Source organism: Malus sylvestris, chromosome 17 (assembly GCF_916048215.2).
Source record: "Malus sylvestris chromosome 17, drMalSylv7.2, whole genome shotgun sequence".
Taxonomy (NCBI): Eukaryota; Viridiplantae; Streptophyta; class Magnoliopsida; order Rosales; family Rosaceae; genus Malus; species Malus sylvestris.
The window spans coordinates 24450789-24577703 of record NC_062276.1 but is presented as its reverse complement, the minus strand read 5'-3'; the positions used below and the strand labels follow the sequence as shown (position 1 = coordinate 24577703).

The 126915-nt window shown below is 37.8% G+C and overlaps 3 protein-coding genes across 6 annotated transcripts; all 3 read right to left on the bottom strand.

Moving 5' to 3' along the window:
• Nucleotides 1–12190: 12190 nt before the first annotated feature.
• Nucleotides 12191–16066, bottom strand: LOC126612030 (cytochrome c oxidase subunit 5b-2, mitochondrial). The gene is made up of 6 exons (XM_050280325.1): nucleotides 15721–16066; nucleotides 15545–15627; nucleotides 15248–15298; nucleotides 13254–13320; nucleotides 13035–13114; nucleotides 12191–12519 (listed from the first exon to the last, which is right to left on the bottom strand). The coding sequence occupies exons 1-6, from the start codon at nucleotides 15869–15871 to the stop codon at nucleotides 12466–12468; spliced, it is 486 nt and encodes a 161-aa protein (XP_050136282.1). The 5' UTR covers nucleotides 15872–16066; the 3' UTR covers nucleotides 12191–12465.
• A 1524-nt stretch (nucleotides 16067–17590) lies between these two features.
• LOC126612415 ((6-4)DNA photolyase) lies at nucleotides 17591–22422 on the bottom strand. The gene is made up of 14 exons (XM_050280816.1): nucleotides 22038–22422; nucleotides 21871–21942; nucleotides 21570–21650; nucleotides 21256–21435; nucleotides 21117–21188; nucleotides 20683–20769; nucleotides 20466–20564; nucleotides 20296–20379; nucleotides 19825–19911; nucleotides 19629–19700; nucleotides 19424–19537; nucleotides 18894–18981; nucleotides 18710–18805; nucleotides 17591–18203 (listed from the first exon to the last, which is right to left on the bottom strand). Exons 1-14 carry the CDS (start codon nucleotides 22338–22340, stop codon nucleotides 18025–18027), a joined length of 1614 nt encoding a protein of 537 aa, XP_050136773.1. The 5' UTR covers nucleotides 22341–22422; the 3' UTR covers nucleotides 17591–18024.
• Nucleotides 22423–39193: 16771 nt separating this feature from the next.
• LOC126612438 (uncharacterized) lies at nucleotides 39194–111876 on the bottom strand. Of its 4 annotated transcripts, none has more exons than XM_050280839.1 (3): nucleotides 111646–111876; nucleotides 40201–40713; nucleotides 39194–39806 (listed from the first exon to the last, which is right to left on the bottom strand). In XM_050280839.1, exons 1-3 carry the CDS (start codon nucleotides 111863–111865, stop codon nucleotides 39274–39276), a joined length of 1266 nt encoding a protein of 421 aa, XP_050136796.1. In that variant the 5' UTR covers nucleotides 111866–111876; the 3' UTR covers nucleotides 39194–39273. The 4 variants fall into 4 exon arrangements, with proteins under 4 accessions (XP_050136796.1, XP_050136798.1, XP_050136797.1 ...); XM_050280841.1 differs by lacking the exon at nucleotides 111646–111876 and adding an exon at nucleotides 85826–85908; XM_050280840.1 differs by lacking the exon at nucleotides 111646–111876 and adding an exon at nucleotides 41929–42166.
• Nucleotides 111877–126915: the final 15039 nt, after the last annotated feature.

Here is a 126915-nt window from a genome sequence, read left to right as displayed (position 1 = left end):
TTTATTACCACCGATATTACTATTAAGCTAAGATTAAAAAAGGAGTGGGTGTCATTTAGTACTACAGTCTAGTGACACTATTTAATTGATAGGTCTTAGGTTCAAATCTCATAAATGATGAGTTCGATACCAATTTATTACACATTCCTTTGGTGAAAATATACTGTGTTATGTCAAAATGAGGAAGTGGGTCAGAAAGATGCAAGGGTTAAAGAGAAAAACTTTCTCCAACAAGGCAATCCACTATTTGCTTCACATGATGTTTTTAATGTGTTATAATATGATGATAGACAACATAATTATATGTCATAGACTTAAGGTAGTGTTAATTAGTTTAACACACATATTTATATGTGGATTTGTAATGCCAGATAATTGAAGTGGAAAGAATTCACTCGTCTTGAATAATATATAGGTCCAAAAACATATATAATTAAAAAAAAAATTACTTAGACCCTTACCGAAGTCCATCTTTCTTTGCATTTCCAAGGGACTAGCTAAACCACATTGCTTAGCTATTCTAACCTAAAATCACTAAAACCTTGCTCCAAGAGAGTAGTTATATTTCATCTTAAAATAGCTATGCGAATAGTTGCTAACTTGCATGATTTAGCTAAGAGGAGATATAGTTTAGCAAAATGTTAAACAGTTTTTTTGCTAATAGCAAAATATTAAACATTAAATAATGTTAAAACTCACCAGTTGCACTCTATCTCCTCTTTTTGGCCCATACTCTCCTACATTTGTATCACATCTCTAATATAAATAGGGCGCACTAATATCAGCAGTTTTCATCTCTATTAGAAAGATGATACAAATATGATAGGTCAAATGTGATACTTTTACAAATTATTTGTAATAGCTAGTATTGTAAGATGCTAATTTAAACTGACTAGCGAAAACAATTTGCAATCAAAGACTAACTAAATCAAGAAAAATATAGCTAGTGCTCCTGGAGATGCTCTGGTAACACTTATGAAAACAAAAATGACGAGGGACGTACATATAAAGAGCCAAAGAATAAGTCCAAAGTTGAATACATCATGATCAAAATCAATGGTCTCTGAACTTGTCCCCCTATTTCATGTTTACGCTTCAGCTAAGATCAAAATCACTTTTCAAAAGATTTCCCATATCATGAAATGTTTATTGACTTAACTCTAACATTGAAAATAATTTTTTAACCTCAGATAAAAAACCCAAAAACTGTTATCACATCGTCAGTTACTTCCTTTGGCAACAAGCAAGTTAAAACCAGAAGTTTAATTATGATTAACTCATATTCCAATACTTTAACCTCAAATGCTGTTATCCAAACAGAAGTTCTAACATCTTCTTTTTTTTCCTCCTGTTTTCCAAATTATTTTGTAGTTGGTCACTCAGAAAGTGGCCCAGGAATAAATCCTGCTTTCAATGTGATAAATTTGATAATAAGAAGAAGCACCAATTACTTACTACGAGGCTTCATAGAGAATTAGGTTAGGGTCCAAAGCACATTATGCACCACTAAGATGCAGCATCCATGCAACATGGTGATGTGCATGAAGGTTTCCTTTAACTTTCTCTCCTTTAATTTGTTTTTTCTTTCTTTAACTTTGTGAATATTTTCTGCAAATTTGATAACTAGAACATTTTAGGTTCTGCATAGATTAATGTACAATTTACATAGCAAGAGAAATCACAAATAGGAAAAACATAATACTTTAGTGTCAATTGTTTATGCATGCATGCAATTGTAGAGTTTTAGATAAACTTTGGATCCATTAAAGTTTTTGTATCGCCCAATTGTTCACAAAATTTAAACTCTGATACCAAATTATCATTAGCACATCCATCAAAATGTTGAGAGTTATGAACGTACAAGACAATTTGTAGGAATGATTTTCTTTATATTTTAAAACATTTGACCACACATCTCTGGAAATACTACTAATTAACATGGCAAACAGCCGTAGGAAAATGGCAGCATCTAAAAACTTTGCGAGGTCAACATGCATTAGGAAAAGTTTTCCCTACTTTATGGAAATAATTTTAGATTAGCAGCACAACTTTTTTCCTTGTCAACTCCTTCCTTTTCCCACACTCCCATAGAGGAAGAATCATTGTCGATTAGACAACTGGGTTTATACTAACTACAGATTTGTTTAAAACAGACAACAATATGCTGTTGGCACTAGTGATCTGTTATTGGAGTTTATTTAATTCAGTTCATTATAGATTTATTGAAGGCTGCAAATGGTTTAAATTGACACTTTTGAAATTTTGGACAAAGTATCCTACTAAAATATGAGTATAAAATTTGGAGAGGCAGCAACTTTCGAAGTTTTAGAAACCAATGCAGCTCACAAGTTACTATGTTTGTTTGTTTCATTTGCAAAGCTGGATTGCACAAACAAAAGTCTAATCTACGAGAGGGACATCCAGGGTTCTTGAGGAACATCAACCTAGCTATATGTTGATGGACAAAAAATTTAAGCATTAAGTATATCTAGGCAAGAAGCAGGTTCTCCTCTATTGACTAGACATTTATGAATTGAACCATACCATTTCCTTAAAGTATTACTTTGTTTTCGAAACTTAGTTAAATAATTATCCTTTTTTTGGCAACATATAGATGAGGTCCTAAGTTCTAATTTCGTGAATGAAAATTTGTTTTGTTGAATAAATAAATAAATATGTATAGTTTAGTGAAAAATTACTAAAACAAACTCCGACAACCTTAGAGGTATATAGAATTTGATGGAGTTTCGTAGAGTTATATGAAAACATGAATTTTGAGAAAGTTTATTTTACTTCCATATAATTCATGTGAATTTTAATTGAATCCTACATGAATTTTAATAGAGTTTATGAGACTTTTATCATAGATTTTAATAAAATTATGCGGATATATTATCATGAATATTTTAACGACCAATTTATTAAGAGGTGTGTTATCCACACACCATTTTTTACTTCTCACACATCCCTTGTTAATTTTTGTCCGTTGATCTTCTTTAATCCATCCGATCCGACGGCCGAAAACTAAAAAAGTGTGGGAGAAGTAAAAAGAGGTGCGTGAATATACACCCCTTTATTAATACGCTTTTCTATTTTCAAGTTTTTATTATTGAAAAGGTGATTATGACCGTGGCAAGGTGACTTTTATGTTAGGATTTGATCTCTTTAGGCCGGCTATTTTGTTCTTACTGATATAGAAAAGTTTCCAATGTAAAGGGTTATACTTGGTCTTTATTTGAGACGGATTATCAGTTTCATACATGCATGAATTCTCATAGACGAATCACATAGATTGTTTGTACTGTGCTCTCATCACATAAGATATTGGTTAAGCATTAAACTTTTGACGGAGAGAAGGATCGCTATCGACTAAGACTTCAAGTTCATCGATTACAGGTATGTTTTCTATCTTATTTGAATTACAAGGTTTAGATTTAGAGATGTAGTTGAGCTTTTAAGAAGAAATATGGTAAATATACTTCATTACTTTAGTCATCCTCTAGGGTTACAATATATAGGTACATATTCCTTATTCTACAACGAATGCAATTACAAGGGTACTGAAATTAAATATAAAGATTAAAAATTCTAATCCTTCCTAAAATATGACTCCTAGAATATTCACAATTAAGACTCAAATCAACATTCTCCCTCAAGTTGGTGCATAGATATTATACATGCCCAGCTGGATAATTGAGTCTTGGAAAACTTTACTACTTACTCCATGAGTAAGAACATCAGCCAGCTGCTCTTCTGAATTCACTAATGGTATAGACATAATCTTCCTTTTTAAGGTTTTCCTTGACAAAATGTTGATTAACCTTCATATGCTATCTCCCTTGCAGATTTATTGTCACAATATAACTTCATAACCTCCTTAATTTGGTTCAAAACCAAGACATCTCAAAAGTTTACGTAACCAAAGAAGTTTCACACATTTCGTGTGCCATTCCTCTATACTCAGCTTCAGCAGATGACCTTGACACCACTTTCTGCTTCTTACAATGCCACATAACCTTGGCTCATTTTTTGGGTTAAATTTGGCTCGAAATAGGTTTTAACCCAAAACCTTTTTTTAGCCCAATGATTGGAGAAGCTATGGGTAAGTTTAAAACTTAAATTTTGAATTTTAATCCAACCATTGGAGTTGGTCTTAGTGGAAACATATCGTTATGTCAAAAACAGGGAGTGGGTTAGAAAGATGCAATGGATTAAAGAGAGAAACTGTATCCAACAAGGCAATTCACCATTTGCTTCACATGATGTTTTTGACGTGTTACAAAATGAGTAAACAACAAATTATATGTCATAGACTTAAAGTAGTGTAATGTAATACCAGATTGAAGTGGAGACAACTCACTAACCTTGAAAAATAGGTCCAAAAGCATAATTTAGAAAAATTAATTACTTAGACCCTTAGTGAAGTCTAATCGACGAGGTACGTCCAGGGTTCTTGAGGAACTTCAGCCTAGCTATAAGTTAATGGATAAAAAAGTTTAAGCATCAAGTATATCTAGGCAAGAAGCAGGTTCTCCTCTATTGACTGGACATTTATGAATGGTGAACCATACCATTTCTTTAAAGTATTACTTTGTTTTCTAAACATAGTTAAATATGTCAATTATCGTTTGTTTTGGCGATATATAGAAGAGTTCCTAAGTTCTAATGAATGAGAATTTGTTGTTGAATAAATAAATAAATATATTTGTATATAATTTGGTTTAGTGAAAAATTACTAAAACAAACTTCAACAACACTAGGGGGTGTATCATATGTAGAATTTGATGGAGTTTTATAGAATTATATGAAGACAGGAATTTAAGAGAGTTTGCTTGACTACCATAGAATTTATGTGAATTTTAATTGAATCCTGCATGGATTTTAATGAAGTTTGTGAGACTTTTATCATGGATTTTAATAGAATTATGCTGATTTTTATGGTATTTTAATGACCAAATTATTAATGCATTCAAATTTTTATTATTTGAAAAGGTGATTAAGGCGACTTGTATGTTAGAATTTGATCATGAATCCAAGTCTTTAGGCCGGCTATTTTGTTCTTACTGATATAGAAAAGTTCCAACGTAGGGAGATATATTTAGTCCTTATTTTGAGAAGGATTATCAGTTTCATACATGCATGGATTCTAATAGAAGAATCACATGAATTGTTTGTACTGTGCTCTCACAAAAGATACCGGTATCGACTACGGCTTCAAAGTTCATCGATCTCTATAGGTATGTTTTCATTCTTATTCGAATTACAAGGTTTAGATTTAGTGCTGTCGTAGAGCTCTTATCGTGCTCTTATAGCGTTTTCATAGTGCGCTCTTTCTGTAGTGCTCTTATAGAGCCCATATAGTGTGTGTTAATGTTCTGATTTATTAACTTACCTTTGATCTTTGAGCGTTTAAACATATTCTTACATTTTATTGACTCTGTTTGTACCATACTTAGAGCTTCCGTATTTAGATCTCGTATAAATACTCAGGGGACTCAAATGTAATTATGTAATAAATGAAGGGACAAATATGTAATAAGTGAGGAGCCCTTATTCTATAAAAGGACTCCTCACTCTCCTCATTAGGGAAGGCCAATTCTGAGGCCCTGGGAAGAGAACCCTCACTTTCACATTACAGAGGCTCTTTCCCTCACAATCCTCTCATAGAAATACAATATCAGTGTGGACGTAGCCCAAACATTGGGGTGAACCACGATACATCTTGTGTTCTTTACTTTTTTGCAGATTCACGGTTGGATTTACGTTGTTCCAAGACCCATCCGGTTTTGTGCATCAACATCTAGCACCGTCTATGGGAAACAATACGAAAAGTTGTGTCGGTTCTCTTTCATTTTTTCACCTCCGCCTTGAATTTGTAGAAACCCAACACCCACACCCAGAGACACACCCATTCAATCTACAGAGAGAAAGATAAACTCAGGTGCATCTCTCTTGAATCCGCTGACCAATAGCCTCCAATTCCACAAGCAAATCACAGAGACAGACAACACAACCAATTGGGCATTGACCTCCAACTGATCTCAGCCATCCATCAGATCTATACTGTCAAGGTGATGGCTTCGGGGCCTACAGTAGGAGAAGGTGATAGAGCCAGAGAGAAACAGAGGTTCACGGAGAGCAAGGTCTATACTAAAAAAGCTTTCAAAGGCCTAAAAAAGAACAACATTGTCAACACCACCACCAATATTGTCCCTCTTCTCCTTACCCAATGCCTCCATGACGCCTTCCCATTCGTCACCTCACTCACAGTCTACTCCCGATCGCCCTCTATCGTCCAGATCGTCTCCCATTTGTGGCTGGGATTGTGCTGCATCTAGCTTGTCTGCTGGCATTAACGACCCCAATCACCCCTCGGCACCGACTTTAATCCTCTGTTCTCGACCTATTAGTCATTCTCAAAGCTCGACTTGTCAGAGTTCTACTACTGGACGGAGGACCTCCCGCCGGTTCTGGAATCCTATCCTAACATGGCTCGATCTCTCACCAAGCCTAGTCTCTTGACGACATCGTTTACCGAGAGGTTCAAGTGTTCCTGTTTAGCCCCATTAAGTGTTGATCCTATGGAAGCTACAAAGAAGGCGAAGGATCTCGTCGGAAACACATGGCAGCACTTAAAAACAAGCCCCAATTTTGCTGATGCTGCCATGGGAAGAATTGCACAAGGAGCAAAGGTTCTAGCAGAAGGTGGTGACGAGAAGATCTTGCCTTTCGTAGACGGCGAACGACTGGTAGAAGAGAAAGAATCTTCACCTTTACCTTCGTGTGTTAGCAATGACGCCGGAGCCGAGCATTGTAGTGGTGGTCAGAAACCCATATCTGATTCCTCTCGTCAACAAGGGCCAAGCTCACAAGGCTCAAGGCTATCATTACTCCTGGTGCCGTGTTGTCATTCTTGCCGGGTTCATGGGGAAGAGGGTTGTGTTTCTGAAGCAGCTTTCATCTGGCTTGTTTTTTATCGTTGCGCTCATGGATGACAACTTCTAGAAGGAGGTCGGTCAAGATTGCGCCGCTCTCGTCGAGTTCTACGCTCCCTGGTGTGGTCACTGTAAGAAGCTTGCACTGGAGTATTAAGGTCGCCCGAGATCGAGTCAGAACCGCCGCTGCTAAAAGCCCTCATCGACAGCGCAAGGCTCCCCTGAATCTAAAAGACAGAGAAAGAGAGAGTGGGCGTGTGCGTGAAGATGGACGAGACTCACGAGATTGTATCCTCCAGTCCTCCGCCGCTGCATCTCTGTGTCATTCCTAACAATTCTAACCCTAATTACCAGGGCCCCACAACTGGAACTGTTCCTCATTCTCCTCCACCTTCATTGCCACTAGCTGGATCATTTTTCGAGTCGGATCGAGATGATTCTTAAAGCCCAGAACGAGTCCAAGACCGTTGCCCGGTTTAAGGAGTACAGGGAGCCTGTGAAGGCGCAGTGCGTCGCGGACAGAAACGAGATCATGCAATTCCACTGCCTCGGTCCCACCAGCTCCGGCGTCGAGGTGTACGACGCTTACATGGGAATGTGGGGGTTTCACGAGAAAAAGAAAGAAAAGCAAAAGTAAGAAAAAGAAAAATGAGGAGGATATATCTTGACCAGGCTGCACATGTTCCCACTTTTTCTGAAAAAACCATTGGAAAGCAAGATATATCTTGACCAGGCTGCACATGCTCCCACTTTGAAATCTCAACTTGACCAACGAAAAGCTGTTGTTGATAATCTTGTGTCTAATACACGGCTTTTAGAAAGCAAGATACAGGAGGCAAGATACCCTCAAAGCACGTGCTCAGTCTGCGAAGACTGCAACTAAAGTGAGTGAGATGGTGGGAAACGTCAATACAAGTAATGCTCTTTCAGCTTTTAATAAGATGGAAGAGAAAGGAATTACCCTTATTTCGTCAAAAAGAAGAAAGAGTAGGGTCGAAGTGACAACAATAAAGGAAGACAATGAGAGCTGTGATGCTCATCAGAGACTACGAAGGTTGCCAAACTACTAATTCAAATAGTGGTGCCAAAAAATGGATTATTTTCTCGGCACCAAGTCCACCAACAATTTAGAACTATTAAAGAAAGCACAAATTGTAATGTGGGAGAATATTATGGAGCCTTGGGGGTGGACTCGTGGACCATGCAGCAGAAAAAGGGAAACAAAAGCAAAAGCAAAGCAGAGAGCAAAAGAAAATAAAAAGAAGCAGACATAATTGCGGTGGTGATGGCATGCAGAAAAAAGAATTATGGGCGTGACCCATTGAGCAGAGGGTCGGATTTATTTTTGAATGATGTAATTTATTTCTCTTATCTTTCGGAGACATCTATATAACCCCATCAGAGGGTAGTAAAAAAAACGGCAAAGCCCAAAATAATGGGGTGGAATGTTATGTGGAGGGCGAAAGCCCCCTATGCCCAAAAGAGCCAGACCCTATGGCTTCAAAATTATTCGGCACCCTGCCGTTATTATCACTAACCAGGTGATCAAAAGTACGCCCAATACTCCAAAATTATTCGGCAATCTGCCGCTCTTATCACCAACCAGGTGATCAAAAGTACGCCCAGTACTCCCGCCCAGTACTTCAAAATTATTCGGCAGCCTGCCGCTCTTATCACCAACCAGGTGATCAAAAGTACGCCCAGTACTCCAAAATTATTCGGCAGCCTGCCCCTATTATCACCCACTAGGTGATCAAAAGTACGTTTAGTACTCCAAAATTGTACATGAGCATCACTCATATCAATTATACATAAACATTTATGAGCATCACTTATGTCAATCATACATAAACATTCATAACCATCACTCATGCCAACATTCATGAGCATCACTCATGTCAACATTCATGAGCATCACTCATGTCAACATCCATGAGCATCACTCATGTCAATTAACATAAACATTCACGAGCATCACTTATGTCAATCAGCTTCGAAAGCTTCATTTAACAGAGTTCCAGCTTCGAAAGCTTCATTTAACAGAGTTCCAGCTTCAAAAGCTTCACTTGCAAAGCTTCACCTACAAAGCTTCAGTGCAGGGTATACAAATACCGCCTCCGAACAACCGCCACTTCGGCCCATACATGGATTCAATTTGAAGTCTCCAGCCAACATACTCTATTGACTGAAGACTTGGGGGACTACATTATGTACCATATATTGGGCCTCAACTGGGCCTCATAAAAAATACTTGGGGGACTTAGCCCATTATTTATTTATTGAGGAGCGAGCCCTTATTTTATAAAAAGGACTCCCTCACTTTTATTAGAGAGCACCCATTATTCATGTACTGAGGAACGATCCCTTGTTTTATAAAAGGGACTCCCTCACCATCATTAGAGAGCATCGCCACCTGTTGAGCAATCGCCTCGCCGCGAGCATCACTCCTAACCCATTATTCATGTACTGAGGAGTGAGCCCTTATTTTATAAAAGGGACTCCCTCACCTTCATTAGAGAGCATCACCGCCTGCTGAGCAACCGCATCGCCACGAGCATCACTCCTAACCCATCACTTATGTATTGAGGAGCAAGCCCTTGTTCTATAAAAGGGACTCCCTCACCTTCAACGTCACAAGCCGAGCCAACCAAGGCAACATAAGCCACAAGTAGAGCAGCCTCACAACATGTGCTACTTCTAGTTGAGCATTATTTCAGATTGGGCACCGCCTCGTATCGAGTATCAGTTCTAGACGACATCTAGTTACTTCGGCCCACACATGGACTAAATTTTAAGTCTCCAGCCAAAAGACTCTCTTGACTGAAGACTTGGGAGACTACTATTTGTACCATACTTAGGGCATCCGTATTTAGATCTCGTATAAGTACTCGGGGGACTCAAATGTAATTATGTAATAAATGAAGGGGCAAATATGTAATAAGTGATGAACTCTTATTCTATAAAAGGACTCCTCACTCTCCTCATTAAGGGGGGCCAATTCTGAGGCCCTGGGAAGAAAACCCTTACTCTCACATTACAGAGGCTCTCTCCCTCACAATCCTCTCAAAGAAAAACAATATCAATGTGGACGTAGCCCAAACATTAGAAGGAACCATGATACATCTTGTGTTCTTTACTTTTTTGCAGATTCACGGTCGGATTTACGTTGTTCCAAGACCCCTCCGGTTTTGTGCATCAACAGACTTTATAAAAGTTTATTTTGAATGCATCTGAATTTGAAAGTATATGAAAATTCATCAAACTTCATATACAATACACATCGTGTAATAAGACACTTGTAATTTATATAGCACTCATGATAACATGAATGTCGAATGTTACTGATAATACACTATTATTACTACATGTTATCCAGTGACAATAGTGATACTTGTTAGTGAGTCACAATACAAGAAAAAAAATTGGGCCACCGCACATTAAAAATTTGTGGCATAAGAAGGATTTTTATCTTTCGTTTATATTAATTGATTCATATGGACTGGTAAGTTTCAAAGTATATTTCGCCAAAAAGACTTCGTTTGACAAATTAAGACTTCCTCGTGCCAAATGACGAAGTATTTTGTCTGACCCCGTTGTTCTTGTAAACTAGGTTGCATGGACACTTCGAAATTTTAAAGTGTCAGAGTGTCCTGCTGTTCTTGTAACTAGGTTGCATGGACACTCTGAAATCTTGAAGTGTTGGAGTGTCAGACACTTCGCCGCGTCCACGACAAGGGTTGGACACGGTCAACAGGTTAGACATGGCCAAGACACTAGTCAAGATACGGTAGGAGCATTTTCGTAAATTTGAAAACTATTTTGAGTCAATTTTGGAAACAATGAAACATGTGGTCAATTTGGAAAACCGAAAACTAAAGCCTAAAAGCAACCCGACCTAACCTAACTTCAGTCTCTAATACTTGTGTTGTTTTAATTATTATGTTTGTGGTTATTTTAGTTATTATATATAATGAATGAATTTGATGAACATGATTATTTTGTTATATTATTTTGTTATATTATTATTTTTAATATATACAATATCTACCATACATTTAATATATTTTATTCGCCGTATCTAAGCCGTCTTCGTGTCTTATTTTTTAAGATTTGCCATGTTCCTATATCGCCATGTCACATGTCTTCGTATCCGTGTCCTTGTCTTTGCAATCTAAGTTGTAAGGTTTTGTGTTTTTCCCTGGTAAAGATCGTGTATTTATTTTGTAAAACTCGTGTTCCGAACAAAAAGAATGGAAGAACAATGAAAATTCATATCCCATTTTGGCTACAGTTGAGCAGGATTCCTGCTGAGAAACTGTATATACACTTTCGAGCTGCACCTGCCAAGGTCAATGGGAAAGCTCCGCTAGTAAGTGCTCCCATAAATAAACATATTGTATTGAGATGCTCTGCAGGTCCCCTCCCCCTTCACCTGAGTAAGCCTTGATCTCTTACGGCTGCGCCGTAAATGTGCCTCAAGGACTTCTCTAGTGAATGGAGATTCAACGGCTTGGTGATTGTAATTGAAAACGCCTGATCCCATAAAAAATGGCTGACAAATGATTTGTACAGCTGCGTGAAAGAACCAACAGACCTGGGTTTGAGCCTATTCCTGAATCACTTGAGAGCTGCACCAGTCAAGGTCAGGGGAAATGCAACACATAACTGCTTGCAACGCGCCTTGAAGCTTCATCTAAGAACGAAGAGCTTCAAGGCGGACACAATATTTTGTGCATCATACAACATACACAATATTTCAACAAATGAGACCAAGCTAGACTGAAAATTATAACGGCGCCTCATCGAAAAATATCTGACGACCATGACGGACCATCCTCAAAAGGAACCCGCAACTCAATCCCAAAACCTTTATTTTGTTGAAGGGGATGCTTCTTGCATTCTGTACTCCAACGGTCACTCCTAAGCTCGTGACAATGACCATACACCTTGACAATAACACGACAAGGTGGCAGTTGGTTCGGAGGGTTTGGCCATGGCTTCCCCAAGAGCTTGCAGGCACTCTCCAACGTTGGACTCTCTTATATGGAGAGTACACATCCTTCTTATAAGAATTCAAAAGATTTTTCAACATACTCGGAACACCAACATATACATCATACATCAGAACCAATCAGAAGGCTCTACTTTTTGACAATTTTTGTTTGATTAATTTTCTTTTGAACCAGTCAAATTTTATTACCTACTTTTTTCTTAAAGCGGTTCAGACCGGGGAAGTACCAAGTTGGGAACAAGAATGAACAAGCATTAATACCCATCAATTATTTTGGAAAATGCGTAGAAGGGCGTCCTTACAAGAGGATCTATATTGTTCCAAAAGTTGGTGTTTCCCTGTGTCTAAATTATCACAGAGATTCTATCTCAAATGTTGCAAAAGCAACAGCCACAAATTACAAAAGTAAGACATCAATCAACCAAACAAAAACAGAAGGCTTCCAATTTTGAAAGTCAAAGCTGCGGCGTACACTGGATATCGTCTCTCCAACTCCCCCTGAATTTGGGTCAATTCAAATCAGTGATGGTCATCGGAATGGTCTGGAGATCCACCGGGTCCAACAACTTCAAGCTGTTAAGCATCAGATATCAGATGAAATAAATTAGATCAATTCTGCATAACTTGAAGCAAATAAGCAGCTCTGCATGAACAACGAAAAATGATGTAAGAACATTATGATTCCCTATAGGATTTGACTGGAAGTATTTCACGCATAACCTGCGTTGCATGGAACTGATTGACTCTACCATCTTTAGCGTTTCGATAATGAAGGTTGTGGAACAAAACACTACCAGTTGTTCCAACCATGGTAGATATGAACCTATGAAGCTCAGCTTATAGATGCCCGTGAGCTCAAACACTCTTCTATTTCTAGAGCTACCATCTCCATGACATCACAACATGTGGAGTTGCAGTCCCCCGACCCATCTCACACGTGCACGTGTCTTCATGTAGACCCACATGCCGTTGGATCATAATCCATGTAACAACGTAAAAGTCCATATCTGGATTTAGATTTGTTTCCATCCGGTCCAGATCAGGGAGCAGAAAAAAAATTATCACATCAAGTTTAAGCCTCCACTTACCACAAAGTATTGTGAGCACACTGGACATTCATGCGGCTTGCCTTTCTCCAGCCAAAACCACACAACATCATGCTCATCCTCTGCAATTAAAATACCGACAAAAAAAAACATCAAACTGATAGCAACATAATCCAAAAGAATTTTTTTTTACAAGATTCAGCGAGCAAGAATACATATGCACACAGAGAGAAGAGAAACAATGAAGATAGAAGTACCCACCGCCTTCACCACCAGGGCATCCAACTATTCTCTTGTCGTAATAGGACTTGACAACCGCAGGTTCTTCCTAAAAGCCAAAAATACATAAGTTACAATTTCATCTCTCTTTCCCCCTTCCTTTATAATAAAATTAGAGACAAGTATACACATCAAAACATTTGTGGCAAAATCAAGATTAAATTAATCCTTCCCCCTCCCTTAAAGAAGGTTAAGAACATATAAATTGCAACCTAATGATAAGGATAGAAACTGATTTAGTTCAGTTTCCCACCACCAAAAATCAAATCCAGATTCGTTTCCATTTTTCTTCAGAGACAAACAATTCTCATAAAATCAAATATATGAAAACAATTAGTACTCTTCTCTCTTCCAGTCCATGCCCGATAGACTCAAATTGAGCATTTCTCTGTAAAGAGCCAAACTGGGACGAATTAGGGACATTTACAAAAATTAAGGAGTGGTACCAAACAGTGCTTACATTATGTAATTATACAAAGTATGTGTTCATTTAATTTATCTGAAAAGAAAATTGTGATGGTGATCAACTATATGTTTTACAAAAACAGTACGTGTGTATACTCCAAAACTAGTTCAACACCCCCTCCCCTTTTCTCTCCCTCCCTCCCTCTCTCTTAAAAAAAAAAACAAAACACAAATTAGCACAACAACAATCAATATCGCACTTAAAAGGGCTGCATAAACTTTAACCAAATAGCAACCTTAACCAAACAATCATTTTTTTAATTTTTATTTTGGTATTCTAAAGTTGTCAGGACTTGAACCTCCCACACAAATTTGAAATAACCTATTGCATAATCCTGGATCATTCATTTGCATGGCTTCCGGAAACCAGACTCAATCAGTCCAGTCCAGTCCAAACCCATTACCAAGAATACATCTTGGTCTTTAGCTACAAAACCAGAATTAAAGTAGAATGACTTCTATACTTACTTCAAAAATATGATTTTGATATGTGCCTCAGATTGTAGATGTTTGAACTTTGAACCGAAGCCCTATTGGTTGGTCCATTTAAGCCACTACCGCATTTGATGCTTTGAGGTTTCAGTTTTTAACTTTTTATATTATCTCCATAGATGCTTTGAGGTTTCAGTTTTTAACTTTTTATATTATCTCCTTAGTTCAACCCAGAACAATGTACATGTAAATAATTTATTATTTACAAAAGTAAAAATCTTAATATGCTGTCCAATTAGGAATTATGAAAATTAACACTAACAGGTATGCATATCTTTTTATTTAATAAAAGAATATGCTTAAATAGAAGAACTGAAACTATTTTATAAAATTCAAGGTTCTAAAAGGCGTTAGGCGCTAATCAAGCGGGAGGTAGGGGACTAGGCGGGCGCCAAGGAGGTTTTTTTTATATTTTAATTAAATTTATTATATAACTTACAAATAAGTTTTTACTTAAATTTAAAAAACTATACATAATTGTACTGAGAAACATAAATTGCAAAATAGAATGGTATATAAATTATAAAGTACAAGAACATAGTAAAAAGTAAAAATATGGGGAACAAGCACATAATGAGTGTTCATCCATGTATCCAACAATTTATTGAAAACATAAAATGCAAAATGGAAGTTATCTATTTTCTTTATAAGTGAGAGTCGCGACCAGAAGTCATTTTCTTAAATAAATAAAAAAAAGCAAAAAAAAAAGTCACAAAACCACCCAGACAGCCTAGGCATACCTAGGTCCGCCTAGCCGCTTATGTCAACCTAGGCAGGGTCCTGGGCGAGTCTAGGTGGCCTTTTTTATTTTTAAAACGCCTAGGGATTAATCGGGACGGTGACCAGCCGTTTCCAATTCTAGTTCCAAAATAATACTATTACAGGAATAATCCGTTTCCAGTTCCACATGATATATTTCTAGCTGACCGTCATATAGCATAGCAGAAGGCTCCACAAATCAAGTGACAGATAACTTTTGAAACTGTTACGCAATCTAAATTTCACGAGATAGCACTGACCTTTGTGCCAAAAGGACCAACAGGATAGTTGATTTCGAGAACATCCCTTCCCTGAGGAAAAAGATCAAGAAAATGCATCAAACTTCTAAAACCCAACGAAGTATTGGTTAATGAAAATGACACAGGAAAGTGTAAATCGTCAATCAGATTTCAACTAGTTAAGTTAATTCCAAAGAAATAGGTACAATTTGTCACTTGCTCACTAACTCATTTTTTCCTACATTTTCTCAGCAGTCAAACAGTCTCCTCAGGAAAAAAAATGATCAAAATCATAAATTAATTAAAAAAAAGTGTTACCTCAAGTTCAGCTTCAAGCTCCTCTCGCTCGTGGCCAGTGGCAATGGGCATAACGTCCTCAACCTTCTTCACACCCGTCGTCACTGCAACAAAACACTCAAATCAAAATCCCGCTCATCGGACAAAGATCTGAGAGGAAAAACAAGGGTCTGCGATGAGGAAGAAGAAGAGATTACCAGCTTCGGCAGTGATGCTGAAGTAGCTAGGAAGGACAGGAAGGGGCTTGAGGAGGAGAGACAGGGCGGGTCCACCAGCCGATCGGCATGGAGCGGCGGCGGCTAGGGTTAGGGTTTTGAGCTGAGAGGAAGAGAGCAGTCTCCGCCACATGGTTCTGATTGTTGTGGTGGTGAGTGTGTTTTAATGTCAGGCCACCCCTTTGGTGTTGGAGACGAAGAGATTGGATCTCTTGATCTCCTTTTGTGATAATTTTCTGTTTGTTTCTCGAGAAAATGGGGATTTGCTTAGGGGTGGGAAAATGGTGGGAGGCTGGGTGGGAGGAGTCCAACGGGTCTTCGGGCTTGTCCGGAAGAGAGGATGATGGAGCCGGGTCTTTGCGGGTAGGGATTCACCTCGCACGTGGGAAGTTGGGGTGCCCGTGCTGGAATTTGCCAATTTGGGATGGGATGTTTACGGGTCCTGTCATTTTTACCTTCGGTAAAATGGACTCTTGGTTAGGTTTCCAATGAAGATTGTTTAGCCATTTCTTCCCAATTGAAAGAAACTTGAGTCGAGCAGTTTGAGACGGAAAGGATGAGCATTTTTAAACAAAACGAGCATTATTATATTTGGATATCATTTGACCTTATGTAAGTACAGCTTTCAATGCATATGATCTTATTCTTTGTGAAAGTAACTTGACTAACTCATTTAGGATTGTAAACCGGCTCAAAACACTTCGAGCTTGCACCAGGTTTGGGCTGTGGTTGGCAGTGAGCAGCTCAAAATAAACTTGAACTCGGCTCGATCATTCAAGCTTGACATGTAATAATAAATTAAAAAAATACATGTCATCAACTCTTGATTAAATGTGTTACAAGAATAATACTTTTTCTATTTCTTGTCTAATACGTATTTAGAGACACAAATTCAACAAATTCAATTAACAAAACAAAAAGATAAACCTAGAAATGACAGTTTTGATAAAGTTTCTTCTTTTTTGTGGAATATGGTAAAAATGGATCAGGATCCTCGCCGGATCCATTCCCTAGGGATCCCACAATTCTGTCCGTTCATCTTCTATCGTGCGGTCAGAAATCATTTAAATTTTAAATTTTAAAATTCAAAAGTAAATAGTACCTAACGAAAACTGACCGCACGATATACAATGAACGGATAGAATTGCGGGATCCCTAGGGAATGGATCCGGCGAGGATCCTGGTGCGGTAAAAATAGTCAAATGAGACTTTTAAATCGTCGCTTAAATCACATACAGAATTTGAAAAACCAAGGCTCATTGCAGAACTGTTCATTTGTGTTAGTATCTACTTCAAAACTTTTTAGAGGTAAGATATTGCTATACGTTTATTTTATGCAAGATGTTTCCTTGTATGAAGATAAGGTGTTGAATTATTGCTTTTGAAACATTGTACCCTCCAGTTTTCTTTTACTTCTAAAGAAACCACGTCGGATGACCTAACCTGCTATCGGGCTCTATTTCAAGTGTTGTGTTTGAAAATTTTGTGTTGCGTTGTTTATGTTATATATACTAGTATATGTCCACACATAATGTGTATGTGAAATTTTTTATTTTTATTTTTAGAATTGAAGGAGAGCGGAAGAGAGTGAGAGAATGTTGGAGTGGAGAGAGAAGTTTAATTTTTTTTAAATTTGTTTTTTAAATTAGAGATGTTAAAATTACATGTAACCTGCAGATGATGTTTAAACAGAAAACAACCTTTTATTTTGTAAAATTACATTACTGCCCTTAACTCTTTTGTTGTAATAGTAGACTAATAGTCATTTCATCCTCTTCTGATTGATAAAGAGAGTTATATTAATATATAATTTAGATTCTTTGACTAACGTGGACTGCCAAAGGGTAAAATATTATGCAATCAATAGACTGGATAGTCTTTTCACCTTCTTTTGATTGATAAAGAGAGCTCTATTAACATCGAGTTTAGATTCTTTTACTAACATGCACTACCAAGGGGTAAAACATTTGTGCAATCAAACCAACCTAGTATTAAAATAGCTCGAAACAGCTCGAGCTCGGTATCGGGCTTGCAATTTTTAAGCTCACTCGAGCTGGGGAAAAATTACACAAGCCAAACTTGGGCACAATGACATTCAGTTCCGGCGTTGGCTCATTTACAACCTTGAACTTCTGAAAACCTACCAAATTTAAGTAGAATCTTTCTTTGTCAGCAGGCGTTCGTATCATCAAACTCAAAAGGGGTATGAGGAATGTGGGGTTGGGTGGGATCAAATACAAGGGATCCGTTTTTTCTATGAGGAGGGTCGGACAACCGACATAGACCTCAGCCAATTAGCTTTCTTTGCCGTTTATTTTTTACCTCTGGCTTTTCGTCCTTCTCCAGTTTTCTCCTCAAGTTTCTTAAATCTTCTTCGCTCACCAAGCCAGTCAACTTCTGGTTCAATGCATATGCTTCAGCCATTCTCCTCTTGCACTCCTTGCTTGCAGAATCGTGAGCAACCACTGAAATACAAATAGGTGCAGAGTAAGAAAACAAAGAACTACAACGACATAAGCAATGAAGTTAGATAGAGATACTGTGTTTCTAAATTATTCGAAGTTCAAAGCTCATCAGTCTTCCAAGTTTTTAGGCCTCTAAAAACCCTCTGTATCGCCCCATGACCAAAAGAATAAAATCTTGTAAAAAAATTGCAACGCGGCATTCAACCATGGGTTGATTCCCCACATGACCAAAATTTGACAACTTTCATCCTCCAAATACTCCACAATAGTACTCATTTTGCATTCATTCTCACAAAGGAAAAAGGACAGGATTATTCAAACTGCAACAGGTTATTCGATGCATAAGCTACTGTGCAGGCAAAAGTATGCACAAAAACACACATTACTATGCAGAACAGCATAAGTACAATCCATTCCATGAGTCTATAGTTCAGACATAACCTGACATATTAATCTCCAGTTTAAGCACTGATCATACTGCAAAACAGAAGGTTAACAGAACTGACCTGGCTTTGGATAATCTCTTCCGATTATACACTTTGCCTTTTTCTGAATGCCTTCAGGAGCCGTCCATGGCTCATAAATGTACTCCTTTGGCATTTCTGGTAGATGAAAATTGGTTATGCATTTCATGCAAGACAGTGTAGTCAGCATAATGAATATGCAGGAAATGAGAGGAATGTAACATACCTTTAAGTACGGGGAGAAAATGTCTAATGTAATCCCCATTTGGGTCGTACTTCTTTCCAAACGAGGTTGGAGAGTAGATGCGGTTATACTGGTCAGAATGGAAACAATTCAAATGAAAAAATCTTCATCAAAGGGTCACTAAACATCACTGCAAAACCATCAATATTCACAATAGAAAATCATGACTCCCAGCACCCAATCACACAAAGCTTACTTCGTTACACTATGTGAAAGATGGAATTGCATATAAACATTTATACATATATTCAAACCAAAACAACCTTTCACATTTAGTTTTAAGATGAATGCTCACCGTTAGAAAATCACAACTCATGTATCCAGAAAAGGTATCATCATTAGCACAGTGTTATAAGTCTATGTTGAAATCAACAGTCATTGCCAATCGTATATCAATCAAGTGCAAAATATAAAGAACCCATTTATATCTTAAAAGCTGAGATGTCACTCACTTCCCAGCTTATATGCAACTCTATAAGAACTAGCAAATAATGGTGATAGATGCTTCACACCTGGTAGAAAAATGATGAGCACGATAGCCATAGCCAGTTTCCATTATTAATTGCCCAGTCTGAATCAATCAGAAGCCTCTCGAAAACATCACGGCCTTTTTCCCAGTGAACAAACTACAGCAGAAACAAATAGTATCAGAAATGAAATATACTATTAGGAAACTGAATAAAGGTTACTGGATGAGAAGAGTAAGGGAATCCTTACCAGATCACCCCGAGTCAAAAAACATGCAACAGAGTGTCGTGCTAGATGGTGCATCCAACCCCACTTACGGAGCTACAACAGATTACATATATGGACCAAATAGAATGCTAAATAAGAAGAAAAGGACAATTTGAATACAAGGGGAATTAATATAACCATATCTAAGAAGATTGGTTCCACCATGCCACAGACCAACCTGGATCATGATAGCATCGATCCAAGGGAATCCTGTTCTAGCTTCCCTCCAAGCTTGCAGCAGTTCATCATCATCATTCCAAGGTATCTACAAGAATTATCAGTCACCAAAGATATATTACATATACAGAAGCAAACAGATACTTCATCTTCATCAGTTTCATAAAGATAAAAAATCATCTTGTTTTATCAAGATATGTGATTAACTTTACTGCTGAAAAGTACATTGCATTTGATAACTATAAAGAGATTTACAAGGTTTTATCACACAAACACACAATAAACCAGTGTTTCTAACAAAACCCCTATCGTTTAGATTTGTTGTTCTCTCTCAACATAATGTATCATTCACTCTCATGTATAAATGTCAGTTGTCTAAATAGTATCCTACTATATGAGGATAACAATTTCTGAACAATACAGAAAAGGAGTGAAGTAATAGAAGTAAATTGGATACCAACCATGAGTTTACCTGCTTGCATATTTTGTTTCCCCTCATCCGATCGAAATTAGGAGTGCCAAATGCAACCGTGTAGAAAAAATCTCGCCATAATAACTAAAAGGGTTGAGACATTGTTTCAAATTTCTAAAGTTAGAATGAGGAATTCCAAGATACAATATAACTGGTTGAGGAAGACTGACCTGTCCAGCAAGAGATACCGGTGGTGAAGTATGACTTTTTACATTTTTATATAAATCTTGAAGGCATATGTAGAAATATCTTGAAGAGAGACAACCAAACTTCCAAAGACAAAAAAAAAAGGTGAAAACAATGTAACAAGCAGTAAGAAATACTGCCAAGACAGTTTATATTTCAAACAATTTAAAGAAATATAAAACATGTAAATTTCCAACTCACTTTCAAGTAAGGAGATAAAACAGTAGTTGCCGGGGTTAAAAACGCTGATGGATCACCCTTAGGTTTTTCGAAATTTGCCACCCACTCCTACAACACCAATTAAAGAACAGAAAGACTCAGACACCAAAATTGACATGCTAACAAGTTGAATTCAGCTGCAGACCAATATTTACAATAAAATCACAAGAGTAGATAGGCATCCATGAACCAGGTAAAAATCATCAAAACCAGAGGGAAGAATGTTGGTTCATGATAGCCATCATGGAGAAGTATATGCACTACCAGAGTGTCAATAATTCATTCGCTGAACAGTGAGGAAATTGGTTCAGCCTAGCATACATGACTTGATGTATATAGTCGTTGCTAAGGACATATCACAGCAAGCCATGGATGTAAAGCCTAATAAATGTCCACAAGAAAGTTCTGCATTTCACCTTCTTTTCAATTGATTCTCGTAACTTCTTCAAGGCTTCTGATTCACCACCTTTAAAGGGAGAATGTTCGTCCTGCACAAAAGTATTTGCTTATGAAAAGGGGTGCTAATGACGTGCCGTTGAAAAAAGTACTCCAAACCTGTTGTGTCTCTTCATAGCCAAGTTCTTCAACTGTTGGAACTTCTGAAATCTCACATCTTCCAAAACTCCCAATTGGAGGAAGTGAAGAAAGTGTAATAGAAAGAGGGGACGATGCCCATGAGGGATCCCCAACAAGCTTCACAAATGATTGATAAGTCAAAGGTGGCCTGCCACCATTCTTCAAGACACCAAATATATTTAACCAATCATCAGTACTTAAATTAAGAAAATCCAGACCCCTCAAAGAAGCATTTAAAAACCCTCTCAAATTCTCAATAACAAAAAGAATAATAAAACAATTCAAAAACTCACCCTTCGTATAATATCCGCCGGATTGAAGAGCGTATGACTTACGGGACTAAAAACCTCAATGCCAGCCGCAGATGCATACCCCTGTCAATACCAACAAAACAAAACCTCTTCCAGTTACCAGAACATCACTAATTAACATCATCTTAAAGTGCCCCATTTGAGATTTTTAGCATACAATTGTGCAAAAATTAAGTAAGTTCACCATTTTAACAAAAGATTCAAGCTTTTCTACAATCAATCATATAATTTTACATGGGCATTATAATATAATTTCCAAATACAAAAATCTAAACCTGCATACCTTAACTTTAACATCTAGAGCTTGATAATATGGTTCTGTATCGTACTCAAAGCAAAGCCTTTTCACATCCCACTGCTCAAAAAATAACCAAAACCAAAAACCCAAAAATAAAAAATAAACTCAAAAAATTAGAAATTGTAGAGAGAGAGAGAGAGAGAGTTAATTACCTCCTTCAGGCAACGATTGAGGACCTCGCTGGGTTCACCTTTGAGCACCAACAATCTGGACCCGAGCTTTTTGAGGTTCGAATCCAAATCCGAAAGGCTCTCGAGCAGGAACCGGATCCGATTAAGGCCGGCTTTCGATGACCCGGGTGAGAAAGCGTCCGGGTCGGGCTTCATGTAGTGCGGGTCGATCACGAATACCGGGTATACAAAATCGGAGCCTTTGGAGGCGTACTCGAGGGCCGGGTTGTCGTGGATCCTGAGGCCCTTCCGGAACCACATTAGAGAACTTGACCCGGATGACATTGTCGGGTTTGGATAGAGGGAAGCTAGCGAAGGTCGGAGAGTTCAAACCGTGTGTGGTTGGCGCGCTTTAATGGTTGATTGGAAGGAAGGATTTACTTTTGGAGACATTACACCGGTCCACAAGATGCCACGTAGCTTTTGTTAGAAAGCAACACGCGGATTAGTTCTAGGAATGCTCCTCCACGTAAAGAGTATACTGCCGATTTGCCCCCTGAACTATCACCCAACTTTCGATTTCCCCCATGAACTTTTTAATTGGAAAATTAAGGACTTAAACTAATTTTTTTTGCCGATTTGCCCCCTGCTGTTAATTTTTCATTCATTCCATCCAAATTTTTGTTAAATGGAAGCATATGCACAACATGTGTGGGTAGTTCGGTCGCTTCATTCTTTAAAATAATTGAAAACCTTAGATTTCTAAAATATAAACCTATGCAAATATGTGTGATTCTATAGCTTTTGTATCTAAAGGTCTAGTGAAATGACACTTTTGTCCACAAATGAGAGTTACGTGGTTTGCACATGATAAGAGTTAACGTTAATTTGGATGAAATCTATGAAAAACTAACTGTAGGGGGGAAATTGGCCAAAAAAAATTAGTTTAAGTCCTTAATTTTCCAATTAAAAAGTTCAGAGGGAAAATTGAAAGTTTGGTGATAGTTCAGGGGGCAAATCGACAGTTTACTCCCACGTAAATGCCAAGTGATAAAAGATGATCTACAACAAAAACAAGGCAAGTGACATTATAATTGTCACAATGAAGCAAAACTGGAAAGTGCAAGTGAACACAAAGCTCACCAAGAAGAAAGCAAAGCCATGTTGTTCACAGGCGTGAGTAAGAGGTCGATATTCTGGTTCGGCATTAGAGCAGACAACGGTTGCTTGCTTCTTAGAACACCAGGATACAAGTTGATGGCGAGAAAGATTCGATAATCAGATATAGAATGGCGAGTATTCAGACAATCCGCCCAGTTGGCATCAGAATAATTAGACCATGAAGAAGAAAAGACTTGAGGAGTCATAGAGATATTGAAATCCATAGTATCTTTGATGTAGCAGAGAATCTCTTTGGCGGCATTCATGAGAAGTGTGAAGGAAACTCGTATATTGGGCAACAATGATGACAACAAAAGAGATGTTAGGATGGATAGATAATGTAAAGAGCCAACTAACTCGCAATACAGTAGACGAGGCAAGAAGAGAGCAATCATTCGTAGAAGCTGGTTTGCAGGATACCATATCAACTTTGGAAGATGATCATGAGTATACTTAAGCTGGTAGATGTTGAAACCAGTGGAGTCATCGGCAATTGTAAGCTCAAAAAGTAGTTAAGAGGGTCAAAATCTTTGATGTCAGATTACCAAAGAGTGCAGTAAGCGAGTGAGAAGGTCTGAAGAGCTACCAGTAATTACAATATCATCAATATAAGAGTAGTAAACAGATAGTGTGAGTGGGACTGTAAGACCCTATATATATTTTGATTATTATTACATTTAAAAAGGATTTTTATTGAGTTTTTTTTAAGTATTACATATATGTTATTATATATATTTTTTCATAGCTTCCTATCTAGTTTTAGGTTAAGGTGGCAGTGTATAATGGTCCTAGGTGCTTTATCAGCAGTCTATGGTTGATGACAAACTAAGGCAACATGCAATATGGCCTCATTTGGCATGTCGTATAAGGGATCGGATAGGACTAATAGTACGGACCCGGCCGTTTGGTGTCCTCTCGTATTAAATAGTCGCCGGATTAATTTAAGCAGTCGAATAGGATAGTCGGGTATAAACCTTCTTAATAAACCCTTCCAAACACTACTACAATATTAGCTTTAGGTGGCGGATGATGGTGGCGGATATTAAAAACATCATGTCGGATAAATTATATCCGACACATCATTAATTAGTGGCGGATGTTAGAAAAATCATGTCGGTTATATTCGACATAAATTCCTGTCGGATATTTACTGGCGGATATAAAAAAATATCATGTCAGTTATAACTGACAGTAATTTTTAATCTTTTTTTTTAAAATATTTTTGACAGTTTCTAACGGTTTTTAAGTTAATTGTGGCGGTTATAACCGACAGAAATTGACTATTTTATTATTTTACTTTATGGCAGTTATTATTTTAGTATTATGGCGGTTATAATCGACATAAATAAAAAATTTATTATTTTAAAATGTTACATTGATTAAAAATAATAAATAAACACATTTTTTAAATATATTTCTTTTCATGACTCTAAAGTCTAATGAACCCAATTCTCACGAGCCATAAATTTTCTGAGAGAATAATAACAACATACTACAATATGAAGCTCTTTCATTTTTGTAATAAGGATTATGCTCCCTCATAGGCAAGCAACAAGATACAAAGAAATTCAAAAAAAAAAATTTCAAAGCATCACAAAGCACATTTTCTAGCACATAAACATACATGAACATCTGGTGTACTCTATCATGTCTGATTTTATTATTTTAAAATGTTATGTTGATTAAAAATAAATAAACACATGTTTTAAATATTTTTTTTCACTCATGGCCCTATCGGATATAACCGACACGAACAAAGAAAAATTTTGGACGGTTCTCTGAATGTTTTTTTTTTTTTGCGATTTTTTACACATGTTATCTCAGAGTATATACAAACATATTTGACGGTTGGATCGTTGAAACTAGTTTCATATAATGCATATCCTGTCAAATTGATAGATTTAACAAACATTTAAGAGTTAATGTTATAAGTATAAAATAAGATTTATCTACTAGTGTAAATATTTTAAATTGAAGATCGAATTCATTCATTGCATTCTTATAGGATCGAGGAGTGTAGCTGTAAAAAATCATCAAAATCGGAGCTAAAATAACCGTTAAATTGTGATTTTTCGTTTATAACCATCGAAAACTTTTGTTCCGTTACCTAATATCTGAATGTTTGTTTTTTGCGATTTTTTACATATGTGATCTCGGAGTGTGTACAAACAAGTTTGACGGTTGGATCGTTGAAAAACGTTTCGTAGCATGCGTATCACATCAAAATGGTAGATTAAACAAACACTTAGAGTTAATGTTATACTTCCCCATCAAGTATAAAATAAGATTTTGTGGTATTCACTAGTTTAAATATTTTAAAATAAAGATCAAATTTATTCATTACATTCTTATAGGGTCGAGGAGTGTAGCTGTAAAAAATCATCAAAATCGGAGCTAAAATAGCTGTTAAATTATGATTTTTTATTTCTAACCGTCAAAAACTTATGTTCCATTACATAATCTCTAAATGCTTGGTTTTTACAATTTTTTACGTATGTAATCTTGGAGTGTGTACAAATAAGTTTGACGGTTGAATCGTTGAAAAAAGTTTTGTAGAATGCATATTGTGTCAAAACGGTAGATTAAACAAACACTTAGAGTTAATATTATACTTCTATTAAGTATAACTAGTGTAAATATTTTAAATTAAAGATCAAATTAAAAATGAAAAGAAAATTGGTACAAATTAAAAAATATTTGCAAATGAAAAATAGGTACAAACTAAAAATAAAATATATAATAAAAAATTTAGCCATAAATATAAATATACTAATTGTAACATTTTTAACACTAAAGGAATATATTTAAAAATAAAAATATTTTATTATTCAAATAATTAATGATGTTATTAATCCTCAAGGACCTTAATAAAAATTTGAAAATAGAATTTGAATCAATGGATTAACAAAAATAAGAATGTGAATCTAAAATTTCCCATTTATTTATTTATTAAACCAAACAATTATTATTTTATTTTTTAAAATCGTAACAAAATTTTGGGGGGGTTTAAAATTTTGGGAGGGAGGGGGGGGGAATTTAAAATTCGTAACAAAATTTTTGGGGGGGGGTTAAAATTTTGGGAGGGAATTTAAAATTTTGGAAGAGAATTTTGGGGGTATTTTGGCGTGCATATTTTTTTTCTGTCGGTTATAACCGACAGTAGGTAAAAATTTTCTGACGGTTTGTATTTTAAAAATGTTTCTGTCGGTTATAACCGATAGTAATGAACATTTTCCAAAATAAAACCTATGAAGTAGCAGAAAAAAGAAATGGAAGCTGAGCCATCCATTGCTTTGTGTTAAATCAAAATCAAATTAATGTCTTCCCAGAGTTTGTGAACATGGCATTTGATGTCGATGCAGTCGGAGATGAAATTTTTTGAAGGGTCCGACACTGAGGCACTCAAGCAGCATTTTGGAAAGAAAATTTTGGAATTAGAAGATGAGAAAAGAACTGTGCAGGTTAACTTAAAGCCTTTATACTTGATGGTCTTATTATTGAGGGAACCGATATTCAAGTTTGTTCTTGTTTTGTACTGCAGCAAGATAGGGACCGTTTGCTCGGTGAAGTTGAAAATCTTTCTGCTGGTGATGGACAACAACAAAAGTTTCAAGATGTTCATACCCAGAAGTTAAAGGCACTTGAGGGACATGTAACCATATTTCTTCTTACGACTGGATCGCTATTTCTCTTTGGATAAGCAGTGGACTTCTTTGTAATCCAATTGTGGTGTCTTTTTCGATGTTTTTATACCAAATTTTGGATCTTAAGAAGAAACAAGAGAGCCAGGTTCAACTTTTGAAGCAAAAACAAAAAAGTGATGAAGCAGCAAAGCGGCTGCAAGATGAAATCCAGTCATATTTTTTTCCTATTAAGGCTAATATTTTCTCTGCATCTACTGATATTTTCCTATAAAGGCACAGAAGGTTTAAACTCATCACTCTTTTTTTTTTCCTATTAAGGCTAATATTTTCTCTGCATCTACTGATATTATATATATATATATTTTTTTTAAATAATAGGTTCAACTGCAACAAAGGATAAAACAAGAAGCAGAACAATTTCGGTAGTGGAAAGCCTCTCGAGAGAAGGAAGTGTTGCAGGTATTTACTTCCTTTCTTTTTCTTTTTCCACTGAACTTTTAAAGTTTTGGAAACTCACAAGTGGATTTTCATTTAAAAGGAAACATGTATTCTATTCTTACCTTAAATTTATTGATATTAGTTGAAATGTGTTGCTCTATGTTTGCATTTGAGTGCGTATTTTGAATGATGTGTTTGCATTTGGGAACTTTAACGAAGTACTGTTCAATTTCATCAGATGGTCGGTTTATGGTAGTCGCGGAACCTGCATATTTTGTGCATATATATAACAGAGGCAGATTACAAAGTGTGGCAAGAGATTGATTTCTTTGGGGAGATATCTGGTGTATCAATGAGTTCCGATGACGAGTCTCTTTATATAGGAATCTGGGACTGAACCATCTGGACAGAAAAACCGACGACAAGTCAAGATGAGGAAGAAGGTTTTTGTTTTTAGGGTTGATTGTTGTTTCTGTTTTCCTTTGTTTTTGTCCATTGTATGAGAGGTTTATGTTTTCTCTGTTGTTTTTTCTGGGATGGATTGTTGTGTTTTGTGTTGGGAAGAAGGTTGGCTTTTCTCTTTTGTTTTTCTGCAGATTCTGATTTCGAGTAGAAGGGGAGAAGAATGGTCAACAAGAAGAAGGGTTCTGTTCTAATGTCCTATTTTTTTTATTATTAATATATTTGATGTCGGTTTTAACCGACAGAACAATGCTTTAGTAATTTTTTATTAATATTTACTGTCGATTATAACCGACACAAGTTCTGTCAGTTATATATATTTTCTGTCGGTTATATTCGACAGAAAAATGCGCTTATTTATTCTTTATTAATATACTTTTTGTCGGTTATATCCGACACAAGTTCTGTCGGTTTTAGAGTATTTTTTGTCGGAAAATTCATTTCCTGACGCTGACAATTATGTCGCTTATTATATCCGTCACTGCATCTATTTTTTGTCGGATTTTGCATAATATTCGACAGTAATATATGTTTCTTGTCGGTTTTTGGACCGCCAGAAATAGACAATTTTGTAGTAGTGAAAAGGAGTGGATTATTAGTTGGGTATAAACCTTTCCTCTCTCTAGCACTTTGTCCTCCACGAGACCTCCTCTCACTGTCATCGTTCTCGCCGTCATCCCTCTCGTCGTCGTCGTTCTCCCGATCGTCTCATATAGCCGTCGTCGTTTGTCCTGTCGCCTTCTCTCACCGTCGCTACTGTCCTCGTCGCTACTCTCGTCGTCACTGTTCTCCTCGTTGCTACTCTCCTGGTACTGTCGCTCTTTGTGAAATCTGTTAAGTACCAGAAAAGTACTGAGCTATTGATCAGGAAGTTGCCATTCCAGAGGCTTGTTCGTGAAATTACCCAGGATTTCAAGATTGATCTGCATTTCCAGAGCCACGCAGTGTTGGCACTGTAGGAGGCTGCTGAGGCCTACCTTGTGGCACTGCAAGAGGCTGCGATTCCAGAGGCTTGTTTGTTCATTTGGTTGTTTGCAGCCTAACTGTTGTTTGGGCATTTAAAAAATAAATAAATAAAGGGAACTTTAACGAAAAGCTCCCGGTACTGTTCACTTTAACGAAAAACCACATTTTTACACTAAAAAGTCAATCATGGTACTATTCACTCTACCCTTTATTTTGTCCTTATCATTAAAACTCAAAGTTTTCAAACCCTTTTCATTAGTTTTCCTATAAATAAATTAGATTTTGCTTAATTTGGGGCCTTTTAATTTGTTTTTTATTTTGAAGTTTAGGATTTGAAAAGTATTTGGGTTTTTAGATAATTACATTAAATTTATATTCGATACAGTATGAATAATACGGTCATTAGTTCGATACTGCACCAAACGCCCAACTAATTTAGTCAGTACTATTCGATGACTATTTAACCTATCCAATAGAAATAGTCAGTACAGTCTGAGCTGCCAAACGAGGCCTATAGTTATCCACTTAAGCAGGAGGTGGCCTAAACTTTACATGCAAATTATGGAGGTGACAATTGAGTTTGCATGCACAAGCTGGAGGTGGCATTGAATTTGCATGCCAATATATATGTGTGTGTGTATATGTGTGTATGACTCATGATTTTATAGTACGAGCCGTCGAAGTAATAGCTTAGGTTATCAAGGAGTTTAACTTATTAGTTGTGTTGTCCACATTGTCCAATTAGAGCGTAGGGTTATAGCAGAAGCTACATTTCATTCTTTACAAATGGAGTTAGCATGCAATTACGTAGAGATTTGAGTTGGAAATTATATATTATAGTATAAAATATTGTAATATATAATTTTAATAATTGAATTAAAAATAATGTTAACTATATTTCTTAGAAATGTTATGTTATTTAAGTGCATTCCCTTGTCAAATGATGTATACTTATAGATGAAAAGTTACATCTCTTTAACAAGAAGTATTTAGGTTCTATATAAACTCATGAAACCATTATAATTACTAATATATAGAAAATTAGAGTTAATTTTTTACTCTTGAGAAATAGGGTTTCCCCACTCTATTTCTCTCATTCTTCGTTTGTCAAATTCCGAGTCGTGTTTTGAGAGTATGGAATATATAAAGTTCGCCAAAGTCCGAAGATTGAAGTGTTTCGACTTCAAATTATAGATTGTTAAACCCTGGGATACGGACACCTACCGAACTACAAACACAAGAGTAGGGGCGAAATTCTGTCTTTAGGACATTGGATTTATGCAAGCCTCAATCTCCAAATTTGTCAATTTTTCTAACTTTCTCTCTAGTTGTTTATATTAATCTCATACATAATTGATGTTGTGAATTTCTTTATGATTATTATTATTGTAATTCTTGTGTTATTTTCATATTTTCTAATATTGCTCCAACAATTTGTATGTGTGTCTGTGTGTGAGAGTATAGAGGATTAGAAAAGAAAGAGGAGTGGAAGAAATACATGCCGTTAGTTGTGATTAAGTTCGTAGAGCTTGGAGCTTGGGTTGTTCCACAAAGTTAGGCTCTAGTTTTGGATTTGGGGTAGGGGTTTTTCATTATTGGGGTATTTGTATTGTTTAAGCTTTGAGAAGTATGTGTTATATAGTTGGTATGTGTATAACTAATATAATTGTTTACATTGGGACTTTGACATATTATTGTTATTTTCGATAATGTGGATATCGTTATAATGCTTATTACATGCATATGTCATTGTATATTGGATTGGATGGACTTTATTAGAATATTAGAGATTGGGATATGGAAATAGAACTATCTTTTGTGTGGTTGATTTTGGCTCTCGTAAGAACAACCAACGGTGACAAAAGTAAAATTATAGGAGTGGTACGAGTAGTGGGGACTCTGGAGAAAGAGAGAAGAACAAGATGACAACAAAAGGGGAAATTCGGAATGACAAAGTTATGGGTGTTAGTTTATATAATAAAGCTTATAGACCACTACTCTAATGGTACAATGCATGGTAAGGGACGTGCAGGTCCACGTGTTTTGTTGTATAAATTAATGGGTTGAGTAGTTAAAGTTAAGCTACATTCATGTTTATCATTTAAATGGTTTCTAGTCATAATGTTATAATTGAGTAAGTGTTGCCTGACACTCGGTTTAGTCTTGACAATTATCTTTGATAAGACGTATGTCCCCCAACAAGTTGTAGTTTCACTCACCTTATACATTTTAGACCTTGCAGGTTTGTTACAAGACTAACGAAGGGTGGACGAGCTAAGTTTGTGTTAGATGAGGGATTTAAGGGTTTTTATTTATTTTGTACACCTTGTAAGGGTTTTCAGATGATTGAATAAAAGAAGTTAATTTTTTTATTTTTACTTTTACTTATGCACCGGGGTAGGTCCATTTTTTTCCACCGACCTTGGGTTCGGGGCGTGACAGGAACGCCAAAAAATAACCAAGGAGAAATCAAGTAACTCTAGTGAAAGCCAAAATATAATAGCAGTAAAATAATCTGCTTGAACTAAGCACACGAAGCTTGTTTAAGACCATAAAGTGACTTGTGAAGTCGACATCCATATTCAAGACAATTGAGATCTATGAATCCAGGAGGTTGAGGCATATAAACATCCTCATAAAGAAACCTAGGTAAAAAAGGCAATTTTCACATCCAAACGAAAGACGACAACCATGCGAGACTACCATGCTCAGTACATTGTGAATAATACCTAGTTTGACGATAGCACTAAAGGCATCGACATAATTAATACCAAAACGTTGTTGAAAACCTTTGGTAATAAGATGAGCCTTGTAGCGTTTGATGAAACCATCAGGAATTCACTTAATGCGAAAACCCTACTTTCAACCATGTGTTTTGGCCGGTGCGAGCAGAAACAAGAGACTATGTCTGATTGCAAATATGGCCACATATATTCTCATTCATTGCATGATGCCATTTAGGATGTTTAGAAGCCTGAGACCAACATGTAGGTTTGCTAAGTCAATACAAGCTAAAAGAGCATGAGGAAAAGGGTGCCAAATTGTGTCATTTGTTTCGGTTTTAGGTTTGGAGATGCCATCACAAAGTCTAGTCACTATTAAGTGAGTGGAGTCACGTAGTAGTCTTAATGCACCAAACGAATAGAGAAGTCAGCGCAGAGCTGGACGAGGGATTAGGCGTTAGGCTGAGATTGATCTAAATTGGTCGTTGGAAATAGGTTGAGATGAAATAGGGCCCATAGCGGTGCTAGGGCACGCAGAAGTGGAATAAGGGCCTAACAATGGTTATGGGCTAGGTGTGAAGACAGATTATGATGATTGAACAGGAGCCTGACAACAATTGGGCACAAATTAGGGATTCATACACATGAGGAAGAGCAACATTGGGTGTAGGTTGAATTGGTGGCGTGTTGCACAGGGAGCGAGGTTGTCAAAATGGACTTGTACATCAGTTCGGGGTAGAGAGTTGTGTAATAGGAGATTAATGTACTCTGCAGGATGTTGTACCTACAACTCATTATAAGAAAAACATGATTCATTAAAATAACATGATGTGACACATAGACTAGACCTATGGAGAGATCAAACACTTATAACTTTTGTGGTGACGACTGTAGTAAACTATAAAAACACAAGGTTTGGACCAATTTTAAGATTTGTGGGAGACATAAGGTTTGAGGGGAGGAAAACGGAGACAACCGAAAACCTTAATGTGAGAGGAGGTGGGTGAATGATCAAAGAGAAGAGAACAAGGAGAATCTCAACTAAGAGACGATGTGGGAAAAACGATCAATAAGGTGAAACGCAGTGAGAGCAGCCTCAACTTATAAGTGATAAGGAAGGCCATCAGTGTGGAGTAATGCATGTATGAAGGTGGCAATATGGCAATGTTTTCGTTCAACAAGCCCATCTTGTTGAGGAGTATGAAAGTAAAAATGGCGTTGTTCAATGCCCAACTCATGAAAAAATGTGGAAAAAAATATTGATTCACATACTCCGTTGCATTGTCACTTTGGAGAACCATAATGGTGGAAAGAAAAACATAGCCACAAAAATTTTAAAATGGTAAAACTCTTCAGATTTGCATTTCATGGGATATATCCAGGAACAACGAGCCATCGATAAAAAGGACATAATGTTGAAACCTACTTGTAGAAGTAACTGAAGACATCCATACATCAAAATGAATAATATTAAATAATAAAGATAAAGATTATTATTATTATTAGAATAAATTGAAGTTTGTTAGACTTGTTAAGGGCACAACCCGTGCAAAAAAACCTTGCAATTTTAACATCAGAACTTAGGCTAGAACATGCACGAGACATGAAAGGAGATGAAAGATGGCCAAGTCATTGATGCTAGGTGAAAGAAGAGATAGTAGCAAAGGCGCGAGGAACAGTGAAGGTAATTGTTGGGGGACTTTTAGGTCGAGATAGACTTAGGCTTTGAGAACGTCCTTTTGTCTCTCTTGGTGTGGATTCGTACCAAGTCTTGGGATATCTCAAAAGAGTTAGTTTGTCTTAAGAAATACCTTGGTAACATCAACGACTTAAAGATAGCACGATTGGTCAAGATAATGACTTGCTCAAGTGAAGCGTGGTGTGGAAGCTAGAACATTATCAGTTTAATATGAGAGATAAGGGATTTGCATGGTTGCATGACATTCTTGACTGGATAATATGGGCATTCCTAAGGTGATTGTAAGGTTTCTAATGGCTGGAATGTTTAATGGAAGGTTGTGGAAATTACTAAGGTTATATGGATGATGATGCTTGAGGCTTGAAGTATGTTTCTGGGTTAGATGGAACTTTCTGGACTTATTTCTTGGATGGCTCTCTCCCTTACATTATCTCTATCTCTCTGTGTTGGCTCATGTCTGTCTCTCCCTTTAATGGCTTTTCTCCCTCATTTTTAAGATGAAGGGTTCTTCTTTAGGCTTCAAAGGAATCTCCCTTTGTCGCTTAGTCTTCCATTCCTTTCTCCCTATACATCCTATTATTCCCCTTTTGGTGTGAGATAGTTGCATTATTGAGACATGCAGTTTGCTTCTTCCTAAGGTGCGGCTTTCCCAGGCCGACTTTCTGCAAGCAACGCGCTTTATGACTTTCGCGCGTTGGCTGTCTGTGCAAGATGGGAAGGAAAAGTCAGCATTATGTGCTTGACTTGCTGGGTTTAGCATGCATTTGATGCAAGAATCTAGTTTAGTTCTAACTAAAGGGGTTGGCTTGCTAGGAAAATGGTAAACTAGGTTAGTTCTCTCTCAATGATACATGCGTGAAATGCAAAGGGTATGGGCTTGGATATTTGGGCCCCTAAGCAGCCCAAAGTATTCCATAACCCTGATTCTAAATAGGCCCGATAACCTTCTGTAACCATCCACACCACAATCCATTTGACAAGCCCCGAATATATGACTTGGGCTTATCATGAATAGTGACTATCATGAGGAAGCATGGCGTGATGAATAGGTTTTAGCATGACATGAATATCCGGCTTAATCTCTATGGCATGGCATGTTTGTAAATATGTTTCTCATCGATCTCGCGCCTTGACATGTGTTTGAGCTTGAATGTAGGTTTTGCATGATAATTGGGCCTTGAGACTTAGTTGGCTTGGTGAGTGACATTTTTGGGCCCCAACAATAGTAAATGATAGGGACAACAGATAAAGTCCATCCTTACATGGGACCTGAAAAGTAACAAAATAGTATGCAAGTCATACTTTTGATAGACATTAGGAGTGAAAATATGACAGACAATGTTTTTCTCAATAAAACAAGCAACAAACAAATGATTTTTCAGGAGTTCAGGATTGAGAAAAACATTATGAAGATGAAATCTATGGGAACCAAGATGAAATCTGTGTACACATTAGTGTTTAAAATATCGATATCGGTGAAAATATCTATATGCAAATTTATTAAAATATCGTGGATATATCGATATCAATATTGGTTGCTTTCGACGGAAATGATGGAAATTTGCTAGAAACGTGGAAATTTAAAATGACACTTTAGAAAATGTCATATTTGTTGTAGGCCTAATTTACTGACTTGTATTTAGGGTTAGGAGAGAGGGGGCCGGCAACACAGAGAAAGAAGATAGAGATATGTAGTATGGAAAGTTAAATCTTTACCCTAATAGGATTACAACTTTAAGGGTGTGTTTGTTGCACTGAACTATCTCGGATTGGACTAGGTTCAGAGACTAAGCTGGACTGGCTTGGCTTGGACTAACCAGGATAAAAATAGTGAAATGTTTGGTGCAGTGCCGAACTAGACCTCGAACTAACATATTTTAGATCCAATATTAGTATTTTTTTCCAATTACTTGTCCTCTTCCTCAACACCTACCATTTCTCTCCTCTTTACAGAAAAACACCAACCACACAGCCTCTGATTTTCAAAACCCAAATTCTCAAAATTTAAAAATTACAAATAAAAAACACAATTTTCCTCCAAAAGTACTCAATTTGTCCCCACAATTCCCTGCGGAATAATAAATAAATAAATAGCAAATTGATTGATCAACCACAAATCTCAAATCAGATATCGGATGCAAAATAAAATCTACATATCAAAATTGATACAAAGCTTAATTTACTTTCAATTCGAAAATGGGTTAATTACACTAACACCCCCTGAGATTTATCGTGTTTTCACAAAACTCTCTCACGTTTGAAACATAACACTAACACCCCTTGAGGTTCTAATTCACTTTCACATAACCCCTTCAGGGCTGACATCATCTTAAAATAATTTCTTAAAGACAAATTTGCCCCACTATTAATTACTTTAAAAAATAAAAAAAAAGCTTTTTAAAAATACATATAATAATAACCAATATAAAGAAAATAGATTTTTTTTGTTGGACTTCAAAAACATACATTAACCATAAAAAAAAACTGAAAATAGAAAGGCACCTATGCATCTTCGGATCTTTCTCTCAATTTTTTTTTTCTGTTCTTGTCCTCAAATCGCCATCTCCATCTCTTCGTCAACCTCCTTCACTCCTTGTTCACCCAAACTGAAACCAATTTCGACGAGAAAGCGATATGGAAGAAAGCCCTGATTTCAAACATGGAGAAGAGTACCTGATTTGGCTTCTTGGAAGAAATTACCCGACCACATTCCTACTCAGAAATGCCCAAATGATTTAACAGGAGAAAGATTTCTTCTGCTAGGGTTTTTCCAATTAAGAAAAGAGGATTGGGATATGAATTAACAGCGTAGAGGAAGAAGGTAACAAGGTTTCTTCAATTTTCTTTTATTTCCTTTTATTGTTTAATGTAAGATTTTTATTTGAATTTTTATTCTATTTATTTATAAAGGATTTTTCATAAAGTAATTAATAATTAGGGCAAAATTGTCTTTAAGAAATTATTTTAAGGTGATGTTAGCTCTAAAGGGATTATGTGAAAGTGAATTAGAACCTCAAGGGATATTAGTGTTATGTTTCAAACGTGAGAGAATTTTGTAAAAACACGATAAACCTCAAGAGGTCTTAGTGTAATTAACTCATTCGAAAAGATATGTAGATCCATGAGTTATAATACAAAAAAAACCCATAATTCATAAAAATTGAAAATAAAAATCACATTCCAGGAAAACTTTCTTTCCAAGTTCCTGATTTCGTATCTAAAGAGACGACAACCAAATTAATTGATTGATTATAAATCTCAAACATCAACCAAATCAATCAGAATTTACAGTTTTCCAACACTTTCCTAGCAAACAAACACGTAATTACCAAGAAATAAGAGAGAAAGACCACGCTTTTGAAAGGCTTAAGAGGCTTCGAGAGAGAATTGGATCAGATTGTTGAGAAGCACAAAATCAAACCACAGTCATCTTCCCAGGCCCCAGATCCGGCCTACCTAGACTCTTCTCGGAGCGGGAGTCCGGCGATATGAGACCCGTCGGGGGAGTTGGCGTGTTGGGTCGGCAATTCGAAGTAAAGCAAAGCAGACGAGCGAAGAAGAGGGAGTTCACGAAGCGATGCAGACGAGCGAAGCGGAGGAACAAAGCAGGTCTTAGCTAGTCCCATGGTTGTTGGGGACTCTCGCTAAAAATCTACAATGAAGGCTTTAGTCCATGCGAATCCCACTTAATCTCATTAACGTGAGTCTCGCGTGGTACCAAACATTGGATTGGACTAATCCCTAGACTAGACTAAGAGTTAGTCCACTCTAGTCTAATAAAACTTAGTGAAGCCAAACAAACGAATCATATAGAATAATATCTAACCCTAAGGATTATTCTAAGATACTCCTAGATACACTAACATTTACGCAATCGTATTCATAATCTAATAGAATTGCAACAATATCAACCCTAATACAGGCCTTTTGTTAAAAAAAAAAAAAAAAACCACAATACATGTCTTAATAACAATTTAATGATTAATTACCATATATCATGTCCATCTTTTGACAGATACGAGACTAATGGTGTCCCTATCCAATTAATCTTTTTTCTTTTGTTGAATCTTATTCCATTGATCTACAATTCAGATAATCTTCAAATAATACATAACTTAATTTAAACCAAAACAATCTCAATAGAAAATTCCAATTCAACACATTTAATTAGGTAATTATATAAAATAATATTAATTGTAATAAGGGATAACGATTAAGATATTAAACAAGGGATAGGATCAATGGACAAATATTTTTACACTATTTTTAAGCCTTTTGATTACATGATATCCAATGGTTCTTATTTATTCATTAAATGACATGGGGCTTATGTGGATTTTAACTAATATTAAAGATAAAAAAAAACTAAAAAAAAAAACATAAAATCTGAAAAATTAAAACTAAAATTAAAAAAAGGAATAACGTGTCCCCAAATTTTCATATGTACGAATTGGTTCAAAACATAATTCAGGATACTGTGCAGGCCAAGCAATCAGGAACAAACTTTCACCCTAAAACTATATGCATCCTCCATTTTTATAGGCACACCAAAGTGCGCTGAAACGAATACAGAGAAACGGAAAATGAATGAGTAGTATATACCCTGACATTTTCGTGGTCTGGTAAAATGATCAGCCCTGGTGACATGAGAAAAAAAAAAGAAAAAAATATTTCAGAGAAAGATACAATTACCAGACTTGCAAGCACATTTACTGAAGTATAAACAAGGATATTACTTATTAGCAATTAAAACATTCAAAAATATACAAACTGCCAACTTGGAATTTTCGGAAGAAAAAAAAATTGTAGCTTCAATGAACATAGAAATCAAATTACCGTTCAAGCGCTTACGAGTTTTAGACAATTATACAATACTTTTAAACAGAAAAATAGTTATGAAAATGTAAAGCTGACCTTGATGGTGGATGGTGGTGGTAAGATTTGATCTGACCGCCGCACTAGCAAATTAGCAATAGAAGCGAATGAGGGGGCGATGGAGTTGTTAGGGTTTATTTTTGATAAAATAAAAGAAGAGATTCCATCAAGCTTCCTTATCGGCAAATAAGAAGTTTCATGACTTTTTTTATTAGGGTTTAAAGTTTGAATCCAAGTCTTGATCGAAATGGGAATGGGAGAAGCAATTTCAGTTAAATTATCTTCCTTTTTTAATTTTAGTTTTATATTTCCTAGCAAAAAATAAGAACCATCTTAGCCGACTCTCCATCCTTCCCTGGTTGGAAGTAGAAAAAAAAAAATCAGTTAAATGATGTTTCATGAATCCAAAGTCTGAATCCAAGTCTGAAAAAAAACATCAGTTAATGATTTTTTTTATCAGGGTTCAAAGTCTTAATCCAAGTCTTCATCGAAATGGGAATGGGAGAACCAATTTTAGTTAAAGTCTCTTCCTTTTTTAATTTTAGTTTTAATTTTCCAAATTTTATGTTTTTTTAGTTTTATTTTATATTTAATATTAGTTAAAATCCACATAAGCATCCATGTCATTTAATGAATAAATAAGAACCATTGGATGTCATGTAATCCAAAAGCTTAAAAAGAGTGTAAAAGTATTTGTAAAAATATTTGTCCTTTGATCCTATCCCATTAAATAAATACATAAAGATATTAAAAGATTTGAAATTCTGAGTCGGTAATATAGATTATAGACACGTTCTAGAGATGGAGGGTAAGCGACGAAGGATACTAACGCACAGACCTGAAGATGGAGAGATCAAGTGCCAATTTGAAGATGGAAAGCTATAATTTGGGTTGGACATATTAACTCATTCAGATTTAGCCGAAATTAGAAAGAAAATAAATTTCAAAAATTCGAAATCTGCAATGAGTTCCGGCAAAATTTTCGTAGTGAAATTGACAAATATCGTTGATATTCATAAATTTCTGATATCTAGCTAGTAAAGGATGAAGTTTGCATTTCACATCCGCTTTGCATATTAATTTTTTATTTCCCGAATATTTCGACAAAAATATTGACAACTTCGTCCATATTTTAAATATTGGTCCACATCACATATATAGATAGCATTCGTGTAGTTAAGTATGTCTTATACCTCTACTACAACAAAAGTAAAATTTCAGAAACCCTCCTTCCTGTATAACATAACATATATAATTTAATCAGCTAAGCGACCAAACCAGCCGCATAACTTTTTTTCATAGGCATTTAATCAAACGCGTACTTTACGAACGCTAAGCAACTTCACGTCGTCAATGATGGGGCCGCACAGAGACCCAGAGTGGTCGGCGACCATGGTGTAAAACGTACTGTAGAACATGATCCTCGTGCGCGGCCCCACAGCGGTGAAAATGAGCCTCGCGCCCTTGAACCCACCTTTGCCTTTGGACTGGTACGGCACCTTGAGGGTGTCTTTGCCAGCAAACGCCTCGACGACGAGGGAGCCTTCGCAGCTGTTGTTGGAGTCGCCGACGGAGAATGTGAGGGCGTAGAGCTTGCCGGGCTTAGTGAAGACGACTTGGGTCAGTGCGCTTTCTTTGCCGGCGACGAGCTCGATGGCTCTCCGGCCTTCAGGGACGAAGAAGTGCTCGGAGTCGATGTACTTAACGGCCTTGAGAGACTCGATAATCCAGCCTGGGAGTGGGCTGTGGTCGTCTTCTATGTGGGGTGGGATTAGGGTTCCCCATGATGTGTTGGGGGACACATAGGGCCCTTCTTCAAAGTTTCCATTTTTCAACAAGTTGGCTGGAAAAATAATAATTGAACAAACATGACAAGTAACTTTTTCTGGTACAAAAAATGACAACATTAAACGTTTGTAGCATATGTATAGGTCATATTGTTATTATGTGTCATATCATATTCACAATTTACTTGGGTTACAAGTTAATTCAATCTCAAAATGAAGATAAATCGATAATGTGGTTAGTAATGTATTAATATGGCTCAATAAAAAAAAGTATTAATATAGCAGCAATAAAAAATTTCTTAAATTTGGGTATGATATTTATTAATTAATTTGAAATGGGTTTTGTTTGTTGGCTAAAAATGTACGGTTTTTTAATGCAAAATCTCATTAAACTCATCAATTACCAAGAGCCCAAAAAAAAAAAAAAAAAAAAAAACCCCAACTTTTTACCTCTAGTACGTTTAGGAGGTTCCAAGAGCTTCAAAGCAACAGAATCAATAAGTGGCCCACAAGCAGGATCTTCCACCACCCCAGGGTTATGGATCACAAGCTCAACGTCATCAAAATCTGCATTAAAACCCCATGCATACGAATCCCATCCATTGCAGCTGTATATTGTCTGGATTGGCATTATTCCCCAGTCATTTTCTTCAAGGTTGGGATTGACGGACACGTTCAGCTTCGCCTCCTGCCCGCAAGTCCGAGAAGCGGTGAACGTGGTGGAGTAGAAGCTGCCTTTCGTGAGCTTCAACTTCTGCTTGATCAAGGCCTCGTTGCCGAGCTTCACTGCAAAGCCGCCCTCGGGGACTACTAGCACCATGTCACCTTGTTTTTGACCTGATTTTATGTACTCAACGAAGCCTGAGATTTCCCAGTTGGGAATTGCATGAGGGTTCGTCACTACTGTGCCTTTGAGTTCTGATTGCTTTGGACCGTACTCGAAGTTGCCGTTGGGTAATAAGCCTGAGAAATGAATAGGGTTAGTGTCAATAACAGGTAAATTCATTCAACAGATCTTACGGTTGTGACTACTAATTGGCATGACAATATTTGATTTATTCGCATATTGTCACACACCACATCATTTAAAGGCAAAAAGTCTTAACAACATTAAATTTAATGACTTTGAAGTGATATTGTTTGTACGACATTTACTAATATCAAGTAATTATCAGAAAATGACATTTTATGAAATAATATGAAAAGAAAAGGAAGACCGAAAGTTAACTTGATAAGTTTTAGTAGCATGCAAGATTGTACGTATTTGCCTTTGTTCCTAATAATAAATCATATTATAGATGCCACGAGAGGATCACATGTTATGTGTCGACCAATCATGATATGATGAGAATTCAGTTAGACTTGGAGCCATATAGAAGGCCATTTTCATATTACTTTTTCTTTCAATTATACTTTGTGTTTTCAAATTAGAAGAAGAAATTACTAACTAATCTTACATTTTGGTGGTATTTCTCAGCATTCATAGTTACAGGTTCTTAAATTTGACCTCTGTAAATAATAATTTTATATGACTCATTTATGACTTAGTCTAGATGCTATCGCTCTATTAAAAACTTAGAAGAAATTTATTATTTGCAGGACTAGACAAGTAAGAAATCAATGAAAACAACCTCTTCATCGAGTTAAAAGAGGTTTGAACTCACTGTAAGAAGTTTTTGTATACTGAAAACATAAGATGGTATACCATGTATTATAATATAAATGGATGACATAACTTCAAAGGTTATATTTCACAATTTTCTCATAAACTGAAAAAATCTCGCATTTATTGCATAGAGACTTACTAGAAGCACATGGAGATCACTTAAAAAACAAGATTTCAATATTTATGACAACCTACCTAGGAGCTGTATGAAAATATAAAATTGAAAGGCTACATATTAATATTGTTAGGTATTTGAGCATAGTGATCACAAAAAATAAAACGAATCTATTTTCCAGCATGACTGAGTGACTTGAAATTGGTAAACCCAAGTACTAGGAATGGATTTCCCTGGGCAGAGTCATATATATACGTATAAGTTTCAAAGTACTCCTCATTAAAAATAACGAACCGCAAAAACACCTTCTTAAAACTATCTCATAATTCAGTTCAATTATCCGATCCCTCCATACATAAAGATATAAAAACAGCGTAAATAGCAGAGGAGAGCTTACCATCTGTGACAAATGATAAGGTGGCGTGGAAATTAGCTGCACATAGCAGAACCAGCAGCACTGAGAGTTTGTTTTTCATCGTGGCTCTCAGAGTCTTTATCCGTGAGAGAGAAAAGGGTTGGAAGGGATTGGGTTGAGATCGCAGGAAGTGAGCAGCGGTTTATATACTGCTGGCCGTCATGGAAAAGCCTTTGAGTTTTGAAGTATCTTTTGGCTACGCACCACGTTCCTCGAATTTTTCAAAGAGAAAGTAATCACCCACTGTGTGTGGGATAGAGAGGGGGAAGCTAACCAAATGTGGGATTCCATGGCTAGTTGTATCCGAAAAGTAGCAAAAGAGGTATTAGGAGAGTCCAAGGGCTTTGCCCCACACCAAAAGGAATCTTGGTGGTGGAATGAGGAGGTACAAGCAAAGGTGAAGGCTAAGAAGGAATGTTGTAAAGCCTTATACAAGGATAGGACCGATGAAAATGGTGAAAGGTATAGAAAAGCGAAGCAAGAGGCGAAGAAAGCTGTGAGAGAAGCTAAGTTAGCGGCTTATGACGATATGTATAAGCGACTAGATACCAAAGAAGGAGAGTTGGATATCTATAAACTAGCTAGAGCAAGGGAAAAGAAGACAAATGACCTAAACCAAGTGAGGTGCATCAAGGATGAGGATGGAAAGGTTCTTGCTACAGAGAACGCGGTTAAAGACAGATGGAAAGGTTATTTTCATAATCTTTTCAATGAAGGACATGAAATGAGTGCTTCTTTAGGGGAGTTGAGTAACTCAGAAGAGTGTAGAAACTACTCTTTTTATCGTAGAATCCGGAAGGAAGAAGTGGGTGTAGCTTTGAAGAAGATGAAGCATAGAAAAGCAGTAGGCCCAGACGATATACCAATCGAAGTGTGGAAAGTTTTGGGAGAGACAGGTATAACATGGCTCACTGACCTTTTCAATAGGATTTTGAAAACGAAGAAGATGCCGAATGAGTGGCGAATGAGCACTTTGGTGCCTATCTACAAGAATAAGGGCGATGTACAAAATTGCATGAACTATAGGGGAATTAAGCTAATGAGTCATACAATGAAGCTCTGGGAGAGAGTCATTGAGCATAGATTGAGGCAAGAGACACGGGTTTCGGACAACCAATTCGGGTTCATGCCAGGGTGCTCAACCATGGAGGCAATCTATCTCTTACGAAGATTGATGGAAAGATATAGAGATGGGAAAAAGGATTTACACATGGTCTTTATAGATTTGGAAAAAGCGTATGATAGGGTCTCAAGAGACATTCTTTGGAGGATTTTAAAGAAGAAATGAGTACGAGTAGCATATATCCAAGCTATACAGGATATGTATGAAGGAGCAAAGACTGCCGTAAGAACTCATGAAGGACAAACCGAAAGCTTTCCCATAACTGTAGGATTACATCAAGGCTCATCCTTAAGTCCTTACCTTTTTGCGTTGGTAATGGATGAGTTAACAGGACATATTCAAGGTGATATTCCTTGGTGTATGCTTTTCGCAGACGATATAGTGTTGATAGATGAAACTCAGGAAGGGGTAAATGCAAAGCTTAACCTTTGGAGAGAAGTGTTGGAATCTAAAGGTCTTCGCCTAAGCCGATCAAAGACAGAATATATGGAGTGCAAGTTCAGTGCAAATGGAGGCCAAAACGAGTTAGGGGTGAGGATCGGAGATCAAGAAATACCAAAGAGCGATCGTTTTCGTTACCTAGGATCTATCTTGCAAAAGAACGGAGAATTAGATAGAGATCTCAACCATAGAATACAAGCTGGATGGATGAAGTGGAAGAGTGCATCCGGCGTGTTGTGTGACCGCCGTATGCCACTGAAGCTCAAGGAAAAATTTTATAGGACGGCAATAAGGCCGGGGATGCTGTATGGCACAGAATGTTGGGCGGTGAAGCATCAACACGTACACAAAATGGGTGTAGCGGAGATGAGGATGCTTCGTTGGATGTGTGGGCACACGAGAAAGGATAAGATTAGGAATGAGGATATCCGGGGTAAAGTAGGAGTAGCCGAAATTGAAGGAAAGATGAGAGAAAATCGGTTACGGTGGTTTGGACATGTGCAAAGAAGGCCTACTGACGCTCCGATTAGAAGATGCGACTATGGGACAGAGGTTCAGGGCCGAAGGGGCAGAGGAAGACCTAGGAAAACTTTGGAAGAGACCCTAAGAAAAGACTTAGAGTACTTGGATCTAACGGAGGACATGACACAGGACAGAACACAATGACGTTCTAAGATTCATATAGCCGATCCCACTCAGTGACTTGGATTTTCCAAGTCTCCAACCGAGAAGTTTTCCTCACTCGGGAAATTAAGGGAACACTACCTCAACCTATATGCTCCACTCACAAAGCTTCAACATACAAGCTTCAACAAAACAAAATTCAAAGAACTTAGCGAAGAAGGCTTTGGTGTATTTAACACAATACGTTGAAATGAAGGAAAGCTTATTTATTGATATCCCCGATAAGTTACAAATATGTACATATACTTGAGTCAAAATAAACAAACAAGAGGGAGCCTTCACAAAGGTTGCTTAGGAGAAGTCTCAGCAGTCGGTAGAGCCCCAGAAAGAGAAGGCACCGGAGGGGGATCATTCGGAGCCTCAGTACTGGACAAAACCCTAGAAGGAGGAGGCATAAGAGATTGATCATTTGGAGCTTCATTACGCGGTACAGCCCCAGAAGACGAAGGCAATAAATGCCTTTGGAATAAACCCACAAATCTCTGATGATCAAGTAAAACCTGACCATCAGATTCCTTCATCTGGTCAAGCTTCCTCTTCATGTTTGTAGCATAGTCATGTGCGAGCCGGTGCAACTGTTTATTCTCATGCTTGAGCCCTCTAATCTCCTGTTTGAGACTCATCACTTCAGCCGCCAATGATTCAACTTGGCGGGTTCGAGCAAATAGGCGTTGGGCCATATTAGACACAGAACCTGCACACTGAACACTGAGAGCCAGAGAATCCTTAACAGACAACTCATCAGACCGTTTGGAAAGTAGTCTGTTATCTTTGGGAATGAGAAGGTTCCTGGCCACTACCGCAGCGGTCATATCATTCTTCATCACGGAATCCCCAACGGTAAGAGGACCAGTAGGGGAGACGAAGGATGGGCGCCATATGTTGTCTGGAGAAGGCGGGGCTGCCTCTTCAACAAGGTTCAAGTCAAAACGACGGTCGGAGGGACCAGACATTTTCAAAGGTGTTGAAGAGAGAAGAGGTCGGACAAATCAAGATCTTAGAAGTGCAAGAATGGAGCTTCTACTGGTGGATATTCAAGTGTGCTTTGGAACTTAATGTCAGCCCCTATAAAAATCTGCACTCGACGAAGCTTCAGAAATCGAAGAGGCGCCTGCTCAGAAATCGAAGAGGCGTTTGCTTTCTCAAAAGCTGGGCTGCTCAGAGACCACGAGGGTCGATCTCAGAAATCGAAGAGGTGTTTGCTTTCTCAAAAGCTGGGCTGCTCAAAGACCACAAAGGCCGATCTCAGAAATCGAAGAGGCTTGCTTTCTCAAAAGCTGGGCTGCTCAGAGACCACGAGGGCCAATTTCAGAAATCGAAGAGGCACCTACTTTTCCAGCCTTGTCAGCACCTGTCACACGCACACTCAGCTTTGCGGAAATTATGGGCATTCTGTCGAAGATTTCTGGCGAAGTAGAAAGCACATGAATCGTACTGTTCAATCACCCACTTCCCACACGCAACAGTAGCTCATGGGTACCACAGATAACTTTGCCAAAGTTCTCTGACAAAGTTGAGACACGTGAAGCTTGCAGCTCCCACTACATCGCTCTGACTAAGAAGGGTAAAAGAATTGCAAAGAAACAACACTAACAAAGTTTAGACACATAAATTTTGAAAGTCTAGCTACCATATTATTACCCACAAGGGTAAAGGAACAGTACCACTGCTGGATAATTGGAAAGTCCCGGTGTGTCAACCTCTGTGCTTCGTGGTAAGGTAGACTAGCAAACATGCCCAACCTTTACTCACATTCGAGAAAACACTCCTAACAAGATTGCTTGCTTCAAAATCAAAGAGGCACCGCCCTCCGAATCTCGAGAGCCAGACTCCCAACATGATTACTTTCTCAAAATCGAAGAGAGGGTAAAGGAACAGTACCACTACTGGATAATTGGAAAGTCCCTGTGTGTCAACCTCTGTGCTTCGTGGCAAGGTAGACTAGCAAACATGCCCAACCTTTACTCACATTCGAGAAAACACTCCCAACAAGATTGCTTGCTCCAAAATCGAAGAGGCACGGCCCTCCGAATCTCGAGAGCCAGACTCCCAACATGATTACTTTCTCAAAAATCGAAGAGACACCGCTCTTCGAATCTCGAGAGCCAGACCCCCAGCAGGATTGCTTTCTCAAAAATCGAAGAGGCATCGTTCTCCGAATCTCGAGAGCCAGACCCCCGACAGGTCTGTAATCTTCACACGCAACATCAGCTTTCCAGATACCACAAACCACTTTTTCAAAGTGCTCTGACAGAGTTAAAACATGTGAAGCTGGCAGCTCCCACTACCGTGCTATAACCAAGCAGGGTAAAGGAATAGCATTACTACTTGATGTTAGGGAGACTCCTATATATGTCGACTTCCATCCCTAACGGACAGGCAGACCTGCAAAAATGCTCAACCCTTTCTCTTATCTGAGAGGGCACTCCCAACAAAGCCTTTCGAAATATTCAGCTTTCTTTCCCCCCGATAATACTTCTGTAAACAAGCTATACTAGAGCAAGAATATCTCATATCATCAGGGTTAAAAACAAGAGTATCCCATATCATGCTTTTTCCCTGTCTTTTCCTTTGGCCTTGTTCTTACCTGCAAGACAAGGAGAAAGAGAGCAATCAGTCAGCACTTGGAATCAAGCTTCTAGCCAGGAACTGACTGCCTGGAACCCCTTACCTGATTACTTACCTGGCATTGCTCTCGAGTACTCATCTTCAACATCTTATGCTTCCAGGGAAGATACCGCATCTGCCTGAGGAACAGATAAGGCAAGTGAGAAGGATACAAGGAAGCATGTGGAGACAAGCGTAACAGCACACGTGCCGATACATCCACTACTCTATCAAAAGCAAAAGTATCCCATATCAGCAGGGTCGAACGTACTCTAGATTTGATGGACTTGTTTTGACCCTCAAATTCTTCAGTCGGCCTTATACTCTGGAGGAAACCAGAAAACCCTCCAACCCAGTTCAAGAATAAGCCTGTGGAAAGTTACTTCTTCAAAAGAAAAAGTATCCCATATCATCTCTCCTCATTTTTCTTCTCTTTATCCTTCATGCTGCCTACAAGATAGGGAGAATGTGAACAATCAGCCGGAGCTCTGATTGCTTACCTTGTCTGTCAACTCTTTCAGCAGATCCCCTAGCTCGGCGACTTGGGGGACTCCTACTACATGGTTTGTATCTCGCTTGACCAAGCATGAAACTACAAGTAAGCTTCAATTGAAATTGATACATTACCTTGTGCATCTCCACCAGTTACAGATACCACCCCTGGATGGGGGAAGAGTACTTCCAGAGAAGATGCCACATCTACCTATGAGACAGATAAGGCAAGTCAAGACGATACCACACTCCGGTACTTAGAAGTTTCGTGGCTACGAGATCATTCTCCCACAATATTTTCTAATGTCATTTGTACTAAATCATTCACTTGTACTCACTAAAGGAGAGCTTGAACCTATGTACTTGTGTAAACCCTTCACAATTAATGAGAACTCCTCTATTCCGTGGACGTAGCCAATCTGGGTGAACCACGTACATCTTGTGTTTGCTTTCCTATCTCTATCCATTTATATACTTATCCACACTAATGACCGGAGCAATCTAGCGAAGATCACAAAAAGTGACCGTTTTCGCTACCTAGGATCTATCTTGCAAGAGAACGGAGAATTAGATGGAGATCTCAACCATAGAATACAAGCTGGATGGATGAAGTGTAAGAGTGCATCCGACGTGTTGTGTGACCGTCGTAGGCCACTGAAACTCAAGGGAAAATTTTATAGGACGGCAAAACGTTACACCTGCAGACACTAACAAAATATTCTTAATTATCTCTATCTATTATTAATTTATTACTAGGGTAAATTACGTAGTAGCCCATCAAGTTTGAGGTCTATTACAATCGCATACAACAACTTCAAAACATTTTACTTTCATACCTCAACTACCATTTTATTTCAATATAGTACCTCCGTTACATTTTCCATCAATTAATCCGTTAAATGCTGACATGGCTGCCACATATATGCCACGTGGCTGCCAAATGTTTACCACGTGGCAAATAAAATAAATTTTTTATTATTTTAAAAAACCCGAATTTCTCAAAAAAAAAATAAATAAAATTTGAAACCCATATCCCTCATCCCTCTCACCCACCCCCCCCCCCAGCGAGGAAGAAGAAGGGATACCTATATCCCTCACCCCCCCCCCAGCGACCTCCCCAGAAACCTGCAACAAGAAGAAGAAGAAGAAGAAGAGGGGAGAAAAAAAAAAAGCCGAAGAAGAAGAAGAAGGGAAAAAAAAAAAGCCCCAGTCCATCCCACCCGAGCCACCCCTTTCTCCCATCCCCCATCACCCCTCCCAAAAAATCCCCCATCACCCACCCCCAAAAATTGCATCCGAGAGAGAAAAAAAAAGCCCCAGTCCATCCCACCCGAGCCACCCCTTTCTCCCATCCCCCATCACCCCTCCCAAAAAATCCCCCATCACCCACCCCCAAAAATTGCATCCGAGATTAGGTGGTTCTACCACAAAACCAGTCCAAAAATCATCTCAAACTCAGTATTTTCAAAACTCACCCACATTGAAAATCACGAGATCTTGGCGCGGGGGGGTGGTCGCCGGAAGGTAGCCGGGGGGAGGAGGCGGCGCGGCGGGGGGGGGTGAGGGAAGGGTTATGGGCTTTTCTTCTTCTTCTTCTTCTTCTTCTTTTTCTTCTTCTTCTTCTGGCGACACGGCATGGGGGGGGGTGGGTGGGGGATGAGGGATATGGGTTTCTTTTTTTTTTTTCAATTTTTTTTGAGAAAATTCAGATTTTAAAAAAAAAATTAAAAAATTATTTTATTTGCCATGTGGCATATATGTGGTAGCCACGTCAGCATTTAACGGATTAATGGATGGAAAATGAAACGGAGGTACTATATTGAAATAAAATAGTAGTTGAGGTATGAAAGTGAAATGTTTTGAAGTTGTTGTATGCGATTGTAATAGACCTCAAACCTGAGGAACTACTATGTAATTTACCCTTATTACTATATAATAACATACATTAAAAAGAATAAACTTGTATAGATTATATTTCGAGTTCAAAATTTTCTTATCACCCTAGTACTTTAGATTAGTGTAGATCTTGTAATAAAAAATAAAATAAAAAAGTTCAAGCTGTTTTTCTTTTAAACCCCTTCCAAACATCTTATTTGAAAACATAGCCAATTTATAATTTATTGTTGGAATAGTACACTATTATGGGGTTTAAAAGAAACATAATAATTAAAATCTTTGAGGTGAAACCATTTCTATTGGGCTGGCAATATTAATTCCGTAAACTCGAAGAATATAGAAATTTCTTGGTGTTTGTAAACATCTGACACGTTCTCTTAAATCTTAATTAAAAATGCTAATTATTTTATATGACTTACTAAAGTTTAAGAAAATGCTTAGATTGGGATTTCAGGTACTATTTTCTGGGGTAGGTTATAGACTTATCGACAAGCCATTCAAAATAACTTTGAGTCTTAGCATGCGGAGCGCAGAGCCACATGGCTGCGCTGGAATACGATTAATATTCCGACATTTTGATAAATGAACTGATCGATGGACACCTTTGATAACTCTAAAATTTAGCTATGGAGAAATGCAGAGAAAGTAAAAGAGAATTCGAAGAGAGAGAGTAGTGAGAGAAATTGTTGCTTTTTCATATATGTCAACTATTACATCCTTTGCCCTTTATAAATACCACCACACATAACTAATCTCTAGAGTCACCAATATTAGACACATGGCAGCACCTAACAACTCTATCAACTACTAATACATCATTCATTCTATCATTCCCACTCAATCTTAGGCTGGACATTCCCAAGCATAAGATTGGAACAATGAGAACTAAACAATGGAAAGCACAAACCCTTGGTAAGAATATCAGCAAGCAGATATGATGATGCAACAAAATTGTTCCTTGCTGAACCCTTTCACGCACAAAATGATAGTCTATTTCAACGTGTTCAGCTTTAGAATGCAAAATGGGATTAGTTGCTAAAGCCATGGCAGATATATTGTCACAATGAAGCAATGGTGTAACTGAAGAAGAAAGGGACAGATCTTTGAGTAATTGTTGAAGCCAGACCACCTTAGCAGTTGTAGTTGCCATTGCTCTATATTTTGCCTCAGTAGAAGAACGACTAATGGTATGTTGTTTCTTCGAACTCCAAGAAATGGGATTGTTACCTAAAAACACAATGAAACCAGTTGTTGACCTTTTGTCATTGGGATCCCTAGCCCAATCAGCATCTGTGTAAGCTCTAATATCTAGATTGCCAGGTTTAAAACATAATCCAAAATGCATAGTCCCTTTAAGATACCGCAAGATTCTCGTAACAGCAACAAAATGACTTTCAAGTGGAGAATGCATGAATTGACATACTTGATTAACTGAATAGGCTATATCAGGTCTAGTCAAGGTCAAATATTGTAAGGCACCAACTACACTTCTGTAAATGCCTGGACCAGGTACTGGAGGACTACCATGAGTTAAGAGCTTTTGATTAGGATGACAAAGAGTTGTACAAGGCTTACTGTCTAGCATATTTGTCTTATGCAGCAAGTCTTTAATATATTTGGACTGATGAATAAGTAATCCCTAAGATTGATACTCAATTTGTAGACCAAGGAAATAGTGCAGAATTCCTAAATCCTTCATATCAAACTCCCTGGTTAATTGGTTGATCACAGATTGGACATGGGAATCATCATCTCCATTAAGGATAATGTCATCAACATTTAACAACAATACAACAATTGAATGACCATTATTTTTGAAATATAAAGATGGATCAGCATAGGATGCTTTGAAACCCAAACTGAGAAGAAATCTAAAAAACCTTTCATTCCAGGCTCGGGGAGCCTGTTTGAGTCCATACAAAGACCTTTCTAGTTTGCACACAAACTCTAGATGATCCTTGTCAATAAACCCTTGTGGTTGAGACATATATACTTCTTCATCTAGAAATCCATGCAGAAAAGCATTTTTGACATCTAATTGTTTAAGTTTCCACCTTTTTGTAGCAGCTAATGATAACATCAATCTAACTGTAGTAGGTTTAACAACCGGACTAAAAGTCTCATAATAATCAAGACCAGCTTCCTGAGAGAACCCCTTGGCCACCAAACGAGCCTTATACCGTGCAACATGTTTTCTGTTTAATAAGAGCCTCCATCTCCTCATTCATTACATGTTTCCATTATGAACACTTTGAAGCAGCATTGAAAGACTGACGTTCCTTCTCCAAAGAGGAATCAATTAGAAAGGTAGCAGAAAAGGCCTTCTTTTTAGAGATCCCAGACTTAGACCTTCTTTGCATTGGATGTGTGTTAATATGGATCAGAGGAACTTGTTGCAGATCTGGAACTTGAGAGGTAGTCACATCAGGATGGTTTTCAGGCGACACCAATGAAGATGTAGAATCTTAGGCAATTGAACCTCCAGTAGAGACAAGATCACCAAGTGTCTGAGAGTAAGACTGAGTAACAGGGAGTTGAGAAGAGGATAATGAATGTGGGAATAATATTGGTATGATTGGAGGATGATGAAAAGTATTAGACTGACTAATCGAGACTGGGAGTGGTTTAGTGGATAGATCAGACTTGAGACAAAAAGTGGACAACCCATGTGCACTAGGAAAAAACAGTTTCATCAAACAAGACATGCCTAGACACAATAAGCTTATTATCCCTTATAGCATAGCATATATAGCCCTTATATTGGGTAGCATACTCCAAGAAGATGCATTGTGTTGTTTTAGGGTCTAGTTTATGATGTCTATAAGGCTTCAAGGAAAGGTAACAAGCACATCCAAAAATCCTTAAATGTTCAAGTCGAGGTGGAGATTTAAACAACATCTCAAATGGAGACTACATCTTTAACACAGAAGTAGGCATTCTATTAATAAGGTAGGTAGCTGTAACACAGGCATGGAACCAAAACTTAGGTGAAAGGAAAGCTTTTTGAAGCAATGTAATAGCAGTTTCAACAAGATGTCTATTCTTTCTCTCAGCTAAACCATTCTGCTTAGGAGTGTATGGACAAGATTTTTTATGGACAATGCCTTTGGATTTGAGAAAATTTTGAAAAAGAATACTAGTGTACTCCCTTCCACCATCACTTTGTAGTATTTTAATATGTGCAGAAAAAATGGGTATAAATATAAGCTTGAAATTGCACAAATATCTTAAGAATAGCAGCTTTATTAGTCATGGGAAAAATTCATGTATATCGTGTACATTCATCAATAAACGACATATAATAGCTATACCCTTCTAAAGACTTAGTAGGAGAGAGACCCCATACATCGGTGTGAATAACTTCAAAAGGAACAAGGGACTTTGAAGCCACTAAGAGAAAAGGTAACTTGGTAAACTTGCCTTGCAAGCAATGAATATAAGTGTGAGGGGTAGAATTACAAGGAAAATGAATATCTGACTTACTAAGAGCTACTTTGGTTACATAGTTGGTTGGATGACCCAATTTGTAATGCCAAAGAGATGCATTGATTTTCTGTCCAAGAAATGCTGCAGGAGTTGGCGTTGGTTGTTTGAGAATGGGAAGTGGATAGACAGCTTGGTTACTCAGTCCATGATAAAGTACCTTGTTGGTGACCTTGTCCTGTATACACACAGAAAACTCATCAACAATACACATACATTTGTTGTCTTTGCACAATTAATACATAGACAATAAGTGTTGAGATAAGTGTGGAACATGTAACACAGATTTTAACTCAAGTTTATGAGATGAAGTAGATAAACTAGCTTGACCAATTTGTGAAATTTGTAAACCTTAACCACTAGCACTAGTAACAGTATCTGATGAAGAATAAGGAGTGGTAGCTTGCAAATTGGACAGATTTGAGGTCATATGATTGGTTGCTCCAGAATCTAGTAGCCAATACTCTTGTTGTGGTGCTGTTGGGGAGAAATTGGTTCTTGTAGTAAAGGCACCAAGTGAAACATGTTGAGGAGAGAACATCTCATTTGAATAATGAGAGTGAGACATCATATTATGGTTCTGCACCTGAGATTAAAATGGATTTGGAGATTGAAATTGTTGTTGCAACTGTGGAGTATTAGAGTAAAAATGATGCTGTTGAGTCATAGTGGGAGACTGAGAGAAGTTCTGAGATTGAGGTACAGAAACAGTTGCAGAATTGAGTCTGTCGAAACAGGTTGTAGCAGTATATCATTTTCTGTGACATATTTGACAACCATTCTGAAAATAGTTTAAAGCTACATGTCCATTTTTATCACATGTTTGGCATATGAGTAAAGGTTGAAATGATTGGCCTGAAACTATCTGAGAACCAGGATTCTGAAACTGAGACTGAGGTTGGAAACTAGGTTGTGCAGAACCTTGATATCCAAAAGGTTGATGAAAACTAGTATTAAACTTCTTTCCTTTTCTCTTAAATCTGTAATTATTCCCCCTGAAGTTATTATAGGTTCCAGAGCCAGTCTCAGAGACAAATGCAACAGGACCATTGGTAGGAGAAAATGGTAGTGGCTGAAACTAAGGCATCTGTGAAACAGAATGAACATATGACCTAAAACTGAAGCTGCCAGTATGAGTCGGAGTATTGGAAGAGCCACCAGTTTCACACACTGAACTAGAAGTATTTGCATGCATAGCTGCCATTAAGGTTGGTGACTTGATGACTTCCTCCAGTGTAGACATTTCTGCCTTTAATTGAGATCTAAGCTTTTTAGTGAAACCAGATTTTCTCTCCCTCGAATTACAGACTTAATGGTATTATATTCTGTAGGTAAGCCTCTCAGAGCTACAATTACAATATCCTCATCAGAAATCACAACACCAGCAATATCTAATTGATCCCTACAATCTTTAATTCTCTGCAAATAAAGATCAATGGATTCTGGCCCCTTCTTGATGTTTTGCAGATCAATATTCATTTGAACAATTCTAGCACGAGTCATATTCACAAAACGCTCTTTAAGATTATTCCACATTTCTCGAGACCTTTGACTACCAATAACACAAGACAAAGCAGCAGTGGATAGTGTTGCAGTAATTATCATCTATTTTCCAAACTTTATAAGCATCAGTCAGTGGAGAGTTATTAACAACCGTTTCACCATCAGAATCTGAAACATCATATTTCGAAGGACAAGGAATAGATCCATCAATAAACCCTATAATTCCATTCCCTTCTAGCAACAATTCTATCTGAAAATTACAAGTAACATAGTTTGAATCATCTAACTTCACAGTAACAGTGTTTCCAACATTGGGTATAAGCGAGGAGATTGGAGATTGTGTGAGTGCTAATTGTGCAGTAGTAACCATGACTTAATCAACCAAAAGACAATAGTTTCAGTAATTCAAGAATTCCAAAAAAAAAAACAGAATGTTACATCGACCGTAAGGAAGCTCCAAGAAATCGAAGAAACTCAGTGAGTCAAGAGAAACAGAGAATCAAGAAGCAACAATTGCCGAAAAATCAACGAATTGATGGTCACACAGCTATCAAGAACCGGTAATGAATCGAATCAAGCAGAGAAACCGAAAGAAAGCACCTCAATTGCATTGATAAGAAGAATTAGAGATGGATTTAGCCACAGATCCAAGCAGCAACGATGAAATCAACAAGCAACGAGGAATAAAAGATCAACCGACAGGAGAAATTCCACTGACTAGCTCAAGAAATCCCCAAAAGAAAATTTCTAGGGTTTCAGCAATTCCACCGACAATCACCAGAATAATGCACAACCGGGAAAAAAAAAATGATCACCGGAACAACGAAGACGAGCGGAAGCACATGAATCGTCAACCAATGGTGTTAACCTTGGCAGGCGAAGATAGCATGATAACTCTGAGATTTGGCTATGGAGAAATGCAGAGAAAGTAAAAGAGAATTCGAAGGGAGAGAGTAGTGAGATAAACTGTTGCTTTTTCATATATATCAACTATTACATCCTTTGCCTTTTATAAATACCACCACACATAACTAACTTCTAGAGTCACCAATACAATTGAGACACATGGCAGCACCTAACAACTCTATCAACTACTAATACATCATTTATTCTATCAACCTTAACAGAAGGTGATGGCAACAGAAGGACTGATAAACACCTTCTTCAAGTGCATTCCATCACATTTGATGGCTTTTGACGAATTAACTGTGAGAGAATGCCAAGGATACACTAACTCATGGACTCTTCATGGAGAGATTTTTAATTATGACAGGAACACAAGTAGTACACTACGTGTTTTAATACAAATGGTGAGAAATTTTATTTTTGAAGTTATTAACTTTTTAGAACACACATCCTACCATTTGTATAGTAACACGTAGTGTACCACCTCGTGTACCAGTCACACTAAAAAATCTCTCCTCTTCATGGCACAATGTTTAATAATGTTAGTACTGGAATTAATGTTAAATTGTGAGGTAACAAAGAGTACATGGAGAGTCTCATTTTGAGATAGTCTTCTTAGCATTTCGCTTAGCTATTATGTGTCGGTGTCACTAAAAAAAAACTTAGAAAGACACTCGTCGTGTAGCATTTAACGCGATAGAATTCCGTGGGGTAAAATTTGTTGCACAAAACTCATCATAAGACATTTTTACTGACAAACATAAAAATTTGTGAAGCCTGACCCGACAAATCTAGCGACGAAACTCCGTTGGGTAAGCCTGTGTTGATCACCAAGGCTCGACGGACTTGTTTCGCTTAACGAAAAAGTGTCGTCGTGCAAAATATTAAATTTAAAAATAATTTTTGGTCAACTTTGCCCGACAAGCCTCTAGTCGGGTTAAATGAAGAAAAATATTTACTTGAAACTTTTGGCCGACGAAGTGTGTCGTTGGGCAAGATTTTTAATATTATTAAAAAATAAAAATTTTAAATTTAATAATTAACTAAATATTATTATATTAATATCATAACTAGCATATGGGCACACACAAAATGTGTGAGAAATTTTTTTATTTTTGTTTTTGAAATAGAAGGAGAGAGGAAGAGAGTGATAGAGAATGTGGGAATGGGAAGATTTTTTATTTTTTTAATTAAAGATATGTTAGGGTTACATGTAAGTGAGGTTTTGAAAAAAAAAATTGCAAAATTTGGTTGTGTGAAATTACATTTCTGCCTCATATTTCTTATTTATGTTTTGTTTTAATTAGAGGGTTAAACTGGTAATTTCATAGAATTTTGGTTGACAATGAGTGTTTTATAAATTAGTAGAGACATTAAACAAATTTTATTTCATTAATAGCAAAGTTCATACAATTATATTGAAAATAACAAACAATTTTATTGTTGATGATAAAACGGCTTCCCTTGTCCCACGACTTCACCCAGAAGGTACTATTTCCAGAATTCAAGGGGCAGAGAGATCCGAGCTTCCTCATGACTTTCAAAAGTCATGTAGTGGTTGCGCAACTCGAACTTCCATTCCTTGAACCGCTGAGTTCACATCCGGTTTACGTAGTCTGACATACCCGAGCCTTGCACGTCGATATCGAAAGTGAGGAGTATGAGAGCAAGAATACCAGTGTTCAATGCCCAACTCATGACAAAATGGGAAAAATATTGATTCACATACTCTGTTGCACTGTCATTTTGGAGAACCATAATGGTGGAACGAAAAACATTGCGAACCATCACCACAAAATTTTTAAAATGGTCAAACACATTTTCGCTTCATGGGATATATTTAGGAATAGTGAGAAAATTCATCGATAAAAAGGACATAATACAAAACCCACTAGCAGAAGTAACAAGAGACATCCATACAATAGAATGAATAGTGCGAAATAATAAAGTTGGAAGATTATTATTAAATAAAATAGAAGTTTAGTAGACTTGCTAAGGGCACAGCCAATACAAAAAGACTAACTAATTTTAACATCTGAACCTAGGCTAGAACATAAATGAGACATGAAAAGAAAGATGGCGAAGTCGTTGATGTTAGGTGGAAGAAGAGATGGCAACAAATGAGCAAGGAACAATGAAGGTAGTAGATGATAGGGACAATAGATAAAGATCATCCTTATAGGGGCTCTAAAAGAGTAAGAAACTAGTTGGCAAGTCATAAATTTGACAGGCGTTGGGAGAGAAAATAAGAAAGAGAAGGTTTTCCTCAGATAACGAGCAATAGATAGATGATTTTTCTGGAGTTCAAGAATGGAAAAACTCTATGAAGATGAAATCTACGGGAACCAAGAGTGAGAGGAATGGTACCAATATGGGTGATAAAGGACAATGCTAAGAGCAAGCTTCAAATCCTCTACAGAAAGTGGTACACTATCCTCTTTTGTAAGAATGTTTCTTATGCGTTGAGTGATGGTAGGAAGGTCCAACGATTGGGTGCGGCTAAATGTGTGTGTGTGTGTGTTTTAAATATCTACATGGCAACAAATAAGTGGAGTATGAGTTTCATAGAAATGACAATGCCACACTAGCACATTAACAAAGTTTTTCATGAAGATAGACAGTAGGACCAAATGTGGGGGTAAACATGAAGTACCAAATTGATCAAATTGAAACATAAAAGATGAAAATTGTGGACCTACAAAACATACTGTTGATGCACAAAACAGGATGGTCTTGGTACAACGTAAATCCGACCGTGAATCTGCATAAAATGTAAATGACACAAGAATTATCGTGGTTCACCCCAAGGTTTGGGCTACGTCCACACTGATTGTATTATATTTCTCTGTTGAAGAGGGAGAGAGAGCTTAGGGGATGTGAGGAGGCTTTGAGAGGGGTGAGAGGGCCAAGAAATTGACCCCCGTTTGTGAGGGTGAGGAGGCCCTTTTATAGAATAAGGGCTCCTCCCCTAATTACATATTTGCCCCTTCCTTTATTACATAATTACATTTAAGTCCTCCGAGTATTTATACGAGGTCTAAATACGAGGCCTTAAATATGGTATAAACAGTAGTCCCCTAAGTCTTCAGTCAAGAGAGTCTTTTGGCTGGAGACTTGAAATTCAGTCCATGTGTGGGCCGAAGTAACTAGATGTTGTCTTGAACTGATGCTCGATATGAGGCAGTGCTCATTCTGAAATAACGCTAAACTAGAAGTAGCACACGCTGCGAGGCTGCTCGGCTCGTGGCTTATGTTGCCATGGTTGGCTCGGCTTGCTGCGTTTGAAGGTGAGGGAGTCCCTTTTATAGAATAAGGGCTCGCTCCTCAATACATGAATGATGGCTAGAGTTGATGCTCTCTAATGATGGTGAGGGAGTCCCTTTTATAGAATAAAGGCTCGCTCCTCAATACATAAGTAATGAGCTAAGTCCCCCAAGTATTTTTCATGAGGCCCAGTTGAGGCCCAATATCCCAATATATGGTGTATAGTGTAGTCCCCCAAGTCTTCGGTCAATAGAGTTTGTTGGCTGGAGACTTCAAATTGAATCCATGTATGGGCCGAAATGGCGGTTATTCGGAGACGGTATTTGTATACCCTGCACTGAAGCTTTTGTAGGTGGAGCTTTGAAGCTATAGCTCTGTAAATGATGCTTTTAAAGCTAGAGCTTTGTAAATCAAGCTTTTGAAGCTGATTGGCATGAGTGATGCTCATGAATGTTTATGTTGAGTGACATGAGTGATGCTCATGGATGTTGTCATGAGTGATGCTCATGAATGTTAACATGAGTGATGCTCATGAATGTGGACATGAATAATGGTCATGGATGTTGATGTATGATTGTCATGACCGATGCTCATGAATGTTTATGTATGAATGACATGAGTAATGCTCATGTATAATTTGGAGTACTGGGCGTAATTTTGATCACCTAGTTGGTAGCATGAAGGAGAGTACGGGTTGTACATTTCATCACCTGGTTGGAGGCATGAATGGCTAGTTGCCAAATGATTTTAGAGTACGGGTTGTACTTTTTATCACCTGGTTGGTGGTAATAGCGACAGGTTGCCGAATAATTTTGGAGTACTGGACGTACTTTTGATCACCTGGTTGGTGGCATGAAGGAAAGTACGGGTTGTACATTTCATCACCTGGTTGGTGGCATGAATGGCTAGTTGCCAAATGATTTTAGAGTACGGGTTGTACTTTTCATCACTTGGTTGGTGGTAATAGCGACAGGTTGCCGAATAATTTTGGAGTACTGGACGTACTTTTGATCACCTGGTTGGTGGCATGAAGGAAAGTACAGGTTGTACATTTCATTACTTGGTTGGTGGTAATAGCGGCAGGTTGCCGAATAATTTTGGAGTATTGAGCGTACTTTTGATCACCTGGTTGGTGGTAATAACGCCGGGTTGCCGAATAATTGTGAAGTACTAGGCGTACTTTTGATCGTCTGGTTGGAGCTATTTTGGGCTTATGGGCTTTCGCCCTCTACAACATTCCAGCCCATTTACTTTGGGCTTTGCCGTTTTTTTTTTTTTTTTTTTTTTTTTTTACCCTCTGATGGGGTTTATACATATTACCCTCTGATGGGGTTTATACAAATGTTTCCAAAATAAAAGGAAAATAAATTACATCATTCTGATGGGGTATTTATTCCTTTTTTTTTTTTTTTTTTTTGTTGCTTTTCTTTCTGCTTTTGCTTTTGCTTTCTTGGAGGACCGCTCTTTTTAGGAATAATGGTGCTCGGTGTCTTGTCAATCCAACGTCCCAAGGCACTGACACAATGAGATGTTGGGACCTTGTAGTGGGATGGCAACAACTTGGCATTAGATGTCTGAATTCCTTTATCATCGACCACTTTCCAGCTGTGTGTTTAAAGAAACCTGCTTTACCTTTACTGTTTTTGTTTTTGTTTCTTTTGACAAGCTGATGGACGGACAGGATGGCATGGGTCGGATTTAGCACATGCATAGAGTTATTCCCTTTGTCCAAGTGGGTTGTTGAAGATAACCCATTACTGCATTATTCTCAGGGCTGTGATGATGATGCAGTTGAAGATTGTGTAGAGATATGGAAGACCAAGAAGAAGACTTGGCTCTCAGCTTTGTATGAAATGGGATTATCACTGCAATAGGCAAGCTTTGCAGTAGAAACATATAAAACTCCCATGACTGGACTGATGTGGACAAGTAACATGCAAATGAATTTTGAAGGTGCTACTCGGGAGTTGTCTCAAAGGTTGATCGAAAAAACACATGTAACTTCAGTGAACCGGTCCGTTGCTGTAATCCGTCATCGACGTCAAAACTAACCCGTTTAGCTGCACCAAGATAACCTGACAAATTCCTGAGGCTTTCAACAATCTTATCAGCTTGACTCACAACATAATCTAACGCCTTTGCTTGGCGACATCCTCCTCCATGAGGTCGAGACAGACGACGGCAGTGTCGGCTGGGGATGATGACAGATCATCATCTCTGGCCCTGAAGAGGATCTGCCACGTCATGAGGTGAGGGGAGATGAGTGATGGTGTAGACGGGGTGACGTCACGGAAGGAGTGTAGTCTTCTGAGTGAGATGGTGGTGGCGTCATCCGCACCGACGATGATGACGTCAACGTCGCCGTCAATGGATCTGTAAATACGAGAAGCATGGACGCAGAGGCGGAGTTGACAATCGAGAGCGAGGCGAGCTGGGGAGGGATGATCTCGGAGATGGAGAGAGACTTGATCGGCCTACTTGAGCGTGGCCGTCTTGATCTCGCCAGCCTTCTTGGACCCCTCGGTGGTGAACTCGCGGGATGGCTAGATGGTTTCGAATGTTTTCTTGGACGCCTCGACGGCGTTGTCCAAGACGCAAGATGAGGATACTGGCCAGGTGGGTCCTGCAAGGAAAACTGAGAGAGAGAGAGATGAGCCGATGAGGTTTGTTGTTTCTGGCCGTTAGGATTGGGCTTGTGGGCCTGGGCACGATGACGAACCCACCAGAGTTTTGGTTTTGATCTCTCTCCTCATCACTAACAAACCACTTTAGATCTTCGGTGTAAATTATAGCGCCTCTTTCTTCGAGAAATGATGAGTTCACTTTTCTTTTGAGTTCTATGGTCATCACCATACTCAAACTCTGGTTTCCACGGGAGGCCCACTTCCACACTAATATTTGAAGAATAAGTATAATAATAAAAATTATTAAAACTATCTTGCTTTAAGAAAGTGTGGCCAGCATCTTGTAGTAAAAGAAGACTTATCTTCTGTGGTTTGGATAATGGGATTGTGGGCTGGCAGATAGTGGGATAGTGTCTAACAAGCAAAGTTGATGCCGTTGATGCTTTGTCGGTGCTGCCAAGTTGATGCTCTGTCGGTATTTCATGATGAACAACTTTGACCGCCATTTGCACTGTGGCAACTGCTGCTTGAGCAGCTGCTGTCGGGGCCTCCCTTGTCCCTTCACATAAATGGGTTTTTAATTTTCTGGATGAAAATTTCTCTGTTCAGATCTGGGATTGCGTTTCAGGTGGTGGGGGTGTACAGATATTTGGCGGTATGTCCGGTAAGAGGAGCAAAAAACCGTTGGAAGAAAGGTCTTGGAAAATGGAAGGAAGAAGATTGTGAAGAGAACCAAAGCCGCGTTGAATTGGATTATACCCAGTCAAATACCCAAAGCCAGAACTATGTGCAAAATATTTGACCCGAATATTTCTCTGCCTTTGAAAACCGCCATTTTATAAGATTCTTCCTCCTTCATCTCCATCATTTCTGCTTCTGCAACTTCTTCTTCTTGTCCTTGGGAGCAATTTAATCCGACCCAACAAATTAAATTGCTAATAAAGATGGAAACTTGGGTGGTTTCGAGAAGATCTGGTCACTGTTGAGTAGCATCGGTGTCAGCTGTCACCGTTATTTCCCCTCCTTGAAGCCTTCTTGGGAGAAACGAGGAGCAATTGCAGAGAAGAGGAAAACAGAGAGTTGAAAGCCCTAAAAATCCCTGTCGTTTCATGTCGGCAATAGCCCAAACCTGCTTGAGTTCTTCTCGAGAAAGCTTCGGCATGGCGAAGAACTTTGTGGCTTCGTTTTCGGTAATTCGGCCATCGTCATCTGAATCAACCAAGCTCTGAACAAAAATGGGTTTTCTGGACATGATCCATGCCAAGCTCTGAACCCACCATTTTCTTATGGATCCTCAGGTGTACTCTCATGGCAGAAAACTACTTCGGCCGGCTTAGTGCTCATGAAGTTGCAGGGGAGTCCGATAGGTTCAGGAGGCGGATCCCCCTCCGAGTCACGTACACGATCTCGTCCTCGAGCACCGGGTCGCTGTCGTTCAAGAGGCGGTGGACCAGCATCAATGCCTTGAGCGCCAGCTCAGATTGTTTTCCGGCGAGTTCTTGGCTCCATCCCCACCGTTGATCTGATTCACTTCTGATCTAATTATCTACGGCGTGGACAGTCCGGTAAGCTAGATCTCAGAGCAGTGTTTGACCCCGGGTCAGGAAGAGTAACCGGTCCAGGAGTACAAGGATCCGATAACTTGGCTGGTGTACGGACATAACGACAGTGCTCCTGCTCAGAGCGATTCGCTAGAGGACTTTCACCACCATGAATGCGTTGGTGGAGTCGTCATCCCCATGGCTCTCTAAGGTCTTCCAATACCTGAGAAGCAGAAGGGAACTTTTGGGGGCAAATATCCAAGTCTTTATCTGCCATCTGTGTTTGCAGAAAATCGAAAAAATGATGTATGGAGTGAAGGAGGAGAAAAGTAGAAGGATTAAAATGCAGAGACAAGAAAGAAAGAGAGAAATAATGAGAGAGAGATAGAGTTTTCAGTCACTGTGTTTGCTTTCTTGGATTTTGCAGATCCACGGTGGATATTATGGTGAGGTCTCACGGTGGTGAGATGAAAAAATGAAAGAGAACCGACATAGCTTTTCGTGTCGATTCCCACAGACGGCGCCAAATGTTGATGCACAAAACCGGATGGTCTTGGTACAACGTAAATCCGACCGTGAATCTGCATAAAATGTAAATGACACAAGAATTATCGTGGTTCACCCCAAGGTTTGGGCTACGTCCACACTGATTGTATTATATTTCTCTGTTGAAGAGGGAGAGAGAGCTTAGGGGATGTGAGGAGGCTTTGAGAAATGGCATCTGAGGGTGAGAATGAGCCTCCTCTAATTGTGAGGGTGATGGGTCCTTTTATAGAATAAGGACTCCTCACTTATTACATATTTGCCCCTTCCTTTATCACATAATTACATTTAAGTCCCTCGAGTATTTGTACAAGATCTAAATACGAGGCCCTAAATATGGTATAAACACATACAAAAGTATTTGTGGTAGAAAAAACCCGAAACACCACTTGTACAAAAAAAAAAAAGAAAAAAAAAAAAGTTTTGCTAGTTCACGAACCTTTTAGTTAATTTTATAGAAATATCACTAGATATATCAATATCAATATCTACTGCTTTAGACAGAATTGATGGAAATTTTCTCAAATTGTGGAAATTTAAAATGATACTTTAGGGAATACATCACACCATAATACACGTCTTAATAAAAAATTAATAATTAAATACTATATATTATGTCAATCTTTTGGCTTTTTAGCCAAAATGATCCTTGAGATTTGTGTAACACATCACTTTAGTCCCTGAAATTGAAAATCAATAAAAATGGTCCCTGAGATTGTCCACCATCCATTATTATCCTTCCTTTGAAAACTCCGTTAACTGTCCCGGAACTCTTAGCCTGAAGTTTGGACAATTTTCAAAGCTTCGTAACTCAATCATCTCTTAATCAAATTTGATCCATAATATATCAAAATAAAGATAAGAAAGTGTAGAACAAGATTATGCCTATTTGGAAGCCCAATGGTTGCCAGAGATAGCCAGAAAATAGCCTGAAAGGTGACTAGTCCGCGGAAAAACTGGAAAACTCGTCATAAACTAGGTAAACTTTAAACGTTCATATCTTCTTCAATATTCAATGAAATCGAGTGATTCACAAAATGAAAATCATACTTCTCGATGAGACAAAGAGAATGGTATCTTTCTTGATGGCTAACTCACTGTTGTTTGGCTGAAAAACTGCTCGAAAATGGCTTGGTCTCAAGTTAGCCACTTTCGAGCCGTTTTCCGGCAAAACCACGACGAGTTAACCATCAAGAAAGGCACCATTTTCTTCATCTTGTCAAGAAGTATGATTTTTTTTCTTCGAATCACTCGATTTCATTGAGTATTGAAGAAATTATGAACGTTTAAAGTTTACCTAGTTTCTGGTAAGTTTTCCTGTTTTCCCGCGGACCATTCACCTTTCATGCTATTTTTCGGCCATCTCTGGCAACCATTGGGTTTCCAAATAGGTATAATCTTGTTCTACGCTTTCCTATCTTTAGTTTGATATATTATGAGTTAAATTTGGTTAAGAAACAATTGAGTTACGAAGCTTTAAAAATTGCCCAAACTTCCGGCCAAGAGCTCCGGGACACTTGACGGAGTTTTTAATGGAATGACCAAAATAATGGATGATGGACAATCTCAGGGACCATTTCTATTGATTTTCAATCTCAGGGACCAAAGTGATGTGTTATGCAAATCTCAGGGACCATTTTGGCTAAAAAGCCCAATCTTTTTCATAAATAAGAGACTCAAAGACTAGCGATGGGCAAATGAGTCCGAGACCTGCGATCGGGATAGGTTCATGCGGTTCAAGGCGTGTATAGGGTGAGTCCAAAAATTATAACAACAAAGCAGGATGAGGTGGGGTAGGTCCACACAATTAGCTAGGTTGGACAGGTAAAAAAATGTAAGGAAACAAGACTTCAGCCCGAACTGTTTCCACCATTGAAAATTTCGCCTGTGCATATGACCCATGAAACACAAATTGTAGCTTTAAAGCATAAATCTCAATTCCATAAAAATCCAAGTGCTAGATGAAAGTCTGGATTGGTCAGTGTGATAAGTGAAGAAATAGAGCAAGTGAAGAAATAGAGCAAGTGTCACAAGTGTATTGGTCAGTGTCAATGTCAACATAAAAACAGTTAGAACTGGTTATAATTAGTTGGTTGTCTGTGAAGCTTCTGTTAGACAAATTTGTTAGTTTGTTAGTATCAATAGGTAATGACTACTACATGAAAAGCAGTGAATGTATTTTCAATACCCAATTAATGAATCTAAACAGTCTTTCTTCTTCATATTTCCCTATCTTTCTTTGCTTCCATTTCCTTTTCTCTGATAATTTCTTAGCTCAGTATTAGTTGATTTTTGTATTGTTAGTATGGTATCGAGCCAGCGATTCTGTTGTGGTTTAAATATTTGATATTTTTTTGGGGCTTTCAGTGTTGTTTTATGCTGATTTGTTTTACAATATTCAAGATTCATCAATGGTGATTGGAGGTTTCTTAAATGGCAATTGGAGTTTCTGGTGCTTTCATTCCACTGGTTTCAATTTGTGCACTACAAAGTGATTTTGAGTTATTCTGGTGTGTTGAATTTGAAGAATCTTAGGTGATATAAGTTTTCTTGAATCTTTTAGTTTTTTCTTGAAGATTACTGTGAAATATGAAGTTTTCTAGTTCTGGGTTAGTTTCTGCGAGTAATTTGATATTAAGTAGCTAGAAGCTTGAAAAGCATGAAGCCATTAGAAGAAAGTTACGATTTGTAGGCATGAAGCCATTTGTGTTAAGGTTTGTAGGCACGAAGGCATCTTTCCCTTAAGATTTGTGGAAACGAAGCCATTTATATTAAATTATGTAATTATAGGTCTCTCTTGATTAGTTAAGTTTGATTGGATAAACATGGCATCTTCATCTGTGAGAATCGAAGGGTTATTAGGAATGCTTACTATAAAGTTGAATGACAAGAATTTCTTGAAATGAGTTTTTCAATTCAAGTCAGTTCTTAAAGATTATAAATATTTTGATCACTTTGATAGCACTGCTGTGTGTCCACCAAAGTTTGTGATTCATACTAAGCGTGGAGTAACTAATGAAATCAGTGACACATTTCTTGAATAAGAGGCAATAGATTGACATTGCTTAGTTTGCTTATTGCAACTTTGTTTGATAAATACATTAAACATGTTTTGGGGTGTAAAATTACACATGATGCTTGAGTTAGTTTACAAGGTAGGTATGCATATATATCCAAGGCAAGAGTGAGTGCTCTGAAAGTTGAGTTTCAGATTATGCAAAAAGGGAGTGATTCTATTAAGCAATACTTATCTAGGCTCAGGAATATTAAAGAACAGTTGATTGCAGCTGGTGAGTTTGTCTCATATAATGACTTTTTTGTTGCTGATTTATCCAGTTTACCAAGAGAGTACTCAATTATAAGAATTGTGATCCTCACAAGAGATACTTCTTTTTCTTTGAGAGAATTCAGGGAACAACTATTGTGTGCAAAAAGGAAAAATGATTCTATGGTAAATGGGCTGGCAAGTAACTTCTCTAGTTTGTATATGCAAGGTTCTATCAGTTCATCTTCATCTATTTCTGGTATACCACAAGAAGCTTCGAGTAATTCTAATCACATCTCATATTCGACTGGAGGTACAATTCCTAGGGTACCAAATAATGTTCTATGTTTTGGTGTACCATATCCTCAACAGAGTGCTGTTCAATTTCCAACACAAAACTTTTTCTCTAGTGCTTGAAGTGCTATTGGTTCTTCATTTCTTAACAAAATGCATTTCTTCAACAAAATGCATTTCAACCAATGTCTCTCTTAGTAAGGTCTTCCATATGTCAATAATCAGTTTGGTGATGCTCAGCAGCAAGTGCCATTTTAGCAACCAAAGTTTCAGCCACCTGCATCGTTATTTGCACCATATCAGTAATCAACACCATTTTTTTATGTTTCAAAAAGTTATGGTTTTATTGGACAAAATAATGCACCTAGACAATTCAATGATAATTCAAGCAATGAATCAAAACTGTATTATGGACCAAAGACAAATGGCAATGGGAATTACAAGTCATGTAGTGGTAGAGGTCAATCCTTTGGTAATAAGCAATCTGGTGGGAATTGGTAGTCATTGTCTGGAAATTCTGAAATTAGGACACATTGTTCCTGAGTGTCAATTTTGTTCCAAGAGAGGACACACTATACCAATTTGTTGGAAAGGATCAATTGCTTTTAGCTTTATTAGACAACTATGAAGTGTCATATTTGTGGAAAAAAAGAACATATTGCTCTAGATTGTTGCCATATGGATAATTTTCATATCAAGCACTTGCTCATTCTTTGAGTGCTATGCAACCTCAAGCACCTCAATCATTACAAGTTACTTAGTCATTTTTTTTTCCGATGAATTATGGATTGTAAACACATGAGCATCTCATCACCTGACAGCTGATGTGCAATCTCTACAAAATGTGACACCATATGAAGGCAAGGACAAAATAACAGTTAGTAATAGAGAATGTTTATCAATTGAGCACATTGGCTTTGCACAACTACAAACAATGCCACATTCCTTAATTTTAAGGAGTGTATTACATGTTCCTACAATTGCTGTTAGTCTTTTATCAGTAAAACAGTTATGTAAAGATAACTATTACTGGTTTATATGTGATTACACTAATTCTTATGTGTATGATAAGGTAACCAAAGTTGTAATCTACCAAGGAATAAGCAGTGATGGTGAGTTGTTTCGGATTCCAATGAAGATGCTTTCAAAGAGTTCAATTTCTTCAATAAAAAATTCAATGGAATTGCTTGGTCAAAAGGTGACCTCTACAATAGGAATCAAATGTGTTGTCATCCAAGCAATGATGTTTTATCTGTAATGCTAAAACAATCAGATATGGTTAGTTCTTGTGATGAAAAACAACACTTGTGTTCATTTTATATTGATGGCTAGGTTACAATTTGTAGATAGGAAAGAGTCGTGTATTTTTTTTCTTTTTAGAAAGTACACTCATATCTTTATGGTCCTTCACCTACGAAATCCATTGAGGATTACAAGTATAAAGTGAGCTTTGTTAATGAATTCACAAGATATGAATGGATTTTCCCTTTGATTAATAAACCAGAAGTTTTTTTATGTCTTTAAGAAATTCTAGTCTTGTTGTAAATTAGTTTGGTTACAATATTAAGTGTTTGCCAACATATGGTAGTGGGGAGTATACTAGTCATTGGTTTGATGAGTTTTTTTAAACACAATGGATTTGTACAAATGATTTCATGTCCATATACCTCTCAGCAAAATGGACTTGCTAAGAGAAACACAGACACATATTGGAGACAACAATAACATTGCTCACTCAATGGCGGAGCCATGAATTATTTGGTGGGTGGGCTAAACTAAAATTATTATTACGAGATCAAATGGTTTCATTTTTTTGTTACTTACATAAAGTTACACAATAACAAGCTTGAAATCAATAATTTAAAGTAAGAAATTTAACTCTGAATAAAGCAAGTTTCAATTAGATTTAACAAAGAAAACATTTAAAGTTGCAACTTATAATAAAAAGAAATAGACATCATCAATCTTGTCATAACAACCTAACAAATAAAAGGAAAAAAAAAATACCTATTCAAGTTGTGCCCTTCGATCCTTAATGGAATTGAAACCATTTGTTATTTTATCTGAATCAATCTTTTCGGCAAGCTTTTTTTCCATGTAGACAACCATTGAATATGCTAGAAATTCACTCTCCATCTTGTTGCGAAGTCTTATTTTAATAAGATTCATTGCTGAAAAAACTCGTTCAATAGTTGTTGTGGAAACAGGAAGAATCAAGACAAGTCGAATGAACCTATCAATCAAATAGTACCTTTCGTACTTCTTTGTTTTAACTGAATTTTTAAAGTGCAAACTCTTAAAATTCAAACAATAAACAAATAAAATTATCAAAATTTAAGAATAAGGTGATAAAAAACTTACCTATTGATGAGAAAAATCATTAAACTTTCTCAATTGTATGCTCGGTTTATATGAATTGCAGACGAAACTCTCTGAAAAGTGAAAAATCGGCCACTGTTGTACCCCTCCCCAAAAAGCCAAAATAATAAAGTATTAAAACCTAGGAAACTTAAAATAATAAAATATTAAAACTTACTTTTTAAAACTGGATGACTATTCCTAAGAAACCTAAACTAATCAAATATAAAAACCTATGGACTACTCCCTAGAAAACCTAGGAAACATGTGTCAGTAACTTTAACAGAGTAATTAATTTTTTACTGTTAACTAGAGACGTGTGGGTGTAATTTTAAATATAATATTATTAAATTTCGATATTGATTGAAGTAAACAATTTATTTAATATTTATTAACTCTTGCTTTTTCTAAACGTAGTTTTCAGAACTTTTACTTATTGGGTGGGGTATAACAATTAAAAACAATAAAATAGTTTAAATTATTAGTATTTTTAACCTCAAACAACTAAAACTCTCCCTATGCTATAGCCCACTGTAGCCTTGTTACTGCCTCCGCCGTTGTGCTCACTGCTGCACAATTACCTCAACAGTTGTGGTTTAATGTATGTGCTCATTCTGTGTTTCTTATAAACAAAATTCCTTGTAAATTTTTGAATATGAAGTCACCATATCATGTTTTATTTGGTTGTAATCCATCATTGCAAGGTTTAAAGGTATTTGGTACAGCTGTGTATCCATAATGAGAATAAATTGTAGCTAAGGGTATCTATGTGTTTTTTTATTGGATTTGTAGTGGGATATAAGGGAGTGATTTTTTTTTTCCATAGACAGTCTAGAAAGTTTATCATTTCCAGATATTTAATATTTGATGAAACAATGTTTCCATACAAGAATGTGGATTTTACAAGGGCTCAGGTATCTGTCAATACGCAAATGTCTAGTTCATTAGTTTGTGAATGAGAACCATGACAACATTGACTACACTTCTTCAAGTTCTTCAAATGGTTTTGATATTGAGTTTTTTTGTAGTAATAGATTCTACTGGTACATATGAGGTATCTGCATCAGTTGAATCCACTTATACTCTAGCATTTGAAAAAACTCACTTACATCATTTTCCTCTACGTACAGCTTCAATGTTAGTTATCCTAGACCCTGCACAACTGGAGGTAATTTTTCCCTTTGATACCTCTATATTACAATCACAAAGACATAATAAATGCCAACACCTAAAATACAAACCAGATTACAAACTGGTACTTTATCAAGGAGAAATTATGCCACCTTCTAGCAACATTGCCAAAATTGGAGACTTTGAAGCTTGATGATTAAAAGTCTAGCTATTGTGGGTTTTCTTTTCTTGCACATATCAGTGAGATAGCTGAACCATCACCTTTTAGAAGTTCAGCAATAAATACCAATTGGCAAAGTACAATGCAAGAAGAGTTTGATGCACTGAAAAGCCAAGGCACATGAATTTTGGTTCTTCCACCAACTCACAGAGCCATTATTGGAAGCAAATAGGTGTATAAGTTTAAGAAGAATCCTGATGGTCCAACTTGAAGGTATAAGGCTTGATTAGTTGCTTAGGGGTAAACTCAAGAACTTGGGTTAGACTATTTTGAGACATTTAGTCCAGTTGTTAGGCATGCAATAATCAGGTGATGGTTTCACTTGTAGCTCATCATAAGTGGGAATTGAGACAACTTGACATAAAAAATGCTTTCTTGCAAGGTGAATTGGAAGATGAGGTATCCATGAAGCAACCTTAAGGGTTTATAGATTCTACACTTCCAAACTATGTTTGCAAATTAGTAAAGTTAGTGTATTGTTTGAAGTAGGCACCAAAAGCTTGCAATGCAAAGTTCACAGGGTATTTGCCTGCAATGGGGTTTCAAATGTCACATTCTGATACCACTTTATTTGTTAAACATGATGGAGAAGATGTGATAACTCTATTGTTATATGTAGATGATATTATATTGACATGATCTAATTCTGTTAAGGTGCAAACAGTTATTCAAGAACTCAGTGAAATGTTTGAGTTAAAAGACATAGGAAAGTTGTCATATTTTCTAGGGTTGCAAATACAGTATAAAGAGAAGGATGATATCTTCATAAATCAGTCTAAGCATGCAAAAGACTTGATACACAAAGCTAGGATGGATTCTTGCAAACCAACTACAACTCCATGTAAGCCACATACTCAGTTGTTAACAGCTAAGGGTACAATGTTATCTGATCCTAATAAATACAAGAGCTTAGTTGGTGTTTTACAATATTTAACCTTTACTAGGCCTCATCTGTCATATACTGTAAATGTAGCATGTCAATAGACAAATCTCTATACATGCATTTTAATTTTGCTCAAAGGGTAATAAGGTTTGTCCAAGGAACAATGCAATGTGGTTTGACATACTCAGCATCATCAGATACATCAATTAATACATACTCAAACTCTGATTGGGCAGTTGATCCCAATACCAGAAGGTCAATCATAAGATTTGTGGTTTATATATGACTTAATCTTATCTCGTGTCAGTCAAAGAAGCAGACATCAGTATCAAGAAGCTCTAATGAGGCAGAATACAAAGCTCTAGCACATTGTGTTGTAGACATGGTCTGGATAAAACTTATATTGAAGAATCTACATCAATTCATTGCTAAACCACCATTGTTACATTGTGATAACCTTTCTTCTTTAGCACTATGTTCAAAATTCAAATACAGTGTTTCACACTAGAATCAAACATTTGGATACAGATTTTCAAGCTATGCATTCTCACCAAAGCATTACAAGGACCAACATTTGTCAAATAATGCAGCAATCTCAAGCTTGGCCAGTGTACATGTCAACATAAAAAACAGTTAAAATTGGTTAGAATTAGTTGGTTGTCTGTTAAGCTTCTATTAGACAAATATGTTAGTTTGTTAGTGTCAATGTGCAACGGCTACTTCATATAAAGCAGTGAATGTATTTTCATTATTCAATCCATTAATCTAGACAATCTTTCTTCTTTACATTTCCCTTTCTTTCTTTGCTTCCATTTCCTTTTCTCTGATCATTTCTTAGCTCAGTATTAGTTGATTTTTGTAATGTTAATATGATATCGTCGTCCATTTCTAGGGTTTCGACAATGAAGAAGAAGTCTCGGAAGTTGAGGGTTTGCTAGACAAATCGCAAATCACCTAACCAATTCAAGCTATGCACATAATCTTTTTTTTTTTTTTTTCCTTCTTGGATGGTTTGCTAGAGAGAGAATCTTTATTATATCTTCTTAGATTGTCCCGCTCTGCACCTAATCTTTTCCTTTATTATTTCTTAAAAGAAAAGAGACTCTGGATTTGTAAAAACCGGCCTATTTCAAACGGGCTGCAGAGTTAGGTTTGGTTTCATTTTTAAAATAACAAAACCTGCTCCACTTCGCCTCTTTTCATTTACAAACGGGTCCGGTCTCCAATTTTGGGTCCGGCTTGGCCCATGCCACCCCTATCAAGGAGTCCTTATCCCACTATTTTTTTTTTCTTTTGTTGAATCTTATCCTGGTAATGTACAATTCAAACAATATTTAAATAATACATAACTTATTAATTCAAACAAGAACTGTTAGAATAAATTTGGCAATTCTTTATAAAACGCTTGAGTCTGTAATGTCTTAGAATAGTGCATGTTTTAATTGTAATTATTTTACTCTAAGTTTTTCTCCTGCTTTTGATCACAAAAATAACAAGTGTTTTAGAGTATCAACTTAAGTAAGTTCGTCATGCACATGCATTACACGTAGTTTTGGTTCAAATACATTTGATTTTGGCTGCATACGAACTGATTGGCGTGGTTATTTTTGTTTGGACTTAAACAACAGCTCATTTAGTTAATGTGGCTAATTTGTAGATATTGTTAGCTAAATAGGTTTTATATATTTAGAGAGAATTTGGTGTCTACCACATGTGTGAGAAAAACGTGCTATATTTTGCAATCAGTTTGCCATTCAATCTCATCCCATGTCATCTCAATCATGTAGAGTTTTATGTCACGTTTAAGAGTCCTACTGCAGTTTATATATAGATGTGATTACAGTAGGATTTTCCGGCTGATGCCGCTTGCTATTCATTTACGGATCTAGGTTATAATGGGGCTGCCTATTCGTTTTGAAAGGAAAAGAAAAAAAGGATACTGCCTTTTTGTCTATGTTTTGAAAGAAAGAAAGAAAGAAATGGCTGCTGTCATGCATTTCAAAAGAATCAAAAGGGCTACGGCTATTTGTGCTTTGGGGAAGAAAAAAAAGAGTTGCTGCTGCCAGTTCGTTTATGGAAGAACTAAAAAAGGGCTGCTGCGTTTTTGAGTGCTTGTAATGAACATATAATCTTATTTAAGTCCTTAAGTTTAAATGCCTCTATTTTAAACACTGTTACACGTCACATATAACATTTCAAAAGCCCCCTCCCATAACATTATTTATATAACTTAATCAGCTAAAAGACCAAACCAGCTGCATAACTTTTCTGGAAGGCATTTCATCAAACACGTACTTTACGAACACTAAACTTCACATCGTCAATGACGGGCCCTTTGCCTTTGGACTGGTACGGCACCTTGAGGGTGTCCTTGCCGGCAAACTGCTCGACGATGAGGGAGCGTTCGCAGGCGTTGTTGGAGTCGCCTACAGAGAATGTAAGGGCGTAGAGCTTGCCGGGCTTGGTGAAGACGACTTGGGCCAATGCGCTTTCTTTGCCTGCCACAAGCTCGATGGCTCTACGGCCTTCGGGGACGAAGAAGTGCTTGGAGTCGATGTATTTAACGGCCTTGAGAGACTCGATCATCCAGCCTGGGAGTGGGCTGTGGTCGTCTTCTATGTGGAGTGGGATGAGGACTCCCCATGATGTGTTGGGCAACACATAGGGCCCTTCTTCAAAGTTTCCATTTTTCAACAAGTTGGCTAGAAAAATAATAAAAATGATAAGTAACTTTTTCTGGTATAAAAAATGACAACATTAAATGTTTGTAATATATATGTATAGGTCATATCGTTGTTATGTGTCATATCACATTCACGTACATTTTACTTGGGTTACAAGTCTATCTCGAAATGAAGATAATCGATAATGCATGTATTAATGTAGCTTTATAAAAAATGTATAATATAGTGGCAATGAAATTTTTCTTAAATTAATTTGGATATGATTTTTAAAAATAATAATTTAGTTCTGATAAGTTATGTTACTAAATTATCACTTGGACGATATATTTGACGCTATGAATGATTCATATTAACAATTTTCTGAGGTGAAGTACCCATGTGAAATTCACTCATGTCATATAAGAGAGTAGGAAAAAGAAAATTTGGGTTTTATGGCAAATTAATTAATTTGAAATGTGTTTTATTGGTTGGCTAAAAATGTATGGTTTTTTAATGTAAAAAATCAACTCATCAATTACCAAAAGAAAAAGAAAAAAAAAACCCTCAACTTTTTACCTCTAGTACGTGTAGGAGGATCCAAGAGCTTCAAAGCAACAGAATCAATAAGTGGGCCACAAGCAGGATCTTCCTCCACCCGAGGGTTGTGGAACACCAGCTCAGTGTCATCAAAATCTGCATTAAAACCCCATGCATACGAATCCCATCCATTGCTGCTATATACTGTCTGGATTGGCATTATTCCCCAGTCTCTTTCTTCAAGGTTGGGATTGATGGATACGTTCAGCTTCCCCTCCTGCCCGCACGTCCGAGCGACGCTGAACGTGGTGGAGTAAAAGCCGCCTTTCGTGACCTTCAACCTCTGCTTGATCAAGGCCTGGTTGCCGAGCTTCACAGCGAAGCCGCCCTCAGGGACGACAAGCAGCATGTCACCTTGTTTTTGACCTGATTTTATGTACTCGACCAAGCCTGAAATTTCCCAGTTAGGAATTGCATGAGGGTTCGTCACTACTGTGCCTTTGAGTTCTGATTGCTTTGGATCGTACTCGAAGTTGCCGTTGGGTAATAAGCCTGAGAAATGAATAGGGTTATTATCAATAGGGACACTTTGGATACGGTCCCTAACTATTAATATTATTTGATTGAAACCTTGTATGTTTTTAGTTTTTTATCAAAGCCCCTGATATTAATGTAATAATGTAAGTTACTATAGTTTTTAAATTAAAAATCAAAAATTGAAATTTGTGTTTGTTTATATTAATGAGATTTTAAATAAAACCCATAATTTGTGGGGTTAAAAATAATAAAATATAAAGTATACTCTCTATTATATTGTGTGTGTATATATATACATATACATATATATATATATATATATATATATATATATATATATATAGAGGTACATTCATCAAAATTAACAAAAAAAAAATTCATTGTAACAAAACAAAACATGGGTACATTCTTCAAAACCACCTGGAAAAAAAAAATATTAGGCTTAGTAATTTTTTCGATTAAATTTGACATGGATATATTCTAAAAAATCTACGAAAAAGAATGTACCCATATAAGTTTAAAATGGATTAAAAATTTTTGAATGGATTTTATATTGAAAAATTGGGTTCATTTTATATTAAAAAATGGTACATTTTACAACAAATTGGTACATTTAAGATTAAAAAAAATTGAAAATTATATGAATGGGTACATTTAAGGTTAAAAAATTGAGAATCTTTTTATTAAAAAAAAAAAAAAAAAAAAAAACTAATGGGTACAAACTTATTCTAATTTATTTATTTTTATTTTGGAAATGTTTGAATTGAAAATTAATTAGGAGTTTAATAGAGGTGTGAGTATTAAAACCCGAAATCAATTACAAATTTATATTTTAAAAAATTATGGACTTCAATTAAAATTTGAAAACTAATAACATATCAGTCAATGAACAATAATAACTAGGGACTGGATACTAATTTTTCTTTGTCACTAACATATACGTTCATTCACTCAAACAAAATGTGACCGCTAACTGACAATATTTGATTTGTTCCCATATACCACATAATATAAAGGCAAAAACTCTGAACAAAATTAAACGACTTTGAAGTAATAGTACGTTATATCAAGTAATTATCAGAAAAGTACATATTTTATGAAATAATATGAAAAGAAAAGAACACCGAAAGCTAAAGTTAATAAGTTTTAATAGCATGAAAGATTGTATTTGCCTTTGTTACTAAATAATATTAAATCATATTATTGATGCCACGGGAGGATCACATGTTATATGTCGAAAGATCATGTGATGTGATGAGAATAGACTCTGAGCTATATAGTATGGCTTATATAAATCTTTCTAACTTGAGTTAAATGACAAATATTGTTACTGTGATAAGGTTAATCATATAATTGTTGCTTGTTTTCTAGCTTCCCAATAAATAAAAAATTAATGGTGATATGTGAACATGGGTGATGTGCCAATTGTTAAGGGTAGTAATCCAATGGTAGTAAAAGATGACACTTGTCTAAAGATAGAGAAGGTTGTTAGAAGGTAGTTAGAGTTAGATACATTGTGACTTAGGCAGTAAGATTTGTACAAGGTAGTATATAACCTTGAGGCTGTAAGATTGTATTACATATAGAAAAATATCAGTTGAAGAATATTCTCTCTCTCTCTCTCTCTCTCTCTCTTTCTTCTTCTTCTTTGAACAATACTGTGAACTTCTTCCTGTAATCACAGCTTAGTTAACATGGAATCGTCGCCAGTATAGCTATCTCAGCAAGTATGGCTCACAGACTTAGGTGTAACAAATCACATGACTGCAGACTTGAATAATCTGTCATTGGCAACTCCTTTCCCATCATCATAAATGATTTAAACTGCAAGTGGTGAAGGTTTGCAAGTGTCTTATGGAGGATTTTCCATATTGCATACTTCATTCCATAATCTAAAATTGAATTCAGTTCTCAATCTACCTAAGATATCTCAGAATTTACTTTTTGTGCATAAAATTTGCCTTGACAATAATTGTTGGCTAATCTTTGATGCTTGGTGTTTTTGGATTTAGGACAAAGCCACATTGAAAATATTGTTCAAAGGCCTCTGCAATAATGGATTGTATCTCATTCCCATCAAACCACCCTCTCATACCACAAAGGCTTTCTTAGTTGCTGCATATCTTGGAAAACAAGTAATTTCTAGTCTATGGCGCCATAGATTAGGTCATCCTTCAAATAATGTTGTTTCTCTTATACTTAAGAAGTCCAATATCACTAGTGTTTATACCATATTTAGGGCCTCGCATTTAGATCTCGTACAAATACTCGAGGGACTTAAATGTAAGTATGTGATAAAGGAATGGGCAAATATGTAATAAGTGAGGAGTCCTTATTTTATAAAAGGACCCCTCACCCTCACAATTAGGAGAGGCCAATGCCTAAGGCTCCTCACCCCCTCTCAAAGCTCTCTTTCCCTTAGATAAATACATATCAGTGTGGACGTAGCCCAAACCTTGGGGTGAACCACGTACATCTTGTGTTATTTACATTTCATGCAGATTCACGATCGGATTTACATTTTTCCAAGACCTTCGATTTTGTTCATCAACATTTGGCGCTGTCTGTGGGAAACGATACGAAAAGTTGTGTCGGTTCTCTTTCATTTTTTTCACCTCCGCCGTGAATCTGCAAAACTTAATCGACTAGCTACTGCTTCCACCATCCCAAGCTCCTAACACCCTTTATTTATTCCGACCTACAGATCTACCATTTCTCAGCAAAATCCAACTGTTTGGTTTTGTTGTGAAGATAAAAGATACTAGATATGAAGGCCTTCTCTTCCTCAATTTTATCTACATTTCCCACCTAAAAGATATCAATCTCTCCTGCCATAACATCCCCCAAGCTCAGCAGTATTTTTGTAGTCAGAATCCTCAAAAATCCCACAAGCCAGATCTTCTTCCAATGGCCACTCTCTCCGTTTTCTCGCCTCCCTCCTGGCCTGACCCAAACTCTGTCGCCGTACGCCAAAACACCGCGCCCTGGTCCTCGGCCTCTCTCTCCGAGATAGAACCGACAACAGAGTCGCTCTTCCACGTCCACACAAACCTGTTCGACGCCCCCGACCTTAAGTTGGTCCCACACGTGAGCCATCAGAGCCCTCGTTTTCTGAATAATCGACTTGTACCTCCAGCTTCGCGTCCTTGAATAATCGAAGCCCTCGTTTTCTGGCCATCGCGTCACCTCCATCGTTGGCGTCTGCAAAAGGCGTGTTGGATTTTTTGGCGAAGAGCGTGGCAGGGTCCACGGCAGAACTTCTATGCAGGCTCAAGAGAGGGAACGTGGTGGACCTCAGCCAGATTATGGGGAAAGGCTTCAACATTGATCAGATCGAATCGGAGTCGCAGATTCCTGGATGAGGGTTTTTAATCCAAGTTTGGGGGTTGTTGCAGATTGTGATGATCTGGTGTTCTCACTCCCATGGTTGCGATCGCCATTCTCAAAAAAGGAGGTGCGACCTCTAATGATGGCGACTATGAGTTGAGGTTCTGTGCAGTTGAGAATGGTAGAGAGAGAAGTGGACACGGATTTATGACGGCGAATTCTTGAGACTTCGAGAAATGAAACGGCTATACTGTGAACAACACCTGCATTCATCAATAAATGTACGGATTGGGTATAGGGAGCATTGTTGGAACTACGGGGTCGGCCCGTACAAGGAAGAGCACATGAGCGAGAAAGACGCTGTTAGGGTGCTGAAGGCATTGTTAAAAACAAAATCCTAGCAATCCTGGTAGCAATCACACCGCTTGTAATCACAGATCCGGTCTACACCTTAGGGAATATGGGTTTGTACTTTCAGAGATGGTGGTCAAAGATGAGTGGACTAGAGCAATGATGAGTCTGAAGGATTTAATCGACCATCCACATGGATGGTTTTTGTCGACCAGAAGATACCCATACTTTCATCATGCATATTCCCTTTCTTTAGAGAAAAGCAAGAAAAGCAGGTGGATGGTGTCAAGGCTGTTGAGGCAACTGTCACGTTTTACAGGAGAACATGCAAGAAAGGGAAAAGAGAAAGCAAAAGCAAAAGCAAAAGCAGAAAGCAAAAGAAGATAAAAAGAAGCAGACATAATTGCGGTGGTGATGGCACGTAGAAAAAAGATTTATGGGCGTGACCTATTGAGCAGAGAGTCGGATTTATTTTTTAATGATGTAATTTATTTTTTGTATCTTTCGGAGATATCTGTATAAACCCCATCAGAGGGTAAAAAAAAAAAAAAAAAAAAAATGGCAAAGCCCAAAATAAATGGGCTAGAATGTTGTATGGAGGGCGAAGACCCATGAGCCCAAAATAGCTCTAACCAGGTGATCAAAAGTGCACCCAGTACTCCACAATTATTCGGCAACCTGCCGCTATTACCACCAACTAGGTGATCAAAAGTACGCCCAGTACTTCAAAATTATTCGGCAACCTGCCGCTATTACGACCAACCAGGTGATCAAAAGTACGCCTAGTACTTCATATTATACATGAGCATTACTCATGTCAATCATACATAAACATTCATGAACATCACTCATATCAATCATACATAAACATTCATGAGCGTTACTCATGTCAACATTCATGAGCATCACTCATGTCAACATCCATGAGCATCACTCATGTCAATCAAACATTCATGAGCATCACTCATGTCAGTCAGCTTTAAAAGCTTCATTTACAAAAGCTCTAGCTTCAAAAGCTTCATTTACAAAGCTCTAGCTCCAAAAGCTTCATTTACAAAAGCTCTAGCTTCAAAAGCTTCATTTACAAAAGCTCTAGCTTCAAAAGCTTTATTTACAAAGCTCTAGCTTCAAAAGCTTCATTTACAGAGCTCTAACTTCAAAGCTTCACTTGCAAAGCTTCACCTACAAAGCTTCAGTGCAGGGTATACAAATACCGCATCTGAACAACCGCCATTTCGGCCCATACATGGATTCACTTTGAAGTCTTCAGCCAACAGACTCTATTGACCGAAGACTTGAGGGACTACATTATGTACCATATATTGGGCCTCAACTAGGCCTCATGAAAAATACTTGGGGGACTTAGCCCATTATTTATGTATTAAAGAGCGAGCCCTTATTTTATAAAAGAGACTCCCTCACTTTCATTAGAGAGCACTCATGAAAAATACTTGGGGGACTTAGCCCATCACTTATGTATTGAGGAGTGAGCCCTTATTCTATAAAAGGGACTCCCTTACTATCATTAGAGAGCAACGCCGCCAGCTGAGCAACCGTCTCACCACGAGCATCACTTCTAACCCATCACTTATGTATTGAGGAGCGAGCCCTTATTCTATAAAAGAGACTCCCTCACCACCATTAGAGAGCATCACCGCCTACTGAGCAACCGCATCGCCGCGAGCATCAACTTTAGCCCATCATTTATGTATTGAGGAACGAGCCCTTATTTTATAAAAGGGACTCCCTCACCATCATTAGAAAGCATCAACTCTAGCCCATCATTCATGTATTGAGGAGCGAGCCCTTATTCTATAAAAGGGACTCCCTCACCTTCAAACGCCGCAAGCCGAGCTAACCAAGGCAACATAAGCCACGAGCCGAGCAGCCAAATAGCGTGTGCTACTTCTAATTAAGCGTCATTTCAGATTGAGCACTGCCTCATATCAAGCATCAGTTCAAGACAGCATTTAGTTACTTCGGCCCATACATGGACTGAATTTCAAGTCTCCAGCGAAAAGACTCTCCTGACTGAAGACTTGGGGGACTACTGTTTATACCATATTTAGGGCCTCGCATTTAGATCTCGTACAAATACTCGAGGGACTTAAATGTAAGTATGTGATAAAGGAAGGGGCAAATATGTAACAAGTGAGGAGTCCTTATTCTATAAAATGACCCATCACCATCACAATTAGGGGAGGCCAATGCCTAAGGCTCCTCACCCCCTCTCAAAGCTCTCACTCTCAGAGTTCTCTCTCCCTCAGATAAATAAATATTAGTGTGGACATAGCCCAAACCTTGGGGTGAACCACGTACATCTTGTGTTATTTACATTTCATGCAGATTCACGGTCGGATTTATGTTGTTCCAAGACCTCCGATTTTTTGCATCAATAACTAGTGTTGCTGATTCCACACTTACACTGTGTTCCAATTGTATTGAGGGAAAAATTAGCAAGTTACCCTTTACCTCAGCCACATGTAAACTTGTTAACCCTTTTGATATTGTTCGCAGTGATGTATGGGGTCCAGCTCCATGTCTCTCTATAGATGGCTTTAAGTACTATGTTACTTTCATGAATCAATGTACTCGATTTTGTTGGATTTTTCCACTTGTCAATAAAGCTGATGTTTGTTCTACATTTGCTACATTCTATCAGTTTATTCTTAATCATTTCTCAGTTTCCATAAAAACACTTCAAAGTGATGGAAGGGAGAATTTGTAGGGAAACAATTACAAACCTTCCTTGCTACTAAGGGTATTAGTCACCAACTATCTTATCCATATACCCCAGAGCAAAATGGGTTGGCTGAACAGAAACATCGACATATTATTGAAACCACAATCACTCTCCTCCAAACATCTCATTTATCTGCACCATTTTGGTCATTTGCTTGTCAAACATCAGTGTATCTTATTAATCGAATGTCATCACAAAGATTGAACCAGAAGTCACCATTTGAGATACTTTACAATTCTCTCCTTGATATTAGCCATCTAAAAGTCTTTGGTTGTTCTTGTTACCCACTGTTAAGGCCTTTTAATACCACTAAGTTGCAACCTCGAACAACAAAGTGTCTTTTCTGGGGTATGCATCAAAGTACAAAGGGTACTTATGTTATGATGTCACTAAGAAGAAAATCTATATTTCTTGACATGTTTTGTTTGATGAATCTGAATTCCCCTATTCAGTTCTAGTCTCAAAACAATTATCTGGCCTTTAACATCATATGTGCCAAAACCAGTTTTTCAATCACCAATCACTACCCTTGATAATGTGTTAGTTTCACCAAGATCTCTAGCTTCACAAAATGTCCCTTCTTCTAATACTAACTTATCATTATCATTACCATCATCCCTATTATCCATAAACACTACTTCATCACCTTCAATACAATCCATTAATGCAAGAGCACATGTTTCAACTCCTCAACTCCTTGTGGTTCCTGAGGTCCAATATGAGAATCTTTAAGTAGTTCTCTCAATTCATCCATTAAATTTGCATCTGATGCAAACTAGATCAAAGAGTGGCATTTTCAAAAAGAAGGCATTACTTACTACAATTCATGAGCATGGATGAGTGGAATTGGCTGCTGTTGAACCTGCAACATACAAATCAACATTAAAGTGTAAAGTATGGGTTGATGCAATGAAAGAAGAATTAGATCCACTCAATACTCAATCTACATGGAGTTTAGTTTCTCTTCCAGCACAGAAAAATCTTGTTGGTTACAAATAGGTTTCCAAAATTAAGAAGAATGCCGATGGTTCTATAGGGAGGTATAAGGCTCAATTGGTCGCAAAGGGGTTTAACCAAGAGTAAAGCATAGACTATGGAGCGACTTTTAGTCCAGTTGTTAAACCAACAATTGTGAGACTTGTGCTGGCAATGGCAACTCATTTTGGTTGGAATTTGAGACAACTTGATGTAAAGAATGCCTTTTTACGTGTTATATTGCAGGAAGATGTGTATATGGCTCAACCTCTGGGCTTCATTAATTCTCAACATCCTAAGTATGTCTGCAAGCTTCATAAGTCTTTATATGGCTTAAAACAAGCCTCTAGAGCCTGGAATGATAAGTTCACAAGCTTTCTACCTTCACTTGGATTTAATACAACTTATGTCGATTTATCTTTATTTGTGAATAAGAGTGGTTCATCTGTTGTGATATTGCTTTTTTATGTAGATAATGCTCCAACAATGATTGATGATGTGATATCTGCCTTGACAAGAGAGTTTGATATCAAAGATTTGAGACCTCTTCATTTCTTTCTAGGAATTCAGGTTATTTTTCAAACTCATGGTCTATTCCTTTCTCAGGCAAAGTATGTTAGGGACCTACTTACAAAGACTGAAATGTTAGACTCTAAGGCTTGTGCAACACCGTGTTTACCTTATAATACTTTAGTTCTTGATGATGGAAAGACGTATAACAATCCAGCTGTTTACAGAAGTGTGGTTGGTGTTTTACAGTACCTAACATTCACTTGGCCAGATATAGCATTTGCAGTGTGCCAAGTTTGTCAATTCATGCAGAATCTTATGGAGTCTTACTTCAGTGCAGTCAAAAGGATTCTCATATACCTTAAGGGAACTATGAACTTGGGGATTAGCTATATTCGAGAAGGTTTGGAAGTTCATTCAGATACTGTAAGGGCATTTTCTAATGCAGATTAGGCTGGAAACCCTGATGATATGCGCTCTACTACTGGATTTGTTGTGTTCTTAGGATCCAACCCCATTTCTTGGTCATTTGAGAAGCAACAAACAGTGTCACGATCCTCCATCGAGGCAGAATATAGAGATCTTGCTGCAACTGCTGCTGAATTGGATTGGATCAAACAACTATTGAATTTCTTGCATATTAATATTCCTACTGCCCCAATGTTGTTTTGTGATAACATGTCAGCCATTGCTCTAACTCTTAATCCAGTTCTACACCAACGAACAAAACACATTGAAGTTGATATTCACTTTGTTCGCGAAAAAGTTGTCAAGAAGCAGCTGCAAGTTCAATTTGTATCATCCATTGAGCAATATGCAGATATCTTGACCAAGGGTTTATCTACTCCACTTTTTCAAATTCACTATCACAATCTCAGTCTTGGTTTCACTACTCCTGAGCTTGAGGGGGGGGATGTTAAGGTGGTAATCCAATGGTAGTAAAAGATGACACTTGTCAAAAGATAGATAATATTGTTAGAAGGTAGTCAGAGTTAGTTACATTGTGACTTAGGCAGTAAGATTTGTACAAGGTAGTATATAACCTTGAGGCTGTAAGATTGTATTACATATAGAAAAATATCAGTTAAAGAATATTCTCTAAGATTGTATTACATATATAAAAATATCAGTTAAAGAATACTCTCTCTCTCTCTCTCTCTCTCTCTCTCTCTCTCTCTCTCTCTCTCTCTCTCTCTCTCTCTCTCTTCTTCTTCTTCTTGAACAATACTGTGAACTTCTTCCTGTAATCACAGCTTGGTTAACACCAATGTCATCGTCTATAATAAATCTATTGCCATTAAATCAAATTTCGTACATATATATTTAGATTAGTCGTTCACGGACAATAACTTTAGTAATTTTATAAATTTAGTATGTACTAGTAAAAAGAACTCAAACATAAGACATTGATCACAAGAGTAAATGTTTTAAATCAATTGAATTGCATGCAAATTCCTTGTACATATGAAAGGTTATCTGCAAATGAAATGTTATGCAAACGATGAGGCACATATGACTAGTGCACATGTGACACCACTAAAAAAATATTTGGTAGTCACATGATAATGATATGGTTAATGTTCAACAATTGATCAAAGGTGGCCACCACATATGTGATGTGGGAGTTGATCAATAATTTTTTCAGCTATATGACAATATTTAATGTACCAACTTATGTTCTAGCATACTGAAAATCTCTCTTATTGCATAAGGACTAAACTAGAAGCAGATGGAAATCACTTAAAAACAAGACTTCAATATTTATGACAACCTCCTACCTAGGAGCTGTAAGAAAGTATGAACTTGAAAGGCTACATATTAATATTGTTAGGTATTTGAGCATAGTGAGCATATGGATAATTCCTATTGGTTTTAATTTTTTATCTCGTAACATGCCATTCCAATCTTAAGGAATTTGAAATCAAGTTAAAGTCTTCTACTGCAGTCTATTTATAGATGCATTAGGTTAGGGTTTCTGGCGGCTGCCGTATTACAACATATATATGCATTGAAAGCAGCCATTTATTTGGAGAGCATGCGTTCGAGTTTTAGAAGTGATCATCATATCATATCATATCATAATTCTTGTTTTGGTTGTTGCAGCATGCATTAGATCAGGGGTTGTTTTGACTGCCGCTTATGCATGAGTGAGGTTTTAGTAAGATACACATGCACCGAGAAGAGTTCAGTGAGAAAAATAGCATGGACGCTGTTGTGAATGTTTCATAGATGGTGTAGTCACTTCATGTTGTGTGAGCATATATGATTATATATTTGGTTCTTGTCGCATAGCTAGTCTAATACACACAAAGGGCATTACAATTTAATCTTTACTTCAGCGTGCTAGTGTGAGAAAAACAGTTTCAGCCGTGTGATTTTAAAAGACAAAATTCAGTTTTTCTTCACTATTTTTATTCGGGCTTTAAGCGAAATCAATTATGAAAATGTGCCTTGTGATTTTCGTAATTGGTTGATTTTCAAAAATCATTCCATCATACATACATTCTGCATGATTGAGTTAGTATCTTGCAAAGTTCGAGGAGACAGTGATTGACGGCTGCGTTAGTGTCGTGCCACTTCCACTCGAAGGCTGAAGAGAGATCGAGTAGCAAAGCGCGGAGACAAAACTGCCTACTAGTATGTGTGTCTAGTTGATGAGTTTTGTAAGTCTTTATGTACTTATTTCTCTTAGTGTTTGTCCTGGCTTGGGAGCCCGAGGATTTTCCCAGTGGTGGGTTTTGCCTCGTTAAATCCTACATCATGTGTGCACATTTTATTTATCTTTATAATTGCATATGTGTAGGATAGTTTATATGTGATGTGAATGTGGATTTAATTTGAAAACTGAAAATTAAATTGAAAATTGAATTGGATTTTTAAATTGGAACCTATTCACCCCCTCTAGGTTAAACTAGTACCCATCCTAGAACTTTCATAGAAAGAGATAAAAACAGCATAAATAGCAGAGAAGAGATTACCATCTGTGACAAATGATAAGGTGGCGTGGAAATTAGCTGCACATAGCAGAACCAGCAGCACTGTGAGTTTGTTATTCATCGTGGCTCTCGGGTTCTTTGTGCGTGACAGATAAAAGGGTTGGAAGGAATTTGTGTTGATATCGCAGGGAGTGAGCAGCGGTTTATATACTGCTGGCCGCCATGAATAAGCCTCTTGAGTTTGTAGTAAACCACATGAATGCCATTATTGGAAAACATGCATATATTACGAAACTCTTGCTTAATTTGGTCCAGAAAAACCATTGCCCAGGCAAATCTTCACCAAAAAAACGTCACACCGGCAGACACAAACAAAGTATTCTTAATTATCTCTCTCTATTATTACTATACGATATATAATTGTTTGTAATTGATTGGCTGAGATTAGGTTAAAAGGAACAAACTTGTATTCTTCAGTTAGGAATGAACTCATTTCTTGCAAATAACATATATTTACTTTAGAAATTTCATAATCGGAACTTTTCAAAATTTTACTTTATTCAGAGATCATTTTTACGAAAAATTATTTGAATCAAACATTGTTTAATCATCCAAATGTATCAAATAAATGAACGATTCATCATTAATATGATATGTGTTACCTACTCGAATGATAAATTGAATAACAAGCTAGGATTAGAATTCGAGTTTTGATATCTCTGAATGCAATAAAAAAAACTTTAACAGTTTTCGTTTCTTTTTTTTTTCTTTTCATTTTTTACCCTTGATTTTTTATAGAATTCGAGCTTTGATACCTCTGAATGCAATAAAAAAAAAAAAAACTTTAACATTGTTTCTGTTTCTCTTTTTTTTTTCTTTTTTTACCCTTAATTTTTTTTATAGAAATGGCTCTTGGCAAAGGAAAATTTCCAAATCCACCCCCCTAAAAATCAACTTTGATAGTCAAGGTCGATTTGTCTGCCTCGACTAGCGGAGCCACACCAAAGGTTATGATGGGCTGTAGTGTAGGTGGAATTTGTGGTAATATGTATATATTTTATGTATAGCCTAATATAATAGATAGAAAAAGTGTAAAAGAATTATTTTTTAATGAAACTAGCACAATAAGTATTTAGCACAACTAAAAATTTAAAAATTACCATCAAAATTAGTGATGTCATTTTGTTTAAGATTAAAGATAGAAAATTACTAGTTTTTCTTTTAAGCCCCTTTCAAACATCTTATTTGAAAACATAGAAAATTATAATTTATTTTTGGACTAGTACATTGTTATGGTGACACACCTCCGACCCGGAATGTCCATTAGGACTCCAAATCGAGTTGTGTTGGCCGACACCTGGAAAGTGACGAAACCATAAAGTATAGTGGTGTGGAAAATGTGAATAAATTTAAACCTAAAAGTACCTTAAAGACAAGAGTGCGTTGTTAGCGGGAATGAACCCATTTCACACCACGAATCATCGTTGATACGAACTTTCAGCAGCTAAAACCTGGAGGGCGCAAAACAAGGGTGAGTGGGCCTGAAAATAAAGTTTTTAATAAAAACCTTTCGAAAACGTTATAACCCCTCACCGTAAAACCCGTATAATAATACATACGTATATAGAAATCATGCTCGAGAATAGTGAAAACCAAGTATATGCCATGTCAAGTATCTCAGCAATGAAATAAGTAAGCCAAGTGAAATAAATCAATGTAAAATGATATGTCAGCCGGAGTCACCTAACGTGACTTGTACGGCTGAACCTATAGCTCATTAAATATGCCTGCATACGAGTTGAGACCACCTATTATGGTATGTACGACAAGGTTGGGTGTAAATAAGTACGCTCAAGTACTACGATCACGTGAAGGCTGTGCGAATAATCGCAGGTCACTTACGAGTTGGAACCATCTAATGTGGTTTATACAACAGGGTTGTGCACCAAACTTGGATCGAAGGTGAGCATGCGGTGCGGGAGGTGAACTTCACGTGAAGGATTGTGCCCTGGCCACGGGCAGGAGCACTAACACCAGGGTGCAGGATAAGGAGCTCTACATGTCTCTACATATAACCATAACCAATGCAACCACTAACATCATACAGTTTTCACTTGAACTTACCTGGCCTTCGCAGCATCATACAATAGTATGCATATACATACCAATGCATATAATAGAATGAAATGCAAGCATGACATGACATTTAAAAGAATACACTCGTTTCAAAACAATTTTTTGGGAAAATGTAAAGCATATATATGTATATATAGAAAAGCAAAAGCCCACTCACCTAGAGTCCGCGCTACAACTCCCTAGCACAAACATCAAGGCGTCATGAACGATCGGCGCCTAGAACATTTATCAAATCATGTCTTAGAATTTTTATCAATAGAACATGTAACTTATATATCCTATTCGGGAAGATCTGTACATCGGATTCCCGATCTATAAGTTTCTAATATCCTCAAATATTATGTACTATAACGTATCAAAGTTTGATGACGATCCAACGGTTGGATTGTCGATTGCTATAATGATCAAGCGGCGGACCTTAATGGAACTACGCTCAAACAACAGAAATTCATCAATCAAACTTCACAAATGGAATCAAGGTATTCAAATGTATCCTAGGAAGGTCAGGGCACGTCTCGGCCCATGCGCCGTTGCAGGTGGAGGTTGGTCACCCCGACTTGCCGGAAACTCAACTATTTTTAAAAATTCTCAAAAATTACAGAAATGAAGATCTCAGTGAGTGGAGCAACTTTCTTACCTGTGACTAAGGCCAATTTGGCAGAAAAAATCCTCAATTTCATGAAAACGCGTGGGAACCCTAGGTTTGGTGTGTTCTTGATTTGACTCCAAAACAACTCTGATGCCCCAACCAATGCTTGGGCTTTGTTCCAGGCCTTAATGGGAGTCCAATGGTGATGGTAATGGGAAGAAAACGGTTCAGATTTGGTGGATCTCGACCACGGTCTCACGGCACCCACAATATTATTTCTTCCCAATTATGAACCTAATATCCTCAAATTTGATGTAGAAATGGTAGAGGAAGGGTCAATATGAAGATTGGGAGTGGTAGATTGGCCCAATCCATCGGAAAAATGATGAATTTCACCGGAGAAACCTACGGGTCGCAACCAGGTTCGCGGATCGCACGGTCAAGGGTGATTCTGTGCTTTTTGTTTCTCTCTCTTCCCCTCCTTTCTTCTGCTTCCTATTGGCTCTCCTCACCTCACTCTTCTTCTGATTTGTCTCACCTCTCCCTCTTTTCTCTCCTTTATACTCCATCTGCACCGACCTCTTTTAATCTAGGCCACACACGTGGCATCCCAGATTTTGCTCAAAAAATCTGGAATTTTCTAGATATTAACCAATTTACTAAAATGCCCCCAACTTTAAACTTTAATAACTCATTCGTTATAACTCCAAATTGCGTTCCGTTTATGCCCACGCTTCCGTAACGACGAGTACTACGAGGATACGCTAAGAAAACAAACCTTACATGACATGACAAGATGGTCAACAAAAAATAAACGCTTTGCCTCGAAAGGCATTTTTGTAAACTCACTTATTAAAATTATAAAAATCATAATTTTTTGGGACGGGCTGTTACAATCTACCCCCTTAAGAAAATTTCATCCTTGAAATTTAAAATGACTTGCTAAATGTAAGATACTCGAAAATAGGGAGAAAATATGTATGTAAATACATACATAAGGAAGAAATCAAGTTAGAGCGGTTGCAGAAAAGAGAATGCCATTCCGTCGCGATCGGATTGCAATTATTCCTCTTTCATGCCTCCAAGTTCATACCTTCTTCCTTCCTTGATAATATAGTAGCATAATACCCATATAAAATAATGTAGTAAAAAAAATATTTGTACGAAAAATCAAAACCCAAAATGAAAATGGACCTCGCCAAAAATTCGTCATGTCACGAATTTCGAAAATAAGCGTGTGTAACGAGTTGAGTCCAAACTTTTGCTAACTAATAATTGTTGTTGTAGATGAGCTGACTTTCTCACTTGCTTAGGGAACCCAACAATTAAACCATTGATATTACAATCTGCAGCATGTAATGCCGATAATTAATTGTTGTTTCAATAAGCTAGTGAGAAGTTCCCGAGAATGCCAAAATATCGTCTTGCTCCTCATATGCGAATATACTTAGATTGTCCAATTCATGCCTCGATCGTGATGCTATACTATCCAGAGTCCACTAATCCAGTTGCTAGAAGTGTTTCAATGTTCATGTAAGCCCAAACTATCAAATCCTAAAGTAAAGTAATGAAAATGCACCTGGACAAACTCTTATCGTAAAACATTTATTTCGAGACTAACCGCGATGATCGCTTTCCAAATTGATGGTATAAGATCTGAAAACTTGAACTAGAGAAACTATATCTCTGACCACATTCTTCAAATGACAGTTGCAATTACGAGCCATACATAGAAATTAACGCCATAATCGCCAAACTCAAAACTTACAGTCATAACTTCATTAATTTCATGCTAAACTACTACTCAATCCTCAAAGTTGTTTGGAATTATTTTTGGTAAGTCTGGTAAACCCGCAAGAAGATTATACTCCAATGGTTCCTACTAACATCGATATGAAACTGGTGCACGCATCCGTCGAGTCGACCTAACATGAATTTCTCACTGATTGTGCTAGAAATCATGTCAAGAAGGCTAAAAGAACACTCAAGAATTTAAGAGTCAAAACAAGTTCATGAATTCTAGAGTACAAGATATCTAGATTGAATATACAATTTCGATATCTGAACACGTGTAAATATTTAACTTAATCATGTGCTAGCAACGAAAGGGTTGGGAAATAACTCAACTTGAACAATAGTTTAAGGAGGGTTGACGAACGGAAACTTGGATTTTTCCTTGACTCAAAATTCACAATAGTTTGTTACCACAATAGCTTCAGGAATAATAAATCATTGATGGTAACGATTTGCTCGATAGAATGCTGATTAGGTGATTTAAGGACTGATGGTCTAAATTAAAAGTTTTGACGTTTAAGTGGTATTCTTGGACAGTCTATCAACATAAAAATGATATGGGGAACAGACGAATGACTCAAAATCAACTAAAATACCTTTAATACCAGGTGAAACTGAGGGTACGACCAGAGCTGATGCGAACTAAAATATCAAAGAGTTGGACAATTTCAAAAATGATGAATTATGCCGAAAGACTAAACAATTCTATGGTTGTCTCAGGCCAAAAGTAGAAAGGTCAAATTTCAGAATGAGCTAACAAGGTTTCTTGATGATCGAAAAGTAACATCACAAAAGTATTAGAGCTATCAGAGACCAAAAGTGATTTTCCCAAGATGTTCTTCCGTCGAGTGCTACCAGTTTAGCACCATCGTCACATGAGACATTTCTAGAGTCTTGACAAAAGTAGACTTCGCAAGAATTCTAATAGGTGATATTCTAACGAATACTGCCAAGGAATCAAAACTATTTCGGATTTCCAATCTCAAAAGGTTTAATATTGATGGCTGGAGGATAGTAATGGAATTGGTTGGTAAAGTCTCCGATGATACACAGCTACCGATACATTAACCCTGCTTTAGGCCATCAATTTGCCTCAAATCTACATCTTTCCTTGGCAGGGAATTTCTTCGCTTTAAGTCTAAGGGCATTCGCCAAAGTACTCTTCTAAACGTCAACAAGTCAACAAAGCTACCCACAAAACTTAGGAAAAATCTAACCTATTTTTCATATTCGATGAGGTGGCAAACTTCAAAAATTAGGTTCAAGAACTAAAAATACTTACATCACGTGTGTGATGAACGCAATACTGCCCAACTTATGCTCTGATACCAAACTGACACACCCCGACCTAAAATGTCTACTAGGATTCTGAATCGAGCTGTGATGGCCGACACCTGGAAGGTGACGAAGCCATAAAGCATAGTGGTGTGGAAAATGTGAATAAATTTAAACCTAAAAGTACCTAAAGACAAGAGTGCGATGTGAGTGGGAATGAACCCATTTCATAAGCGACGTCAGAGCACAAGTAAAGTACAGTAATGTGGGTAAGGATCATACCCTCAGAGGTAGCCACCTATACTGAGATTCGCCACGAATCCTCGCTGATACGAACTTTCAGCAGCTAAAACCTGGATGGGAGCAAAATAAAAGTGAGTGGGCCTGAAAATAAAGTTTTTAATAAAAACCTTTCGAAAACGTTATAACCTCTCGCCATAAAACCTGTATAATTTCTCAGAAAATAATAATACATACGTATATAGAAATCATGCTCGAGAATAGTGAAAACCAAGTATATGCCATGTCAAGTATATCAACAATGAAATAAGTCAGCCCTGTGAAATAAATCAATGTAAATTGATATGCGAGTCGAAGTCACCTAACATGACCTGTACGGCTAAACCTATAGCTCATTAAATATGCTTGCACACGAGTCGGGACCACTTATTGTGGTCTGTACGACAGGGCTGAGTGTAAATAAGTATGCTCAAGTGCTACGATCACGTGAAGCCTGTGCAAATAATCGTGGGTCACCTACAAGTCGGAACCACCTAATGTGGTCTGTATGACAAGCCTGTGCACCAAACTTGGATCCAAGGTGAGCGTGCGGTGCGTGAGGTGAACTTCACGTAAAGGACTGTGCCCTGGCCATAGGCGGGAACACTAACACCAGGGTGCAGGATAATGAGCTCTATATGTCTCTATGTATAACCATAACCAATGCAACCACTAACATCATACAATACTCACCTGAACTTACCTGGCCTCCGCAGCGTCATACAATAGTATGCATATACATACGAATGCATATAATAGAATGAAATGTAAGCATGACATGGCATTTAAAAGAATACACTCGTTTCAAAACAGTTTTCTGGGAAAATGTAAAGCATAAATACGTATATATAGAAAAGCAAAAGCCCACTCACCTAGAGTCCGCACTACAACTCCCCAGCACAAACATTAAGGCGTCACGAACATTTATAAAATCATGTCTTAGAATTCTTATCAATAGAACATGTAACTTACATATCCTATTTAGGAAGATCCGTATGTCGGATTCCCAATCTGTAAGTTTTTAATATCCTCAAATATTATGTACTATAACGTATCAAAGTTTGGTGACGATCCAACTGTCGGATCGTCGATTGCTATAATGATCAAACAACGGACCTTAATGGCTATGTTCAAACGACGAAAATTTGTCAATCGAACTTCACCAATGGAATCAGGGTATTCAAATTTAGCCTAGGAAGGTCAGGGGACGTCTCAGCCCACGCGCTGCCGCAGGTAGCGGTTGGTCGTCCCGACTTGCCTGAAAAGTAAACTATTTTGAAAAATTCTTAAAAATTACAGAAATGAAAATCTCAGCGAGTGGAGCAACTTTCATACATGTGACTAAGGCCAATTTGGCCAAAAAAAGCCTCGATTTCATGAAAACCCGCCGAAACCCTAGGTTTGGCGTGTTTTTTATTCGATTTCAAAACAACTCCGACGCCCCAACCAATGCTTGGGCTTTGTTCCAGGCCTCAAGGGGAGTCCAATGGTGGTGGTAATGGGAAGAGAACGTTTCAGATTTGGTGGATCTCACCCACGGTCTCACGGCACCCACGGGATCATTTCTTCCCAATTTCGAACCTAATCTCCTCAAATTTGATGTAGAAATGGTAGAGGAAGGGTCAATATGAGGATTGGGAGTGGTAGATTGGCCCAATCCATCGAAAAAATGATGAATTTCACCGGAGAAACCTACGGGTCGCAATCGGGTTCGCGGGTCGCACGGGTCAAGGGTGATTATGTGCTTCTCGTTTCTCTCCCTTCCCCTCCTTTCTTCTGCTTCCTATTGGTTCTCCTCACATCACTCATCTTCTGATTTGTCCCACCTCTCCCTCCTTTCTCTCCTTTATACGCCATCTGCACCGACCATCTTTTGTTCCTTTTAATCTGGGCCACACACGTAGCATCCTAGATTTTGCTTCAAAAATATGGATTTTTATAGATATTAACCAATTTACTAAAATGCCCTCAACTTTAAATGTTAATAACTCATTCGTTAAAACTCCAAATTGTGTTCCGTTTGCACCCACGAGTCCGTACCGACGAGTACTACGAGGATATGCTAAGAAAATGAACCTTACATGCCATGACACGACGGTCAACAAAAAAATCAATGCTTTGCCTCGAAGGGCATTTTCGTAAACTCACTTATTAAAATTATAAAAATCATAATTTTTAGGGACTATCTGTTACATATGGGGTTTAAAAGATGACAATAATTAAACTCTTTGAGTGTAACAATAGATATTGACCTGGAAATATTAATTCCATAAACTCGAAGAACATAGAAATTTCTTGGTGTTTGTAAACATCTACACGTACTCTTAAATCTTGATTAAAATGCTAATTATTTTGCATGAATTCACTAAAGTTTTAGAAAATACCATCCTTACTTGGGATTTCAGGTACTATTTTCTGGGGGAGGGTATAGACTTATAGACAAGCTACTCAAAATGCGTGTTTCGCTAATGGTTTTTGCGGTTTGAGGGTGACTCATAAACTGAAACATAAAGAATGAAAATTATGGATCTACAAAACATAAAGAAGTATTTGTGATAGAAAAAAACCCAAACAAAAACATCACTTAATACCAAAAACAAAAAAAAAAACAAAAACAAAAAAGGTTTTGCTAGTTCACAAACCTTTCATTTAATTTGATAAAAAGATGTACACATTATTGTTTAAAATATCGATATTTGTAAAATAATCGATATGCAAATTTATAGAAATATCGCTAGATATATTGTTACCAATATCGGTTGCTTTGGCAAAAAATGATGGAGTTTTGCTCAAAATGTGAAAATTTAAAATAATACTTTAGGGAATGCCATATCAAACCATAATGCATGTCTTAATCAAGAATAAATAATTAAATACTATATAACATGTCCATTTTTTTCCGTAGATAAGAGACTCAACGAGTAGGGTTGGGCAACTAGGTCCTGGACCCGCGAGTTGGGGCATGTTCATGTGGTTTAGGGCATGTATGAGGTGAGTCAAAAAAATTCTAAAGACAAAATCAGGAAAGGTGGGACAGGGGGACAAAATTATCAGGGCGGGACGGTTCAAAAAATGTGAGAAAATGGGAGTCCGGCCCAGACTGTTTCCCTCGTTGGAAATTTTGCCTGTGCATATGACCTGTCAAACAAATTGTAGCTCCAAAGCACAAATCCCAAATCCATGAAAATCCAAAATTCTAACACAAGAAAAAGTAGGGGTGGGCACTTAGAACCAAAAATCAAAATTGAAACACAAATTAAATCGGACTGCACCGAACAGTTCGGTTTTGAAACGGTTTCGATTTGAAACTGAACTGCAGTAAAGGGAAATGGTTTGATTTCGGTTTTGGCTTTTGAAAACCCAACGAAACTGAACCGCACCGTAAATATTAATAAAAATTTAATTAAATATCCATATTAGATGTCATGTTTTACTTGGTTGTTTGTTAGTCTATACATTTAGCATGGCTCAACCATGCACACTAGAATATCATCACTTTCCTTAGTCTTCACAGTCCATTGCTCAGAGGCATTGCTACTCTCGCCTCTCGGTTGAAGCCGAAGGGATCAACTTCTGCAGATATATGTCAATATATATTTACCGCCTTGCATGGTTACACCGCACGCATTGATATGTTCAAATCGTTCCATCCAGTTGGATCTCTTTGTAGACTTGGACGCCAAATACATATCAGGGTTATCAGTCACCAAGAATGCTTTTGGTGTGCAACACTCTGGTGGTTTTAAAGCTGACTTTTCTTTGTAACGATATTAGCGTTACTCCTATCTCAGGCTGTTTTCCAAGTAACCAGTTCCTCCGTGCTACTGTGCATTATCCCGTTGGCAACTCAATGGATACTCGTTTCTTGTTGTCCTGTATTTGAAGATTTGTTTATAGATGGAGATCTTGAAGAAGATCAGTTTTGAATTTTAATGGCTCTGCACCTAACATATAACTTAGTTGTATGACGATTACAACTAAGTTTGCTTTAGATCCTTTTTTCCCCTCACTTTAGGTGTTCTTCTTACTTTCTAATTTTGTATGTAATTAATGGTTTGAAACTGAACCGAAACCGTTTGAAACTACACCGAACCAAACCAAACGATTTGGTTTCATTTCGATTTTCGCTTCAAGACCGAACTGAACCGACCGCAAAAAAATTTAGTTTCGGTTTCAGTTTTGAGCCTTGGCCCAGCCCTTGCCACCCCTATCAAGGAGTCCTTATCCTACTAATTTTTTTTTTCTTTTGTTGAATATTATCCCACTGATGTACAATTCAAACGAGAACTGAGTAAAATTGGAAATTCTTAAACAAAACACCTGAGTCTGTAATGTCTTAAACTAATGCATATTTCAATTGTAATTATTTCAATATAAGTCTGTTTCTCGTGCTTTCAAGTTTCGATTACAAAAATAACAAGTATTTTAGAAATATCCACTCAAGTAAATTCGTCATGCATTACACCTAGTTAGGTTAGTTTTGGTTCAAATACATTTAATTTTGGCAGCATACGAACTGGTTGAACTGGTTTTTTGGTTTGGACTTAAACAACAGCTCATTTAGTTGTTGTGGCTAATTGGTAGATATTGTCAGCTAAATAGGTTTTATATATTTAGAGAGAATTTGGTGTCTACCACATGTGTGAGAAAAACGTGCTGATATTTTGTAATCAGTTTGCCAATCAATCTCATCCCATGTCATCTCAATCATGTAGAGTTTTATGTCATGTTGAAGTCTCCTACTGCAGCTGCAGCTTATATATGGAGTTCTTTATGTAAAAGGTGGGTGCTTATATGAAACCAAAGTTAATAAAAGAAAACCTCGCCTAGGAAACACATTTCCACAACAGGTCGAAAGAGCTTTTTCAAAAGGTACTGATCCTCTAGATTTAGCAGTATCTTGGCTGGAAAATGGTAAAAGGTTGAACACAAAATTGAATATCATATTTGAATCTTCTGTTTCTGGGTTCTCAATTTCTGTATATTTGAATATATGTATGTCCTGTGATAGTTTCAGGCTTGTATATATTTGAATATTCTGCTTCAGACTTGGTTATTTTTAATTAGGTTGTGTTTGGTTGATTAGTGGAAGATTTCATGCAAATTGGATTTGAATGTAAACTCATCTTTGTATGCTCTTATTTGTTAATATTGGCAGGGAGAGATGGGAATTTAAGAAACATGTATTCTTTTTTTTCTTTTTGTGGTCGGTTGTGAAAAATGTATTCACCCCTTTGTGATCTGTTATGAACAAAAAATAAAAATGTAATTGGACCCGTGGACCCGGTCTGAATCGATCCAATTCAAACGGATCGGGTTAGGTCCGGTTTCAAATCTCAAAATTTATATATCCAGTCCTTCCTATTCCGTTGTATTTTTTAACTGATCCAGTTTGGTTCCTCTAAATTTAGGCCCGATTCGTGCCCACCCTTAATTCATATAGGGGTCAAGATTATAAAGATGTGTTGGCTACCTATTCGTTTTGAAAGGAAAAGGCCAAAAAAATAAAAAATAAAAAAATAAAGAAAAGCTGCTGCCCTTTTGTATCTATGTTTTGAAAGAAAGAAAGAAATGGCCGCTGTCATGCTTTTCAAAAGAATCAAAAGGGCTGCGGCTATTTGAGCTTTGACAATAAAAAACAAAAGAGTTGGTGCTGCCATTTCGTTTTTGGATGGACTAAGAAAGGGCTGCTGTGTTTTTTCGTGCTTGTTTTAAAAAATTTTAAAAAGCTTTTGGCATCAAGCATGCATAAATGTCGGTTTATGTTAATTCGTTTTGATTTCATTGGTTTTGCTGCTGCTGTATGATAAAAAGGAAAATGTTAGGAATATTAAATTAAAAAATATTAAAATTAATAATTAGATTATTACTTAAGTATTAATAAATGTGTTTATTTTTATTGGTGACATATCATTTAGTTTGTAAATTTTGTCTCTCTAGCATTACTCATGAAAAAAATGGCGTCAGTTTGCTTTTACCAAGATTCTAAAAGACGCTAAGCACTAGTTGGACAACAGGTTGGGTTCTAGCGCTTAGACGGATTTAAGTAAATCTAATATATTTTGTGTAAATAATTGTCAGTTTATACTTCAAATATATATAATTTCAGCATAAACTATAAAATAAAATTACCTATATATTATGAAGTATTGGAACATAATGAAAACATGATGAACAAGCATATAATGTGTGTTCATTTAAGTATTCAACAAGCCTCTTATAATTTATTGAGAAAAATAAAATGCAAAATGAAAGTTATCTATTTTCTGTCTAAGTGAGTCGCAGGTGTCTAGGCTGGTCTAGGCGGGCTAGGCAGGTGCCTAGGCGGTGTAGGCGGGCGCCTCAGCAAGTCTAGGCACCCTTTCTTAATTTTCAAATGCCTAGCCATTAATCGAAGCGGTGACCAGCCGCCTAGCACCTGAGCGGGGCCTATGAGACATAGTGTTTTTCAAATCCAACACATCATTTGATTATGTAAAATAACATTAATATAATAGGAGATAACGATTAAGATCTTAAATAAATAAAGATATTAAAAGATTTAAAATTCTGGATCAGTAATACTGTTGATGCACAAAATCAGTAGGGACTTTAGTACAACAGAAAGTGTTAAGTTTGTGACATTCGCTAGATTTCTTCGGTCACTAGTGTGAATAAGTATGTAAATGGATAGGGACAGGGAAGCAAACACAAGATGTATGTGGTTCACCCAGACTGGCTACGTCCACGGAGTAGAGAAGTTCTCATTAATTGTGAAGGGTTTACACAAGTACATAGGTTTAAGCTCTCCTTTAGTGAGTACTAGTAAACGATTTAGTACAAATGACATTAGGAAATATTGTTAGAGAATGATCTCTATTTATAGAAGAGAGTTTCTAGCCTTGTTCTGACATTGACACGTGTCGTGTTGTGATTGGCTTCCGATGTTGACATGTGTCGCACTATGATTGGCTTCTGATGTCGACACATGTCGTTCTGTGATTGGCCTCTTGGTTGAAGGGAAACTCTTCTGGGTCCTTGACGGTATAACGTTGACCGGTACTCGGTAGTTTCGGGATTGGTCAAGTATGGTACAAACAATGCTCCCCTAAGTTCCCGAGTGAGGGAAACTCCTCGGTTGGGGACTTGCAAGATCCAAGCCGCTGAGTAATCACGAAACTTCTAAGTACCAAAGTGTGGTATCGTCTTCACTTGCCTTATCTGTCTTATAGGTAGATGCGACATCTTCTCTAGAAGTACTTTTCCTCCATCCAAGGGTGGTATCTTTAACCGGTGGAGATGCACAAGGTAATGTATCAATTTCACTTGAAGCTTACTTGTAGTTTCAGGCTTGGTCAAGCGCGATACAAATCATGTAGTAGGAGTCCCCCAAGTCGCCGAGCTAGGAGATTTGCCGAAAGAGGAAACAGACAAAGTAAGCAATCAGACTTCCAAGCAAACAACCTGGATCGGAGGTTTGACTTCGGCTTCCGGTTGATTGTTCTCCTTCTCCTTGTGTCGTAAACAGCAACAAGGATAAGGAGAAGCAAATGGAGAAGAGATGATATGAGATACTTTTGGTTTTGAAGAAGTAACTTTCCACAGGCTTATTCTTAAACTAGGCTGGAAGGTTTTCTGGTTTCCTCCAGAGTATAAGGCCGACTCAAGAATTTGAGGGTCAAAACAAGTCCATCAAATCTAGAGTACCTTCGACCCTGATGATATGTGATACTTTTGTTGATGACAAAGTAGTGGATGTATCGGCACGTGTTCTCTTACGCTTGTCACCACATGCTTCTTTGTATCTTTCTCACTTGCCTATATGTTCCTCAGGCAGATGTGGTATTTTCTCTGGAAGCATAAGATGTTGAAAATGAGTACTCGAGAGCAATGCCAGGTAAGTAATTAGGCAAGGGGTTCCAGGCAGTCAGTACCTGACTGGAAGCTTGATTCCAAGTGCTGATTGATTGCTCTATTTCTCATTGTCTTGCAGGTAAGAACAAGGCCAAAGGAAAAGATAGGGAAAAAACATGATATGGGATACTCTTGCTTTTAACCTTGATGATATGAGATACTCTTGCTCTGGTGTGACTTGTTTACAGATGTATTATCAGGGGGGAAAAAAGCTGAGTATTTTGAGAGACTCTGCTGAGAGTGCCCTCTCGGATGTGAAGAAAAGTTGAGCATTTTTTTTTATTTACAGGTCTGCCTGGCTGTGGAGGATGAAAGTCGACATATATAGGAATTTACCTGACAGCGAGTGGTAAGGCTGTTCCTTTACCTTTCTCGGTCATAGCAATGTAGTGGAAGCTGCAAGATTCACGTGTTTTAACTTTGTCAAAGCACTTTGAAAAAGTGGTCTGTGGTATCTGGAAAGCTGATGTTGCGTGTGAAGATTTCAGACAAGCTTTAACCAAGGAAATCTACCTCTCGAAGTTCGGAGAACGGTGCCTCTTCGATTTTCGAACAAGCAATCCTGTCAGGGATCTGGCTCTCGAGATTCGGAGAATGATGCCTCTTCGATTTTTGAGAAAGCAATCCTGTTGGGAGTCTGGCTCTTGAGATTCGGAAAGCGGTGCCTCTTCGATTTTTAAGCAAGTAATCCTGTTGGGAGTCTGGCTCTTGAGATTCGGATAGCAGTACCTCTTCGATTTTTAAGCAAGTAATCCTGTTGGGAGTCTGGCTCTCGAGATTCGGAGCGATGTGCCTCTTCGATTTTTAAGCAAGTAATCCTGTTGGGAGTTTGGCTCTCGAGATTCAAATAGCGGTGCCTCTTCGATTTTTGAGAAAGTAATCATGTTGGGAGTCTGACTCTTGAGATTTGGAGAGCAGTGTCTCTTTGATTTTTAAGAAAACAATCATGTTGGGAGTCTAGCTCTTGAGATTCGAATGGCGATGCCTCTTCGATTTTTAAGCATGTAATCCTATTAGGAGTCTAGCTCTCGAGATTCGGAGAGCGGTGCCTCTTCGATTTTTGAGCAAACAATCTTGTTGGGAGTGTTTTCTCGAATGTGAGTAAAGGTTGGGCATTTTTGCCAGTCTGCCTTGCCACAAAGTACGGAGGTTGACACACATTAGGACTTTCTAGTTATCAAGCAATGGTGCTGTTCCCTTACCCTTGTGGGTAATAGTAGAGTAGCTAGACCTTCAAAATTTATGTGTCTAACCTTTTTCAAAGATCCTTGGAAAAGTTATCTGTGGTATCCGATGAGCTGATGTTGCGTGTGGAAAGTGGTGCCTCTTCGATTTTTAAACCAACGACCCTATTGCCCTTTCTTTTATAAGGGCACCAATTGTGTGCAAGAAGTACATTCAGAGAGTTATTGCTTGTAGGAATTTTCTCCTTACTTCAGAGATTTATTGCACCTCATTTCTCCTTCATCATTTCTGAGAATGTCTGGCCCATCCGACCATTGTTTTGACTTGAACTTTGGTGAAAAGGCAGCCATGCCTTCTCAAGACAACATATGGCGCCCATCCTTCTTATCCCCTACTGGTCATCTTACCATTGGGGACTCTATGATGAAGAATGATATGACCGCTGCGGTGATAGCCAAGAACTTTCTCACTCCCAAAGATAACAGACTACTTTCCAAACGGTCTGATGAGTTGGTTGTTAAGGATTCTCTGGCTCTCAGTGTTCAGTGTGCAGGTTCTGTGTCTAATATGGCCAACACCTATTTGCTCGAACCCGCCAAGTTGAATCATTGGCGGCTGAAGTGATAAGTCTCAAACAGGAGATCAGAAGGCTCAAGCATGAGAATAAATAGTTGCACAAGCTCGCACATGACTATGCTACAAACATAAAGAGGAAGCTCGATCAGCTGCAGGAATCTGATGGTCAAATTTTACTTGATCATCAGAGGTTTGTGGGTTTGTTCCAAAGGAATTTATTACCTTCGTCTTTTGGGGTTGTACCTCGTAATGAAGCTCCAAATGATCAACCTTCGGTACCTCCTCCTTCTGGGGTTCTGCCTAGTATTGAGGCTCCGAATAATCACTCTATGGTGCCTCTTCGATTTGGGGCTATGCCGACTGTTGAGACTTCTCCTGAGCAACCTTTGTGAAGGCTCCTCTTGTTTGTTTATTTTGATTCATGTATATGTACATATTTGTAACTTATCGGAGATATCAATAAACAAGCTTTGCTTCATTTCAACGTATTGTGTTAAATACACCAAGACCTTCTTTACTAAGTTCTTTGAATTTTTCCTTTTGTTGAATCTTGTATGTTAAAGCTTTGTGAGTGACGCATGTAGGTTGAGGTAGTGCTCCCTTAATTTCCCGAGTGAGGAAAACTTCTCATTTGGAGACTTGAAAAATCCAAGTCACTGAATGGTCGTGAGACTTCCGAGTATCAAGGTGCAGTAGCATACCCCCAAGTCTCCGGTAGAGGGAGTTAACGAATGAGGCATTTCCTTTCTAAGTGGTAGCCCAAAACTCTGTCTTCATATATATTTGTTATGAAAGTTGTTAGGCCCAAAGAAGAGGAGACCTAGGTAATTTTTTATTTTATTTTATTTTTTTTCGAATTTTTGAATTTCCGAATTTTTGAATTTTCGAATTTCCGAAAAAAAAAAATATATATATATATATATATTAAAGGCTTTGTAGGCGAAGCTTTGGTGTTGAAGCTTTATAGGTGAAGCTTTGAGGTTGAAGCTTTGTTGGGCACCATGAATTGATTTTGCTTCACACTATCTTGATCAAGATAGTGTAAAGCTTTTGTAGGTGAAGCTTTTGTGTTGAAGCTTTGTAGGTGAAGCTTTTGTGGGTGAAGCTTTTGTGGGTCAAGATTTTGTAGGTCAAGCTTTTGTGGGTCAAGCTTTTGTAGGTCAAGCTTTTATGGGTGAAGCTTTTGTGGGTGAAGCTTTTGTAGGTCAAGCTTTTGTGGGTGAAGCTTTTGTGGGTGAAGCTTGAGGGACAAGCTTTTGTGGGTCAAGCTTTTATTGGTGAAACTTTTGTGGGTGAAGCTTTTGTAGGTCAAACTTTTGTGGGTGAAGCTTTTATAGGTCAAGCTTTTGTGGGTCAAGCTTTTCTTAGTGAAGCTTTGTAGTTAAAGCTTTGTAGGTGAAGTTTTGGAGTTGAAGCTTTTGTTGGGTACCATGAATTGATTTTGCTTCACACTATCTTGATCAAGATAGTGTGAAGCTTTTGAGAATTTGTAATTGTCCTCTATTGATGAAGCTTTGTTGAATTTCCCTTTTTTTTTTTTTTTTTTTTTTTTTTGGGAAACTAGAAATTTGAAAATGTGGGAGAGACAACATATACAAATTTTGCTTCCACACCGTTGAGCAAGAGATTGTGATGCAAGCCACACCTTGTAGTAGTCGAAAGTTTGGATGAACCATATAAATTGAATTTGCTTCGAACAGTCTTGAATTTGCTTCGAAGGTCTGAGAATTGTAGTTGCACTCCATTGATGAAGCTTTTGTTGGCACCATAAATTGGTTTTGCTTTACACTGTCTTGATCAAGAGTGTGTGAAACTTTTGAGAATTGTGGTTGCCCTTCATTGATGAAGCTCTTGTTGGCGCGATAAATTGGTTTTGCTTCACACTGTCTTGATCAAGAGTGTGTGAAGCTTTTGAGAATTGTGGTTGAACTCCTTTGATGAAGCTCTTATTGGTACCATAAATTGGTTTTGCTTCACAGTGTCTTGATCAAGAGTGTGTGAAGCTTTCTACAAGTTGTAGTGTTTGTATTGTTACAGAGGGGAAATGTCTGAAGCAGATGCAAGAGGGCTGAATAGCTTGATCTTCGTATGCCATGCACTGAAGTTGTTGTTGGATTGCAATAAGACTTTGTTGATGACTATAACTCTTGTTGGTCATAAGTGCTCCCCCAGTTGAGTTCTCAAGGTTGAGGGTTTTTGATTATTTGTGAATGCTAGGAGTTCACATGTACAAGTTGTACCATTCGTCTTCTGGTAGGTGGAATGAATGGTAAGTTGCTTTCATCACTTGGTTGGTGGTACGAAGATGAGTTCCTTCTTCACCTGGTTGGTGGCATGAAGGAGAGTACGGGTTGAACATTTTATCACTTGGTTGGTGGCACGAAGATGAGTTCCTTCTTCACCTGGTTAGTGGCATGAGTGGCAAGTTGCCAATTGATATTAGAGTACGGGTTGTACATTTCATCACCTGGTTGGTGGCATGAAAGGGAGTACGGGTTGTACATTTCATCACCTGGTTGGTGGCATGAAGATGAGTTCCTTCTTCACTTGGTTGGTGGCATGAGTGGCAAGTTGCTAAATGATATTAAAGTATGGGTTGTACATTTCATCACCTGCTTGGTGGCACGAAGATGAGTTCCTTCTTCACCTGGTTGATGGCATGAGTGGCAAGTTGCCAAATGATATTAGAGTATGGGTTGTACATTTCATCACCTGGTTGGTGGCACGAAGATGAGTTCCTTCTTCACCTGGTTGGTGGCATGAGTGGCAAGTTACCAAATGATATTAGAGTACGAGTGGTACATTTCATCACCTGGTTGGTGGCATGAAGGAAAGTATGGGTTGTACATTTCATCACCTGGTTGGTGGCATGAGTGGCAAGTTGCCAAATGATATTAGAGTACGGGTTGTACATTTCATCACTTGGTTGGTGGCATGAAGGAGAGTACGGGTTGTACATTTCATCTCCTGGTTGGTGGCATGAAGATGAGTTCATTCTTCACATTTCATCACCTGGTTGGTGAGAATAAGGGCAAGGTGTCGATACACATTGTAGCAAGTGTCGAAGACACAAGGTATGTTGAACCCTTTCGAAGCACAGTTGGCTTATGTATGGATGTATTGGAATGTATGATGTTAATGTATGAATATGTTGGAATGTATAATGTTTATGTATGAATGTATTGGAATGTATGATGTTTATGTTGATTGATATGAGTGATGCTTATGAATGTTTTGCTATGCATGAAGAGATCCATGCTTTTGATATGTGAACCATGTTGGTTGTAACACTTAGTATCACATACTTTGTGTCAAAGTATGCATGTTGAAGCTCTGAGTTAGAGTATAAGGGTAGGTCAGCGTAGACCAAGTGTTCCAGTGCTAGGAACGCAAAAGACTCAGAAGAAGTTGTCTGAATTCCCTCTTCTTTAAATATTTGCCGAATGGCTTGTGTGACAAAAGATCTCAAGCGGTTGAGAGTCAAAACATTTGTAATGTGTATGCCTTCATATAATAGCATTTCTTTCAGTACCTAGTCCTCCACTTTGAAAGAGTGATGCTTGGCCCCATAATCATAATAGTCGACGGTACATTCACCCATGGTTGTCTTGATACGAACTTTTATCCCTCTTGTTGTAATGGGCTTGCTGAGAGCAAAAATCCTTCTTACCAAGAGACAGATACGTTTGGTGACTTAACGAGTAGCTAAATGAGGCAGGAGATGATGCAATGGGTGTCTGAATGGCCAAGATCTCCTCACTTGGTAGAACTTGACTTCTACTTCCCATTTGTTGATAGGGGTTAACCATATGGGGGTTCCCTTGGTATGTCCCTGCTTCGACGGAGGCGTGATTGTAAGCATGTGCCATCACCTCAGAGTAAGTCTTCCAAGTGTTGGCATTGATTATGTACTTGAAGAAACAATCACGTAGGCCTGCTGTGAAGGCCTTGAGGGCAGTCTTGTCATTTGCCTCAGCGTAACTAGAATACTCATTGCTGAAACGACCGGCATACTCTCGTAGTGACTCGTCCGGCTTCTGGCGAATAGTGTACAAGTCATTTGTAGAATGCAAGCGATCGATCTGGAAGATGTGTTGAGAAACAAACAGTTTCCTCAATTCCTCAAATGAGTCTACTGTCTCAGGTGGAAGACGGCAATATCAGTTTAGAACTCCACCAGAGAGGGTGGAGGGGAAGAGAAAACATCGTTCTTCGTCGGTGTGCATCTGATATGCCATGGTGGACTCAAAGAGGTTAAGGTGTTCAATTGGGTCCTCCCTTCTAGTATATAGTTGTAAAGCAAGCTTTTGTTTTGTCTTCCCTTGAAATGGGGTGTCGAGGATCCTCCTTGTGAGAGGGCCAGGCCTGGGTTAGTTCTAGTCAGGTATCTCGGATTGACGTTCGGCCTTCAACTTGTTTACTTTTTCAAGGAGATGTAGGACAAGGGGGTCCTGAGTGGAGCCATGTACCACTGAAATTTTCTTTCGTAAGTCTCCATTGCCTCTTGGAAATAGGAAAGTTTGAGCAAGGGCATGTGGTTTTTTCTTGGACTCGCCGTATTGACTTCTAGGGCGAGTCTATCGAAATACCTCAGAGTCCCATGTACCTTCATGTTCCTCTGGGACCTGTTGTTCCTTCCCTAGATTAGCAGCGGGCCTGGGTCGTGGGAGAGGATCGAGTCTTTCAGAAACCCTTGGGTCATTGATCTTCGAGCATATGTAGAGGGGATTCTCTTGACTTTGCTTTAGGAAGTCTCAGCAGTCACGATAAACGGTTTTCGATCCTTCCAACCCTTTTGCAAGGAGGTGTCTTCCTCCACTTCTCCTGCTTTGGGTCGAAACATCTGGGTTGAGAGAAGTCTCATGTTGATCAATGTTTTAATGATTAGCTCGCTCCTCATCAGGGATACCCATGTCAAAGGGAGGTGACCCTCCGTGTTAGGGGTACCATGATGATGGTTGATGTCCACAGGGGCAACGAGCTCGCGTGTTTGAGTACGCCTAGTTTTGTGGAGCGTCTCAAAGAACTTCTCATACTGCTCCTGGAGGACCTCATTCTTCATTACTATCTTGTTGTTCTGAGCTTCTAGCTCATCGACTTTAGCTTAAAGAGTAACCATTTTTCCTTCCTTCTTTCGTTGCTTCACACTAGGTGCAAGAGGGGTGTCATTCTGTGTGTTGTGGCTTCCTTCGCTCCCCATGTTGGAGAATGATGCTTGGTCAAAAGAGAGTGTACGAATGGTGGAAACCAGCTTGGCAAAGCTGAAGAGAGTGGGAATAAGTGTCGTTCCCACAGACGGCGCCAAATGTTGATGCACAAAATCAGTAGGGACTTTGGTACAACAAAAAGTGTTAAGTTTGTGACCTTCGCTAGATTGCTCCGGTCACTAGTGTGGATAAGTATGTAAATGGATAGGGACAGGGAAGCAAACACAAGATGTACGTGGTTTATCCAGACTGGCTACGTCCACGGAGTAGAGGAGTTCTCATTAATTATGAAGGGTTTACACAAGTATATAGGTTCAAGCTTTCCTTTAGTGAGTACTAGTGAACGATTTAGTACAAATGACATTAGGAAATATTGTGAGAGAATGATCTCTATTTATAAAAGAAAGTTTCTAGTCTTGTTCTGACATTGACAAGTGTCGTGTTGTGATTGGCTTCCGATGTTGACACGTGTCGCACTATGATTGGCTTATGATGTCGACACGTGTCGCTCTGTGATTGGCCTCCTGGTTGAAGTGAAACTCTTCTGGATCATTGACGGTATAACGTTGCAGTATTCGGTAGTTTCGGGATTAGTCAAGTATGGTACAAACAAATACAAATATATTTTAGAGATCTGTAAGCAACAAAAGAAACCGGCGCACAAACTTGAAGATGAAGAGATCAAGTGTCAATTTGAAGATGGAAAGCTCCAATTTGGTGTGGGCATAACAACTCATCTTATTCAAAATTAGAGAAAAACTTCTCAAAAAATTCAAAAGTTGAAATCTGCGATGGGTTATGGCGAAATTTCCGTATTGAACGGTAAACATTGTCGATCTTCATGAATTTTCCGATATCTCACCAATGTAGGATGAAGTTTGCATTTCACACTCGCTTCCCAAATCAATTCTTGATTTTACGGATATTTCGATGGAAATATCGACAACTTCGTTGATATTTTAAACACTGGTACACATCACATATATAGATAACACCCGTGTGGTTAAGCTCGTAATACACATCTACCTCCTACTACAACAAAAGTAAAATTCAGAAACTCCCCTTCCCATATAACTTAAATCAGCTAAAAGACCAAACTAGCCGCATAACTTTTTCTGAGAGGCATTTCATCAAACACGTACTTTACGAACGCTAAGCAACTTCACATCGTCAATGATGGGGCCGCACAGACACCCAGAGTGGTCGGCGGACATGGTGTAAAACGTGCTGTAGAACATGATCCTGGTTCGCGGCCCCACGGCGGTGAAAAGGAGCCTCGCGCGCTTGAACCCACCTTTGCCTTTGGACTGGTACGGCACCTTGAGGGTGTCTTTGCCGGCAAACGCCTCGACGATGAGGGAGCCTTCGCAGGCGTTGTTGGAGTCACCTACGGAGAATGTAAGGGCGTAGAGCTTGCCAGGCTTGGTGAAGACGACTTGGGCCAATGCGCTTTCTTTGCCGCCGACAAGCTCGATGGCTTTACGGCCTTCGGGTACGAAGAAGTGCTGGGAGTCGATGTACTTAACGGCCTTGAGAGACTCGATGATCCAGCCTGGGAGTGGGCTGTGGTCGTCTTCTATGTGGGGTGGGATTAGGACTCCCCATGATGTGTTGGGCAACACATAGGGCCCTTCTTCGAAGTTTCCATTTTTCAACAAGTTGGCTGGAAAAATAATAATTGAACAAAAATGATAAAGTAACTTTTTTCTGGTACAAAATGACAACATTAAATGTTTGTAACATATGTTACGTCATATTGTTATTATGTGTCATATCAAATTCACGAACAATTGACTTGGGTTACAAGTTAGTTCTATCTTTAAAAAGAAGGCAATCGAGAATGTGGTTAGTAATGTATTAATATAGCTCAATAAAAAAAATGTATCAATATGATACCAATGAAATTTTTCTTAAATTTTGCGTATGATATTTAAAAAATAATAATTTAGATCTGACAAGTTATGTTATCAAATTATCATTTGAACAATATAGTTGACGCTATAAATGATTCATATTAGCAAGAGCAAACAAAAAACCACAACTTTTTACCTCTAGTACGTTTAGGAGGTTCCAAGAGCTTCAAAGCAACAGAATCAATAAGTGGGCCACAAGCAGGATCTTCCTCCCCCCCAGGGTTATGGATCACAAGCTCAACCTCATCAGAATCTGCATTGAAACCCCATGCATACGAATCCCATCCATTGCTGCTGTACATTGTCTGGATTGGCATTATTCCCCAGTCTTTTTCTTCAACGTTGGGATTGACGGACACGTTCAGCTTCTCCTCCTGCCCGCACGTCCGACCAGCGGTGAATGTGACGGAGTAGAAGCCGCCTTTTGTGAGCTTCAACTTCTGCTTGATCAAGGCCTCCTTCCCGAGCCTCACTGCGAAGCCGCCCTCAGGGACGAGCAGCAGCATGTCACCTTGTTTTTGACCTGATTTTATGTACTCGACGAAGCCTGATATTTCCCAGTTGGGAATTGCGTTAGGGTTCGTCACTACCGTGCCCTTGAGTTCTGAATGCTTTGGACCGTACTCGAAGTTGCCGTTGGGTAATAAGCCTGAGAAATGAACAGGGTTATGGTCAATAACATGTAAATTCACTCAAACAAATCTTACAGTTGTGACCACTAACTGACATGACAATATTTGATTTGTTCGCATATTGTTGTCACATACCACATCATTTAAAGGCCAAAACTCTTAACAAAATTAATTTTAAGAAATAATATGAAATGAAAAGGACCACCGAAAGCTACAGTTAGTAAGTTTTAGTAGCATGTGAGATTGTATTTGCCTTTGTTCCTAATATTAAATCATATTATTGATGCCACGAGAGGATCACATGCTATGTATCGACCGATCATGTGATGTGATCACATTGTTTCTTGTTTTCTAGTTTCTCCCCCAACAATAAAAATAGTAATTGTGATATATGAAAATGGGGTGATGAGCCAATGTCAAAACCTATAATAAATCTGTTGCCAATTAATTGAAAATCAAACAATATAATGTAATACATATATGTTTGGATTAGTCGTTTACGTATTATAATTTTAGTAAATTTATAAATCTAGTGTGTACTAGTTATATTCGTAAAAAGAGTTCAAACATAAGACACCGGTCACAAGAGTAAATATTTTAAATCAATTGAATTGCCTGCAAATTTCTTGTATGTGTGACATGTTATCTACAAATGAATTATTATGCAAGTACGAACAAGTTCACATGTGACACCCTAAAAAGTATTTGGTAGTACATGATAATGATATGGTTAATGATCAATATTTGATCAAAGGTGGCACCCACATAGTTGATCAAATCTTGTCGATGACCTTATGGGGGACAAAATCCTTATCTAGGACTTGTCTAGTACCCAAATTAGATAGCCGATTGATTGTATCGATCGTCCTTTTGAGTTTTGAGTGTATAAAATGTGAACAATAAGGGTATTTTAGTAATTATCAACGTATTAAGTACAACTTGGGAATAAGATGAAAACGATAGTGGTGCTGCCAGCCATGCAAACAAGATGTACAGCTCCGCCCGACAAGATTTCCATGTGCAAAAAGATAGTCTAGGGCTCTTTTCATGTGCAAAAATATCATGTATATTTTAGTGTCAATTTGGCGGTACGGTATGACTAAATGATGTGTAAATTGTACTAAGGGCTGGTTTGGTATTGCTGTGCTTTGAAAAAAAGCTGCAGTGAGAATAAGCGGCTGTGAAATAAATCAGCAGAGTGTTTGTTAAACCTTTTTGTAAAAGTGCTTTTGGAAAAAAAAAAACAGTCTGATAGTGGGTCTTTTCATTAAAGGAGCACTGTAGCTCCGTGTGCTTTGAAAAAAAACCAGTTTTCCAAAGCTGCAAATAGCAGCTTCAGCTTTTTTTTTTTATTTCAGCTTATTCTCATAGCAGCTTCCAAAATAAGCCTTTTTTTTCAGTTTACCAAACACCCAAAACCCTCACAACTTTTTTTCATGGGTGCTTTTTTTTTAAGCACCTCACTCCCAAACCCAACCTAAGATAATGTGTCAAAGTTATTTGATACGATTTATGAGCTACGAAGTCGAATTTAAAAATTTTCACTTAAAAGTGATGATAAATATCACTAAATCATAATACTGAATGTAACTACCATCCTTCAACATGATCGAAAATGATATTCATAAACTAAGCAGCTAGCTAAAACGTTTTTTGGGCACTGAAAGAAATGAACACCTGGCCAACCAAAAATATATGCATATGCTCCCGAAGAAGACTTTCTCCCAAGCAGTAGGGCATTTTCATATTTCTTTTTTCCATTATAATTTGTGTTTTCAATTTAGAAGAAGAAATTACTAACTAGTCTTACGTTTTTGTGGTATTTTGCATTATGTATAGTTGTAGGTTCTTAAATTTGACTCCTGTAAACAATAATTTCATATGACTCATTTATGGCTTAGCCTGAATTCTAGCTATCGTGGTATTAAAAACTTAGGAGAAGGAATTTATTATTTGCAGGACTTTACAAGTAAGAAATCAATGAAAACAACATCTTCATTGAGTTAAAGAGTGTCTGAACTCACTGCAAGAAGTTTTTGTGTATCCGAAACACAAAATAGTATATTATGTGTTATAATATAAATAGACGACATAACTGTAAGGGTATATTTCATAATTTTCTTCTACTTATGTTATAACACTTAATGTGTCGACCTATGTTTTTTTTTTTTGAAACAAGTACGATATTCATTAATGTCTCGACCTATATTTTGATACACTTAAAAATCTCTCACTTATTGCATAGGGACTAAACCAGAAGCAGATGGAGATCGCTTATAATACGAGACTTCAATATTTATGACAACCTCCTACCTAGGAGCTGTGTGAAAATAGTCTATAAATAAAGAGATAAAAACAGCATAAATAACAGAGGAGAGCTTACCATCTGTGACAAATGATAAGGTGACGTGGAAATTAGCTGCACATAGCAGAACCAGCAGCACTGTGAGTTTGTTATTCATCGTGACTCTCAGAGTGTTTATGCGTGAGGGAGAAGGGTTGGAAGGGTTTGATTTGAGATCCCAGGGAGTGAGCACTGGTTTATATACTGCTGGCCGACATGGAAAAGCCTCCGAGTTTGTAGTAAACCACGTGAATGACATTATTGGAAGGTTTAGAGGTATCCTTTGGCTTACGCACCACCTTCCTCGAAGTTTGCAAAATATGCGTATATTACGAAACTCTTCCTTAATTTTAGTCCATAGCTAGAAAACCCGCTGCCAAGGCAATCTTCACAAAAAAACAACGCTTCATTAACTCTCTATTAATATAATATACTATTATTTGCGATTGATTGATTGATTGAGACTTGGGATTAGGTGAAAATAAAAATACTTTTATATCTTTATTTTGGAAATAAATTCATACTTCACTTGCGAGTTATGTATTTTTTATCGTAAAAATTTCATAATCAGAATCGTTTAATTTTGTAATCTTTATTTGAGGATCATTTTTACAATAAATTATTTGAATCGGACATTGTTTAATCGTTCAAATTAACCAAATAAATGGTGGATTTTATCGCTAATAATGTCCATTATTTAGTACCTACTCCATAATAGTATGTAGTTTTGTTGTATTTGAAATCGACTCCAATAATAAATTAGATAATGAGCTAGGATTAGAATCCGAACTCTGCTACCTCTCAATGCAATAAAACAAGACTTTTTAGTTAAAATGGTTTTTGAAATTAGCATAATTATTTATTTTGGTCTCTAACAATGAAAACCGTAAATCATTTTTGTTCTTCTATGAAAAATCTGTCAATATCCTCGTTAAATTGTCACGTAAAGGACCACGTGACCAACTTTTCAAAGGTATTTTTGTCAAACCAATCTCTTCACTTAATGAAGATATTGACAGATTTTTCATAGATGACCAAAATGATTTACTGTGGATAAAAATTAACTTTGTTTCCTTCTTTCTTTTCCATTTTTTTCTTCCTTTATTTGTTGATAGAAATGGCTCTTGGTTAAAGCTTCATACATTAGGACTTCGTAACTTTGCAACATCATTCTGAAGGTAAGAAGACGCAAGCCAACGTGGCCTATCCTCCAACCAGATGCAAGTTTCAGTACAGTTCATATGAAATCTAAACCACATTGTGAGAAACATTGTTATCTGGTCAGGGTACTTAAATCAAGGATATTGAGACAAATTTATACATTAGAACAATTGAATAGTTTTTGTAAGTGGTGGATAACTTTGGTAGTTATTCTTCACCTCACTATATTTCGAGTTCAAACCCTCTCACTCTCGTTAGTGTAGATTAGTTTAAAATTTTGTAATTAAAAAAAATAGTTCGAACAGTTTTTATTTTAAGCCCCTTTCAAATATCTTATTTCAAAACATAGCCAAATTATAATTTAATTTTTGGACTAGTACACTATTTTGGGATTTAAAAGATGATAAAAATTAAATTCTTTGAGTGTAACAAATAGATATTTGCCAGGCAATATTAATTCCATAAACTCGAAGAATACAGGAATTTCTTGGTGTTTGTAAACATCAGACGCGTACTCTTAAATGTTAATTTTTTTTTCTTTTTTTTTTTCACTAAAGTCTTAGAAATACCGATCCTTAGCTTGGGATTTCAGGTACTATTTTCCGGGGGAGGTTATACTTATAGACAAGCCATTCAAAATGCATGTGTTTCACTAATTGGTTTGCTTATACGATGTCGGTTTGAGGGTGACTCATAAACTGTATGATCAACCTTTGAATCTTAGCATGCAGAGCCACATGGTTGCGGTGGACACCTTCATAGAAGGTGCCGGCGACTGGACTGATGGACACACTCAAGTGCATGGATTCCATCACATTTGACGCCTCGTAACGAGTTAACTGTTATGTGTAGTTTTTATTATACACAGAGTTTAAGTTATTGAGTGTGCTCTCGTTATAAATCTATCGTGTTATGTTAATTTTGCAACTGATTTATATTATAGTCATTGTCCTATTGATGGTTGAACCTTAGTTATCTATCGTTGGTTGTGCGTTATTTTTTCCACATCATATTAGCTCTTATGTTAACGGTCATTAAAAATTGTTTATCCATATATAACGCCATGTCTAAGTCGCCTATTCATCTCTCTTAATAATATACCATTTCTTCTATAAAAGTAAAATAAAATAAAATATGTATAAAACTGCATTCCACACTTTAGCACCTACAAAAATCTCATTAAAATGTTGTTTAAAAAAAATATCATTGAAACAAAATATAAAACATCCAACTATGATTCATCTTCAAGGATAAATGACTAGTCCATCTCCTTTGATCACCACCCAACAGTATCGAATCCATTTTTATTATCTTTTTCCTACAAAATTTGTAGCTCGTGGGAGGAACAGAAAAACATCAAATCAAACAAATGCACATTACATAATCAATCAAAATTCAGAAGGGGTTGAAAAATCGTAAATTAAAAACAGATCTTCTATATCGATCCTTTTGGCAAGTGGATACTGGAAACCCATGTGCAAATGGACATCTTGATTGAGTATTCCTTCAATTTCTTAATACATTATTACTTTATTATCTTCCTTTTTCTACTGTTTCTTTGTGGTCGGCAATAATTTGCGTAGTTTATTATGGCATCCGGTGGATGGTGGTTGGGAGGAGAAGCAATATTGCATGGGAATATTATCATATGTGGACGACTTTGGGCTACAATTCAACATGGATGCATGTGTTGTGAAGTGTGTCCCAATCAACCAAATCGATCAGGTTGTATATGGTGAAGAAGACTGAAACATAAACTTATGATTTTGAGCTCAAACAACAATACATTTGTTAAAACAACTATATGATATGTTATCGTGATTACCGTGTGTTGATATTTGACGTATATTTTGTACACTTTTTATCTATTAAATTATCATGGTTTTATTTTAAATAGTTAGATTTGATGTGTTTTATGTGAGTTTTATAGAAAGGATAATGCTATAGATACCAAATTCTTAAACCAAATTTGCAAAACAAATGATGTGTCACCAAAAGAAAATAAAACGTTAATCAACACTTAAGTAATAATCCAATTATTAACAACCATATCATTTCATTTACAAAATTTTGTTTAAAAATTTGGTCTCCTAATTATTATCCTATAATCATATATTTTTTTTTAGTACATCAATATTTTTACATTAGGAGAAGTTCGGTTAAGTCACATAATAGACAACCTAATTTGGTATCGAATTCACCATCCACGATATTCGAATCTAAGACATCTCACTTATAAATGAAGAGAAATACTACCAAACCGTATTTCTGAATAACATCATATAATCATAGTTCGAAATATAGATTTTCAAGAAGAATTACAAGAAAAGCACGAAGGAATAGGGAAGTGGCTATGCGTGATTTGTGCGTGGTCGATGTAATATTGGACTTTGGACCAATAATTAGTGGGTTTTGCTGATTTTGTGCAAACTTTGGAAGAATTCGATGCTGTGCTGCTCTCCTCTTCCTACAAGGAATGGGTTTTTGAAATTCCTATTGGCACGTGGACTAATAAAGAAAAGGGGAGGGATTTAAAACGAAGGTCACATCTTTTTTTTTTAGTGTAAATTGTTGATGTACAAAATCAGTGAGGACTTTGATACAACAAAAAATGTTAAGTTTGTGATCTTCGCTAGATTGCTCCGGTCACTAGTGTGGATAATATGTAAATGGATAGAGATAAGAAAGCAAACATAAGATGTACGTGGTTCATCCAGATTGACTACGTCCATGAAATATAGGAGTTCTCATTAATTGTGAAGGGTTTACACAAGTACATAGGTTCAAACTCTCATTTTGTGAGTACTAGTGAATGATTTAGTACAAATGACACTAGGAAATATTGTGGGAGAATTATCTCCTTTTATATAAGAGAGTTTCTAGCTTTGTTCTGACATTGACACGTGTCGTGTTGTGATTGGCTTCCGATGTTGACACGTGTCGCGCTATGATTGGCTTCTGATGTCAACATGTGTCGTGATGTGATTGGCCTTCTGGTTGGATGAAACTCTTCTAAGTCTTTGACGGTATAACATTGACCGGTGCTCTATAGTTTCGGGATTGGTCAAGTATGGTACAAACAGTGCTCCCCTAAGTTCCCGAGTGAGGGAAGCTCCTCGGTTGGGGACTTGCAAGATCCAAGCCGCTGAGTAATCACAAAACTTCTAAGTACCGAAGTGTGGTATCGTCTTCACTTGCCTTATCTGTCTCATAGGTAAATGTGGCATCTTCTTTAGAAGTACTTTTCCTCCATCCAGGGATGGTATCTTTAACCGGTGGAAATGCACAAGGTAATGTATCAATTTCACTTGAAGCTGACTTGTAGTTTTAGGCTTGGTCAAGCGCGATACAAACCATGTAATAAGAGTCCTCCAAGTCGTCGAGTTAGGAGATCTGCCGAAAGAGGTGACAGACAAGGTAAGCAATCAGAGCTCCTAGCAATCAGTCCCAGATCAGAAGTTCGATTTTGAGTTTCGGTTGATTGTTTTCATTCTCCCTATCTTGTAGGCAGCATGAAGGATAAATAGAAGAAATATGAGAAGATATGATATGAGATACTTTGCTTTTGAAGAAGTAACTTTCCACAGACTTATTCTTGAACTGGGCTGGAAGGTTTTCTAGTTTCCTCCAGAGTATAAGGTCGACTTAAGAATTTGAGGGTCAAAACAAGTCTATCAAATCAAGAGTGCGTTCGACCTAGATGATATGAGATACTTTTGTTGTTGACAAAGTAATAGATGAATCGGCACGTGTTCTGTTGCGCTTATCTCCACATACTTCCTTGTATCTTTCTCACTTGCCCTATCTGTTCCTCAGGCAGATGTGGTATCTTTTCTGGAAGCACAAGATGTTGAAGATGAGTACTCGAGAGCAATGTCAGGTAAGTAACCAAGCAAGGGGTTCCAGGCAGTCAGTTTCTGACTGGAAGCTTAATTCCAAGTGCTGACTGATTGCTATCTTTCTCCTTGTCTTGCAGGTAAGAACAAGGGCAAAGGAAAAGACAGGGAAAAAGCATGACATGGGATACTCTTGCTTTTAACCCTGATGATATGAGATATTCTTGCTCTGGTGTAGTTTGTTTGCAGAGGTATTATCGGGGGGAAAAAACTGAGTATTTCGAGAGACTCTACTTAGAGTGCCCTTTCTGATGTTAAGAAAAGTTAAGCATTTTTTTTATTTGCAGGTCTGCCTGGCTGTGGATGATGGAGGTCGACATATATAGGAATTGTCCTAATAGCAAGTAGTAACGTTGTTCCTTTACCCTTCTCGGTCATAGCAATGTAGTGGGAGCTGCAAGATACACGTGTTTTAACTTTGTTAAAGCACTTTGAAAAAGTGGTCTATGGTATCTAGAAAGCTGATGTTGCGTGTGAATATTGCAGACAAATTTTATCCAATGAAATCTGGCTTTCGAAGTTCGGAGAGCGGTGCCTCTTCGGTTTTCGAACAAGCAATCATGTTGGGGATCTGGCTCTCAAGATTCGGAGAGCGTTGCCTCTTTGATTTTTGAACAAGCAATCCTATTGGGGATATGGCCCTCTAGATTTAGAGAGCGATGCCTCTTCGATTTTTGAGAAAGCAATCTTGTTGTGAGTCTGGCTTTCGAGATTCAGATAGCGGTGCTTCTTCGATTTTTTAGAAAACAATCATGGTGGGAGTCTGGCTCTCGAGATTCAGAGAGCGGTGCCTCTTCGATTTTTTAGAAAGCAATCTTGGTGGGAGTCTGGCTCTCGAGAATTGGAGAGCGGTACCTCTTCGATTTTTTAGCAAGTAATCATGTTGGGAGTGTTTTCTCGATGTGAGTAAAGGTTGGGCATTTTTGCCAATCTGCCTTGCCATAGAGCACAGAGGCTGACACACATAGGGACTTTCCAGTTATCAAGCAGTGGTGTTGTTCCTTTACCCTTGTGGGTAATGGTAGGGTAGCTGGACCTTTAAAATTTATGTGTTTAAACTTTGTCAGAGATCTTTGGCAAAGTTATCTATGGTACCCGAGAAGCTGATGTTGCGTGTGGAGATTGTCGACATATTTTACTCAGAAAAATCCATTTCTCGAAATCCGGAGAGTGGTGCCTCTTCGATTTTTGAACCAACGGCCATGTTGCCCTTTCTTTTATAGGGGCACCAATTGTGTGCAAAAAGTACGTTCAACGAGTTATTGCTTGTAGGAATTTTCCCCTTATTTTTGTAATTCAAAGATTTATTGGACCTCATTTCTCCTTCATCATTTCTAAGAATGTCTGGCCCATCCGACCGTCGTTTTGACTTGAACTTTAGTGAAGAGGTAGTCATGGCTCATTAAGACAACATATAGCGCCCACTTCTTATCCCCTACTAGTCCTCTTACCGTTGGGGACTCTGTGATGAAGAATGATATGACCATTACGGTGGTGGCCAAGAACTTTCTCATTCCCAAAGTTAACATACTACTTTCCAAACGGTCTAATGAGTTGGTTGTTAAGGATTCTCTGACTCTCAATGTTCAGTGTGCATGTTCTGTGTCTAATATGGCCCAACGCTATTTGTTCGAACCCGCCAAGTTGAATCATTGGCTGTTGAAGTGATAAGTCTCAAACAGGAGATCAGAGGGCTCAAACATGAGAATAAACAGTTGCACAAGCTCGCACATGACTATGCTACAAACATGAAGAGGAAGCTCGACTATTTGTAGGAATATGATGGTCAGATTTTACTTGATTATCAGAGGTTTGTGAGTTTGTTCCAAAGGCATTTATTGCCTTGGTCTTCTAGGGCTGTACCGCGTAATGAAGCTCTAAATGATCAACCTTCGGTGCCTTTTTCTTCTGGGGTTTTGTCTAGCACTGAGGCTCTGAATGATCACCCTATGGTGCCTTGTCTTTCTGGGGCTCTGCCAACTGCTGAAATTTTTCCTTAGCAACCTTTGTGAAGGCTCCCTCTTGTTTGTTTATTTTGATTCATGTATATGTACATATTTGTAACTTATCGGAGATATCAATAAATAAGCTTTGCTTCATTTCAACGTATTGTGTTAAATACACCAAAGCCTTCTTCACTAAGTTCTTTGAATTTTTTCTTTTGTTGAAGCTTGTATGTTGAAGCTTTGTGAGTGAAGCATGTAGGTTAAGGTAGTGCTCCCTTAATTTCCCTAGTGAGGAAAACTTCTCGGTTAGAGACTTGAAAAATCCAAGTCACTGAGTGGTCGTGAGACTTCCGAGTATCAAGTTGCAGTATCATATGGTAGGAGTCCCCCAAGTCTCCGGTCGAAGGAGTTGATGAAGGAGGTGTCTTGCTAGTAGCCAAGTTTCCAAAGTAACAAAACTTCACCATTTTCTTTTCTAAGTGGTAGCCCAAAACTCCTCATTCATATACATTTGTTATGAAAGTTGTTAGGCTCAAAGAAGGGGAGGCCTGGGCTCTCGTTTTTTTAAGCTTTGGAGTTGAAGGTTTGTAGGTGAAGCTTTGGAGGTTGAAGCTTTGTAGGTGAAGCTTTGTTGTTGAAGCTTTGTAGTGAAGCTTTGATGGTTGAAGCTTTATGGTGAAGCTTTGAGGTGAAGCTTTGTTGGGTACCATGAATTGATTTTGCTTCACACTATCTTGATCAAGAGTGTGTGAAGCTTTTGGCATTTGTAGTTGCCCTCCATTTGTTGAAGATTTTGTTGGTGAAGTTTTTGTGGTGAAGCTTTGTAGGTGAAACTTTGTTGGGTACCATGAATTGATTTTGCTTCACATTATCTTGATCAAGAGTGTGTGAAGCTTTTGACATTTGTAGTTGCCCTCCATTTTTTGAAGCTTTTGTTGGTGAAGCTTTTGTGTTGAAGCTTTGTAGGTGAAGCTTTGTTGGGTACCATGAATTGATTTTGCTTCACACTATCTTGATCAAGAGTGTGTAAAGCTTCTGAGAATTGTAGTTGCCCTCTATTTGTTGAAGCTTTTGTTAGTGAAGTTTTTGTGGTGAAGCTTTTGTGTTGAAGCTTTGTAGGTGAAACTTTGGAGTTGAAGCTTTTGTAAGTAAAACTTTGATGTTGAAGCTTTTATAGGTGAAGCTTTGGAGTTGAAACTTTGTAGCTGAATCTTTTGTGTTGAAACTTTGTAGCTGAAGCTTTGGAGTTGAAGCTTTGTTGGGTACCATGAATTGATTTTGCTTCACACTATCTTGATCAAGAGTGTGTGAAGCTTTTGAGAATTGTAGTTACCCTCCATTTGTTGAAGCTTTTGTGTTGAAGCTTTGAGGTTGAAGCTTTGTTGGGTACCATGAATTGATTTTGCTTCACACTATCTTGATCAAGAGTGTGTGGCATTTGTAGTTGCCCTCCATTTGTTGAAGTTGTTGAATTTCCCAATTTCTTTTTTTTTTTGGAAAAACTAGAAATTTGAAAATGTGGGAAAAACAACATATACAAATTTTACTTCCTCACTGCTGAGCAAGAGATTGTGATGCAAGCCACACCTTGTTGTAGTCAAAGGTTTGGATGAACCATATAAATTGAATTTTCTTCAAACAGTCTTGATCAAGAGTGTGTGAAGCTTTCTACGAGTTGTAGTGTTTGCATTGTTACAGAGGAGAAATGTTTAAAGCAGATGCAAGAAGGCTGAAGAACTTGATCTTCGTATACCATGCACTGAAGCCATTGTTGGCTTGCAATAAGACTTTGTTGGTGACTATAACTCTTGTTAGGCATAAGTGCTCCCCTAGTTGAGTTGTAAAGCTTGAGGGTTTTTGATTATTTGTGAATGCTAGGAGTTCACATGTACAAGTTGTACCACTCGTCTTCTGGTTGGTGGAATGAATGGTGAGTTACTTTCATCTCTTGGTTGATGGTACGAAGGTGAGTTCCTTCATCACCTTTCATCACATTTCATCACCTGGTTGGTGGCACATAGATGAGTTCCTTCTTCACCTAGTTGGTGGCATGAAGGAGAGTACGGGTTGTACATTTCATCACCTGGTTGGTGGCATGAAGATGAGTTCCTTCTTCACCTGGTTGGTGGTATGAGTGGCAAGTTGCCAAATGATATTAGAGTATGGGTTGTACATTTCATCACTTGGTTGGTGGCATGTAGAAGAGTACGGGTTGTACATTTCATCACTTGTTTGGTGGCATGAAAATGAGTTCCTTCTTCACCTGGTTGGTGGCATGAGTGGCAAGTTACCAAATGATGTTAAAGTACGGGTTGTACATTTCATCACCTGGTTGGTGGCATGAAGAAAAGTACGGGTTGTACATTTCATCACCTGGTTGGTGAGAATAAGGGCAAGGTGTCGAGGCATATCGTAGCAAGTGTCGAATGACATAAAGTATGTTAAACTCTTTCGAAGCACAGTTGGCTTATCTATGGATGTGTTGAAATGTATGATGTTTATGTATGAATGTGTTGGAATGTATGATATTTATGTATGAATGTGTTGGAATGTATAATGTTTATGTTGATTAACATGAGTGATGCTTATGAATGTTTTGCTATGCATGAAGGGATCCATGCTTTCGATATGTGAACCATGTTGGTTGTAACACTTAGTATCACATACTTTATGTCAAAGTATGCATGTTGAAGCTCTGAGTTGGAGTATAGGGGTAGGTCAGCGTAGACCAAGTGTTCCAGTGCTAGGAATGCAAAAGACTCAGAAGAAGTTGTCTAAATTCCATCTTCTTTAAATATTTGTCGAATGGCTTGTGTGACAAAAGATCTCAAGCGGTTGAGAGTCAAAACATTTGTAAAATGTATGCCTTCTTATAATAGCATTTCCTTCAGTACCTAGTCCTCCACTTTGAAAAATTAAGGCTTGGCCCCATAGTCATAATAGTCGACGGTACGTTCACCCCTAGTTGTCTTGATACGAACTTTTATCCTTCTTGTTGTAATAGGCTTGCTGAGAGTAAAAATCCTTCCTCTTACCAAGAGACAAATACGTTTAGTGACTTATCGAGTAGCTAAATGAGGCAGGAGATGATGCAATGGGTGTCTGAATGGCCAAGATCTCCTCATTTTGTAAAACTTGACTTCCACTTCCCACTTGTTGATATGGGTTAACCATATGGGGGTTCCCTTGGTATGTCCTTGCTTCGGCGGAGGCGTGGCTGTAAGCCTGTACCATCACCTCAAAGTAAGTCTTCCAAGTGTTGGCATTGATCATGTACTTGAAGAAACAATCACGTAGGCCTGCTGTGAAAGCTTTAAGGGCAGTCTTGTCATCTGCCTCAACGCAGCGAGAATACTCATAGCTGAAGCGACCGACATACTCTTGTAGTGACTCGTTCGACTTCTGGCAAGTAATGTACAAGTCATCTGCAAAATGTAAACGATCGGTCTAGAAAATGTGTTGAGAGACAAATAGTTTCCTTAGTTCCTCAAATGAGTCTACTATCTCTGGTGGAAGACAACAATACCCGTTTAGAGCTCCGCCAGAAAGGGTGGAAGGGAAGAGAAGACATCACTTTTCATCGGTGTGCATCTGAGATGCCATGGTGAACTCAAAGAAGTTAAGGTGTTCAATCGGTCATCCCTTCCAGTATAGAGTTGTAAACCAAGCTTTTGTTTTATCTTCGCTTGAAAGTGGGTGTCGAGGATCTTTCTTGTGAGAGGGCCAAGCCTGGGTTGGTTCTAGTTAGGTATCTCGGTCTGACGTTCGGCCTTCAACTTGTTTACTTCCTCAATGAGCTGTAAGATAAGAGGGTCTTGAGTGGAGTTATGTACCACTGGAATTTTCTTCTGTAAGTCTCCATCACCTCTTGGAAGTAAGAAAGTTTGAGCAAGAGTGTGTGGTTTTTCCTTGGACTCGTCGTACTGACTTCTAAGTTGAGTCTGTCGGAATACCTCTGAATCCCCTGTACCTTCATGTTCCTCTAGGACCTGTCGTTCTTTCCCTAGATTGGCAGTTGGCTTGGGTCGTGGGAAGGGACCGAGTCTTTCAGAAACCCTTGGGTCATTGATCTTCGAGCTTATGTGGAAGGGATTCTCTCGACGTTGCTTTAGGAAGTGTCAGCAGTCACGATAAATGGCTTTCGATCCTTCTAACCCTTCTGCAAGAAGGTGCCTTCCTCCACTTCTCTTACTTCGGGTCGAAGTAGCTGGGTTGAGAGAAGTCTCATGTTGATCAATTTTTTATGATTAGCTCGCTTCTCATCAAGGATACCCATGTCGACGGAAGGTGACCTTCTATGTTGGGGGCACCCAGATGATGGTTGATGGCCACATGGGCAACAAGCTTGCGTGTTTGAGCATGCCTAGTTTTGTGGAGCGTCTCGAATAGCTTCTCATATTGTTCATGAATGATCTCAGTCTTTATTGCTATCTTGTTGTTCTAAGCCTCCAGCTCATTGACTTTAGCTTGAAGAACGAGATTCTTTCATTCCTTCTTTCGTTGTTTCGCACTAGATGCGAAAAGGGTGTCGTTCTGCATGTTGTGGCTTCCTTCGCTCCCCATGTTGGAGAGAGATGCCTGGTCAAAAGAGAGTGTACGAATGGTGGAAACCAGCTTGACAAAGCTGAAGAGAGTAGGAATAAGTACGATTCCCACATACGGCACCAAATGTTGATGCACAAAATCAGTGAGGACTTTGGTACAATAGTAAGTATTAAGTTTGTGACTTTCGCTAGATTGCTCCGATCACTAGTGTGGATGAGTATGTAAATGGATAGAGACAAGGAAGCAAACACAAGATGTACGTGGTTCACCCAGATTGGTTACGTCCACGGAGTAGAAGAGTTCTCATTAATTGTGAAGGGTTTACACAAATACATAGGTTCAAGCTCTCCTTTTGTGAGTACTAGTGAATGATTTAGTACAAATGACATTAGGAAATATTGTGGGAGAATGATCTCCTTTTATAAAAGAGAGTTTCTAGCTTTGTTCTGACATTGACACATGTCGTGTTGTGATTGGCTTCCAATGTCGACACGTGTCGTATGATTGGCTTCTGATGTCGACACGTGTCGCGCTGTGTTTGGTCTCCTGGTTGGAGGAAACTATTCTGGGTTCTTAACGGTATAACGTTGACCGGTGCTCGATAGTTTCGGGATTGGTCAAGTATGGTACAAACATAAATAATATCGATTATTTATAAAAAAATGTCACAACATAAATTAAGAGTAATGTTAGATAGATTAATTTTTCGAACCATATTCACTACAAAAAAAAAGGCCTTTTGGGACTGTCAAAACGTGTCGCAAAAACAGCAAAAAGCGTCGCAACAACCCTTTTACGACGGGCTTGCGACGGCTAATGACACGTCACAATACATAGGCGTCGTAAATGTTGGTCGATTATATGAGACGTTTTCAGCACATCGCAAATACTATTTGCTATGGGTTTGCAACGGCAAGTAACGCGTCGTAAATAATTGGCACCAGGTTTAAAAAAAAAATTATTGGGCATCAAATGAGACTCGACAATCGCATTATGTTTAACAACTTCACCAAAAATGTTTCATGTGAAATGTTACTACATATTTCAAACTAAAATAAAATCCAATACTGATACAATTCAAAATTCACAAAATGAGAAACAATTAGATATCAAAGAATGTATTTCACTAACAGTAATGAAACATATATGCATGATCAAAACGTTAATAGGTTCTATATTCCTACGTCAAGCTCCTCATGATAATACAAACCATGAAGAATTGTCTTCAAACATCTGCTTCCACCTCTCGTCATAAACCTCTTCAAAAATGTCCTTAAACCTGGGGCAGTCAAATAACTCAACATTTGTAATAATTTCCTTATAGAACTGAACGATATAGAATTGATAGTTGAATGTTGAATAATTCTTCCGAGAAAGGTTAATTTACCTGCCATCGTACTTCACTATTTCTTCATAATAGTGTTTTTGGTGCTTAAGTATACTGACCACTTCTTGGAAAGAGCCAACGACATTGACAAGTCAGCAAATGCTCGAATAGACTACCCAAAAACCAAGGTTTTGTTAGAGTTTATCAGCACATTTGCCTAAACGAACAAAAAGGTATGCGATGCTCATTGTGGTAACACAAACCTCATCAGCATTATACACAGAAAGGGCCACATCAGGCCCTTTGTGTAACAGCCCGTCCCGACTTTATCGGAATGAATGAGGTATTTTCATGAAATTTCACCTTGGGCTAGATATTTTTCTTTTAAAATTGGTTTTTGAGTCTTAATTGGTGAGCCCAAGGGGCCCATCCCTAATTTGTGTCCCCAGTTCCCTCTTCCCCGTGGACTCATCTTTCTCTCCCTCAACTTTCTTTTCTCTTTGCTCTCTCTCTATCCTTTTCTCCCCCTTCTCACCGTAGCTCTACCTCATCCTCTTTGAGTTCCACTTAACCAACCACAACCATCACCACCTGAGCGTGGAGACATAGCAACCTAGGACCTGAAGGCATGATACTCCAACAGTGGCAGTGCCACTGTGCATCTTTGTCCCCAAACGAAATCCAGTGAGTTTCTATCACCTTCGACGTGGGTGTCATTCGATAACACTCTAAACCTCCCCATTTTTATCCTCATAATTCATTTATGATCGTATCTGTGTGTTTTCGTCATCGAAACTACAAAGAAACACGTCGGGGAGACTTCCCCGAATTCCAGCAAGGAACTCGTCGCTTTCGAGCCAATTTTTTGCCAAACCATGGCGAGTTAGCCGGCATTCAAGGTATCAATCTCTTCGTACTACAACTTTCCTTTTCGTTTCACCCAATTTAGTTCAATATTGAATAAGTTATATCCATTTGAATCTTACCCAGTTTCAGGCGACCTCCACCGCTTTCGAGGCGTTTTCCGTCCAAACAACATCGAAGGAGACATCGTGAGAGGTATCATTCTCTTCGTGTCGTCGGGAACTATGATTTCCGTTTTTGAATCACTCGATTTCGTTGAGTATTGACAAATATGAACGTTTAAAGTTGTCTAATTTTCCGGCCGAAATTCTGACCTTCTTCTTCCCTCGACTCCAACGATCTTTAGCCCAAAAACCCAGGCCCTTCGAGCTGTGACCTAGCATTGGGCCTTTGGCCTGCCTCACACCCGAGCCCAAACCTTTTCCTAACCCGGTCCAACCTAAAACCCTTTTATTTATTTTATTTTCTTATTCTTTTTATAAAACCCAAAGGTTTTGGGTCATTTCTGTTAGGGCCTTAAGCCGTTAGTCACTAAACCCTTTAAACCTTTTAAATCCAAAACCCTTTCTAGGCCTTGAACCGTATACCCCCATGACCTAAATCCTTGCAACCAAGTCCAAAACCCTAAACCCTAGCCGGCCCAAACCCTTTATGACAGAATATTCTCTGGAATATTCTTATGTTGACTTTTTGAAATTTACCCGGCACTCTTCTTAGGGTAATTCGACATCCTGAATCCGTTTTTTGATGTCCGTTTCCCCAAATTCAATTGTTATAATAGAGTTTTTTTAATTGTACCCTTTTATCTGCTTAGGGATAATTATTTGTGACAATTCCATGTTCGCTAGTTTGCGTGGCTCTTCGGCGGTTAAGTATCTGTGAATGGACCCCTTCTAAAAATGTATGTTTTAATAGTAGAAATGCATACATGAAAAACATGATTTAATAATTACGTTTTATGAGATAACATGCTTATTGAGGTTAGTTTGAATTATTACTATTTTTTCTATAACCCATGTTCTTTATAGGATATCTGATGGATGGCGATATAATATTTGAACATGTTTCAAACACTTCTTTATAGTATAGATGATGGATGACTTTATACTACGCAGTTGCTTTTCAAATAAATGTATGTTCAATAGTTTTGTACTTACCTAGTGGTCTTTATTCTGCTATGGGGTGATGGATAGATTTCGTCCTGGGCGACGGTAACGGTGTTGGCATAGGACTTGAAGGGTTTTTCCTCTGGTAATTAGCCCAGGGACGGGGAGCTGGCACGGGGCCTGAATATGATTTTTCTCTGGCAATTGGCACAGAGACGGGGAGCTGGCATGGGACCTGGAAGGATATTGGACATTCACTAGTGATTACGATATATATGAATTATGTTTTGAGACATTGCACAACATGCTAGGTTTCGAAAAACCTATTTTTATCATGTTATATGAGTTTTCATAAAACCTGGGGGTTATGATGTTGATAACTGTTTTACTATATATATATATATATATATCAACTTGGTCCACTCATGTTTGTTGCGCCCCCTTCAGAACTTAGAATCAAAGCA

What these genes read in the sequence shown, in the direction of transcription:
- LOC126612030 (XM_050280325.1), bottom strand. Translation starts at nt 15,871, where the DNA reads ATGTGGCGGAGACTGCTCTCTTCCTCTCAGCTCAAAACCCTAACCCTA. An exon ending in TTGGTCCTTTTGGCACAAAG is followed by an intron (nt 13,321 to 15,247) that starts GTCAGTGCTATC and finishes TTTGGCTTTTAG; the next exon opens with GAAGAACCTGCGGTTGTCAA. An exon ending in ATGCCCTGGTGGTGAAGGCG is followed by an intron (nt 13,115 to 13,253) that starts GTGGGTACTTCT and finishes TTTTAATTGCAG; the next exon opens with AGGATGAGCATGATGTTGTG.
- LOC126612415 (XM_050280816.1), bottom strand. Translation starts at nt 22,340, where the DNA reads ATGTCATCCGGGTCAAGTTCTCTAATGTGGTTCCGGAAGGGCCTCAGG. An exon ending in GCTCATCATTTTTCTACCAG is followed by an intron (nt 18,982 to 19,423) that starts GTGTGAAGCATC and finishes CATTCTGACCAG; the next exon opens with TATAACCGCATCTACTCTCC. An exon ending in TTTTCTCCCCGTACTTAAAG is followed by an intron (nt 18,806 to 18,893) that starts GTATGTTACATT and finishes TTCATCTACCAG; the next exon opens with AAATGCCAAAGGAGTACATT.
- LOC126612438 (XM_050280839.1), bottom strand. Translation starts at nt 111,865, where the DNA reads ATGTCATTCACGTGGTTTACTACAAACTCGGAGGCTTTTCCATGTCGG. An exon ending in CTTATCATTTGTCACAGATG is followed by an intron (nt 40,714 to 111,645) that starts GTAAGCTCTCCT and finishes TTCATTTCTCAG; the next exon opens with GCTTATTACCCAACGGCAAC. An exon ending in ACCTCCTAAACGTACTAGAG is followed by an intron (nt 39,807 to 40,200) that starts GTAAAAAGTTGG and finishes TTATTTTTCCAG; the next exon opens with CCAACTTGTTGAAAAATGGA.